The sequence below is a fragment of the Lissotriton helveticus genome, chromosome 8 (assembly GCF_964261635.1).
Source record: "Lissotriton helveticus chromosome 8, aLisHel1.1, whole genome shotgun sequence".
Taxonomy (NCBI): domain Eukaryota; kingdom Metazoa; phylum Chordata; class Amphibia; order Caudata; family Salamandridae; genus Lissotriton; species Lissotriton helveticus.
The window spans coordinates 1,664,175,122-1,664,319,300 of NC_136069.1; positions in this window are offsets into that span (position 1 = coordinate 1,664,175,122).

The window sequence follows — 144,179 nt, forward strand, 5'->3', positions numbered from 1 at the left end:
CCCTGAGCCTGCTGGAATTATAGAGTGTAATAATTCCAGCAGCCCATCTGGCCTAAAGGGAACAGGTAGCCTTACAATAGTGAAAAACGGATTTGGCAGTAATTCACTATTAGGACACGCCACATACATCAGAGCATGTCCTACCTTACACTTACAATGCACCGTGCCCTTGGGCCTACCATAGGGGTGACTAATATGAAGTTAAGGGAAGTTTTAGAGGCTGGCAAGTGTGTGCACTTGCCCAGCCAGCATGACAGTACCAGACTGCACGCAGGTTCTGCAATGGTAGACCCTAGACACATTTTAAAAGGCTGCTTCTGTGGGTGGCGCAATCAGCACTGCAGGCCCACTAGCAGTATTGGCATTCACAAGCCCTGGCACTCCTGGTGCACTTTACTGGGGACTGGCAGTAAATCCAATGAACCAATCAGGAATATCAACCACAGTTACAGTTTACATAGGGAGCACTTGCACTGCGGCACGGGTTGGCCGTGGCGCAGTGCCCTGAGCAGCGGACACCAGCAAAAACATCTGAGGCACATCAGCAAAAAAGTGGAAGGGAAACTCACGCCAAGGTGCCAGGTCTAACACGTGTCCCCTCCAGCTGAAATGTGGGAAGAACTACCCTTCCCCAGGGAGTTCCTCCTCACTAAGGCGTAAAAACCTGGACAGACCGTCAGCATTGGCGTGATCTGTGCCAGGGCGATGTTCCACCGTGAAGGCTATACACTGTAGGGAGATGGACCACCTCAACAGTTTTGGGTGCTCACCCCTCATTTGCATCAACCATCTGAGGGGCCTGTGGTCTGTCTGAACCCGGAAGTGAGACCCAAACAAGTAGGGTCTTAGCTTCTTCAGCGCCCAGACCACAGCAAATGCTTCTAGCTCTATTGCACTCCACCTACGTTCCCGTGGAAGTAACCTCCTACTGATGAAGGCTACAGGTTGGTCCCAGCCCTCCTCAGTCATCTGTGAGAGAACGGCCCCTACACCGTGATATCAAAAGTTGGGCTCCTACCCCGCTCACTCATCAGCGGGATCACCCCACAGGATCATGGTAATTGTAGTTATTTCAGAGCATCGTATCTTCTTTTAAATTTAAATATTATATTCTTCGCCATCCCTGGACACGTGTTTCGTGGTATTTGCCACTCGTCAGCAGGGAGCAGGTCATAGCTTCTGGGGTTGCCGATGGCTGCCGCATATCACCGGGTGTAGTACCAATACAGAGGCACGCAGGTGCAGAGTTCCCATGCTCGTCAGCCAAGAACCTAAATATCAAAAGTTGGGCTCGCACACCGCTCACTCATCAGCGGGATCACCCCACAGGATCATGGTAATTGTAGTTATTTCAGAGCGTCGTATCTTCTTTTAAATTTAAATATTATATTCTTCGCCATCCCTGGACACGTGTTTCGTGGTATTTGCCACTCGTCAGCAGGGAGCAGGTCATAGCTTCTGGGGTTGCCGATGGCTGCCGCATATCACCGGGTGTAGTACCAATACAGAGGCACGCAGGTGCAGAGTTCCCATGCTCGTCAGCCAAGAACCAAAATATCAAAAGTTGGGCTCGCACACCGCTCACTCATCAGCGGGATCACCCCACAGGATCATGGTAATTGTAGTTATTTCAGAGCGTCGTATCTTCTTTTAAATTTAAATATTATATTCTTCGCCATCCCTGGACACGTGTTTCGTGGTATTTGCCACTCGTCAGCAGGGAGCAGGACATAGCTTCTGGGGTTGCCGATGGCTGCCGCATATCACCAGGTGTAGTACCAATACAGAGGCACGCAGGTGCAGAGTTCCCATGCTCGTCAGCCAAGAACCAAAATATCAAAAGTTGGACTCGCACACCGCTCACTCATCAGCGGGATCACCCCACAGGATCATGGTAATTGTAGTTATTTCAGAGCGTCGTATCTTCTTTTAAATTTAAATATTATATTCTTCGCCATCCCTGGACACGTGTTTCGTGGTATTTGCCTCTCGTCAGCAGGGTGCAGGTCATAGCTTCTGGGGTTGCCGATGGCTGCCGCATATCACCGGGTGTAGTACCAATACAGAGGCACGCAGGTGCAGAGTTCCCATGCTCGTCAGCCAAGAACCAATATATCAAAAGTTGGGCTCGCACACCGCTCACTCATCAGCGGGATCACCCCACAGGATCATGGTAATTGTAGTTATTTCAGAGCGTCGTATCTTCTTTTAAATTCAAATATTATATTCTTCGCCATCCCTGGACACGTGTTTCGTGGTATTTGCCACTTGTCAGCAGGGAGCAATTCATAGCTTCTGGGGTTGCCGATGGCTGCCGCATATCACCGGGTGTAGTACCAATACAGAGGCACGCAGGTGCAGAGTTCCCATGCTCGTCAGCCAAGAACCAAAATATCAAAAGTTGGGCTCGCACACCGCTCACTCATCAGCGGGATCAACCCCAGAAGCTATGACCTGCTCCCTGCTGACGAGTGGCAAATACCACGAAACACGTGTCCAGGGATGGCGAAGAATATGATATTTAAATTTAAAAGAAGATACGACGCTCTGAAATAACTATAATTACCATGATCCTGTGGGGTGATCCCGCTGATGAGTGAGCGGTGTGCAAGCCCAACTTTTGATATTTTGGTTCTTGGCTGATGAGCATGGGAACTCTGCACCTGCGTGCCTCTGTATTGGTACTACACCCGGTGATATGCGGCAGCCATCGGCAACCCCAGAAGCTATGACCTGCTCCCTGCTGACGAGTGGCAAATACCACGAAACACGTGTCCAGGGATGGCGAAGAATATGATATTTAAATTTAAAAGAAGATACGACGCTCTGAAATAACTACAATTACCATGATCCTGTGGGTTGATCCCGCTGATGAGTGAGCGGTGTGCGAGCCCAACTTTTGATATTTTGGTTCTTGGCTGACGAGCATGGGAACTCTGCACCTGCGTGCCTCTGTATTGGTACTACACCCGGTGATATGGGGCAGCCATCAGCAACCCCAGAAACTATGACCTGCTCCCTGCTGACGAGTGGCAAATACCACGAAACACGTGTCCAGGGATGGCATAGAATATGATATTTAAATTTAAAAGAAGATACGACGCTCTGAAATAACTACAATTACCATGATCCTGTGGGGTGATCCCGCTGATGAGTGAGCCGTGTGCGAGCCCAACTTTTGATATTTTGGTTCTTGGCTGACGACCATGGGAACTCTGCACCTGCGTGCCTCTGTATTGGTACTACACCCGGTGATATGCGGCAGCCATCGACAACCCCAGAAGCTATAACCTGCTCCCTGCTGACGAGTGGCAAATACCACGAAACACGTGTCCAGGGATGGCGAAGAATATGATATTTAAATTTAAAAGAAGATACGACGCCCTGAAATAACTACAATTACCATGATCCTGTGGGGTGATCCCGCTGATGAGTGAGCGGTGTGCGAGCCCAACTTTTGATATTTTGGTTCTTGGCTGACGAGCATGGGAACTCTGCACCTGCGTGCCTCTGTATTGGTACTACACCCGGTGATATGCGGCAGCCATCGGCAACCCCAGAAACTATGACCTGCTCCCTGCTGACGAGTGGCAAATACCACGAAACACGTGTCCAGGGATGGCATAGAATATGATATTTAAATTTAAAAGAAGATACGACGCTCTGAAATAACTACAATTACCATGATCCTGTGGGGTGATCCCGCTGATGAGTGAGCGGTGTGCGAGCCCAACTTTTGATATTTTGGTTCTTGGCTGACGAGCATGGGAACTCTGCACCTGCGTGCCTCTGTATTGGTACTACACCCGGTGATATGCGGCAGCCATCGACAACCCCAGAAGCTATGACCTGCTCCCTGCTGACGAGTGGCAAATACCACGAAACACGTGTCCAGGGATGGCGAAGAATGTGATATTTAAATTTAAAAGAAGATACGACGCTCTGAAATAACTACAATTACCATGATCCTGTGGGGTGATCCCGCTGATGAGTGAGCGGTGTTTGAGCCCAACTTTTGATATTTTAGCCCCTACACCATGCTCTGAAGCGTCTGTTTGCACTAGAAATTCCTTGGAGAAATCAGGGGCCAAGAGCACGGGCGCCGTGCACATGGCAGTTTTCAGGGTGTCAAAAGCCTTCTGACAGGTTTCAGTCCAGATCACATTCTTGGGCTGCTTCTTGGAAGTCAGCTCTGTCAAGGGGGCAACAATAGTGCCATAGCCCTTGACAAACCTCCTGTAGTACCCAGTGAGCCCCAGGAAGGCTCTCACTGCAGTCTCGGTCTTGGGGGGTTCCCAAGCCAGGATGGTCTCAATTTTGGGTTGCAAGGGTGCCACCTTGCCACTCCCCACTTGGTGTCCCAAGTACACCACTGAACCCTGCCCAATCTGGCACTTGCTTGCCTTGATTGTGAGGCCTACCTTGCGCAGCGCCATCAACACTTCCCAGAGGTGTCCCAGGTGTTCTGACCAGGTACCACTGAACACTGCGATGTCATCCAGGTAGGCGGCACTGAACTCATCCAGCCCAACCAACACCTGGTTGACCAACCTCTGAAAGGTGGCAGGGGCATTCTTCATTCCAAATGGCATAACCCGGAACTGGAAATGCCCATCTGGTGTAGAGAATGCTGACCTCTCTTTTGCCCCATCAGTCAAGGCGATCTGCCAGTACCCAGACGTTAAATCAAACGTGCTGAGGAACCGGGCAGCCCCTAGCCGATCAATGAGCTCATCAGCTCTGGGGATAGGGTGCGCGTCAGTCTTGGTGACTGAATTGAGTCCTCTGTAGTCCACACAGAACCGCAGTTCAGGTGTGGCTCCCGGCGCAGCAGCCTTTGGGACCAAGACCACGGGGCTGGACCAAGGACTGCTGGAGAACGCAACCACCCTAAGAGCAAGCATTTTGGAGACCTCCTCCTTGATGCAGGCCCTGACCCTGCCAGTTACCCTGTAGGCCTTATGCCTCACAGGTAAGCTGTCTCCTGTGCCCACATCATGGACGCACCAATCTGTGACACCAGGAACCAGGGAGAACAGATCTGGAAACTGCCCCAGCAATTGGCGGCAGTCTTCCTGTTGCTCAGGCGTCAGGGTGGGTGAGAGGTTAACTCCATCCACTGACCCATCTTTCTCAGAGGCTACCAAGAGGTCAGGAAGAGGCTCCGACTCCTCCTCTATTCCATCATCAGTTGCCAACAACATGCCCACTTCGGACCTCTCCAAGTGGAACTTAAGGCCGTTAACATGTAGGACCCTCAAAGGGTTCCTGGGAGACTGCATGTCCACCAAGTAGGTTACCGCACTCTTGCGCTCCACAACCTCAAAGGGACCTGTCCACTTATCCTGAAGTGCACAAGGCTCCACTGGGGCCAAGACCCACACCTTTTGCCTAGGTTGAAGCTCCACCAGAGTGGCATTCTGGTCGTACCACCGCTTCATCTCTTCCTGGCTGTCTTCCAGATTTGCCTCAGCAAGTTGCCTGAAGCGCCTGGTCTGGTTTCTGAAGGCCAGCATGTAACTGTATACATTCTGGGGAGGTTTGCGGGGAGATTGCTCCCAGATTTCCTTTACCAAACTCAGAGGTCCTCTCACTGGGTGACCATACAGCAGTTCAAAGGGGCTGAACCTTAGGGACTTCTGTGGCACCTCACAGTATGCAAAGAGGAGGCATGGCAAGAGGACGTCCCACTTACGCCTCATTGGACCTTCCAGGCCCATGATCATGCCTTTCAGGGTTCGGTTGAATCTCTCAACCAACCCATTTCCTTGGGGATGGTAAGGGGTGGTGAACTTGTATGTTACACCACGCTCTTGCCAAAGGGATTTCATATACTTGGATATGAAATTGGTCACCCTGTCACTCACCACCTCTAGAGGGAATCCCACTCGTGAGAAAATTCCCATCAGTGCCCATCCCACCACGGGGGCCGTCACTGTCCTCAGAGGGATGGCTTCAGGGTACCGAGTGGCATGGTCCACCAAGACCAGGATGAACATGTTGCCCATGGCTGCCTTGGGGACCAGAGGCCCAACAATGTCAATACCCACTCGCTGGAATGGCGTACCGACCACGGGGAAGGGTTGCAGAGGAGCCTTGTGCCTCCCTCCGCTCTTACCACTTGCCTGGCAAGTCTGACAAGATCTGCCATGAGCATCTGAGCTCTTGTGCATTTGGGGCCAATAAAAGTGGGTGACAAGCCTGTCATAGGTCTTGTCCATCCCCAAATGTCCTGCTAACGGCACATCATGAGCCAGCCCTAGTAGGAAGGCTCTGAACTTCTGGGGTACCACCAGCACACGGGCTGACCCAGGTTCAGCTGCCTTTGGCTCTGAATACAGGAGGTCATTCACCCAGTACACATAATATGTCTTGGCCTGAACACCATTGGCCTGGTCTGCAGCCTGCTGCCGCATACCCACGAGAGAAGGGCATTCTTTCTGCTCCCTGCAGAATTCCTCCCTGGAGGGGCCTCCTTCTTGCTGCCAATGGGTCAGCTAAGGCAGGTCCCCAAGTTCAGCAATTTGTTCCCCTGTAGGCTCCAGGGCATCCCCCTCAAGGTCTGCTTCCTCCTGGACCATGGGAACTTCAGGGGCCGGTTTCCCGCGCCCCCTGCGCCTTCTCCCTAAGGCCGGTTTCTGGGCCTCTCCTTCAGGCCCCAGGATCTCTTGAGCACCCCTACTGGCTGCCATTGACCGGGTGGTCACGCACGCCCAGTCAGGCAGACCCACCATCCTCAGGGAGTCGTCTTCTCCACCTTTTCCCAAGGGGAGTCCTCCAAGTCATTCCCTAGCAAACAGTCTATAGGCATGGCTTTCCTCACACAGACCTGCAGAGTACCAGAGACCCCCCCACTCGAAGGGAACTTGAGCCATCGGACACTGACTCTCTGACTTATCAGCATTGATAACCCTACAGTAGGCATGGGGTACAACCTGCTCTTGAGACACCAGGTGCTGCCTCACTGCAGTCACACTGGCTCCTGTATCTCTAAGAGCCTCAGCTTTCTTACCATTGATGGTCACCACCTGCCTATATTTCTTAGTGTTAGAGGGCAGGTAGTTCTCAGGGACCATCTCACTGTCTCCTAAAGAGACCAGGGTCATCTGGACAGGATCTGCACCCCCGGGGACTACAACTTCTTCCCCCAAATTAACACTAGTTACTTGCCGGGGTGGAGCACCAGTGGGTGCTGGTTTACCAAACAGGTGACACTTGGGGTCACTGGCAATGTGCCCCCGGCCACCACACTTGTAACAATTGAAGGGCCCCTTTGGAACAAGCCTACCTGTCGGGGCCCCAGTCTGCTTCGGGGGTGGGGGAGGCTGAGAACCTCACTGCTGGTTCCCTTGGGGATTACTTTGGGGGCCTCGCTGGAACCCTCTTTATTTACCCCTGTCCCCCCACTCTTCTGCTGGGGACCCTGCCCACCCTTGGCGGAGTCTCCCACTGGACCCTTGTGGACCCTGGTGCTGAGCCAGTGGTCCGCCTCCTCATCAAGCTTCCTCGGGTTGGACAGCTTGCTATCAATCAGGTGCTGGTGTAGCTCAGGAAAACAGTGATCAGACAAGTGCTCCCATGCAATTAAATCAAGAAGCCCCTGAAAATCATTTACCTTACTACCCTTCACCCATCCATCCAGTGCTCTGCAAAAACCAGTCACATACTCCACATATGTATTCCCAGGACGCTTTCCACTCTCCCTGAACTTCTGTCTGTACATTTCAGGGGTAAGCCCATACCTGGTCATTAAGACCTCTTTCATGCGGGGGTAGGAACTTTGTTCTTCAAGGGGCAAATCTAGGAGGGTGTCCTGCCCTTCCCTAAGGAACCTTCCCCACAACCCCGCTCCCCAAACCTTGTCAGGGACCCGGTGGGAGGACATGGCTACCTCATATGCCCTGAACCACTGTCCTATGTCATCCCCCCTAAAGAACTCCTTAACTACATCTTTGGGTAAGTACACTCTGGACTCTACCTGCACCGGCATTGTGCTGCCACCAGAAGGAGCTGTTCCCAAACCTCTCAGCTCCAACTCCTTCAATCTAAGGTCATGGTCCAGCTGGCGTTGCTGGGCCTCCATGGCCAATCTTTGTTTGTCCATTTCCAATTTTTGCTTCTCCATTTCCAGTTGCCCAGCTAATTTTGCCATCTCCATTGCGTGTGCCCTGTCTGCTGCCTTGTCTGCCAGCTCCTCTGGTGACAGGCCTCTGCTAGGATCTACAGCGCCTTCAGGTGGTATTATATCCACCGCATTCTGTGGTTCCCTTGACTCCTTCCAGGCTCTCAGCGCCTTGACAAGCAGGGTTTTGTTTTTGCATCCTGTTTGGGGAATTCTGAACTTCCCGCAGAGCCCTCTCAGCTGCTTATTGGTCAAGTCCTTCAGTGCATCTTCTCTAGAGTAGACAGAGGGTGTTCTTCCAGCAGGGAGTGAGCCAGGCATGGCTTCAGTAATGGCAGATGTCTCAACAAAATTTAAAAAAATGGAAATCTGTGGCTGCGTTATAGGTCTGCTCTCACTATGTTGTGATCAGTAATTCACTGTATGTCAACTACAAATGCAAATTCGCAAATCCTCACTGCTGCGTCCAATGTTAGAATTGGGGGTCTCTGTTTGGCTCAAGTATGCACTTGTGACAAGCAGGGACCCTCTCCTCTAAGTCAGGGCAAAGGATGACCCCTTAGAATTACCCTTGCTCACCCTCTAGGTGCGTGGCGTGAGCAGCCAAGGCTATTCTTCAGGCGTTATGGAGTTAAGCATTCGTAATAAAACACACAGTAAATTGTACCAATCCCCCCACACTTGGACACCAGGCTGTGGTTATATAAAAATACGTTCTCTTTATGTAAAAATATATATGCAGGTAAGTATTTATCACAAGACCATAGGTAACGCTTTTCTTAGGTAGCCACAAGATTGTAAAGAGGCAAGTCCTCTTGGTTATAGTCCAAAACTGGTTCTGCTGAACTTCTTTTACTTCACAAACAGTTCCTAGCCCCTGGATTCCTTTTTGGGCTTTACTAGCCGCTTCTAGGCGCTTTGCCGGTGAAAAACGGGCGCACCCTACCGCGACTCACGCATCTGGCGTGAGCACGGGTTCGACTCGTACCGCTCCCAGGTGCGAGACGTACGGAGCTGTCCGGTCGGGTGGTACGCCTCTCGTGGCTCCGGCTGGGAGGCCGGCGATCACAGGTCCTCACCGTGCACAGTGCGGAAGGTGAAAGAAGAACGTTGCGGGCCCCTAGCCTGTGGTGAGCACTGTGCGTCGGTGAGCGGCGGCTTTTGGAGCGTTCCAGCGAAGGCAGGTGCGGGGTGCTCGGCGGCTATAGGCAGAGCGAGGCTGACACTCGAGGCTCCCGGGCTTCACGGGATCTGTTCTCTGGGTCTGTTGGGTCCGGTGAAGGTTTTCAGGCTGGAGCGTGGGGGCATAACAGCGAGCCTCCGTCAGCGAGGTGATTCGGCGGTTTCCCTCAGCGGGGGAGAGCGGCTCGGCGGAGCGGGGCTCTCCCTCAGCAGGGACGGGGAAACTCTGGTGATCACGGCCTCGAGGAGGGGCTGGGGGGGGCACCACGGCAGCGAGCCTACCAAGGCGGTATACAACGTTTACAACAAAACTTTTACAACGACCTACCATTACAACGCAACTTTTACAACGCAAACTATTTTATTTAACTACAAAAAAAAATTCCTCAACGCCCTGGACCTCACACAATTATGCAACAGCCCGACCCACGAGAAAGGCTCTATCCTCGACCTTATCTTCGCCAAAGAGGACGCTATTCAACTTGAGTCTATCCAACCCTGTGACTGGTCAGACCATCATATTGTCACATTCTTCATCAATGAAAAAATCAAACTCAACACGGCTCAATCCTCCAGACCTAAAGTCTGGAAAAGAGACCTGAAAAAACTCAACCCATACCCCCTACCCCCAAACAGCCGCGACCTCCTGCTCCCTCCTACGGGCGCTACAGATGTCCAATCCTTGACTGACCACTATCTCAACGCCATGACCTCAATAATTAATGAGGCTGCTCCCATGCAGCTAAAAAGAGTCTCCGCTAAAATCTCCAATCCATGGTACGACGGGAGTCTCAATGAAGAGAGACGAGCCAAGCGAATGGCAGAGCGCACCTGGAGAACAGCTCCCTCTGCACTGCACCTGAAAACCCTGAAGAAAAAGAGAAACGCCTACTTCAGGAAAATAAAGCGCTCAAAAGCAAACTTCTTCAGCCTCCAGCTCGACCAAGCAAAAAACCGTCCAAGAAAACTGTTTGAGCTAATCAGAACACAAGCCAGGGAACAACCCCAACTTCTCAGTACTTTGTGCGAAGCACCCTCCTGTAAAGACTTCGCCGCATTCTTTACCCAAAAAACTGACAACATAAAGAGTGATCTCCGCATTGACGCAAGCCTCTACACCACACCCAACTGCATAACACACACCGAACCAAAAAACAATGCTACATGGTCATCCTTTGACACCTACTCCGAAGAAGAAATAGGCAAACTGCTCAGCACCTTGAAACCTTCCAATCACCTCACGGATCCCCTCCCTGCCAACGCTGTCAAAGATTTCACCCCATTGCTCCTTCCACTCTGGACTAAAATTATCAACAGCTCGCTCCAACAAGGAACCATCCCAGACTCCCTCAAAGTTGGACAAGTCACACCTTTACTAAAGAAACCTACTGCCGACCCATCCGACCTAAACAACTACCGCCCCATTACCAATATTCCCACACTCGCCAAACTATTGGAAAAATGCGCACAACTACAACTGACTAAACACATTGATCAGTTTGATCTCCTCAACCCTCATCAATCAGGCTTCCGAGCAGGACACAGTACTGAATCTGCTATGACTCACATAATTGACGACGCCCTTCAAATCCTAGATCAAAATGATACCTGCCTCCTCATCCTGCTTGATCTCTCTTCAGCATTCGACACTGTTAAACATGAGAATTTACTCGAACTTTTGAACACAAGAATGGGTCTATCTGGGACTGTTCTCAAGTGGTTCACCTCCTTTTTACACAACAGGTCGCAGAAATTCAAGAGTAACAACCTGATGTCCTCGCCAATACCTGTTTCGTTAGGCGTCCCCCAAGGATCCTCCCTACCACCAACTTTGTTCAACCTAGTTATGGAACCTCTCACCACCTTGCTACAAGCATCCAATATACTTTTTCACATGTACGCAGATGACACCCAACTATATCTCAATCTACAATCCCCCAATGACATTTTACTCCTGAACTCAACGATCAGAAGCACCCAATCCTGGCTTTCCGATAATCATCTCAAACTCAATGCTCTGAAAACAGAGTTCCTTCTGATCTCACCTCCCGCGAAGATCTCTACCACTCAAACCTGGCTTAAACAGCTAACTGCACTCAATGTCCTACCCACCATCGTGGACTCAGCAGAATCTTTAGGCATAACTCTCGACTCCAATCTCAACATGCAACATCATATCAGCAAGGCTACTAAGGGAGCGAACTTCCAAATCAATACCCTGAGGAAACTTAAACCCTTCCTACCAGCCAAAGACTTCCAAACTGCAGTACAAGCACTAGTAATCCCGCAAATTGAATACGGCAGCATCGCCCTCTGCAGTCACCCGTTAACCACCGTTAACCACTACTGCACCCCTAAGAGCTTCTCTAAACGCTGCAGCGAGACTCATCACTGGGTCAAAAAAACACTCGCATATCTCCCCTGACTTGAAATCCTTGAACTGGCTGCCTTTTGAAGCCAGAATACATCTGAAAATCGCCTGCATGACACACAAGGCTGTACACCTGAGCTCTCCCGGATACCTCACTCAGAAGCTGTCAATCTCTGGCGGCTCTAGAAACACTAGAGGCACAAACAATCTTCTGCTAAAACCTCGAAGATTCCGGAAGGAAAAAACTTATAAACGCTATTTCTCAGGAATGGCACCCAGGATCTGGAAGTTTCAAGCACAAATCAGCAAAGTCTTTTCAGCAAGTCTTTTCCTCTCCTTCCTCAGCAAGGCAAGCAGCAGGCCAGTCCTTCCAGCGTCTTCTTCTCCTTCTAGTTGGGCAGAGGTTCTTTGTGGGAAACAGGATTCTGATTTACAAGGAGCAGGGCTCCTACTTTTATACAGCATTTCTTTTGTCTTTTCAGGCCAGGGGGGCCTTTACATAACTTCTTTCAGTCTCTGAGCACTTGTTGGGTGTACTTCTGGCTTCTGCTTTCAGTGTGAGGGGCAGGCACATCAGACGCTCCACAGGAGGTGGAGCCAGCATTGTGTGGACAGGGGCAGCCAGGAGTACCTTGATGACCGTGCTTCGCCCTTCCTGGGCCAGGTGCAGGCTGAGTCATCAGTCGCTCCCCAGGGGGCGGAGCCAGCATTGTGGTGGCAGAGCACAGCCTGATTAAGAGTCCAGGGGCACTCCTACCTCCCACTAAGGTGTAATCTTTGCATTCATCACCTGTCATCCACACATCCCATACAGTCAGATACACATACTAGCAGAGGCGGGCTGAAATGGTTAGGCAAGCAAATGCTAACTTTCTAAAAGTAGCATTTGCAAACACAGGATATTAAAATAAACTCTACTAAAAGAAGTATTTTATTATTCTGAGTTCAGGCATACTAAACTTTATTCTCTACCATGTTCCCTGAGCCTGCTGGGATTATAGAGTGTAATAATTCCAGCAGACCATCTGGCATAAAGGGAACAGGTAGCCTTACAATAGTGAAAAACGAATTTGGCAGTAATTCACTATTAGGACACGCCACATACATCCGAGCATGTCCTACCTTACACTTACAATGCACCCAGCCCTTGGGCCTACCATAGGGGTGACTAATATGAAGTTAAGGGAAGGTTTAGAGGCTGGCAAGTGTGTGCACTTGCCTAGCCAGCATGACAGTACCAGACTGCATGCAGGTTCTGCAATGGCAGACCCTAGACACATTTTAAAAGGCTGCTTCTGTGGGTGACGCAATCAGCGCTGCAGGCCCACTAGCAATATTGGCATTCACAAGCCCTGGCACTCCTGGTGCACTTTACTGGGGACTGACAGTAAATCCAATGAACCAATCAGGAATATCAACCACAGTTACAGTTTACATAGGGAGCACTTGCACTGCGGCACGGGTTGGCCGTGGCGCAGTGCCCTGAGCAGCGGACACAAGCAAAAACATCTGAGGCACATCAGCAAAAAATTGGAAGGGAAACTCAGGCAAAGGTGCCAGGTCTAACAAGGAAGATATATGCTTGGAAGAGTTGAAACAAAATATCTACAACCCTCAGGTCAGGTCAACATGTTTCTTGCCTTAATGGCAATTCTTCAGGACCTAAGTGTTCAGTACTACACAGTGAGAAAATAGAAAGTGTAAAATACAACCTTAGTTTGTAGGTCTGTGGATGGGCAGGCCCATTGGTCCTGCTTAAGTAATGTGACCTAGAGGATATGAAAACACACAACAGAGCATCGTAGTAAGTGTGATACTCTGTTGTATACTAGTACGCAAGTGCTCTAGGTTGTACACACACACAAGAGTGATTAAAAGCATAAACAAACACAATGGGTATTGTAGAGAACAACTACCCTTAGTTATGCAGAGACAAACTCAAATGAGCATGAGAGAAGAAACAAAAAAACGCTTGAAGGACTGGACTTTTTAACAGTACCAGCGGTGCCAGGGAACAACACCTATAACCTTCATGGGATACCTGTTTCGGCGCACAAACTACAGAGACACAGGACACTTCCTTCGGCGTCAAAGATTCAAGGTTTATTTACTGCAGGGAACACAGAAGTCACAACAAGTACAACACGTGCAACTTGGGGAGACTGCTTCAAATTGGTTCTGTGGAGCGCTCCTTTTATACAGAATTTACTCATAGGACAACATGGTACACAAAAGTTTACAACCTGGTTCCCATAATTATCCCCCAGAGGGGTCGCTTTGGTCACTTTGTTACACATAAGGTCCGGAACATAAGTGCGGAAACATTTGGCGGTTCCCAACTGTAAAAACCCATCTTCCCAACATTAGTGAATTCCAATCGGCAGTAAAACAGATCGAAATAGGGACAAAGACAGGTGCAGAGGAAGATGGAGACAGTGGGAGATTGAAAAGGGTGTAAAAGGGGAGGTATCGGGAAACACGAGATACAGGCATCAAATGGACGTGCCTAATGAGATGCACGGCTGAGACAATAAACCGGCACGGCAGAAGCGCCTCAAGCGGGGCCATCTGCCTTACAGTATCATCCCCCTCATCGTAAAAGATATTTACAAAGAACATGTGTCTTCCACAAATATCTTGAGAGTCCCAGGGTAACGAAGCGGACAGTGTCCGTTCGCTGGCTACTTGAGGGCAAGAGACAAAATGGATGCCGTATCTAAGATGGAACCCGTGGGTACAGATGAAAAACCCACATATCAAACGAACGGTTTAAGTTAGCACAGCGAAACTGCGCATACTTACTTAACTCGTCATTTGCGGTTCTTAGATACCAGACTCGACCATATTCGTGCGAGTCGAAAACATCACTTACAATTGTCACGGAACCTCAGACGCTCCTTTTGCCCTCATGTAGGCAAGCACTAGTCGGAATCATATTCGATATTCATCAGACCCTCGAGATGTTGCTGTAGCATAGCTCTGTCCAACCGAGACCCTTTGGTAACAGGTGGCTGTCTCATACACGTTGTAGCACAGAGGCCACATAAGGCAGGACCGCACTGCACGCAAAGGCAACACGTGAACAGGAACGTTACAACGACTCCAATGATCATCAGAATCTTCCAACCCCAAGTCGACATCAGGCCCCAAAACCATCCAAGTAGCGTCCAATCCCCTACATCCACGTGTATGGATTCGGAGATCTTATGCAACTTCGAGATGGCTTGATAGACAGTCGGAGCGTTATCAGGAATGAAAATACAGCAGCTCGAATGGATCACCTTACATACCCCACCTCGATCTGCTAAGATCACGTCTAAAACCATACGGTTTTGTAACGTCATAAGTCTATCCGCCTGAAGTTCTGTGGTGATATTACCAAGGGCACTGGCAGTAATATTAGCTGTCGATTCTACCACTCGAGTCAACTGTCTCAGGTTCCTACTATTAACCATAGGTCCCCAAAATGGGAGGAAACCCTTGAAAAAGTCTCCTGCCTCTTGACCGGCAGTATCCTCTTCGCTAATTACGCCTCTCACAACTCTAGTTTTGTGATAATCTGCATCTACAGTAAACGTCGGAGGCAACAAGTTTGCGATAAAACATGAGCCCATGAAGTCAGAGGGCAATCATGCATACGCACGATCATGACAAATAAAGTATGTACCCTTGGCAGCCAAAAACACAGGGGACGAGACCATTGGCAAAATATAATTTTCAGTGCAAGCACTCTCTCCAAGTCGGGCTTTCGATCTACGGCCGCGACCTATTAAACAAAAATTACCAATGTGGGGTACGACCCATATCGGAGGCGAGCTTTTAAGCTGTTTTTCACCAGTGAACACACTATATTCGCCTCTACTTAGGACCCTATAGGCTTGTACCTCTTCTTCAGGGATAAGCGCGGGATCATAGATATCGCTATCTAAATCCTCTATTGCTATAGACAAAGATTTTTGGTACGAGGTAGGACCAGAGTAGGGGGAACGTGGTTCTCGAATGGGGTGGAAACCCAGTGCGCTTTGAAACATTGTTTGAAATGCTCGAGCAGACCCTTGGGAGCTATACGGTAACACCAGATATGGAATTCCCTTATCCGTAGTATGCGGCATCAACCCACACACCCAACAATTAGTAGTGTTAACCACTAACTGATGCTGATGAAGGAGCTGAATAAAGGAATTGTTGCGGAATTCCGCACGTCTAGCCTGCTCGTGTTCAGGTAAAATGTGAAAAGAATGAGGAGAAACAGTGGAGGTGAGTTTAAGGTCAGGGGTAGGAGTAGGTATGGTAGAAGGCAAGAAGTAAGACATCGTGTAATATACTCCACCCGCCAATAACGCAGAAACAGTCACAAACAGTACGAATATTTGGAACACAAAACATTTGGTACGACTGAGTTGCTGCAGCTTGAATCTTTGTGCATGAGCTCTTTCCAAGTCCATCAGCTTTGAAAATGCCATTCCCTATGACCGTCCGCAACGTTTCTTGACGCACTTCGTTCTGTGTAGCAATAGTCAATTCCTAGGAGTTCCCAGGAACCGACGGTCTTTAACCTAGCGTCAAGACCTACTAACCAGGAGGAAGTACGCGCGCGGCCCTACGGCCTTCATTTCACAAATATATATATATATGTGAAAACAATGTCTCTCAGCTGTGGAAACAAAAAGTGTAAGGAACGAAGCTCAATGAATATGTACAAAATAATTACAATAGTATGAGTGTTCAAACTGATCATGGAAAACGGGATAATGCACTTGTCAAGGGACAGAACGGGGTCTTTTATTAGTCTTTAGTGCTGGGTCGCAAAAAATATCGGGTTTTCCCAGGACGTGTCTGTTCGTTAAACAAAAGATCCGTCGAAGGGACAACGCCCTGTTGATCAGTTGAATGTTCTGGTCTTGAGTCTTCTGATGACAAGTGTTCAACAATGCCTTTTTGCTGCACTGAGGATTCTCCGACAGGTTGTGCGTCGCTGAAAGGTACAAACGCCGGCAATCCTTCGGTTTCAGTTGATGCACTGCCTTTCCTCACCCACGAGTCTGCTGGCAACGGGATGGGGACTTTCTTGGTATGGGTGGCATGCACCCAATTCTTCCGCCCCTCGAGACGAACTGCAGTTCTCGTGGCAAGGAGGACCTGATAGGGTCCAGTGAACCTGGGATCCAAATTGTTCTTGCGCGAAAAGTTTCGTGTTACCACCCAATCTCCGGGCTGGAGCTGGTGGCCTGGACCCTCCGTCTGCGTCGGCAATGCTTCGTGAACCTGTTGGTGAATTAACCTCAGTTTAGCAGTCAAGTCATGAAGATAATCGATCAACATTGGATACTCAAGATCACAAAAGGCACCCGGTCTAGGGACCCCCCAAACATTGGCAGGACGACCGAACACTATTTCATAGGGGCTGAGCCCTACTCTGGAGTGTACAGTTGCCCTTGTTGACAGCAATGCTAAGGGTAAAGCGTCAGGCCATGAAAGACCTGTCGTAGCCTGAATCTTTGCTAGTTTTAGTTTAAGGGTGCCATTGTACCCTTCAACCAAACCAGCTGACTGAGGATGATTGGCACTATGGAATTTCTGATTAATTCCAAGGCCCTTGCACACACTCTTCATCACACTCCCCACAAACTCACTTCCGTTGTCTGACCACACAATTCTAGGCATTCCATACCGAGGAAAGTATTCCTTCAGTAGGATTTTCGCAGTGGATAAAGCAGTATTGTCTTTAAGAGGATAGGCCTCAATCCATCGGGAGAATGCGCAAACAACAACTAAGACGTATTTCAAGTTATTGCATCGCTCCATATGGATGAAGTCCAATTGGATCACCTCAAAGGGACATGAAGGGGGAGCAAAACTACCAGGAGGAGTTGGGGTTCCCTTACCAGGATTGTACATCATACATACCATACAATTCTTAACCAAGCGTTCAGCACATTTCGTAATACCATCATTCTTCCACACAGGAAACAGCAATTTACAGATACAGTTCAGTTTATAACTTTATTCGAATGTTTAAAAAACATCATAAAAGTATACAATTTAAAACATTACATACACATGGTACTCAGAATACAGAGACAGAAATAACATTGTCACATGTTGTGGGAATTGCTACACATAAAATTACAGGAAAACCATGCTAAGTCTAGCTCTAATAGATTTCAGAATAAAAGTGGCAGTATAAAAACAGATATCTGGGCTTGAAAGTGAAAAAAGAAGCCTCAGAGCGCTATCAGTAGTACACATGTTATATTTAAGGAACATAGGCTTGAGGAAACAGATGCGTTGTGCTTTATACAGAGGACAGAGTAATAAAAAATGCATTGTACTTTGTTTTGAAGAGCCGTCACATGGACATGGGGTGACTGGATGAGATTTCATAATCGGGAAAGCAACCAAGTTATGCACTAAACCTAATCTTAGCCTTGAAAGAACAAACTGGTGGGACTGTCTGTGGATAACTTTAAGGTACATTGGGATACCCCGGCTATCATCATTCAGGGACAGGTGGAAAATATGTGTGGAATATTCTCTAGTAGCATAACTTCGCACATCCGATTTCGCCCTAAGATAGACATTTTTTAGTTCCTGTTTGTCTAGAGTGTTCAGACTGGTAGGGTCATTTCCTAGGTCCATGTCAAACAGGTCTTTAACAGTCATAACTACATATTTTAACCATGGAATACTTGAAACTTTATCCAAGAGCAAACAGTCTTTGATAATATCTTTGGTGAATGTTGTTTCCGACTTGGTAAAAATGGATTTCCATACCAACAGTGGCCTTAACCCAGTGAGGTCGGACAGGTAATCCAGATCTAGTTCCGAATGGGTTAGAACAGTAGATGCCGAGGTGGGGAGGCAAAGCAGCCGTTTAATGAACTTGTTTTCTTCAGTCTGCAGGGCCTTGGCATTGCAATGTCCCCATACCCCCGAGCCATACAATGCTATCGAAGTACATCTGTGCTTGTATATAGTCAACATATCAGCAATACGGCGGCTTCCTACTTTGGAAGCAAAGCGGAAGACGCCTAAGGATGCTTTCCCCATTCTCGCTTTGACATTTGTTTCCTCAGGGGCCCATGATCCTCTGTCGTTAAATGTGACTCCCAAATAGCAAAAATTTGTGACAGTTGCAATATGGTTTTCCTTAAAAGAAAAAGGTTTAAAAAGTTTCAACTTTTTCCCACACACCATGACAAACGTTTTAGAATTATTAATTTTGAGTTTCCTTTTCAATATAAAATCATAAAACCCATCCATCAATTTTTGTAGGCCTATAGGGGTCCTAGAGAGAAGAACTGTATCATCGGCATACAGTAATACCGGTATAGGGGTGCCTCCTACTTGGGGGGCATCAGCATGAATTTGCTTTAGTTCTTGTTCCATCGAGTTAATGAAGAGGGAAAAAAGCAACGGGGCTAATACGCAGCCCTGTCGAATGCCAGATCTTACTCTGATCTTCCGTGTGCACTCACCCTCAGGACCGTAACGAATTTGGGCGGATAGGTTAGAATAAAGTGTGGCCAAGAAATAGATAATATCGGGGGGGGCTCCCATACCCAGCAGAGTTGTCCATAACAAGGCATGGTCGACCAGATCGAATGCGCTTGAAAGATCTGCAAAGCACAGAAATAGTGATCCCGGCTTGGCCTTGGTATACTTCCCTATTAAAAGGTTCAAGTTAATACACTGGTCGATCGTACCAAGGCCCTTTCTAAAGCCGTATTGGGATGGGGCAAGAATGTTATTATCTAAGGCCCAATCTTCCAAGCGTGCTAACAGGACCCTACTCAAGATTTTTAGTGAGGAATCCAAAAGGGAGATAGGGCGGTAGTTCTTGGCCTCTCCTCTATCCCCCTTTTTATAGATTGGAATGATAATGGATTCACCCCACGTGGAAGGGGTCCTGTTATCCATAGCAGCATTAAAGGCTATGGTCAATAATGGACTCCAGAGGGCTGGATCATATTTGTATAGGTCGATCGGCACCCCGTCTGGGCCGGGGGCTTTTCCCCCTTTACTATTCCTTATAGCCAAATCCACCTCATCGGTCGTTATTCTCGGGGGTTCAACTAGGGTAGTGCAAATGGTGTTATCACTGGCTAAAGACTCTCCAGTTGGATCGAAGATCCCTGAAAAGTGGGCCATCCATCCCTCTTCATTAACTTGGGCAGTGAGGACAGGGAATTCCTCTTTTTGCAGGAATGGGCTATTGATGGTATCCCAGAACAGTTTACTGTCCCGGAGGGCTGCGGCTTTACTCAAATCTTCCCAGGCTATTTCTCTAAGTTCTTGTTTCCTGGTTTCGAGCGCATTTTTATAATCAGCCCTCAGGGATTTAACCGCATCCCTGTCTCTCGGGGTGCTTGAAAGGGCAAGTTTAAGGGATTTTAGTGCCCTTGTACAAGCTTGGTTGAACCAGCCCTGTGTGGCCTGTCCGGATTTGGCCTTCTTTGAGGTGAGTGTTTGCTTGATTATGATACCCAAATTCTCAAAGTTATTTATTGATTGTGCTGCGGGGGCTTCCGTTTCCAGGCAACTGAATATCATATTTAGGCCAGCTTTCACCACCCTGCGATGTAAATTCTCTGCTTTTTCCCCACTCCACTTTATGCGGGTCCCGTTAGGTCTACATGGCGTAATGTCATCGACTACCCTACCAGAAAATACATCCCTATGGAGCTCATAATATAAGACCATGGTAAGTGCATTGTGGTCACTCAGGTCGTGATCTAAGATCTGGGTAACCGAACAATGGGGAGCTACCCGGTTGGAAATGATCAGGAAATCAATAATGGAGGTGGTCTTTCTCCCCGTGAAGGTAGGTGCCAGATTACCCTCCTTATCAGGTGCATGTTGGTGGATTGATATATCAATTTTTAACATCAAATTGTTAAGGGAAGTGCCACATGGAGAGTGTAAAAAGTGGAGTAAATTTTCCCCATTTTCCCCATCATAACCACAGGTAGTAGAATATGAGAGAGGGCAAGTTCTAATATTAAAATCTCCACCCCAAACAATATCATAAGATACAGTTGTTTTACAAAGAATAGAATCCAGAGCCGATTCAAGTTCGTCTACTACAGTGGTGCTGGAGGGGTCAAAGGTATTATTATAATGGTTAATCAACAATAGGTTTTGGTCCCTGCCTACCAGAATTTCCAAAATTTGCGAATGGGACCCCACAATATGGCTTTTTCTTACTCGTAAAGGTAGGTGTACAGAGAGTAAAATCAACAATCCCCCTTTGGCCCTCCCCATTGCAGATTCCACCGCATTACAGTTATAAGCAACAAAACCATCAAAGGCAATATCTTCCACTGACCACGTTTCCTGCAGACATAGGATATCATGAACCACAATGAGTTCCCTCCAACCCAGTGCTGAAACCTTCTGCCGCCACCCGGCAATGTTCCAGCTCATCAATGAATAACCCTTGGCCCTTTGGTCCATACCTGTATTAATATGGATAGTTGAGACAGAGGGTGTAATACAAGTCATATCTAGCGGAATCAATTCCGGTACAGTGGGGGTAGCTGGGGTAGGGGTGATGGGGGTGATTTCAGAACATTGTATGATGGGGGTTGTAACGGGTGTAATCTGGGCCAAATTAGTGGGAATAGCTTCGTTAGGGGTGGTTAAATGGACCATGGGCGGAACATCGGGTTTAGCCTGAGTGTTAGTCGGCTTCAGAGAGCGAGAGACAGGGTGTAGTCAGTCTACCCCCTCTAGGCCATCTAAGCAACCATAGCGGTTAGGATCCATGAAGGAGTGAAATTGGGGTGCGTATTGGGGTAGTCTTGGTGGTCTAGCATCATATGCTCGTTGTCTGCCCCTCCGTTCCACAACGGACCAATCCCCTCTTCTTTGTTGGTGGCGGATATTGGTTGGTGGGAAAAAATAGGAAACGGGAAGGGTCTGGATCGTTGAATCGAAGGACCTGTTAAAACCTGCACATATATGGGATACTGTGCGAGGGTCTCTAAAACTAACGGTTAGGCAGTCCCCATTGATGTTTTTAGGGGTCTTGCCTATCCAGGGGACCCTCCTTACCATAATTATCTCATTGTGCAGGTGGCCCGGGAGCGGTCTATTCCAATTGAGCCATTTTATAACTTTATTCTTCAAGGAGCTAAAGGTTTCTGATTCCCCTGTTTCTAGTGGTGGTACTCCGGCTAAGATGACAGTTAACCGGTTAGCCTCCGGTGGTAAATCAGGCCACCTGGGTCTAGGGGTATTAAATGCCTCGCTTGGTACTCCCTGGGTCCCCCCGGCCATATGGTCTGGTGGGTTAATTTGGCTTGGTTGTTGACTCGCCCCATTGTCAGTTGTTAAATTATTGGGCTGGGATTGGATAAGGGGTGGTATACAGATATTAGGTGGGGGGATATTAGGTTGATTCAAAACCGGATTGGGAGGAGCGGGAATAGCAGGGGTTATGGTAGTCGTTGGGGTGTGTTGGTTCTGAAGGTTACCAAGGGTGGCTAGGATGGCGGCAGATGTTTTCTCTACATTTGATATTCTGGAGCAAAGCCTATCCAGTTTAGCCTCTAATGGGGATATGATTGATTTAAGTAGTGCCACGGCCCATTCCATGGATATTTCTCTATTCGGGAATTGAGCATCACGGAGGGTAAATGTGGTCTGGGGTGGTGGTTCCTCCCGTACTTTAGCAGTTTTTGTAGCCCTTCCCGTTTTAACTTCTTTTTTATTGTACACTCTTTTCCGTTTCCTCACGGCACCCTCTCTTTCCCCACGGCTCTTAGACTCAGTAGTACTCACATCAGGATAAGATAAAATGGAGGCATTTTCACTTATGAATACACAGGTAGGGTCAGCAACAATATCCGTTGATATAACCGGGGTAGCTAAGTGGCTAGGGTCTTCTATGGGCGGGGATATTTTATCCGCAATAGCAGACTGATTACTATCTCTAGTGGGCGTTTTGGCGTTAGCAAGGGGTCCTATGGATGATCGTTTAAGGGAAATAAGTTCAGTAGATAAACGCTTTTCCAATATGACTATCTCCTTGTCTATTATGTTATTGGCCCTAATGAGGAATTTTTCCATACCTCCGGCGGTTGACAAGCTGCCAGTCAAGGAGGATTTAATCCTATTGTCTCTGCCGGCCATAGTCCTTAGGGATGGGGACGCACACAAGTTAGAGGGGTGGCCCGGTCCGGTCACTCCGGGTCACGAACGGCCACAAATGGTCCCGCCCTTGTCCCGGGCTTCTCCCGGTCGCTCCCGCGCGCTCCCGCGCTGCGTCGCTGGTCTAGTCAATTTGTAGGTCTGTGATAAAGGGGAGGGGTCCGCAGGGAGAGCAGCCCAGGTGCTGTTAATCTGGGCGGCAGGCGCTTCTGGGATAGGTAGTCCCAGCCCCCGCTCTCTGCTCGCAGCCCTGCAGCTCCTACGACCCACCTCTCAGGAAACAGGCAACTCCTGAGGCAACAACCAGACGATCCCAGCGATGCGGGACCCGCGGAGCGGGTTCCGCGAGAAGTTGGCTGTAAGCAATGTGGATCCCTGCACGCTCAGCCCGGCACACTCCAAAGATAACACCTTTCGCGCTAATATGTGCTAACCCATGTGCCATAGTCACAACAGCCAGCACATACGCATCAGGCAACATCCATCTTTTCTGTTCCGATAAGTCAATCCAACAACCATTCGCATCCAACTTTCCCGTACTTTCTTTCCACTTCGCCTTTTCAGTCTCGGTGGCCTTATTCTGAATTGCTTTCACACTCTCGATAGTGTTTTCACACATACTTGATTCTGCAGGCCACCTAACCGAACTCGTCACATACATTCGAGTGCTAAGGTTCCGGGCAGTCTCCTTAGCAGTCTCATCCGCAAACGCATTACCACGACCAACATCATCCGTCACCTTACGATGCGCACTACATTTAACAATCGCCACTTGCTTAGGCAACGTAAGTGCATCCAAAAGATCATTTACAAGCTGGCCATGTTGAATCTTCGTACCATGTGACGTAAGGAATCCTCTCTCTCTCCACAGTCGTCCAAAACTATGTGCCACACCAAACGCATACTGGCTATCTGTAAACACATTCACCCGTTTATCTTTAGACAACACACACGCTCTCGTCAAAGCAATTAACTCAGCAGCCTGAGCCGAATTCTGACTTAACCTTGTGTTTTCCACAATCGTTCTCAATGTAACTACAGCATACGCAGTTGTCACATCACCGTTCGGCAACTTGAAACAAGAACCATCCACATATAAAGTACCATCGGGATCTGTCAATGGAGTATCTCTTAGGTCAATGCGACCCTTAGTTTCCTCTTCAGTTTTGAGATAGCAGTCATGTACTGCTTCATCACTTGATTCTGTGTCGATCGGCAGCAATGTTGCTGGATTCAACACATTACATCGTCTTATCCGTATATGACTGGCCAGCAACGTCAACTCATATCCAGACAATCTTGCACTTGTCAGATGTTGAGTTTTCGTTCGGTTCAATAGAGTGTCGACTGCATGCGGAACCATTACCGTGAGCATATTATCCATGACTAGACCTGCGGACTGTCGAATGGACGCCGCAGCTGCCACTGTTGCCCTTAAACAACTTGGCAAGGCTCTTGCTACTGGGTCTAAAGTCGAAGAAAAATAGGCACATGGGCGTTGCTTACCACCAAAAGGTTGTGTCAGAACACTCAACGCGCAACCATCCCTCTCGTGAACGTATAGTGTAAACGGCTTACTGTAGTCAGGAGTGCCCAACACAGGAGCCGAACACAACGCATTACGCAATTCAGAAAAACTTTTCTGACATTCTTCAGACCAAGGTACTGGGGATGAAACATCTTTGCATGTAAGGGCTATCAATGGTTTCGCCAACAATGAAAAATTTGGAATCCATTGTCTGCAGTAGGACGTAATACCTAAAAAGGCGCGAACATCTCTTTGGGTTTTTGGCACAGTCATTCGGGAAATCGCTGCAATTCTCTCTGGGGTCAACCTTCTCCCTTCTTTTGACAATAAGTGACCTAGATAGGTAACTTCTTGACAACAATACTGTAGCTTTGAAGGCGATACCTTGTGGTGTAAGTCATGTAGATAGTGCAATAATGATACTGTAGCCGTTTTGCAAATAGTTTCTATATCAGCTGCCACTAAAAGATCGTCGACGTATTGAATCAAAGCTGCACCTTTAGGTAATACAAAGGCATCAAGCTGACCTTTAAGTGCTTGGCTGTAGATTGACGGACTCTCACAGTAGCCCTGTGGAGCGCGTTTTAGCCTAAAACTGCGACCTCCTAATGAAAATCCGAATAGATCTCTGCTTTCCTCTGCAATTGGGATGCTAAAGAAAGCATTCTTTAGATCGATCACTGTGAACCAGGAGGCAGTTGCCGGAATCATTGTTAATAAAGCCGTAATGTCAGGGACCACAGGAAATTGTGGAACCACTATTTTATTTACCTCTCTCAAATCTATAACGAAACGGTACACAGGAGGTTTAGTTGGGTCAGTTCGTTTCAGAATTGGCAATACAGGGCTATTACACACATTTCCACGAGTTTCTTCAACAACACCCTTTCCAATGAGATCATAAACAATTGCTAACAGTGCTCGTTCGCCCTCAAGAGAAATACGATATTGAGGTAAACGCGGTAATCGCGCATTTGGTTTCAATTGAATCACATAGGGTGGAATATCTAACAGGCCCACGTCATTGGGACCTGTGGCCCATAAGGACGCAGGGAGGGAACTCAATTCCGGTGGGAATTTATCAACCGATAAATACATAGGAGAGATCACTCTCCGTCCCAATGTAAGTTCCACTCCTTCGGGGGAACAATACAATGTTGCATATAATCGTTTCAACAAATCCAGGCCCAAAAGATTTTCACCACAACCTGTAGAGAGAATCAGTGGAGCGGTTAGCTCACGGGGTCCAATCATAAGAGGCAAAGGGTTAGAGACTGGGTTACTAACAGGGGCGCCAGAGAATCCAACGGAAACATTCGTTAAGCCAGACAAAGGTGCGCCAGGGAGTTTTGAATGCATGATGGAACTTTTTGTCGCACCAGTGTCTAACAGAAAAGGCTCAACTACACCTGATGTAGCCACTGCAACGTAAGGCCCACTCTGATCGACCGGAACTGACACTACTCCCTCTCTTTGTCGTTGGCTGTCCTAGTAATGGTCATTTACAACAGTTTCATGCTCTGCATAATAATCATCCACATTATACTGTGCAGATCGAACTGACCCCGCATTTCGCTGGTCAAAACAATTATTTGCGTCTGATTGATTTTGATAACGATCACTCTGATTGTGGAATGAACCACGACCTCTACCACGAGGTGCCTGTTGAGGACCACCACCACGGTTTCCACGTGTCGACACACCATTCAGACGGTCCCGTAAGGCAAGACAATCATATTTTAGGTGTCCCTCTCTCCTACAATATGCGCACTGATTATACCCAAGTGAAGATCTATAATCAAAGTTGTCAGAGCGCGGCTGTGTCCTATCGGGCTGTGCTCGTGGTCGATACTGTTGTTGCGAATCATTTTGGTTTGATCGTGGAGGGTATGCTTGCTGCAACAAAACCTTCGTTTTGAGCTCCTTAGTTTTCTTTTCTACACGATCACTTTCTTCCTTTTCCCTATTCTCATAATACTGAGCCGTTGCTAGTATTTGCGCAGGGGTTGAAACTGCCCACGCACTTTCTGAATTCTTTAATTTGTTGCTTAGTTCAGGCAACAAATTCGACACGAATTTGTCAACGAATAACCGCTGGCCTCCCTCAGCGCCCATGTCCTGGCCGCTGTGGTCGACAAACGCTTCCTCAAACCTTGTAAAGAAATCTGAGACACTCTCGTCTTTCTTTTGCTTACAAGCTGATAACTTATCCCAGTTCACCTTCATCGCTGGCATGAGAGTTTTCATGAGCGTAATGATTTTCTGAGGCAAATCCAAAATCAGCTGTTCAGGCTTGGCCCCACCAACTTGTAATGCATCAGCTGCTAGCAGTGCAGCCCAATCACCCCCTAATTCAACTGCGTGATTGGCTTGACGAATTTTAGCCCAAACTGGTTGCGGTACCACATTGCCAAACAACATGTCGATGTCGGCAATATTCATAATAGTAGCTTCTACCAGTTGTGATAACTCCTTATAATAACCAGCCGGATTTTTACGCGGATCAGGTAAGGATTGCTTCACTTGCAAAACTTCTGATCGTTTCCATGGAAGATGTATCCACACCCTTCGAAAATGCGGTAGCACCACAGGGTTACCCTGCGGATCTCCAGGCACCCACAGTGGCGGGACTTCTCTCATAGGATACTGACCAGGAACCGCTTTCCAGTTCTCAGTGGTATCATCTGATGATACCCGAGAATGTGCTGTGGATCTGAATGCTAATAAGCGTTCCACGGCACGTCGTACATCGTCTCCTATAATCATACCGTTTGAAAAGTGACTCTGAAGTTCAATTATGTCGGACGGTACATTATCTACGTCATCATTATACCATTCTTCCCTCAAAAAGTTACACATCTCCTCAAATACGAATCTCTGCGTAGGCTCATTAAACTGGGAAAACGTATCAAAGACTACACGTGGAGTGTAATTAGCAGGATGTCTTATCCACCTATGTGCCATTGTTACTAACGTCTCTTTCTCCCTACCACTAGGGATCTGACTCCGTCTCTGAGGAGTTTCAGATAAATTAGACGAAAATAACGGACCAGAAAGAGGTGAATAAAGAGTAGCAACAGAGTTAGGAACACGCTTACGAACAGAAGGAGAAAGAAAAACAGGGGCAACAACACTGGAGGTGAAAGAAGGCATAGTAGGAACGGACAAGATAGTTGGAGTAGCAGAAACAACAGTCTGCGAAGGTACAGGTACAGGAGCAGTAGGAACAAGAACAGGTGGTGAAACAAACGTAGGGTTAACAGCGGGCTGGCCCGCAGCCGCTGGAGCAACAAGAGGTACAACAGGAGGAGCTACAGGAGCAACTACAGGAGCAGTAGCACCCTGTACATAAGGAGGTGGTGATTTCATCAAATATGACAGCAAGGAATCCTCCTTCAAATCTTCTTTTTTCTTTTCTAGATTATTCGGTAAAACTGGGTAACATTTATCTATTTTCATGTGATGCAATCTAGTAGCGATTTCCATGTCTTTTTCTTCTTTGTCTTGTCTACATTCTTTTATAGCTTGCATTACAGGAACGAACTCTTGTTTTTGATCCTTTTTAAGTTGTTTGATTTCTTTCTGCTTGGCCTCTTTACGCCATATCCGAAAGGAATCAAACATAGCTGGCCTAGCTTTCTTTAAAAATAATTTAGCCTCAAGATTATCTAAAATCGAAAGTTCAAAAGTTCCATGTGGTGGCCATCTAAGGTCACCGTCTTTCTTTGTATAGCGGACCCAGTAATCATTATATATTATAGGACCCACCCCATGTCGACTATAAAGATCATGTATCGGAGTTCCAACTGGAGGTATCGGACACGAGTCCTCCAACCGGGAATCCATTGCGCAACATTTGAAAATACGAAACAAATCACTATGGCTAGGCATCGTGCACACTAACCTAGTATCAAACTTCAAGGATTACCGAAGCAATAAAACCTCGTGTAAGTCAAAACCCTCGGTTTTTGGCAATTGCAACTGTCAAATAATACTAAGGACCAATACTAAGAACCACAAATGCAATGGAACCATGCAATACAACAAAGCCTTAAGGCTATCACAAAGCTCGGAGAGCTAACCACAAAGCCTGAGGAGGCTATTACAAAGCTCAGTGAGCTATTACCACAAAGCCTTAAAGGCTAACCACAAAGCTTTCAAAAGCTAGAACAACCACTAAGGACTGGGAGCGACCCACAAATACTTAACTCAGAACTTCAATGGCGTCACCAGGAAGGCCCGTCTGTCGTCTCGCTTGTACATAAGGTCTACGCCGGGCGTCGAAGACAGGTCGACAGTCAGGGCATCGGTCCGTCGCAGCCGTCAGGAGGCGGGAATCTTCGCAGGGAAAAACTTCGGGCCACTTATTTCGACAACAGGATCGATGAAGCGGGGTGCACCTTCCCTCGGAGATTTCACACGAAGTTCCTCACGATCATCAGGCTTTGGACCGGTACCGCTGAAGTCGCCCCACGTTGGGCGCCAACTGAAGGACTGGACTTTTTAACAGTACCAGCGGTGCCAGGGAACAACACCTATAACCTTCATGGGATACCTGTTTCGGCGCACAAACTACAGAGACACGGGACACTTCCTTCGGCGTCAAAGATTCAAGGTTTATTTACTGCAGGGAACACAGAAGTCACAACAAGTACAACACGTGCAACTTGGGGAGACTGCTTCAAATTGGTTCTGTGGAGCGCTCCTTTTATACAGAATTTACTCATAGGACAACATGGTACACAAAAGTTTACAACCTGGTTCCCATAATTATCCCCCAGAGGGGTCGCTTTGGTCACTTTGTTACACATAAGGTCCGGAACATAAGTGCGGAAACATTTGGCGGTTCCCAACTGTAAAAACCCATCTTCCCAACATTAGTGAATTCCAATCGGCAGTAAAACAGATCGAAATAGGGACAAAGACAGGTGCAGAGGAAGATGGAGACAGTGGGAGATTGAAAAGGGTGTAAAAGGGGAGGTATCGGGAAACACGAGATACAGGCATCAAAGGGACGTGCCTAATGAGATGCACGGCTGAGACAATAAACCGGCACGGCAGAAGCGCCTCAAGCGGGGCCATCTGCCTTACAGTATCATCCCCCTCATCGTAAAAGATATTTACAAAGAACATGTGTCTTCCACAAATATCTTGAGAGTCCCAGGGTAACGAAGCGGACAGTGTCCGTTCGCTGGCTACTTGAGGGCAAGAGACAAAATGGATGCCATATCTAAGATGGAACCCGTGGGTACAGATGAAAAACCCACATATCAAACGAACGGTTTAAGTTAGCACAGCGAAACTGCGCATACTTACTAAACTCGTCATTTGCGGTTCTTAGATACCAGACTCGACCATATTCGTGCGAGTCGAAAACATCACTTACAATTGTCACGGAACCTCACGCTGCGAATGAAGGAACTAAGGGCTCTGTGCTTACCCTGGGGAGTTCCCTAAGGTGCCCCGCAGACTGCTCCCGTGGGACCGGCAATATAGGTATGGTACCTAAAGGAGAGAGAATGCCAGGCAGGGGGCATATTGTAAAAACCGGAGACAACTTGGGGCAACCGTTGTCAAACCGTGTAGATGGAGCCCGTGGTGCTCATCAAGGACAGCTCAAGTAAGTTGCTAACTCTCCTCGAGCCCGGAGTATGAATTGTGTAGAGAACAGAGCTGCCTGGTAGACAATACGCAACACTCAAGGCTGTCTGTTTCCGTAGGTGGGCGCCAAACCAAAGAGCCGCACACCGCCCGGATCATGCCCCCGCTAGAAAACGTGCGGGAGGACGGGAGCGTGGCCGTGCCCAGCAAGTGGAACGGCAGCAACCAGCAGGGCAACATAAGCAAGCCTCACATATATAGCGCTGTAACCTGGAAGCAAGTGTCTTCCATAACAGCGGACACCAGGGGTACAGACGAAGCGAAATTTACACAACTTACCCAGTGCCAGAGACAGGGCTTCGCTCAGTATAGAGGCTCCCAACCCGCTTACCTTCGGCGGCGCTCGGTCCAGGCCATGTGAACCTACCCCCACGAGCAGCGCCCAGACAGGACGCAGAGCAGCTGGTGGCAAGCCCGGGAGAAGACCCTGGCTTAAGAACCATCGCAATCCCTCCGTGTCAGTCACGCCGCGAGTGCGGCGTCCCCCGTCATGAACCGCGCATGCGCCATGAAGGCAACATGATGTGAAGTCTATACCGCGCCGGACCAGTGAATCATAAGGGTGTAAGCGGCGGCCATATTGGCAGTGAATAATCTCACAGGGAAGCGGCACAGTGTAATAGGGCAATGGTAAGGCAGCCAAAATCCAGGGAGGAATATGGATGGCCGGCTGGTACTTAATGTATAATCGAGAGTGTTATTATCAAATCGTCCAACTGGACGAGGGGGCCGCAATGTGGAAGGTATAGAGAGCTGGTCCAGGGGTGCTTCACAGAGCTGTAACAGCCGTCTGTATTGCCAGTAATAGGGGGACAGTGAGTCCAAGACATAGAATTGCAGGCAAATAGGGAATTTGGGCATACTCAAGCCTTAGAGTTATCATGATTGGTAGGGAAGTGTGGGACTGATGATGTTAAAGGTATCTCAAAAAACAGTACTGAACAGTGCCTGTTTAGTAATGGCCGGATGGGACTCTAATACCAGCCATGTGATACTGTCAGCAGAGTGGCCGTGCTTTGAGTAGTGTTCATTGAGTCTAGTATGAGTTTTGGAGCACCTAATATTGCTCTTGTGCTCCATGATCCTTAGTTTGATTTGTCTCATCGTCATCCCTATGTCATTTTTACCACATGGGCAGGTGAGCATGTAGATACATCTGGTGCTGTTACAGTTTGTGTGTCTCTGAAGGTGCCAAACAAAGGTATCAGTGAGTCTGACTTCCTTACACTGTAGTGTTTGAGGGCACACTACGCAACCGCCGCAGGGAAAGTGACCCACTACCGGGGGGAGGCCCCAGAGAGTGTTTTGGTTGTTCGAGTTCTGTTTCTTAGGCCGTGTGTGGATCAGTGCATCCTTCAAGTTAGCGGTTCGTTTGAAAGCAAACCGAGGGCGGGGAATGTCTAGGCCACCAGAGTTGACTATACTCCAATGCTTGTTTATAGTTTTCTTTATGTACGCTGAATTCTTGGTAAAGCAAGTTACGCAAGTTATGAGTTCATCTGATACTTTAGGGTGGGTTTCCAGTAAAGTCTCCCTTGGATTATTTAGAGCTCGTTTGCAAGAGTTGCGGATTAGTCTAGTTGGGTACCCTCTATCCGGAAGTTTGTGTTGAAGAAGGGTAGCTTCTTGTTGGAATTCAGACTTAGGAGTGCAATTCCTCCGGACCCTGAGGAACTGTCGAAAGGGGAGATTGTCCCTTAAGGCCCGTGGATGGTGGCTCTCATACAGTAGGAGGCTATTCCTGTCGGTACTCTTGCGATAGAGGGTAGTGCTGAGCCCAGTGGGATCTAGAGTGATAAATAAATCCAGAAATGGGATAGTTGTTTCCGAGATGGTACCAGTGAATTTAAGGAAAGGATTCTGTTGGTTAATCCAAGAGCAAAAGGCCTCACAGGTGGGACCATCACCCTTCCATAGTACGAGGATATCGTGTTATGTTGTTACAGTAGGGGTTGAGTGCAGATCCGATCGTACTCTCTTCAAAAGTGGCCATATAGATACATGCCAAACTGGGAGCAAAGGTAGAACCCATGGAAGTTCCATGGATTTGGTGATAAAGTTGTGTCCCGTATTGAAAAAAGTTTTCGGTCAGAGCCAGGGTTGCACAAGCCATTATGAAGGGAATTGGGGTGGGTGAGGACCACTCTTCAAGTAGGAGGGTGGACTCCACAACTTCCAAGGTGGCCTGTTGAGGGATGTTAGTGTAGAGTGCCTCAACATCCAACGTTAGAAGTAGATCAACTCCCTCCCTCCCCTCGATGGATTCAATGAGGCGGAGAACATCTCTAGTGTCTTTCAGAAAAGATGGTATTTTTCTAACAACAGGTTGAAGAAAAGAATCACAGAATTTGGAAAGTGGCTCCAATAATGAGCCGATGCCTGATACAATGGGCCTCCCAGGGACTGGTGTCACCCCCTTATGGATCTTAGGGAGGGTGTAAAAGTATGGGATAACCGGATCAGTAGTCATCAAAAATGCAGCCTCATTTTTAGTGATCCATTCATTTGTTTCACCCTCCAAAATCAAGCTCATGATGGTAGTACTGAGCCTTTTGGTTGGGTCTACAGTCAAGGGTCTGTAGTGAGTGACATTAGATAGTTGGCGTCTACATTCAATGTCGTAATCGCAGCTGTTTTGGATTACAGTGGCACCCCCTTTATCTGCCTGTTTGATAATGATAGTCATGTCATTGCCTAGTTATTGGAAAGCTTGTCTCTCAGCTGTGCTCAAGTTGTCATTCGTACCCCTGGAACTGCCCCTCCTGTGCCTTGCACTGCTCTTCTTACCCCTAGCAATGGCTCTCCTGCACCTGGCACTGCATTTCTAACCCCTAGCACTGCCCCTCCTGCACCAGGCACTGCTCTTTTTACCCCTATCACTGCCCCTCCTGCACCTGGCACTGCTATTCCTACCCCTGGAACTCCCACTCCTGCACCTTGCACTGCACTTCTTACCCTTATCACTGCCCCTCCTGCACCTGGCACTGCTCGTCTTACCCATTGCATTGCCCCTCCAGCACCTGGAACTGCACTTCTTAACCCCAGCGCTGCCCCTACTGCACTACCTGGCTTGCATTTCTTACCCTTAGTACTGCCCCTCCTGCACCTGGCACTGAAATTCTTACTTCTAGCACTGACCCGCCTGCACGTAGCACTGCTCTTCCTACCCCTAACACTGCCCCCTGCACCTGGCACTGCTTGTATTACCCCTACCTCTGCCCCTCCTGCACCTGGCACTGCTCTTCTTACCCCTATCACTGCCCCTCCTGCACCTGGGACTGCTCTTCCTACCCCTAGCACTGCCACTCCTGCTCCTGGGACTGATTTTTTTATTGTTTGGTTATTCAAACCCATTACATTAAAACCGAAGTACAAAGTTACAAAGATTAAAACAACAAGTGAGTCTGCAGGCAAGTCTGTATGGTTGATCCCGGACGCTGGTGAGCTCAAAGGGATAGTATCCATGGTAAAGTGGCACAGCGTGTATCTTCAAAGTCCCTTTTCATTTGTGCCCTGGATGGCCATCAGCTTGGAGCGTGCCTGTTGGATGAACTTGCCAAATGAGGCCATCTGCTTTACTATGATCAATGTGTATAATTGATAGACCGCCTCCTTTGCGGAACGTGTCCCCACTTGTCTTAAGATAGGCCTGAGGTAAAGTCTGCGTGCTACGCGCAAGGCCGGGCAACAAAGTAAAAGATGGGCCAGCGACTCATGTTTGTAATTGCAGAGTCTGCATGCGGGAGCTCCCGATCCTGCCCGTTCGAAGACATATAGTTATTTAAGGGGCAAGGGGTGTAGTCTGTAGGATAAAATATTATGAAGGGCTGGGAGGAGCACCAGATGGTGTTTGGGGTTATGCACTGTGTGCGGCAGGCATAGGGACTCATGGAAATCTCGTTTTGCCAGCGACTCCAAATCCAGTTCCCGAGAGCGGATGCGCACTTGTTTTTTAATCGCGATTTTGATTGCCGTATAATTGACTAGCTCAGGGTCCCAAAGCTCGATGGCGAGTTTGAGGATATCCTTCGCCGCGGTAAGGGTGGCTGACCAAGGGTTCATGGTTTCCGTGAAAATATGTTTCAGGACTGCCTTCAGTGTCTTGTCTTGTGCCGCTATTGTGAGATAGTAATATTTGCTCAAGGCATCCATCTCTTCCAGCTTTTGTAGGTTGAGCGAAAATTCTAGGCGCACAAGAGTGTTTCTAGTGCACTTGGGTAGATGAAATAGTCTCTTGTAAGCTCTGCAGTTGATTTTTTCCAGTTCATTATTGAGTTTGCCCAGAAACGCTTGTTGGGCGTAATTGAGGGCCGGCATTAGTTTTGCCTTGAGTACTCTTTGAATGGCCGTTGTAGATGGGCTATGTAAGGTGGCTTGTAATTTGCAGAGAGCGTAGGTGATGGTTTTCCCCTTGCATTGCATTTTCTTCAAATGGGGACCAGAGAGCCCGACTCGTGGTAACAGACGCCCAGATAGGTGTATTGGTGTGTGCTTTCCAAAGACAGGTGACCAAGCCTCCATTTGGCTATTTTTTTTTTTAGATAGCGCCCAAAGATTACTATTTTTGACTTGGAAGGGTTAGCAACCAGCCTGTTTTTGTCATTATAAATTGCCAGGGCGGTCAGCGCCTTTTGTAGGCCTATCTTGGTGCGATCCAGGAGTACCAGGTCGTCGGCATATTGCATGAACTGGATTTTGGTCCCCCCGATCCTTGAAGTGGCTAAGTCTGCCCCTGACAGGGCTATCTCCATATCTGCTGTATATAGATTAAACAACAGTGGTGCTAAAACGCACCCTTGTTTTAGACCTCGTTCCATGTCAATCTTCTCAGATGCGTGGTCACTCGAGAGTTTAATTCTGACCCACGTTTTTTGGTACAGCGACTGAATTGCTCTTAGCAGGGTCGGATTGATATTCCATTGTGCCAGCTTTCTCCATAGGATAGCGCGATCTACCCCATCGAAAGCTGCAGAGTAGTCGATAAAGCAGGCGAATAAAGGAGGCTTTTGCGCAACCGTGCTTGGTATGCCATGTAAGAAAGTGCGGTGATATTATCCACGGTTGAGGACCCGGGTCTAAATCCGGTTTGACAGAAGGGCAAAAGACCTTTTTCGCTTGCCCAATCTGCAAGGTCTGACAAGATGGTACTGGCGTAGGCTTTGCCCTCGATGTCCAGGAAGGCAATCATTCGGTAGTTGGACGGGTCTGATTTAGGCCCTTTTTTGTGGATTGGGTGTAAGAACGAACCTCTCCAGGAGTCTGGCACATCCCCCAGGAGCCAGCATTCGGCGTATAGGTGGGTCAGGTTTTCAGACCAGAATTCTATGTTCACTTTAAACAATAGTCCTGGGAGGCCGTTGGGGCCCGGAGCGCCGTTTTGCCTGATTTTTTAAAAGATTTTGGACACAAGTCATTTTCCGGGTGGGGCCTTCTTGTGGGTAGTGGCATCTGGCTCTTCTCTTTCACCTGGGACTGCTCTTCCTACCCCTAGTACTGCCCCTACTGTACCTGGCACAGCCATTCCTACCCCTTGAACTGCCGATCCTACATCTGACATTGTCTTTCCTATACCTGGAACTAGTTTTTCTACCCTTGGCACCACCTCTCCGGCACCTGGCACAGCTCTTCTTAACCCCAGCACTGCCCCTCCTGCACCTAGCACTTCTCTTCTTACCCATAGAACTGCCCCTCCCCCTGCTCCTGGCACTGCTCTTCTAGGGGGAGAGGTGTGGCACCGCGGCCAGGGCGACTGACACTGGACGCTGGGGATCACGGTTCGATCTCTGGCAGCAGTGGTCCGCCCAGCACCATATAACTCTGGGCAATAGCTCGCTTAATCTTCCCAACGGCTTCCAGCAAAGAGATACCCCTTAGGGGGTAATTTGTGCGCTATACAAGTACAGGATATACATTTACATCTTACCCCTATCACTACTCCTCCTGCACCTGACACTGTCATTCCTACCCTAGGAACTACCCCTCCTGCACCTGGCACTGCAATTCTAACCCCTAGCACTGCCCCTCCTGCACCTGGCACTGCACTTCTAACCCCTTGCACTGCTCTTCTTACCCCTAGTACTACTCCTCCTGCTCATGGCACTGCTCATCTTACCCCTACCATTGACCCTCCTGCACCTGGCACTACACTTCTCACCCCTTGCACTTCCCCTACCTGGTACTGCATTACTTACCCTTAGCACTACCACTCCTGCACCTGTCACTGCAATTCTAACCTCTAGCACTCATCCTCCTGCACGTGGCACTGCTTTTCCTACCCCTAGCATTGCCCCACCCCCACCTGACATTTCTCTTCTTACACCTGCACTGCCTCTCCTGCACCTGGAACTGCCATTCCCACCCCTTGATCTGCCCAAACATCTGACATTGCCTTTCCTACATCTGACACTGGTTTTTCTACCCGTGGCACTGCCTCTCCTGCACCTCTTACCCCTAGCACCACCGCTCCCTCCTGCACCTGGCACAGCTCTTATTGCCTCCTGCACATGACACTGATCTTCTTACCACTAGCACTGCCCCTCCTGTGCCTGGCACTTCTCTTCTTACCCCTAGCATTGCCCCTCCTGTTCCTGGCACTGCTCTTCCTACCTCTAGCACTGCCCTTCCCATACCTGGCACTCTCATTCCTACCCCTGGAACTGCCCCTCCTACACCTGACATTGCCGTTTGTAGTAATTAACTCCAGACTGGTTGAGGTATTTCAAGTAGATTTATTGTAAGATGTTAAGTATCCTGGAATAAGCCCCACCAGGAGCAGCCAGCAGGCAGCTCAGCCCCATCATAACTGTGTCTTTCTTTCAACCTCCACTCAACATTCCATGATGAATCACAGTGCAGAGGCATTCCAGAGGCATTCCACTAGAAAGCATGAAGTGGATAAAGGCATGCATAGAAATATGCCATAAGTAGAATATAACATACCTCCTTTTCTTCGACAACAAAATAGAGAACATAAGAACATAAGAACAGGAAAGGAAAAAAAAGCGTACCGATCATTACGAGCTGACACACCCACTGGCCAGACAGATGTGACAGGAAGGAATGAACAGCAAGAAGCATAGAAACAACAGAGAAGAAATGAACGAAAATAGATCAGACACATTCCCACTCTGTAAACACAAGACAAAACAAAATGCGAAAGAAAAGCATGAAGTGGATAAAGGCATGCATAGAAATATGCCATAAGTAGAATATAACACCGTTTCTATACCTGATAGTGGTTTTTCTACCCCTGACACTGCCTATCCTGCACCTCTTACACTTAGAACTGCCCCTCCTACACCTGCCACTGCAATTCTAACAGTTAGCACTGCCCCTCCTACACCTGGCACTGCAATTCTAACCGTTAGCACTGCCCCTCCTACACCTGGCACTGCATTTCTAACCGTTAGCACTGCCCCTCCTGCACCTGGCACTGCCATTCCCACCCCTAGAACTGCCAGTTCTACACCTTTCACTTCTCTTCTTAGCCCTAGAACTGACCCTCTTGCACCTGGCACTGCTCTTCTGACCAATAGCACTGCTCACCCTGCCCCTGCACTTTTTACCCCTAGCACTGCTCACCCTGCCCCTGGCACTGCACTTTTTACCCCTAGCACTGCCCCTCCTGTACCTGGCATTGCTCTTCTTACCCCTAACACTGTCTCTCCTGCACCTGCCACTGCCATTCCTACCCCTGGAACTGCCCCTCCAGCACCTTGCACTGCTCTTCTTACCCCTAGCACTGCCCCTCCTGCACCTGGCATTGTTCTTCTTACCCCCAGCACTGCCCCTTCTGCACATGGCACTGCTCTTCCTACCCCTAACATTGCCTCTCCTGCACCAGGCCTATCTCTTCTTACCCCTAGCATTGCCTCTCTAGCACCGTATTATACCACACGCTCTATCATAGCACCGTATTATACCACACTCTCCACCATAGCACCGTATTGTACCACGCTCTCCATCATAGCACAGTAATCTATCACAACCAAACAATCACCACCATAGAACTGTAATCTACCACCATCCTTTATCCTGCAAGGCACAGCAGTATAACCTGCAACCCTCCACACAAGTCCCTGCATTGAAGCAGAATGTTTAATCTGTTTACAATCTCCTGCACAGCACCATAATCCTCTACCCCATCACTGTTCCCTGTATGGAGCCCTTAATCTGCCGCTAGCCCAGACTCACTAGTTATAGCACCAGAATCTACTACACCCCTCCACAGTCCCCTCCATAGGACAACATTCTACCACCTGTCGCATCCTTGCATAGCGTTAAAATGTCAAATGTCCCACTCTCTCCTGCATATCACTGTAATGTACCATCCCCTTACCTTCGTCTATTAAGATCCCACACTCATTGCAGCACCATAATCTTCTACTACCCATCGCACTGCCAAGCATAACAAACTTCCACCCCCAACTCCCCTGCACAGCACCATAATGAGGCACCACCACTCAAACTCCCCTGCATAGCCCCATAATCTATCATTGCTTAACACCATAATCTACCACTGCACAATCTACCACTCCTCACACCCCTTCACAACACCATAATCTATCACCCCACAATCTACCACTCCTCACATCCCTTCACAATGCCATGATCTATCAACCCTCACATCCCTTCCCAACGCGATACATACTACCAAGCCGGGTCCTCCCTGGACTGGAAACAAGCCTCCTAGGACCAGTTTCAGGGTTTCATACATTGCCCCTGTGAGATGGGTGTTCTCCCTTTACCGTCCCGCCGAGTTCGCAACTTGGGCGTCACCATTGATGATTTGCTCAGTATGCTCTCCCAAGCTGTCAAAGTAGCCGCCAGATATTTTACAATCCTGAAGTGGTTAAAAAAAATCATCTGGATGCCACCAGAGCCCACTCAGAAAACTGTTATCCATGCACTGATTACTTCAAGGCTGGACTACGGCAACGTTCTTTATTTGTGATCTCACAAGGAGGTGACTCGCAGGCTGCAGTTGGTGCAAAACTCTGCGGCAAGGCTTTTATGTCGGGTCCCTAGAACTACCTCTATCTCCGGCCATCTACGAGACTTGCACTGGCTCAGGGTGGAGAACCGAATCAAGTTCAAAGCCCTGTGATAAATGTTTAAAATCAAAATAGGAGTTGCTCCCCAATACCTCCAATCACTGGTCCATCCTTACGTCCCTCCTCGCAACTTCCGCTCATCCACTCAGGGGAAGATTTTTGTCCCTAAAACTAAACTATCTCAGATGGGTGGAAGGTCATTCACATACCAAGGCCCCTCAGTTTGGAATGCCCTGCCCATTGCTCTCCAAAACGAAACAAAATACATCCAATTTTGCGAATCATTGAAGACGTGCCTTTTCAAACAATAGCCTGCAGCCCTTGCTTAACTCAGTCTCTGATCTGCTTCTGCGCCGGGAAACACTTTTTGGGTAGCTTTTGCGCATTATAAATGTAATAATACATAAATAAATATAAAATAAAATGTACCAACACTCACCACAACCCTGCATAGCTCCATAACCTACACTATGTCTCCCATTCCCCTGCACATCCCGGCAGTCTACTTCCCCTTTTTCCCCAAGCATAACATCATAATCTACCACCACTCACTCACCTGCAGAGTACCATCCTTTACGACCCTTCACTCCAAAGCATAGCACTATAATAACTCATCACACCTCCCATTACCTGTTATTAGCCATAATCCACCACCCACAATCCCCATATGGTACCAAAATATACCACCACCACTCATCCCGCACATTGCCATAATCTACCACCACACATTCCTCTGCCCAACACAATAATCTACCGTTACCCCTCATTGTTCTCTATTTAGCACTATAATGTACCGCCCCGCTCCCCAAGAATAGTACCATAGTACTACCCCTCTTTAGCACACACAGCACTATACCCTGCCAGCCCTCGCTCCTAAGAATAATATCATAATCTACCACCCCTCATATCATTGCATAACACCCTAATCTACAACCCCCACTGCCCTGCATAGCACCATAATCTGCCACCCCTCATACACCTGCATAGCACCATATTCTACCACCCCCATACACCTGCATAGCAACATAATCTACCACCCCTCATACACGTGCATAGCACCATAATATACCACCCCTCATACACCTGCATAGCACCATAATCTACCACCCCATACACCTGCATAGCACCATAATGTACCACCCCCATACACCTGCTTAGGACCATAATCTACCACCCCTCATACACCTGCATAGCACCATAATCTACCACCCCCATACACCTGCATAGCACCATAACCTACCACCCCTCATACTGTAGCAGGGTTTCTGTTCTCCCACAGAACTGTGCACAGAGGATTGGAACCTCAGCGAATTAGGGTGACCCAAAACTCACCTTAGTACCCAACAAACCCCTTACCGAGCTAGCTACAGTGTCTCATTGGTCATAACCAACTCCCAATGTTTAGACAAACCAGAACATGAACTCACAAACCTCAGGTTACGTGGAACACATGAGCACTCTTTCGTTATACAATCATTACAAACCAGAACATGGAGTAAAGAAGAACACGTGAGCATTTGAAATGTTTATTTACTAATGCCGTCTTCTCAGGCGCAGTATCTTAGATAATACAAGTAAACATATTATCAGAAACAAAGTTGCAAGCATAGTTACTAGTCCATAGAAAGCGAACGGTGACAGCATGTTACCATGCTGTAAATTAATAAGGGTTAACAACACTTATTTCTCACCCTCCCTAACTCGCATATTATATTAATAGCTAAGAAGGTCTCTTTGGGTTGAATTAGGGCGGGCCCATACCTCAGGATCCTAGATTGAAGGGATCACATCAGCATACACCAGCTCTCTCTGCATGCGAACAGCATCAAGTGTGTTTTTGTGCCTTAAGCAAAGCAATATAAAACCCGCCTCAAGCCCAAAGTTGGCAGAAGTGGCACTTATGTTATGTCTATGAAGGCGCGAAGATCAGACCTCATAACAAATCTGTATCGTGTTGTTCCTGAAGCTTCAGCACTCTCTGTACAGACATATTTTATTAAGCAAAGCTGATATCAGAGTAATAACATATTATTCTCATGTAAACCACAACGAACTACTGTGGTTGAAAGCTAAATCAACAATTAAGTGTCGTGTGCAGAAGCAGCAAAAGGAAAAATGGCGTTTAAACATTTTATGAGCCTATGCTAACTTAACACATTATAAAGATATACAGTAGCTATATGACACCCCCCCTTGATCCGAGGACGGATAAGATAAGATAAGGGCAACTTCATGAAAGCAGAGTTCAAGAACTGCGAGACTTGAAAATACTGTAAAAAAATGTAATATTTTGCTCAAGTCAATAGGTCTGGGAAATTAATCAATGTACTAAAACTCGCAAAAAGGTGTAAGCTGAAAGTCAAATGGCTGGACGTAAACCATGGAAAAGTTTTTAGGACAAGACCGTATAAGCAAAATATGCAGCAACAGCCTCCAGCATGAAATCACCGTCTTCATCCGAAAACAGTTCAGCCATCCAATTCAAAAGTGGAAAAGAACATACGTGTTCCCCAAGTATCGGAGCCTCTATTACCATCAGAGGACAACTCGGTGTGTTTTCAATAAAGCTCAGTTCCAAGAAATCCCGCGCTGCTGCGAATAAGTCCCAGGGACCCATTAGTCCATGCACCGCTGCTAAGGCCATAATCCTTTCGTCAGAACAAACCAACTCGTGAGTAGTGATAGGACTCATCAGCTGATTAAAATCGACGTCAGGAGAAACCGGTCCGCAGAGACACAAATCAATGGCCCAATCAAAATCACAACTCAGGCAGTGAAACACAGGTTGGACACAGGTGAAGTAGGAAAATCGAAACGATAATCCATATGCCGTGCTCAAAATCGCAAGCGGCAGTGTGCCAAAATATTCAAGCATCCGGTTGCGAAACAGCGGCAGCAGGGGCTGGGCGGCTTCTTCCACATGTGGGGCATCCATATTTGAGGAAGCAAAGTACAATTAGGACGCCTGCCGCTAGTGCCAGTAAAACCGGGAATCCACCAAACAGACTCAAAAAAATGGAATGAAAGAAACTAGGGATCACTCCAAATATTTTTTCAAATGAAGTCACAAGGCCGCTGCTAACTGTTTTGAAAAAATGCGCTAGCCCAGATGTCGAGGACGCGTTAAAGATAGAATGTATCATTTCGCCAAAATGCAGTCCGAGTGTTAGCTATGTGAAGCACGAAAGTTTCCCGAGCCGAACTCAAGGCCACTTCTTTCTGGGACAATAGACCCCTTAGTCTAGTCATGCCGTTGAACTTTGCCTTCAAGGTTGGTATGCGTGGTCAAATGGAAACCTCCCTATTTTCATGTGTGGGTGGGTACAGGACATTTCTGCAGCAAACGACACGTTCACTTACTGTTACCACATAAGCTACACCTTTAATTAACCCGCAACAATCTTCATTATTCAAAAGTAAATAACTCCCGTTCCCCAACAAGGTAAAAGTCGGGGTGATTGCTGGTACAGGAGTGCCTTTTAAAACACAGGCCAAGTTTGGTCGGTCCTGGTTGCAAGAACCGTGTAATTGTATGTGTCTACACATTAACGAATGATCTGGAGTTTCTGTACATTCCTCCCCATTTAGATAAACTTCCTGGCCGTCCTTCAAACATCTATAAGTGAAAGGAAGGGACCATACTTCATGGAGAAAACAACTACCCAAAGGCTCATAGCGACCTATGGCAACATATTTCATACAGTTAGTAAATTTATACAAAGCAAAAGGTAATGTTATCAGACCGTGGATAAGCCACGTTGCAGCTGAGGCCTCTGCCACAGAAAAAGGCAAGGACTCCAACTTCTCAATATGTAACATAGAAAAAGAAGCATCTCGCATAGAAAGCAAGCGTTGTTTGTCAGTCAAATTAAAGGGTGCAAAGAGAGAAGAAACATTCATGTAGCTCCATGGCACCTTGCCAGATTTAAGCGTTTGCAGGGTCCATGCAAATTGCATGATAGAACGTGATTGATTCTGACCATGGTACAACACAGATACTTCATCATGCACAATATCCAATACAGAAGACACAATGTTATCTAAAGTGTAAATGCGAGAAGAAAGCATGTTAATACTATTGTCTACCACTGCAAGCACTTTCTGTAGATTTGCTTGATCTATAGCCATAAGTCGTGTTGCTGCCTCAATCTGTGACGTTTTCCAGATTTCATTGTAGACAGCATATATCCATCTTTTCGACCTACCACTAGCCGGGCCTTTTATGAAATCATTTAAATCTACATCATCATTTAGTTTTGCAAGATGCAATTTAACTGCAGATAATTTAGAATGTTTCAGCCATGTTTGACATAATTTACCCACAGAGTAAGTTGTGACAGAATGCTCAGTTTCAAAACGTGAATCTGGTTTAACCTGAGCAAAGCCGTCAGACAAACCCAGAAAACGGCGCTGGCAAGAATCAGCACTCTTGTGCCACACTAGCCAACCTTTAGGGTCTATACTGGATATGTTAAAGGAAGAATTCAGCAATAGGGTCTGTAAGTCCCTAATCGAGAATTGAGTATAATTACTCCAGCCTGAATATTCCTCTAACTCGGGGATAGAAGGAAAATTTAGTTTTTTAACAGTAGCCAATCCAAAGCATGTCGTTTGTGAAATAGTAGAATTCAAAAACAAAATCTGATTCGGGATGAGACATGCACGGTGCAAAGCCTCAGCGCCTTGTACCTGCCAGTTTTTAGAACCCCAAACTGATTTTAGGTCAATTGTTTCCTTCCATAATTCATAACCGCCAACAGCTAGCTGATCAAGAAAGGACTTCGAATACAATAGCTTGGTATCGGTAAGTCTAACCTTGGACATAGGCTTCTGTGTCATTTTGAAATAAAAGGACTCGGGATTAGACTGATTGAAGTCAGTAAAATATGTGTACTTTTTCAATAAAGTACTTGAACTGCCTTGTATAGGAGCCGGACAATGCTCCCATTGTGTATAATTCACAGTACTCCTTCTGGATGTTGTTTTATGCAAGAAGTGATTGCCAAAATGTTGAAAGCAAAACAAATCACCATAATTAGCAGATTCTAAATATAAATCTTCAGCATCAAAGGCAGCATAGTATTTCAAATCAGAAAACAAAGACTCTACGACCTGAACATCCCAATCATCAGAACGTATGTTTTGTTTCACCACATCCCCCATATTAACTCTAAGCACGTTAGGGACATTAACAACTTCCGTAGGGCCATGAATTTGAAATCGAACGGCATCCCACACGATCCCATCAAGGACAGGCCAAGCAGTGATGTTAACAAATGTCAAGTCTCTTCTCAGTCTATGTGCAGAATGCGATGAGGAAAGGGGGGCCAAAGTTCCATTGAGATGGCGAATGCATGTTCTTTCCTCGACATAGTGTCCGTTTACCAATCGGAAAAAATAAAATACAAAACCAATTGACATAAAAAGATATATCAAAAAAAGCACCAGCCAAATATATGTCCAAGGGGGAATTAAAAAATGTTTTTTAAATAAGGTAGCATACACTGCAAAACGTGAAGGTTTCTTCGAGGCATTGGAAACAGAGTCAAAGGAAAATCTGGATTCTGTGGCCAAACGTGCTTGCAGGTCAGGCATGGACAAGTCAGTGGGGTAAGTATAGTCAATTTCATCATGGACTGTACCGGGCAAAGTACTTAATAAAGGACTGGAAATCGCAGGTAATTCAATGGCTACTCCAGTTTCATGATTAGAAGCAGTGGGCAAAACTGAATTTCTCACAATGGAAGGACAGGAAACAGCCGGTGTCATGCTAAGAAGAATCGGCCACTCTGTGTATCTTGACATTGTCAATTGAAATAAACCTGTTTTCCTTACGACCAGGAAGTGGTGGTAATACGACTGTTCTTGTGCCCTTCACTCCAAGCACTGGAACCGGAGCCCGATAGGAAGGACATAATTCTTTCTTGTTATCGATCTTCTCACGAACCAGTTCTCCAACTTGGGGTAGCCAGCTGACTACCGGGATCTGCAACGCAACATCCGACATGGAGGGCAAATGTTCCTTTGCAAGACTGTCTCTGGTCTTTTGTAGATTCTGTAAAACATTGCAATGTTCATCTGCGTCAAAGGAAGTGGCGCGAACCACACAGTCTAGACCGTCAAGGTCAGGGACGTACATCTTGATGCCAAAGAGCATTTCGTATGGGGTCCGCCCACCCAGAGACCTTCTAGGGAGATTATTAAGCGCACGCTGCACGCCATTGAGGTGGGTCAGCCAGTTTCTGCCAGTGCCTATTACTCGAGCTGTCAAAGATTGCTTTAAATCATGGTTCATTCGCTCCACTACACTGTTACCCTCAGGTCTGTAGGGAGACGAAAACTTGACTTGGACTCCCAACGAAGTCATGGCATCCTTATACGCCTTAGAGGCGAAAGCCGGACCCTGATCCGAATGGAAGGTACCACAGGCAAAAATCCCTACAAAGACACGCAAATCTCTAATGACAGTCCGTGAATCAGCGCTGCGATGGGGCCATACCCACACAAAGCGTGTGCATGAATCAACTGCTACTAAGATGTACTTATACGCAGTATCAGATGAAAAAGGACCGCAGTGATCCAAATAAACACAACCTAGTGGTTTATTAGAAATGTACAACTGTGTCTGTGGCGGACGCGTGGCAGTCGAAGGTTTAATCTGCTGGCAAATGTTACCAAGAAGGACATAATCACGCGTCTGTTTGTACAGTCCCCGCCACCAGAAGCGTTGTTGTAATTGAGTTACAGTGGCCGAGACGCCAGCATGCGCAGATGCCACACCTTCATGTGCCGCTGTAATCAAGTCAGCCCTGCGATCCGAGTTGGGAATCAAACGTTCTCCAACATCTGGAATTTTCACAAAAGGAACCTTTTCGGGACTTAAGTGGTATGTGTACTTCGAAGGGAACCCCTTAGGATGTTTACCTCCCTTCTCAGTGGCAGCAACAGCCGCCAAGATGTCACTATCAATCTTAGTTTTGGACCTAGTAACTGCTGCAACTAAGTATGTAGATACTGCTGATATCGCTGCCTCATCAGCAAGCGAGTTACCGACAGCGTGAACCCCAACACGCTGGTGGCCGAGAGTATGAATCACATAAACGAGCGGCAACTTAGCCTTAAGTTCAGCCACTCGAACCCAGATCAGCTTGTGTTTTATTGTGCTACCCTTGGAATCACGAAAGTCATTCTGAATCCAAAAGAACAAGTTTTCATTGTAAGACTGGACACAGTAGTAGGAATCACTTACAATAAGAGTAGTAACACTAGGAACAGCGTACTCCAACGCTAGTAAGAGAGCACGAAGCTCTGCCAATTGTGCGGTGCAATCGCCCAGTGGCAACGTGTGCACTTCCCTGGAAATGAACTCATCGTCCAACATAGCACCGACCACAATGGCGCAAGCGGAAATGTAGGCGTGTTTAGAGCCATGCGCAACCTGCGCCGAACCATCAGTGTAAATGATGCAATGGAAGTCCTCCAAAGGTCGCATAGCCAGAGGAGCAGGATGAACGAACTCATACTGCAAGTACTCTTGCGACCGTAACGAGGCATCAAAAATAAACGTGACATCCGTGGAAGTCAAGGACGCAGCCCATTGAATCCACCGAGGGTGCAAAGCTTTTGAATTTGGTACACTGGCTTTCGTGACTGCCTCCAAATGAGGACAGGGTGTTACAACCAACATGCGTTTCCCCTGTGACAGAGCGCATTCCTTAAGAATTGCCATCTGCACAGCCGTTAAAACTTTTCCACAGTGGGAAACCGCATTTCAGCCGAAGTGTACAAGTGTGCCTTGTAAGCAATAGGTACTGTGTCTCCTTCATTAAAAGTGAGGTACGTGAAACCCACTGTCCCAGGAACAATTCTTATCACCAGGTTTGTGTGGTTATCACGAGTCAGTAAGAATTTAGAAGCGAGCAGATCAGCCTGCAAGGACTGCAAGATGGCTGAATGCTCAGGCAGCCAGCATGATTTTGAAAAAGTAGGTTGTATCAGAGCATACAAAGGCTTGATACGCTGGGCATATTCCGGAATGTATGTCCTCCCGAAATTTAGAAAGCCCAGTAAAGATTGTAATTTTTTCAGTGTTGTTGGAGCGCGCAACTGAGCGCATTTCTCCAAGAAGTAAGGAGCTAAATCTCTACCTTCATTGTTGAGCTCATAGCCCAGGAACAACACTGTGTACTCAGCAATGTGCGATTTTGCAAAGTTAAATTTGTAACCCATGTCTGCAAAGTTACAAATTATTGAATTTACTCGACACAGATGCATCCAAATTTCGTCGTCTGTGAAATAGATGTCATCCACATACGAGCAAGCATCTGGGTCGATACTCTCCAAAAGGGAGACTATGCGTGCGGTAAAAATACCTGGACTATTCTTATAGCCCATTGGGAGACGCCGGAATTGTTTTTGGACCCCAGCGCATGTAAAACTGGTCCATTGGGAGCTCAAGCTATCCAATCTATGGGCATAGAAACCATTGGAAATGTCAAGCGTTGTTTTAAAACACTTACGCACTAGACTATCCACTAGGGCAGAGCCGTGAGTATTCTGTACTGCACAGTTACGGCAATGCGAGTTTAAATGCTGGTAATCCAATACCAAACGATATGATCCGTCCGGCTTGGTCACAGTAAAAAGAGGGTTATTCATCGGTGACACACATGTTTCAATAACTCCCTGATATTCCAATTGTTCAAGGATTTCCGCGACGGAAGATTTTGCTTCACGCCGAAGGGGATATTGAGGTTGAGGCTGCGGCTGAGACCGCAACGGAATTTCGTGGCAAGGAGACAATTTATCCCAACCACATTGGTTACGGTACAGAGCCGGTGCAAGAGCCCGAGCCCACTCTTCTGCAAAATGCTGCGCATGCTCTATCGAGACAGTGTTCGCGAAACTGGGAAGGATTACCTCCTCCCCTCGCGGCGCCGCGAGCACAAAAGGTGGGGGCCAGTCAGCCGGCCCCGAAAGCAAAATATCATAAGTAGAAGAAAGATTTTCCCAAAATACCCCTTTCACAGTACGCTGTATGTCACCTTCAATTAACAGGGCAATTTCATAAAGTCTCTCAGGGGGAGCAAGTCTCGTGTCTGCTGTTTCAATCACAACGTAGACATCAGTCGCTGTCACCCTCAGTAGTGGACGCAGCGCCTCTCTGACTATGGTAATCTCCGCCGCGCTGTCCAGCAAGGTCAGAGCCCACGTCAGATTCCGAAGCCGTGTTCTCACTATCTGTGGCATATCGATGCGCTGTTAAGGCTGCGACTTTCTTTTTCGCAAACTGCGGTCTCTTAGGCGTAGAATCCTCCTGCTTTGCTGCGCCGTCAGTCTGGCGGGGCTGGCCATGTCCCTGTTGGCCACCACGTCCCCTACCGCCTCCTCCTCCACCGGTCTTCGGGGCCGATGAGTCCTGAAAGGAACGAGGAGAGCGTTGATCAGAAACCTGAAATCGATCAGGTGATTTAATCATCGCGCAAATCATAAACATTTTCTGTCGGCGCAGGAACTTGTGGTGCAGGAAAGGAATCCTGAGTCTGCTTTTGTTGCTTCCCCTGTGTCTGTTTTTTAGGCCAATTTTGTTTTTTGGACTTGGGTTGGACATCTGCTGCAGCAGACTGTCCTTGTGGTTGTTTTTTCTCCTTAACTGAAAAATATTTCAGACCCCTACTTGTGCGGCCAATAGTTTTATATGCGGCCACAACTATCTTCGCTAACTGTCGGGGTTTATCGGCATCGGACAGAGCAGCCAAAGCATTCGACACCTGAAAGTTCACCGTATCTCCTTTAATATTGGAGAGTATGAGATCGCTTACTATCTCAAAAGAACCACACAGGCGCATACCCAATTCAACCGCTGCCTCCGGTCCGTGATCATCCTGAACACGCTTAACGATCTCAGGCAGTGCGGACATAGACGGGGTGCCGAAACACCTCGTATAAACGGCCGCAAAAGTTTTTCCCCAGCTCTCACAGTCAACAAGCTCAGGAGTTAAATCCTTTGGTAAAGTAATCGTCAACATTCTATGTTTATCAGCAGGAGTAGAATTCGGAAACACAGCCTCCAGTTGGTCAAACTTCTCGGCAAGCCAGAAAGGGAAGTCATCGTTATCAACGGGACGCTGACCAAAAACCGAATTGACCATAACCGGATTGAGCCTTAAACCGCCACGTTCCGTTTGAACGGCCGCACCCCCCTGGGGACCTCCCGGGAGATGCCGACCTATGTATTGCACTAAGGCACGAATCACGGCAATCGAGACAACGTGTAGCCTGCGAACTTCCGCAAGGGTACAAGCTCCGTGATTCGGGTGCGGGGTAAAGCCACCCAAAGCAGGCCAATTCGTACCTGGAATGGATAAAGGACCTAACCTCGCAGCGGATAAAGAATGGGGGGGGCGCCATCAAACCAAACGCGATGCTGCCAATGATCAATAGGTATTTCCAGTGCCCTGTACGGTGTATATTCAGCCGGTACAGGGGAGGGTGTGTAGGAGTGGAATACACCAGAAGTACAGTCCACTGCCGGAAACGTTACCCATGAGTAAAACAGTTCGAACGGGTACGCCGGATCTGCACACACCACTAAAATCACAGCCATGCCCTCCAACGGGACCTGGTATGTCTGTAGATGGATGCGCACCGCAATGCGACTATGCTGCGCAATGGCCACAGCCACAGCCATGATTTCACCGGAACTACGGAAAAACAAAGTCAACTTTGTAGCACAACTGGGTAGTAATTCAAGGAAACCATTTAGAAAGATTCAAGCTTGAAAAATACCTATTTCAAAAAACAGGTAGGTTTCATCGACACCACCGTTTTCCGGAAACGACAGAGAAGGGGTTAAGGATTGAATGATATACTACTCGAGTGCCATGATATAAGACCACTAACGTACGGGCGCCATGTAGCAGGGTTTCTGTTCGCCCACAGAACTGTGCACAGAGGATTGGAACCTCAGCGAATTAGGGTGACCCAAAACTCACCTTAGTACCCAACAAACCCCTTACCGAGCTAGCTACAGTGTCTCATTGGTCATAACCAACTCCCAATGTTTAGACAAACCAGAACATGAACTCACAAACCTCAGGTTACGTGGAACACATGAGCACTCTTTCGTTATACAATCATTACAAACCAGAACATGGAGTAAAGAAGAACACGTGAGCATTTGAAATGTTTATTTACTAATGCCGTCTTCTCAGGCGCAGTATCTTAGATAATACAAGTAAACATATTATCAGAAACAAAGTTACAGGCATAGTTACTAGTCCATAGAAAGCGAATGGTGACAGCATGTTACCATGCTGTAAATTAATAAGGGTTAACAACACTTATTTCTCACCCTCCCTAACTCGCATATTATATTAATAGCTAAGAAGGTCTCTTTGGGTTGAATTAGGGCGGGCCCATACCTCAGGATCCTAGATTGAAGGGATCACTTCAGCATACACCATCTCTCTCTGCATGCGAACAGCATCAAGTGTGTTTTTGTGCCTTAAGCAAAGCAATATAAAACCCGCCTCAAGCCCAAAGTTGGCAGAAGTGGCACTTATGTTATGTCTATGAAGGCGCGAAGATCAGACCTCATAACAAATCTGTATCGTGTTGTTCCTGAAGCTCTAGCACTCTCTGTACAGACATATTTTATTAAGCAAAGCTGATATCAGAGTAATAACATATTATTCTCATGTAAACCACAACGAACTACTGGGTTGAAAGCTAAATCAACAATTAAGTGTCGTGTGCAGAAGCAGCAAAAGGAAAAATGGCGTTTAAACATTTAATGAGCCTATGCTAACTTAACACATTATAAAGATATACAGTAGCTATATGACTATACACCTGCATAGCACCATATTATACCACCCCTCATACACCTGCATAGAACCATAATCTATCACCACTCATACACCTGCATAGCACCATAATCTACCACCCCCATACACCTGCATAGCACCATAATCTACCACCCCCATACACCTGCATAGGACCATAATCTACCACCCCTCATACACCTGCATAGCACCATAATCTACCACCCCCATACACCTGCATAGCACCATAATCTACGACCCCTCATACACCTGCATAGCACCATAATCTATCACCCCTCATACACCTGCATAGCACCATAATCTACCACCCCCATACACCTGCATAGCACCATAATCTACCACCCCTCATACACCTGCATAGCACCATAATCTATCACCCCTCATACACCAGCATAGCACCATAATCTACCACCCCCATACACCTGCATAGCACCATAATCTACCACCCCTCATACACCTGCATAGCACCATAATCTATCACCCCTCATACACCTGCATAGCACCATAATCTACCACCCCATACACCTGCATATCACCATAATCTACCACCCCTCATACACCTGCATAGCACCATAATCGACCACCCCTCATACACCTGCATAGCACCATAATCTATCACCCCTCATACACCTGCATAGCACCATAATCTACCACCCCCAAACACCATAGCACCATAATCGACCACCCCTCATACACCTGCATTGCTCTATTAACTACTTCCTTCTCTCTCCTCGGCATAGCACCGTGATAAGAGAAGCAGGAAGGATGTTGCGAATAGGAAAATAAACACCACTGGGTACGGGCTCCCAAGCAGCAAGGCCAAGCCACAGCCTAATGTAATATACAATAGAAAAACGCCAATGCTGCCATTAACACTTCACCACAAATTTATACATCTCACAATTGACTGAAACATAAAGTGAGGGGATCTGATTATCTTGAATGAATCTATAGTTTTATTCACTTTTTACTTCTTTTTGATTGTTTGATTATTTTTTTAGCAACATTTTTTCAATTCAAAAACAAAATATACCATACAATATTTGAAAAACATTCTGTACATTAAAACACTCCCCTTTCAACACTCACACATCCACTCACTTGTGAATCACTATCAGACACTCTCATAAACACTCAGAATTATCACATTAATATTTACAATTGTTCAAAATCCACTGTTTCGTAAATGATGCCATAGATTTATATTTGACACCTATTTGTAATTCTTTTTACAGAAAACTCATGTATTGAATGATGTTCTTATGGCATAACAAACATAAGGTCTACGCGTTTCGAACTCTTTTCAGTATCGCGTTCTCATCAGGACCACACTGTGAAGTAAAGAAGTGGGAGACATTCGTTAGGAATGTGTTCTAAACCATACTAGAATATGCTATGTGGTTCAACATCCACTTTTACACATCTTACCTCAATTTTTACAACAATTCAATTCGTCATCAAGATCACGGCGCCGGACCACCTAAACAACATTAAAGCACACCGCTCAGCTCAACTATTCACAATATTGTAAGTCTGATATATGAGATCTAACTCGCAGATTATCACTCACCAATGTGTCTTGGTATATGCAACATATCCCTTTGAGACAGAATACTTAACCCCTTCGACGCTGATGACGAGCTGGGCTCGTCATGGCGTAGCCTCCTCGCACGCTCATGACGAGCCCAGCTCGTCACGTAAAGTGCGCTTTAGAAAATCTCAGCGTACGAGCGGAATTCCGCCCGCACGCATGCGGTTAAAGATTAAACATCCTAGAATTCCTCTATTCTACATCCTGCCAAAAGTCCATAAAAATGAAAGAACACCACCAGGACGTCCTATAGTTTCAGGATGTGAGTCATTAATGGAGCCAATATCCAAATTTGTGGATTTCTTCCTGAAGCCTTTCTTACCCAACGTGAAATCATATATCAGAGACACGATGGATTTCATCAACAAGTTGAGTGAAATAGAATTTGAAAACAACAACCATTGGATGGTAACGATGGATATAACATCTTTATATACACAAATACCGCAGGATGAAGGGCTAGAAATTTTGAGACAGATACTGGACACAAGAGACAAACCACAAAGGATACCAACTGATTTCATCATCCAACTTGCCACGTTTGCGTTGAAACGCAAATATTTCAATTTTGATGGAGATTTTTATTTCCAAGTAGGGGGCGTGGCGATGGGTTGTCCCTTTGCCCCTGAACTAGCGATACTGTACATGTCCTCTTATGAGGAAAAATTCATCTATGAGAATAACCCTTTCATTCAATGGATAAAAAACTGGAATCGTTTCATTGATGATGTCTTCTTTGTATGGACGGGCCCAGAAGAAGAACTAATACATTTCCATAACTGGCTGAACAATAGAACCCAAGAGATAAAATTTAGCCTGAATCATTCAAAGACCAGAATGCCTTTCCTGGACGTCGAAATTTATCCATCGGAGGAAGGTGGGTTAATCACCACCTTATACAAAAAGGACACTGATCGGAATAGATCATTACATTTTGCAAGCAATCATCCCCGGAGCCTCAAGGAAAACCTTCCCTACGGGCAATTTCTACGTATTCTTAGAAATTGCCAACAAAAGAATGAATTTATGAAACACTCAGAGAAATTGACAGCTAATCTGATGGAACGTGGATATCTGAAAAAATTACTCAAACGATATATGAAAAGAGCGTGGTGGACGCCACGGGAATGTCTTTTAGAAAAGAATGAATGAATGAAGCGGGATTTACACATGCGCGACTTAGCCCCATGGGCGTCAAGGCGCCTAACACTAAAACCAAACAAAAAATGGACCGGATGGTTCTAGTCAGCACATACTGCCCCAATTCAAATATGTTAAAAAAAGTAATCAAAAGTAACTGGCATCTAATTAAGAATCTGAATGAGGAATTCACAAAAGTTCCTCTATTTGCTTTTCGGAAAGAAGCAAGCATAGCAAATAAATTGGTAAGAGCATCAATGCCTACCAAGGAACAGGTTACTTTGAGAACCATGCTTGGCCTGCCACCAATCCAAGGCCATCGTAAATGTGGGAGTTGTAATTGTTGTGCGACCACAGAAGAAGGGAGTATGTTTAAACATAAGACAATCTCGTGGAGACACGAAACTTTTACTAACTGCAAGTCAGGCTATGTAATTTACGGTATAACATGTCCATGCAATTTATTGTATGTTGGGAAAACCAACCAAGAGATCAGGATACGAATCCAACAACATAAATCAAGAATTAAACGGAAGGTACCCAATGCACCATTGGTACAACATTGGCAATTGAAAAACCATACAGAAACCGATTTACGTTGGACTGTAATAGCCAAGGTTGAGCAGGACAGGAGAGGAGGGGACCTCGAGGCGAAATTATCGCGTTATGAGGCAATGATGATAGTTAGATTCAATTCGGCAATGGAAGGATTAAATGAGATCTCTGAAATGTACAAACTATCATAGTAGCACACATGTAAATGACCGAGGATTCCACGGGCTCTCTAATATTGTTTCTGAATATATGGTATAATCCAATGATATGCAAGACGAAATCTGAAATACATGACCACATCTAATTTCTAGCCTTGTATTTCTTCAATAAAGAATCAAGTAGCCAAAACCCACTGCAAGATGGCGCCGCCGTTTGTCAATAAAAACATAACCATACATCACACCCATAGACGGCGCAACCCGGAAGTAGAATATAGAGGGACAACGAGCGTACAGCCAGTAGCACGAGTGGTCGCGTCTAAACAGAACCCCAGGAGCCGACGTTCAGTGATGGCAGTCCGAAATCAAGGTAAAGAATAATACCAAAGCTTAGGAACGCTGCCATAATTATCCCAGAATGAAAACTTTTGAGCGCGTGGGTGCCGACCTGAATGACATTCAATTTATGATTTGTCGTTTCAGGACTCTGAGTCGGCTTCCCACAATGGCTCCCCTCATTTAAGGTAAACATATATACTAACATAGACATACACGGCTATTTACAAACAACGGTGGCGAATATATCATAATATACTTGACCTCGGTTTATTATTACAGGGACAACATTGAGACAATCCTCCAATACAAAAAGAAAATAAGAATTATAATAGGTAAGAAGTGAGGAAAAAATGACTCTTGAGACTGGCTACTTAAAGAAAAGGGTTTTCAAAAATTGATTCTTCGTATCATTTAATTACAAGGATATGTTGCATATACCAAGACACATTGGTGAGTGATAATCTGCGAGTTAGATCTTATATATCAGACTTACAATATTGTGAATTGTTGAGCTGAGCGGTGTGCTTTAATGTTGTTTAGGTGGTCCGGCGCCGTGATCTTGATGACGAATTGAATTGTTGTAAAAATTGAGGTAAGATGTGTAAAAGTGGATGTTGAGCCACATAGTATATTCTAGTATGGTTTAGAACACATTCCTAACGAAGGTCTCCCACTTCTTTACTTCACAGTGTGGTCCTAATGAGAACTCGATACTGAAAAGAGTTCGAAACGTGTAGACCTTATGTTTGTTATGCCATAAGAACATCATTCAATACATGAGTTTTCTGTAAAAAGAATTACAAATAGGTGTCAAATATAAATCTATGGCATCATTTATGAAACAGTGGATTTTGAACAATTGTAAATATTAATGTGATAATGCTGAGTGTTTATGAGAGTGTCTGATAGTGATTCACAAGTGAGTGGATGTGTGAGTGTTGAAAGGGGAGTGTTTTAATGTACAGAATGTTTTTCAAATATTATATGGTATATGTTGTTTTTTAATTGAAAAAATGTTGCTAAAAAAATGATCAAACAATCAAAAAGAAGTAAAAAGTGAATAAAACTATAGATTCATTCAAGATAATCAGATCCCCTCACTTTATGTTTCAGTCAATTGTGAGATGTATAAATTTGTTGTGAAGTGTTAATGGCAGCATTGGCGTTTTTCTATTGTATACTGCGAATAGGAAAATGGCAAACAGAGCAATGGACTGAGATGACGTCCTTGCAGTTGGTTCCAGTGAATATAGATGAGGGGGGGAGGGTAGGGGATTAAAGGGGACAATCGCCAATATCGAAGAGGAGAAGCAGGCCTTGTTCCATATGTCCGTGATTGATCCAGAGAAAGCGTGGAAACACTAAATACAGGAACCCAGAGCAAAGATCAGAAGGAGAGAGAACAATTATGTAAAACGAAGGAATATAATGCAGCAACCAGAAGATGCAGCTCAGTGGGTTTGGAGACAGCTTGGGTGGATGTGTCTGGTTCAATCCGTTCTTGTGGTTGGTGTGCTGTTGCTTAAAAATCATGCAGTGGTGACCAGATGTGCTCGAAGTCTAGTCTGGGTGGGGGGAGAGAGGTTATTTCAACAAGCACTTCTTGCTTTCAGATAAATGCGGCCGTCGGCTCTGAGACATCAGTCTGCTGTGGGGGGTTTCACTCAGAGAGAGGTCTGTAGTAAGGTCTTGAGGGAGCTTGAAGAAGGAGGGGGGAATACTAACTCTGCACAGGAAGCAGCTGGGAAGACAACAGAAATATTTTTTGCCTGCATGCTGCCTTTCGATACATTGTAGGATTGCGCGGGAGCAGCTGTGGACAGGTGTCTGTGCACCTCTCACCCAGGATATTTACAGGGGGGTGACTCAGGTGTCTGCTGCGGCGGTGTACTGAGGTCAAAGGCGGTCAGTCATGTTTGGAAGGAGTGTTGCATGATGGGGGATTCCACAGAGGTCTGTGAGAAGCTCCCGGTTCCTCGGGAGGGTGTCAGTAATTCCCAGGCCGAGGGCGCCCCCAGAGGAAGGGGTAGTTGGCAGGTGTGTGGGTGGCTCTGTCTGATGGAACACGCGCACTTCCGGGCTGAGGCCTCTTGGGTATATCTCAGAGCCCTAAGTCACAGGGTTGAGCAACTAGTATTAACCTGTAAAAGGATGTCAAGGCGAACGTCCCAATTGTTCTGATGAGCGATAGAGCGTTTAAGATAAACGTATACATTGCAGACAATAAAATATACTAAGTATTGGCTTCAACGGACACAAAATAAATGCTGTGGAAATTATGCTCTAAAGCCACGGTCGGATTTGGATCATAATTCGGCCTGGGCATCCCCAAACAAGTGGCCCTATCCCTGGAGCACGCCCGTTCACGAAACAGCATCCGGCTAGTCTCATCTGGCTCATTTTTAGAGAAATGTTTGGTAAATTATGTATTTTGAAGCTCATAGAGCCGGAAACATTGGTTAAAACTAGAAGCACTACATTTTGGCTGGGCGGGCGAAGTGAAATAAAGTGGCCCAAAGGCCACAACACCGGATATGGCTTTGTTTGTCACCTGGCTGTTTTTTTTAACCAGCATTACCGGTATTTTAATGCCCTTGCCAGTACGAAAATGAAGAAAATTGCCTAAAGCTGGCATTTTCTCCCGTGATTGATATGTACTTTAAACGTTTGAACAGTAAACGTAAGGTGAAAACAGTTTAAAAAATGGTCTAAAGCTTCTTTAATGATCCTTGACTGATAGTTAAAACTAAACAAAGGAAGAAAAGCCATGTTAAGAAGGAATACAGACTTTTTTATTATTGAATAATGAATACTCTCTCATTATTAAGTTCCAGCCTTTGTAGATTCTTAAAAAATGAGCAAACTGGTTATGTTTTTTTATTATAGTTTTATATAGCATAAACGCGGCCAATGGGCGCGATTATATGACCACCAGTTACATTGCAGAAGAACAAAATAATTTTTAGGTCTTGCCTAAGCCATCGTATTAGCAATGCTTTGGCGAGATATTAAGTAGGGGTTTTCAAAAATGCTCCCAAAGGCTTTTCCAGGCGGATTGCTTACAGTGCATGTGTGCGGGTGCTTGCACATCGCACACCATTTGGCAACCTGTGGGACTCTCTCTGCACTCATGCTGGTTTGCTTGCAGCCGGCATCAGACTTCTAACACTTCAAAGGAATCCGCTCCCCTGCCCCCTACCGTTTCTGATGTTGTTTAGTTTACCATATGCCAGAACCGGTAATAAACAGCAGCAGCTGGCAGGCACCATAAGGGGCAGAGCGGCGCACACAATTAAATTTTGTTTATTCACACACCATTTGCCATCCGCTGCAGTTTACCCTAACATTATATACTTTTAGCTAGAATATGCCAACCAGTTTTACAATATCGTTTATTTTTTGCTTTCCCTTTTGCCGCACGCTTGTTATAATCGCTCTGTGCACCCCTCTGGGAGTATTTAACCCCTTAGCTTCCGCCCGTGCACTGTTTCAGCCCCCTCAAGATCCTGTCTATAGAGGATCCCTGTATTGTCTGCATGTTTGTGGGACACTTGCAGGGCACAATGTTTCTTAAAAGAAAAGGTGTCCATTCTAGATTCGGAAAAGCTGGATCCATGAAAAGGTGTCAGAATAGCTTTAGACTATGAACATAAGAATTTGACTGTGTATAAGTAATCTGGAGGTCATCACAAGCGCTCTAATGCCCTAGGATCAAATGCGCGCTATCTAAAACTACAAAGAATAAAATAAATAACTGTGCTCTCGTGCCTCTCCTTCCTTGCATGCGCCAGTGCTATCTTTGCTTTCAGTGGCTCTCTGTCCTTTCAGGTTGTATGACGATCCATCGTCCTCAATGTCATTGTGGGAGTTCTCATCACGGCAATTACATCGCAAAGGCAGTCACACCGGCCATTTTCTCATCGCACGTTGTTGTGCCGCAAATGCGGCCATGTAATTGGATCGCGTGTCACAACGGCGACTTTACATCGCGCGACATGACAACGCGATCTTTGAGCCTGCTGCACAATTGATAGCTAAGTCCCAAGAAGTGATTTGTAAAAGTCGCCTATCTTTTGAATTTTTTTTGTACACAGACCAAAGCCTGCAGGAGATCTCAGTTTCAAGGGCCTCTGTGTTGCCCCTTCTTATGGGATCTCTCCAGGTGATCTGTGGGGGCGGCAGCACTACTCCCAGAAACAGAAACCATGACGCATCGTCACCGAGTGCATCTGAGACAGTGGTGAAAATTGAAGTGACGTTCTGCCCCGCGGACCCTACTGCAAAAAAAGAATAGGTCACGATGCAATTCGAAATTGTTTTCTTTCGTAATAGGGCTGGTGGGCAGTGGTGGCATCTTCCTCTGATTATTGAGAAAGTAATAAAAACACAGAAGGGGTTTGTTGTCGGAGGCACCGGTGACTAGGCATTGGATACCAATTTGATAAATAATAACGTAATAAATGTATCCCCCACACCTTTGCGATCATTTCTTGCAAAGGTAGGATAAGACAGTGACCACGTCAGTTCGGTTGGATTGTATTATTAGTTGAAACTATAAAATGTCCTCAAACGTGAGCCGTCTTTGAGAGCACTCCGAAGAACAAATGCTCTGGATGACATTGAAAATTCAGGGATGAGTGTTTTTTAAATGCACTGTCTGGCACCGGCTTAAGCTTATGCTGGTTATGACTTAAGATCATTAAAAAATATCTTGGCACTGACACTGTCGCCATTTTAACTTTGAAGCCACGGCAATGTCAGTGAGTAGCCGTTGCAGCAGGGCGCACAAATGACATGGTGTAAGTGGCGCCGCATATTTTGCGGCGTCTGGACTTGTCACAGGACATCTATGGGGGGCAAATAAAAGTCAAATTCCAATGCGTCTCTCCTATCCATTTTCATTTCTCCTAGCAAACATTTCCCGCCACAAAAGTGTCATCTACTTTACCAAAGGTTTTCATTGTTGACTCACTTCAATTATTTCAGCAAAGCATTTTATTTCAGTGATGCAATTCGAATGTCTGTATGTTTTTCTATTGTACTTTTCTTTAAATGGCTCAATGGACTGGTCAAAAACTGATTTGCTTTCATCTGGGCTTTCAGTGGGCCGGGTCTTGCCGGTGCTGAGCGGAGGCATTTCTTAAAAGCAGGCGCTGAGACGTGTCCCTATCAGGCTCTCCATGTTTGCCCTTACTCAGGGTGGAATTCACCCATTCATCCATCCATCCATCCATCCCCCAACACCCATCCATGCATCCATCCACCCCCCCTCCCAGCACCCATACAGGCATCCATTCACCCGTACACCCATCCATCCATCCTTCCATCCATCCATCCAGACAGCCATCCATTCATCCATACACCCATCCATCGATCCATCCATCCATCCCCAAGCACCCATCCATCCACCCCCCACCCAGCCCCCATACATGCATCCATCCACCCATACACCCACCCATCCATCCATCCCCCAGCACCCATCCATGCATCCATCCACCCCCCACCCAGCCCCCATACATGCATCCATCCACCCATCCACCCACCCATCCATCCATCCATCCATCCATCCATCCCCCAGTACCCATCCATGCATCCATCCACCCCCAGCCAGCACCCATACATGCATCCATCCACCCATACACCCATCCATCCATCCATCCAGACAGCCATCCATTCATCCATCCGCCATCCATTCATCCATCCATCCACCCACCCACTCACCACACAAACATCCATCCACCCAGCCACCCATAAATATTGACACCTGCGTCATTAGTGACAGGCTTTGAATACTGCGCACACCTCCGCCATTAGTGATAGGCTTTGAACGTTTGCATTTGTTACGTGATTAATAAAAACCAATTGTAAAAAAAACAACTGTTTGCATTTGTTTGGCATGTACGTGACGTGATTTATTGGCTTTGAACGCAAGAAACCTCATTTTCAAGGCAGAGAGCCAGATCATACACTCACCACCATTTACTGTGCCTCTAACCACAGCTTTCACATAACCGGTACACAAAAACCAGGTCACCATTCTCAAAATGTCAGACAAACTACCAGGAGCAAGAAGACTCCTTTTCGGGCCAAATATCCTTCAGATACACTCACCCCCGATGCTGACAAACCACCGTTGTAACCCCCCAAGCCAACACTGGCACTGCTAGTCAATTTAATGCTGTTCCAGCGTGTTACATCTAGACTGCCAACAGCAAAGAATAATTGGTCCGTAAAGGGTGGAGACCTCCATCAGGGCTAAACCATTGTATTGGAGACGGGAACTTTAAACAACCATGTCCATTCAGTCAGACCCCAGAGATTGAATGGTGTGACGATTTATTAATGGCATGTAACAGTCTGCATTTTGCTGTGACAGTCTGCATTTTGCTGATTTTTGTGACGATTTTTGAATGGTGTGACTTTTTAATGGCATGTGACAGTCTGCATTTCGAATTTTGAATGGTGTGACTTGTGACGATTTTTGAATGATTTTTGTGACTTGTGACGATTTTTGATGGTGTGACGATTTTATTATTTTTTTTTGTCCTCATCTTCGCCCTTGGTGACCAACTAGTAGCAAGTGGAAATGACCATACTGTCTCAGATAAACTGGGAGGAGCTCCGAGAAACGTTGCCCTAATTGCCCCACAGTAAGTAGTGTCATAATCCAACAAAACTTCTTTAGAGCACCCGTCTGGGACACATACTGCGTTCATATACCCAATCGTATATTGCCTTCAATATATTGAGTATAGTCAAGTGGAAAAGAGGGATTCCAAGCAGCGTAATCATTGGACCTTGGGGAGAACCCCCCCCCCCCCCCCCAAAAAAAAAACCCAAGATCAAACCAAATCCGTTACCAATTTAGTAGTCTCCACAAGTTTCTCTTACTTTGATTTCCAGATCTTAAAAGGTCCATCTTTGATGTTTGTAATACTGACCTTCGCCAGTCAAGCAAGGTTGGAGGTGAAGGGTCTTTCCATTTCTTACATATCTCCCTCCTTGCCAACAGGATACAAAAGAATAGTAGATTTTTTGCTGGACCATGAATCTCTGGAGAGATACCAAAAATAACTAGAACAGGACATAAAATTAGTTGGGATCCCAAGGAAGTGGATATTAAAATAGAGACAGAGTTCGAAAATGGTATTAGAAGTGGGCAGTCCAAAAACATATGTAGATCCGAGGCCTCTGCCAAGCCGCATTTAGCGCATAGAACCGGTACATCGTGTGTAAACTTTGACATACGTTGAGGCGAATAGTAGGCCCTATGTAATGTAAACAAGTGGTTTCGACGTAACCAAGATGGTTTTACAATGTTCCACATAATTTTAAAAGATTCGTACCACATATTCTCCAAGCTGATATCAGTCATATGTGTAGACCACAGCTGCCCTGGTAATAGGAACTCACCCTCTGTTTCATCTAGTAACAGATTATACCAGAATGAGACTTCTTTTTTGAATGGGGGTCTATCTGTTAATAATGACACCAATGTGCTACCCCCTCCTACCTGAAATCTGCCTTTAACGGAGAGCCATGCATTCGCCCAACTCTGAATTTGAAGGTATTTAAACCTGGAGAACCTAGACCCCACTTTTAGTCTCAATACCTCCCACGGCAGCAGACTGTCCTCAACAAAGATGTCCCCCCAGAATAACATGCCTGACTCACGTAGCGGTGTTGCAAGACTATCCAGAAGCCAACTCGGGGAGCCAGGAGAGTTCCATAGTGGAGCCTTACCAGAATAGTAGTCAATTCTAATGGTACTTCTAATTTTAGCCCATGTTCTACATGAATCTCTAAGCACCTTTAATTTTATTTTCTTAAAAAACTTAGGATCCCCAAATTTAAACAAAAATTCATGATCAGCCACTTTTTCTCCTCTAAGTAATGCAGTGAACATGTGTCCACAAGCCAAGTTTTTCGGGGATTTTAGCAACATCCTAACATGGGACATTTGAAAGGCCCACCCATAGAGTTGTAAATGCGGAGCTGCCAACCCTCCCTTCTCTCTACGTCTCCTGATCTTCCAGGCGATTCTTGGGTTACGGTTATTCCAAATAAAAGAGCGTATATCGCTTTGGAGCTTAGCTATCATTCTGGGGTTAAAAAAAAGAGGGATGGTATTAAATAAAAATGTGATCTTAGGTAAGATCATCATTTTGACTAGATTAGATCTGCCCAATAGAGATAGCGGAAGTGTAGACCATGATTTCATTTGTCTGCGACATTCTTTGGCAATAAGCGAGAAATTTGCTGGAACTATCTCGTCTATGTTTTTGTATATATTTAAGCCTAAATATCGAAGGACTGAACTTATCTGGGCTCCTGCCACGGGCTCAGAATCATTCCAAACCATGATGTCTGTCTTGGCTTCGTTAACTTTATAGCCTGATACTTCTCCAAATTCTTTAGCCAATGTAATTACTGCTGGAAAGGCCGATCTTAACTCTGATGTATAAATAAGAAGATCGTCCGCATATAAGGCGACCTTCCTCTCCCAACCCTCAAACACAAAAGACTTGATGTTACTATTATCTCGGATCCTTTGAGCAAAAGGCTCTATATAAAGATCAAATAAGAGGGGGGAGAGGGGGCATCCTTGGCGGGTACCCCTAGTGATATTAAATGGGTCCGATAATTCGCCATTGACAAGTATAGATGCTGATGGGTTCTTATACAAAAGTTTAATTGTACTTCTAAATTTGTTGCCAAAGTTAAATTTTTCCAGGACCTCCGATAGATAAACCCAATTAACTCTATCAAAGGCCTTGGTGGCATCCAAGGTCATTACGGCTAGAGGAAGTGATGTCACCGTCGCCATATCGATGGCACCTATTAGGTCATAGGTCAATTCATACAACTGACGCCCCCTTACAAATCCCTTTTGGTCTGTATGCAAGATGTTTGTTGCAACTGCCCCCAACCTATTTGCTAATACAGAAGTGAAGATTTTATAATCTGTGTTTAGAATGGAAATTGGTCTATAAGACCCACAGTTTAATGCTGATTTTCCAGGTTTTAAGATCAACGTAATTGATGCATTATCCCATTATTTTGGAGGGGGCATCCCTTCAAGGAAGATCTTATTAAAGAGCTCAGTCAAAAAAGGGATGATAATTGGAGTCAAAGCTTTATATATTTCAGATGGCAGGTGTGACGATTTTTTAATGAAATCCCGTTTTGCCATTAACATTGTTTTAATGCCATTAACATCGCATGCGTTGTTGTGACGATTTTTGAATGATTTTTGTGACTTGTGACGATTTCTGAATGGTGTGACGATTTTTTTATGAAATCCCGTTTTGCCATTAACATCGTTGTAATGCATTAACATCGCATGCATTGTAATTGCATGCAATGTTAATGACATCCCTCCGTCGTAGCATGGGGACTAAAAGCATGCGATGTGAACGATGATGCGATGTCAAAGTCGCGATGCGATAGCACCGCGATGTTTTGACCCCGATGCGATGGGTGATTCCCGTCCTTTCACTGCCTCCCCTCCCCCCTTGCTAGTCAATTCCAGCACTTGTTTCCTACTCTACCCCCATTCGCACACCACCTCTCACTCTTGATACACCCCTTCCACACACCTATACCACTCAGTGTAACATATATGCTGGTTGCCCCCACACCCCCCTGCCGCTCCTCCTTACCTGCTGCCAGACGCCGAAGCCGAGCCTACGCCCCAGCCGCCGCAGGGCCGCCCCAGCCACCGCAGGGCCGCCAGCCGAGCCCCCAGCTTTTCCCGCCACAGTTTTTCCCGCCGTAGGAGCCCCGAACACGCCCCCCCGCCTGCCGATTGGTCCCCGCGCTACCCGCCCCCCAGCGGACCCTCCCTCACCGCTCCCTTCTTATGACGCCCCCAGAGCGACCGCGCAGCGGATGCGCGCAGCGGGAGCACCGATTGAGCGCCGAAGGTGTGCCAAAGGTAAGCCCGTCTACGCCCGTCCGCGCCTGGACCGCGCCCAGCGCCAGGACCCCTGGCCCCCGCAGACCCCAGCCCACCCGCAGGACGTACGACGCCGCCACCCTCAACGCACTCAACGCCGGCCGAACCCCTGGATGCTACCGAGCCACCCCGAGACGCACCCACGGACCCTTCATCTGCCAGTCCTGCAAGTTCTCCTGCATCCGGACCTGCACTGCACCAGCGTCCACCGAGCAGAACACCAGCATCAACAACCTGAAGTGCATCCTGCTCAACACCCGCTCCGTCCACAGACACGCCGTCGAGCTCTGGAACCTGCTCGACACCACAGACCCAGACGTCGCCTTCCTCACGGAAACCTGGATGAACGCCTCCTCAGCGCCCGACATCGCCATCGCCATCCCGGACGGCTACAAGATCATCCGGAGAGACCGCGTCAACCAGACAGGAGGAGGCATCGCCATCATCCACAGGAACAGCATCCGCATCTCGACCAACACCGACGACACCATCGCACCCGCCGAACACCTGCACTTCCAGATCCACATCAACCCCAAGACCACCCTCAGAGGCACCCTCATCTACAGACCCCCGGGACCACGCACACAATTCAGCGAAGACATCGCCGACTTCATCAGCCCACACGCCCTCCTCTCCGCCGACTACATCCTCCTCGGGGACCTCAACTTCCACCTGGAGAATAACGACGACCGCAACACCACCACCCTGCTGGAAAACCTCGCAAACCTGGGACTCAAGCAGCTGGTGACCACCCCCACCCACCTCGCCGGACACACACTCGACCCCGTCTTCTCATCCAGCAAAGACATCGCCTTCAGCCACGCCACAGGACTCCACTGGACAGACCACAGCTGCGTCCACTTCACCTTCAGAAGAACGACGATCCACCACCACCAGCAACAGGTTGCCCGAAGAAGCTGGAACAAGATCACAGCCGACCAGCTCGCCGCTTCCCTGAGTCAGCACCCTCCCGCCAGCTCAGCGAACCCCAGCCAGGCCGCCGACAACCTCACGAAGTGGATCAGCAACTGCGCGGACGAACTCGCCCCACTGAGGACCCCGTCTAGCAGACCCGGCAGCAAGAAGGCCCCATGGTTCACCGACGAACTCAAGAGCTCCAAGAAGAACTGCCGAGCCCTCGAGAAAGTCTGGAGAAGGGAACCAACACCGGACAACAGGACCACCCTCAAGCTTGCCACCCGGAAGCACCACCAACTGATCCGCGCCACCAAGAAAACTGCATTCAAGGACCGGCTGGACAACAACGCACACAACTGCAAGGAACTCTTCAACATCGCGAAAGAGCTCTCCAACCCCGGAAACAACGACATCACCCCATCGCAAGACCTCTGCAACTCCCTCGCCTCCTACTTCCACAACAAGATCGCGGACATACACAACAGCTTCAGCATTCAACCATCGCACACAACGACCGCAGCAACGCCGCCCACCACCACCCTCCGCGCCTGGACTCTGATCAGCACCGATGACACCATCCGCATGATGAACTCCATCCACTCCGGATCTCCAACCGACCCCTGCCCTCACCACGTCTTCAACAAGGCCGACACCGTCATCGCACCCCACCTGCGGGACATCATCAACACCTCCTTCGACACCGCCACCTTCCCGGAGAGCTGGAAGCCCGCCGAACTCAGCGCTCTACTAAAGAAACCAACAGCGGACCCCACCGAACTCAAAAATTACCGCCCCATCTCGCTCCTCCCGTTTCCAGCCAAAGTCATCGAGAAGACCGTCAACAAACAGCTGGCCGCCTTCCTCGAGACGAATGGATCCCTCGACCCCTCACAGTCTGGCTTCCGAGCCAACCACAGCACCGAGACCGCCCTCATCGCTGCCACCGATGACATCCGAGCCCTGATGGACAACGGAGAAACAGCGGCCCTCATCCTCCTAGACCTCTCCGCGGCATTCGACACTGTCTGCCACCGCACCCTAGTGCAGCGCCTCAGCAACGTCGGAATTCAGGAGAAGGCACTGGAATGGATCGTCTCCTTCCTCGACGGAAGAACACAGAGAGTCCGTCTACCACCGTACAAGTCAGAGGCCACCGAAGTCATCTGCGGCGTCCCTCAAGGATCCTCGCTGAGCCCCACCCTCTTCAACGTCTACATGAGCCCCCTCGCGCCCATCGCACGCCAACACAACCTGAACATCATCTCCTACGCCGATGACACCCAGCTGATCCTCTCCCTGACCAACGACCCCGCCGCTGCCAGAGCCAACCTTCACGAAGGGATGAAAGATGTAGCCGAGTGGATGACGACCAGCCGCCTGAAACTGAACTCAGACAAGACGGAAGTCCTCATCCTGGGCTCCTCGCCCTCCGCCTGGGACGACTCCTGGTGGCCCCCCGCCCTGGGCACCGCACCCACACCGACAGACCACGCACACAACCTGGGCTTCATCCTGGACTCCTCCCTCTCCATGACCAGACAAGTCAACTCCGTCTCCTCGTCATGCTTCAACATCCTGCGCATGCTACGGAAGATCTTCCGGTGGATCCCCATCGAGACCAGGAAGACGGTCACCCAGGCCCTCGTCACCAGCCGACTGGACTATGGCAACGCCCTCTACGCCGGAACCACCGCCAAGCTCCAGAAGAGACTCCAGCGGATCCAGAACGCCTCAGCCAGACTCATCCTCGACATCCCCCGACGCAGCCACATCTCCGGACATCTGAGAGACCTGCACTGGCTCCCCGTCAACAAAAGGATCACCTTCCGTCTCCTCACCCACGCACACAAAGCCCTACACGATCAAGGCCCGAGCTACCTCAACATCCGCATCAACTTCTACGCTCCCAAACGCCACCTCCGATCAGCCAGCCACGCCCTCGCCGCCGTCCCCCGCATCCGAAGAACGACAACAGGAGGAAGGTCCTTCTCCCACCTGGCCGCCAAGACCTGGAACTCCCTCCCTCCCGACCTGCGCCTGACCCAAGACCACCTCTCCTTCAGGAAGAAGCTCAAGACCTGGCTGTTCGAGCAGTAGCAGCACCCCCCCCCCCCCAAGCGCCTTGAGACCCTCCGGGTAGGTAGTGCGCTCTATAAATGTCCTTGATTGATTGATTGATAATTACACTGCGCTCAACGCAACATACACTCCAAATACCACTCAGTGCCACATAATTACACGCCACATAATTGCACTGCACTCAATGCAACATACACTCCAAATACCACCCAGTGCCACATAATTATACCCCACATAATTACACTGCACTCAATGCAACATATACTCCAAATACCACACAGTGCCACATTCTTACACGTCACATAATTACACTGCACTCAATGCAACATACACTCCAAATATCATTCAGAGCCACATAATTACACAGCACTCAATGCAACATACACTCCAAATACCACTCAGTGCCACATAATTACACGCCACATAATTACACTGCACTCAATGCAACGTACACTCCAAATACCACTCAGTGCCACATAATTACATGCCACATAATTACACTGCATTCAATGGAACATACACTCCAAATACCACTCTGTGCCACATAATTACATGCCACATAATTATACTGCACTCAATGCAACGTACACTCCAAATACCACTCAGTGCCACATAATTACACGCCACATAATTATACTGCACTCAATGCAACGTACACTCCAAATACCACTCAGTGCCATATAATTACACGCCACATATTTACACTGCACTCAATGCAACATACACTCCAAATACCACTCAATTCCACATATTTACACGCCACATAATTACACTGCACTCAATACAACATACACTCCAAATATCACTCAGTGCCACATAGTTACACGTCACATAACTCCACTGCACTCAATGCAACATAGACTCCAAATACGACTCTGTGCCACATAGTTACATGCCACATAATTACATTGCACTCAATGCAACATACACTCCAAATACCACTCTGTGCCACATAATTACACACCACATAATTACACTGCACTCAATGCAACGTACACTCCAAATACCACTCAGTGCCACATAATTACACTCCACATAATTACACAGCACTCAATGCAACATACACTCCAAATACCACTCAGTGCCATATAATTACACGCCACATAATTACACTCTACTGAATGCAACACACACTCCACACAATCCCACTCAATGCCACATCATTATATGCTACATAATTAAACACCACATAATTACACTGCACTCAATGTAACATATACTCCAAATACCACTCTGAGCCACATAATTACACGCCACATAATTACACTGCACTCAATGCAACGTACACTCCAAATACCACTCAGTGCCACATAATTACACTCCACATAATTACACTGCACTCAATGCAACGTACACTCCAAATACCACTCAGTGCCATATAATTACACGCCACATAATTACACTGCACTCAATGCAACATAGACTCCAAATACCACTCCGTGCCACATAGTTACATGCCATGTAATTAAACTGCACTCAATGCAACATACACTCCAAATACCACCCAGTGCCACATAGTTACCTGCCACATAATTACACTGATCTCAATGCAACATACACTCCAAATACCATTACAAGCCGCATAATTACACTCTACTGAATGCAACACACACTCCACACAATCCCACTCAGTGCCACATAATTATATGTTACATAATTACACTGCACTCAATGCAACATACACTCCAAACAATACCACTCAGTGCCACATAATTAGATGCCACACAATTACACTCTACTGAATACAACATACACTCCAAATACCACTCAGTGCCACATAATTACACGCCACATAATTACACTGCACTCAATGCAACATACACTCCAAATACCACTCAGTGCCCCATAATTACACGCCACATAATTACACTGCACTCAATGTAGCATACACTCCAAATACCACTCAGTGCCACATAATTACATGCCACATAATTACACTGCACTCAATGCAACATACACTACAATTACCACTCAGTGCCACATAATCAGACTGCACTCAATGCAACATACACTCCAAATACCGCTCCGTGCAACATAATTACACACTACATAATTGCACTGCACTCAATACAACATATACTCCAAATACCACTCATTGCCACATAGTTATATGCAACATAATTACACTGCACTCAATGCAAGATACACTCCAAATACCACTCAGTGCCACATAATTACACACCACATAATTACACTCTACTTGAATGCAACACACACTCCACACAATACCAGTCAGTGCCACATAATTATATGCTACATAATTACATTGCACTCAATGCAACATACACTCCAAATAATACCTCTCAGTGCCACATAATTAACGCCACACAATTACACTCTACTAAATACAACATACACTCCTCATAATACCACTCAGTGCCACATAATTACATGCAACATAATTACACTCTACTCAATGCAACATAAATACACACCACATAATACCACACAGTGACCTGACCTGGTCAATGCCGGTCGCTCCACCCGCCGCGTGGCCCATCCTGCGTGTGCCCAGTCCCCGTTTGCCGCCGCCACTGCCAGTAATTGTTTCTGCCTGTATTTGTATTGTGCATTGTGCCAGTAATCTGTATTTTCTCCCGCTGTTGTGCCCCTGATTGTCACTATTGTGCCCCTGATTGTTTTGCCTGCTCTATCGCCGTTTTTCTCCCACTGTTGTGCCCCTGATTGTCACTGTTGTGCCCCTGATTGTATTTTCTGCTCTATCGCTGTTTTTCTCCCGCTTTGTGCCCCTGATTGTATTTTCTGCTCTATCGCTGTTCTCCCGCTGCTCCACCCTGCTCCCCGCTCCCTGCCGCTGCTCCCCCGCGGCCCCACCTCCGTTTCCTTCAGCCTCACCGCATCGCATCGCTCCCCTCTCCACTCGCCACCCCGCTCCCGCCTCCCAGCTGCTCCTCCCTCCCACTGGATACTTAAGGTGGAGTCTGCGAAGCGGGGAGCTGTGACCTGACCTGACCTAGTCAGTGCCGGTCGCTCCACCCGCCACGTGGCCCATCCTGCGTGTGCCCAGTCCCCGTTTGCCGCCGCCACTGCAGCCACTGCCGCCACTGCCAGTAATTGTTTCTGTCTGTATTTGTATTGTGCGTTGAGCCAGTAATCTGTATTTTCTCCCACTGTTGTGCCCCTGATTGTCACTGTTGTGCCCCTGATTGTTTTGCCTGCTCTACCGCCGTTTTTCTCCCGCTGTTGTGCCCCTGATTGTCACTGTTGTGCCCCTGATTGTATTTTCTGCTCTATCGCCGTTTTTCTCCCGTTTTGTACCCCTGATTGTATTTTCTGCTCTATCGCCGTTCTCCCGCTGATCCACCCCGTTCCCCGCTCCCTGCCGCTGCTCCCCCGTGGCCCCACCCCTATTTCCTTCAGCCTCACCGCATCGCTCCCCTCCCCATTCGCCACCCCGCTCCTGCCTCCCAGCTGCTCCTCCCTCGCTCCGCCCCCCCACTCTCCATTTATGGCAGAGTCCGCACGTACAAGCAGCAGGTGCGCCAAAGGCAAGCCCGTCTACGCCTGTCCGTGCCTGGACCACGCCCAGTGCCAGACCTCCTGGCCCCCGCAGAGGCCATCCCACCCGCCGGACGTACGACTGCGCCACCCTCAACGCACTCAACACCGGCCGGATCCCTGGCTGCCACGAGCCACCCCAGGACGCACCCACGGACCCTTCACCTGCCAATCCTGCAAGTTCTCCTGCATCCGGACCTGCACCGCACCCGCCAAGCCGAGCACCAGCAACAACCACCTGAAGTGCATCCTGCTCAACACCCGCTCTGTCCACAGACACGCCGTGGAACTATGGAACCTGCTCGACACCACATCTCCAGACGTCGCCTTCCTCACGGAAATTTGGATGAACGCCTCCTCAGCACCCGACATCGCCATCTCCATCCCAGACGGATACAAGATCACCCGGAGGGACCGCGTCAACCAGACAGGAGGAGGCATCGCCATCGTCCACAAGAACACCCTCCACATCACAACTAACTCCGACGACACCCTCACAACCGCCGAACATCTTCACTTCCAGGTACAAACCGACCCCAAGACCACACTCAGAGGCACCCTCTTCTACAGACTCCCAGGACCTCGCACACAATTCAGCGAAGACATCGCAGACTTCATCAGCCCACATTCCCTCCCCTCCGCTGACTACATCCTCCTAGGGGACCTCAACTTCCACCTGGAGAACAACAACGACAACAACACCACCACCCTGCTGGACAACCTCGCCAACCTCGGACTCAAGCAACTGATGAACACCCCCACCCACTATGCTGGACACACGCTTGACCCAGTCTTCTCCTCCAGCAAGCACATCTCCGTCAGCCACTCCACCGGACTCCACTGGACAGACCACAGTTGCGTCCACTTCAGCTTCAGAAGGACCACGACTCACCACCACCCGCAACAGGCTCCCAGCAGGAGCTGAAACAAGATCACCACCGACGAGCTCACCACATCACTGAACCAGAACCCCACTGCCAGATCAACGGACCCCAACCAAGCAGCCAGCAACCTCACACAGTGAATCACCAACTGCGCTGATGACCTCGCACGCCTGAAAAACCATCCCAGCAGGCCCGGAAGCAAGAAAGCCTCCTGGTTCAACGACGACCTCAAGAACTCCAAGAAGAACTGCCGTACCCTCGAGAAAGCCTGGCGAAAAAACCCGACTACAGACAACATGACCACCCTCAAGCACGCCACTCGCAAACACCACCAGCTGATCCACACCACCTAGAAGACAGCATTCAAGGAACGACTAGACAACAACGCACACAACAGCAAGGAACTCTTCAGCATCGTCAAAGAGCTCTCCAACCCCAGCGCCGGAAACAACGACATCACTCCCTCACAAGACCTCTGCGACTCACTCGCCTCGTTCTTCCACAGCAAGATCGCAGGCATAAACAACAGCTTCGGCACACAGACCACGCACCCAACCACAGAACCAACGCCCCCCACCATCACCCTCCGCGCCTGGACCCCGGTTAGCACCGAAGACACCATCCAAACGATGAACATCATCCACTCCGGATCTCCATCCGACCCATGCCCCCACCACGTCTTCAACAAGGCCGACTCCTTCATCGCACCTCAACTCCGAGACATCATCAACTGCTCCTTCAACACCGCCACCTTCCCGGAGAGCTGGAAGCATGCTGAACTCAGCGCCCTCATGAAGAAACCATCAGCAGACCCCACCGACCTCAAGAACTACCGCCCCATCTCGCTCCTCCCGTTTACTGCCAAAGTCACCGAGAAGACCGTCAACAGACAGCTTGCTGCCTTCCTCGAGACAAACGGATCCCTCGACCACTCGCAGTCCGGCTTCCGAGCCAACCACAGCACCGAGAATGCCCCCATCGCAGCCACTGATGACATCCGAGCCCTGCTCGACAACGGGGAAACAGCGGCCCTCATCCTCCTGGATCTCTCTGCAGCGTTCGACACTGTCAGTCACCGCACCCTAATACAACGTCTCAGCAACATCGGAATCCAAGAGAAGGCACTGGAGTGGATCATCTCGTTCCTCGCCGGAAGAACCCAGAGAGTCTGCCTCCCCCCGTTCAGATCCGAGGCCACCGAAGTCATCTGCGGCGTTCCACAAGGATCATCACTCAGCCCCACCCTCTTCAACGTCTACATGAGCCCCCTCGCAGCCATCGCACGCCAACACAACCTCAACATCATCTCCTATGCCGACGACACCCAGCTGATCCTCTCCCTCACCAACAAAACAGTCACCGCCAGAACCAACCTACACGAAGGGATGAAAGACGTAGCCGAGTGGATGATGAACAGCTGCCTGAAACTGAACTCAGACAAAACGGAAGTCCTCATCCTTGGATCATTACCCTCTGCCTGGACGACTCCTGGTGCACCCAAACCAACAGACCACGCACGCTACCTGGGCTTCATCCTGGACTCCTCCCTCTCGATGACCAGACAAGTCAATGCCGTCTCATCATCATGTTTCAACATCCTACGCATGCTCCGAAAGATCTTCCATTGGATCCCCACCGAAACCAGGAAGACAGTCACCCAGGCACTCGTCACCAGCCGACTGGACTACGGGAACACCCTCTGAGTGGAGAAGCGTGGCTCAGTGGTTAGAGGCGGCAGACCCGGAAGCTGAGATCAGCCGTGGACCAGGGTTCGATTCCCCGCCTCGGCGGGTCTCGGGCTCAAAAAAATTCCACGGACTCGACAATTCTCGCTCCGGTGCCTACTCGACTCACAGGGTCACACTCTGCGACTCTGGGCAATAGCTTGCTTAATCTCCACTACGGCCCCTCGCGGTGGGATGCCTGGCTTTCACCTTGTGAATACCCTGCCGGGGTATCTCACAGGGGAATACCAGGACGGGTTCCCTAAGCAAGCGCCTTGAGACCCCTGGGTGATTAGTGCGCTATATAAATCGAAATACATTTACATTTACATACATTTACACCGGAACCACAGCCAAACTACAGAATAGACTCCAACGCATCCAGAACGCCTCCACACGACTCATCCTAGACATCCCCCGACACAGCCACATCACCGGACACCTGAGAGACCTGCACTGGCTCCCCGTCAGCAAGAGAATCACGTTCCGACTCCTCACCCACGCACACAAGGCCCTCCACGACCTGGGACCCAGGTACCTCAACAACCGCCTGACCTTCTACACTCCCACTTGCCAGCTACGATCGACCAGCCACGCCCTCACCACCGTCCCACGCATTCGAAGAGCCACCATGGGAGGCAGATCCTTCTCCTACCTGGCAGCCAAGACTTGGAACTCCCTCCCCATCCACCTCCGTATTACCCAAGACCACCTCTCCTTCAGGAAGCAACTCAAGACCTGGCTGTTCGAACAGTAGCGGACCCCTCTCCCCCAAGCGCCTTGAGACCCTCCGGGTGAGTAGCGCGCTATACAAATTCTTCATTGATTGATTGACAGTGCCACATAATTATATGCTTCATAATTACGCTGCAGTCAATGCAACATACACTCCAAATATTACCACTCAGTACCACATAATTACACGCCACACAATTGCACTCTACTGAATACAACATAACCTCCCCATAATACCACTCAGTGCCACATATTTATATGCAGGAAAAGCAAAAAAATGGCCAATACTGAGCCTATTAAACAACATTCTTGACAAAAGTACCACTATGAATAAAACATACTGGTCGGTAATTTTACTAACGTCACTAGTTATTTTATTTCTTTAACACTAGTATGCATTTAATTTCTGATTTTTTTGAGACACTTTTTTTGCATGTACAAATGTTTTACCAAAGAACAACACAATGAATTTACATATATACAATATTTATACACAACACATCCTTTATATGCAACATAATTGCACTGCACTCAATGCAACATACACTCAAATACCACTCAGTGCCAGATAATTACACACCACATAATTACACTCTACTGAATGCAACACTCACTCCACACAATACCACTCAGTGCCACATAATTATATGCTACATAATTACACTGCACTCAATGCAAAATACACTCCAAACAATACCACTCAGTGCCATATAAGTATGTGCTACATAATCACACTGCACTCAATGCAACATACACTCCAAATACCACTCAGGGCCACATATTTACATGCACATAATTACACTCTACTGAATACAACATACACTCCCCATATTACCACTCAGTGCCACATAATAACACGCCACATAATTGCACTCTTCTCAATGCAGCGTAAATACACTCCACATAATACCACTCAGTGCCATATGATTACACACCTCATATTTACACTCTACTTAATGCAACATAAATACACTCCACATATTACCACACAGTGCCACATACTTATATGCTACATAATTACACTGCACACAATGCAACAGACACTCCAAGTACCACTCAGTGCCACATTATTTCACGCCATATAATTACGCTGCACTCAATGCAATGTACACTCCAAAAACCACTCAGTGCCACTTAATTACACGCCACATAATTATACTGCACTCAATGCAATGTACACTCCAAATCCCATTCAGAGCCACATAATTACACGCCACATAATTAAACTCAACCGAATACAACATACACTCCCCATATTACCACTCAGAGCCACATAGATACACGCCACATAATTACACTGCACTCAATGCAACATAAACTCCAAATACCACTCAGTGCCACATAATTACACTCTACCGAATATACCATACCCTCCCCATATTACCCCTCAGTGCCACTTAATTACACTCCATATAATTACACTCTTCTCAATGCAGTGTAAATACACTCCACATAATACCACTCAGTGCCATATAATTACACACCTCATACTTACACTCTACTCAATGCAACATAAATACACTCCACATATTACCACACAGTGCCACATACTTATATGCTACATAATTACACTGCACTCAATGCAACAGACACTCCAAGTACCTCTCAGTGCAACATTATTACACGCCACATAATTAGACTGCACTCAATGCAACGTACACTCCAAATACCACTCAGTGCCACATAATTACACGCCACATAATTACACTGCACTCAATGCAACGTACACTCCAAATCCCACTCAGTGCCAAATAATAACACGCCACATAATTAAACTCCACCGAATACAACATAAACTCCCCATATTACCACTCAGAGCCACATAGATACATGCCACATAATTACACTGCACTCAATGCAACATACACTCCAAATACCACTCAGTGCCACATAATTACACTCTACCGAATACAACATACACTCCACATATTACCACTCAGTGCCATATAAATACACGCCACATAATTACCCTCTTCTCAATGTAGTGTAAATACATTTCACATAATACCACTCAGTGCCATATAATTACACACCTCATACTTACACTCTACTCAATGCAACATAAATACACTCCACATATTACCACACAGTGCCACATACTTATATGCTACAAAATTACACTGCACTCAATGCAACAGACACTCCAAGTACCTCTCAGTGCCACATTATTACACACCACATAATTACACTGCACTCAATGCAACGTACACTCCAAATACCACTCAGTGCCACATAATTACACTGCACTCAATGCAACGTACACTCCAAATCCCACTCAGAGCCACATAATTACACACCACATAATTACACAGCACTCAATGCAACATACACTCCAAATATCACTCAGTGCCACATATTACACGCCACATAATTACACTCTACTGAATGCAACATACACTCCACACAATACCACTCAGTGCCACATAATTATGTTACATAATTACACTGCACTCAATGCAACATACATTCCAAATACCACTCAGTGCCCCATAATTACACTCTACTGAATGCAACATACACTCCACACAATACCACTCAGTGCCACATACTTATATGCTACACAATCACACTGCACTTAATGCAAAATGCACTCCACACCATGACACAACTTCACTAAGCATAATTTCACAGAACACCACAGTTCCAGGCCACACAATTCAATCCCACACATTTCCAATACACACTGCATAATTAAACACCAAACAACATATTTCAACTCCAAAACTCCACAATACAAAACGTACCTCCAATACACACCATATAGTGTCACCATCTGAGCACCAAACATCATTCACCACCACCATTTTGCATCAGCGCACCACCTAAGCATCACGTCAGTCTGTTGATTCTCCCCTAGTGTCTGTCCGCTGCTCGTGTTCCTATTAAATTACTGTTTTCAAACATCCACTCCCCCGTTATTTATGTCCCTCTCCCCCATAACAAAAAAATGATAACAAACAAGCTTGAGAACAGGCAGGAAATAGTTGCCAGCAGTGCAAGCACAAAAAAGTAGAAGACAATTTTTATGTTAAAATCTTTTTTTTATCAGGTTTTTCAGTTGCATATAATGTTGCCTTTGTTTGTATAAAGGGAACAAACATGCTTAACACTTTTTATTATAAGTTTTCAGCGTAAGGCACAGCAGCCACAATGCTCTATAACACGGGTACTCAAAGTACGGCCCGCAAGCCTTCCTTGGCGGCCCACGGACCTTGCAGACATCATACCTGTGTTATTTTTATTTTTTAAAGTGCCAGAAACAGGTCCCCGGAAGCTTGTTTCCTTCCCAGTATAAGAATTGGCTTGGTAGTTTGGTTTGCCCTGTTCCCATCATGCACTGGGACAGGAACAGACTAATTTGCATGTAGCCAGGTTCTGAGCTGGGATGGTGCAGTGAGCTAAAAACGGTGATGGATAAAGCCCTGATCTTTGGACTGGGTAAGAGTGGTCTGCTTAATTCAGACACTCTGTTCATCACCACCCCCCTTTTCTGAATCATTTTGTCCACCATAAGCGTGGAAGGGTATACTCAGATGTGAGTCCCTTGCTCATTGCACCATCAGGATTCAAGCAAGCCGGGCCGACGACGGCTGAAATGCCAGAAACCGGTCCCCGGAAGCTTGTTTCCTTCCCAGTATAAGAATTGGCTTGGTAGTTTGGTTTGCCCTGTTCCCATCATGCACTGGGACAGGAACAGACTAATTTGCATGTAGCCAGGTTCTGAGCTGGGATGGTGCAGTGAGCTAAAAAACGGTGATGGATCAAGCCCTGATCTTTGGACTGGGTAAGAGTGGTCTGCTTAATTCAGACACTCTGTTCATCACCACCCCCCTTTTCTGAATGATTTTGTCCACCATAAGCGTGGAAGGGTATACTCAGATGTGAGTCCCTTGCTCATTGCACCATCAGGATTCAAGCAAGCCGGGCCGACGACGGCTGAAATGCCATAAACCGGTCCCCGGAAGCTTGTTTCCTTCCCAGTATAAGAATTGGCTTGGTAGTTTGGTTTACCCTGTTCCCATCATGCACTGGGACAGGAACAGACTAATTTGCATGTAGCCAGGTTCTGAGCTGGGATGGTGCAGTGAGCTAAAAACGGTGATGGATCAAGCCCTGATCTTTGGACTGGGTAAGAGTGGTCTGCTTCATTCAGACACTCTGTTCATCACCACCCCCCTTTTCTGAATCATTTTGTCCACCATAAGCGTGAAAGGGTATACTCAAATGTGAGTCCCTTGCTCATTGCACCACCAGGATTCAAGCAAGCCGGGCCGACGACGGCTGAAATGCCAGAAACCGGTCCCCGGAAGCTTGTTTCCTTCCCAGTATAAGAATTAGCTTGGTAGTTTGGTTTGCCCTGTTCCCATCATGCACTGGGACAGGAACAGACTAATTTGCATGTAGCCAGGTTCTGAGCTGGGATGGTGCAGTGAGCTAAAAAACGGTGATGGATCAAGCCCTGATCTTTGGACTGGGTAAGAGTGGTCTGCTTAATTCAGACACTCTGTTCATCACCACCCCCCTTTTCTGAATCATTGTGTCCACCATAAGCGTGGAAGGGTATACTCAGATGTGAGTCCCTTGCTCATTGCACCATCAGGATTCAAGCAAGCCGGGCCGACGACGGCTGAAATGCCAGAAACCGGTCCCCGGAAGCTTGTTTCCTTCCCAGTATAAGAATTGGCTTGGTAGTTTGGTTTGCCCTGTTCCCATCATGCACTGGGACAGGAACAGACTAATTTGCATGTAGCCAGGTTCTGAGCTGGGTTGGTGCAGTGAGCTAAAAAACGGTGATGGATCAAGCCCTGATCTTTGGACTGGGTAAGAGTGGTCTGCTTAATTCAGACACTCTGTTCATAACCACCCCCCTTTTCTGAATCATTTTGTCCACCATAAGCGTGGAAGGGCATACTCAGATGTGAGTCCCTTGCTCATTGCACCATCAGGATTCAAGCAAGCCGGGCCGACGACGTCTGAAATGCCAGAAACCGGTCCCCGGAAGCTTGTTTCCTTCCCAGTATAAGAATTGGCTTGGTAGTTTGGTTTGCCCTGTTCCCATCATACACTGGGACAGGAACAGACTAATTTGCATGTAGCCAGGTTCTGAGCTGGGATGGTGCAGTGAGCTAAAAAACGGTGATGGATCAAGCCCTGATCTTTGGACTGGGTAAGAGTGGTCTGCTTAATTCAGACACTTTGTTCATCACCACCCCCCTTTTCTGAATCATTTTGTCCACCATAAGCGTGGAAGGGTATACTCAGATGTGAGTCCCTTGCTCATTGCACCATCAGGATTCAAGCAAGCCGGGCCGACGACGGCTGAAATGCCAGAAACCGGTCCCCGGAAGCTTGTTTCCTTCCCAGTATAAGAATTGGCTTGGTAGTTTGGTTTGCCCTGTTCCCATCATGCACTGGGACAGGAACAGACTAATTTGCATGTAGCCAGGTTCTGAGCTGGGATGGTGCAGTGAGCTAAATAACGGTGATGGATCAAGCCCTGATCTTTGGACTGGGTAAGAGTGGTCTGCTTAATTCAGACACTCTGTTCATCACCACCCCCCTTTTCTGAATCATTTTGTCCACCATAAGCGTGGAAGGGTATACTCAGATGTGAGTCCCTTGCTCATTGCACCATCAGGATTCAAGCAAGCCGGGCCGACGAAGGCTGAAATGCCAGAAACCGGTCCCCGGAAGCTTGTTTCCTTCCCAGTATAAGAATTGGCTTGGTAGTTTGGTTTGCCCTGTTCCCATCATGCACTGGGACAGGAACAGACTAATTTGCATGTAGCCAGGTTCTGAGCTGGGATGGTGCAGTGAGCTAAAAAACGGTGATGGATCAAGCCCTGATCTTTGGACTGGGTAAGAGTGGTCTGCTTAATTCAGACACTCTGTTCATCACCACCCCCCTTTTCTGAATCATTTTGTCCACCATAAGCGTGGAAGGGTATACTCAGATGTGAGTCCCTTGCTCATTGCACCATCAGGATTCAAGCAAGCCGGGCCGACGACGGCTGAAATGCCAGAAACCAGTCCCCGGAAGCTTGTTTCCTTCCCAGTATAAGAATTGGCTTGGTAGTTAGGTTTGCCCTGTTCCCATCATGCACTGGGACAGGAACAGACTAATTTGCATGTAGCCAGGTTCTGAGCTGGGATGGTGCAGTGAGCTAAAAAACGGTGATGGATCAAGCCCTGATCTTTGGACTGGGTAAGAGTGGTCTGCTTAATTCAGACACTCTGTTCATCACCACCCCCCTTTTCTGAATCGCAAGCCTTCCTTGGCGGCCCACGGACCTTGCAGACATCATACCTGTGTTATTTTTATTTTTTAAAGTGCCAGCAAACACCACCGATTGCAACTGCAGGGACTCAGAGAGACGGGCCAGGCGAATCCAGCGATATTTAGAGGGCAGCTGCAGAGACACTGAGAAGAGATGATCAAAGCCTCATGAACATGTAAATGGTCTTTCAGAGACCTGTGAAGTACTGGGTGCGGCTGTGTGCGCGCCGGGGGAAGCTGCCTCATCCCTGGCTGACACACGCGCTGGGTGAGGTGACAGAGGACAGCAGGGACTGAGGAGGGGGGATGAGGGGTTTGGGTGGTTTGCATCCCTTTTGCAAAACATATTGACATTAGCATAAAGAAATTGTGACCATGCTCGGTGCCTTTGCAGGAACTTTTACTAATGGCTTTCACAGTTAATTATTCTCAACTTCTCAGCATGAATTTTTTCGAAGCACGGGCAAAATATGATTTTGCATTTGGGCACTCCCTGTGCCATGCAATCTGGTGCCAACTTGCAGTTGCAAGTGGCCAGGCAGCTGCCTACAGGGGCTTAATGTATCCCCGGGCCTGGTTAATCTTTCAAGTATTGACATCTGAGAAATCGCGCCTGTGGCATGACAACATTTTACATAATATTGCTACAATTTAAATAGCATTGCTTCTTCCTAATGGTGAACTTACTAACCTTTATTCCATTCCATCAACTGGTCTGCCTTTTGCGCCCTTTTTTCCTCAGCTTCTTTCTATATGTATGAGCACCGAGTGCAAATAGCTGCCTGCCAGACAGAGGGAGGGAGACGGATAGAGGGAGGGAGACGGACAGAGGGAGAAGGACAGAGGGAGGAAGACAGAGGGAGGAAGACAGAGGAAGGGAGACAGGGAGAGGGAGACCGGGGGAGGGAGACCGAGGGAGGGAGACCGAGGGAGGAAGACAGAGGGAGGGAGACAGAGGGAGAAAGAGAGGGAGACAGAGAAAGAGAGGGAGACAGAGAAAGAGAGGTAGACAGAGAGAAAGAGCGGGAGACAGAGAGAAAGAGCGGGAGACAGAGACAAATAGAGGGAGACAGAGTGAGTGAGACAGGGGGAGACAGCAAGAGAGGGAGAGAGAAAGACAGAGAGTGAGGGTGAGAGACAGGGAGAGGGAGGGAGATAGAGAGAGGGAAGGAGATCGAGAGAGGGAGGGAGAGGGAGAGAGGGAGGGAGAGGGAGAGAGGGAGGGAGATGGAGAGAGGGAGGGGGAGATAGAGAGAGAGAGAGAGAGAGAGAGAGAGAGAGAGATAGAGAGGGAGGTAGAGGGAGAGAGGGGGAGAGAGAGAGAGAAAGAGAGAGCGAGAGAGAGATGTGTGTATGCAGGGTCTGTTGGCTCAGTGGACGAAGGCGTCCACTGCAGGGGCCTGTGTTCAACCTCATGGTCACAGTTTTTTTTGTTCTAGTCCCGCCCCCCTCCCCCACTGACCCCCCCCCCCACCGGTGCTGCCCTCGGCCACAAACCACACTGTAAATTTGGCCCCCGAGAGAAAGTTTGTGAGTACCCATGCTCTACAACATAGCCAAAAGTTCTGGCTAAACACATAAGGTCCCAAAGGCGAAACCTATTGGCTATGCCAATGCTTGTTATTTTAGGACTTTGCACAATTAAGTCACTTGTCCAGAATCACAGTATGTTGTGGTGAGGTTGGGACTCGAACCTATTTCCATAGTTCCACATTCAGCAGCTCTGACCCTAACATTACATTATCTCAATTGTTCACTCTGGGAAAGGTGCTTCACAGCTAGGTTTATGCAGACTTACTCCCACCCCCTACCCCCACCACCACCAAGGCCTGCAAGACACTGTAGCCGAGGTGCCAAGGACTGGCCCTCAGCAAGGCCGTTCACTTACTCTCCCCAGCCCAGTCAACTGTAGCCTCAGGGTGATGGCCCCTGAATAGGGTGACCAACCGTCCGTAAATTTCAAGGACCGTCCGTAATTGGGACCTCACGTCTGTTGTTCGTGAGGATCCCTTTTACAGACGCCTTTTGGCCATAATTTTGGCCATCACAAGGAGCAGCAGTGCTCCCGTTTGGGAGGCCTCACCCCCCCCCCTTGATGGGGGCGCCTCGCGTTCCTCCTTGAGCACTAGGTCAGCCCCACCTGCCCATTGTCATTCTGTATGCTGGGTAATTGCCACATACAGAATGTCAATGGCGCAGTCTAGGGGTGTTAAAGCATGTGGCGGCCTCCTCCTACCTCAGTGTACAGCTGGGCAATCTGTTGGTAAAACGCCCATGCTGCAACGTGAAAAAACTGTTTATTCAAAGAAGCCTGAAAAACAAGTTAAAAAGAACGGGTTATCGTTCTTTTACTGTCCCATCATTTTAGAACTGAAGTATTTTCAATATTATATTCAACAAAGCCCTGGTTACTGCTTTTTTAGGTTTCGCCTATTATCATTCGCTTGCGAATGTAATAGGCGAAAATTCAAGTGCTCAATCGACTAGTGAAACCACTGCGGTTTCTTCACAGTGCATGTAAGTCATGTGACCACAAAAGTGGGTCATGTGAACACACAAGCACGAGCATCTCCCTAATCCTTTTACCACACTTATCCTCTCCTCGCTCGCATTCCCGCCCCCCCACCAGGCTCTCCCGCCCCCATCCGGCTTCCCTCCGCGCATCAAAAGCTCCTCTCTGTCTCCTGCATCGCCACAAGTCTTGCGATATCATTCGCTAAACAGAGCCTGAATCTGCCTTGAAGAGTAAGCTGGTTGCCTCTCTATCGCCTTTTGATTATTTTAAAAATTAATCCATAGCAGATTTTAAACAAACTTCCAAGTCCATGTCCAGGCCAAGCAGTAATCTTTTTAGTTGTTGTTTGCCCACTAAAATATTGCTTTAGGTTGTGTGGTGCACTGGCTTGTACACGTGCACGTTTCCCTCTTCCGTGCATCACAAGCTCCTCTCTGTCTCCTGCATCGCCACAAGTCTTGCGATATCATTCACTAAACATAACTTAGACGTTGGGATACTGTGCTATCTCGCAATGTGCCTGATACCTGATCTTACTGACTCACTCTGCCCCACACCAATCTGGTTTCGCAGTGCCTTCCGCCTGCCACACTTCTCCTCCCCTCGCTCGCATTCCCGCCCCCCCACCAGGCTCTCCCGCCCCCATCCGGCTTCCCTCCGTGCATCACAAGCTCCTCTCTGTCTCCTGCATCGCCACAAGTCTTGCGATATCATTCGCTAAAAAGAGCCTGAATCTGCCTTGAAGAGTAAGGTGGTTGCCTCTCTTTCGCCTTTTGATTATTTTAAAAATTAATCCATAGCAGATTTTAAACAAACTTCCAAGTCCATGTCCAGGCCAAGCAGTAATCTTTTTAGTTGTTGTTTGCCCACTAAAATGTTGCTTTAGGTTGTGTGGTGCACTGGCTTGTACACGTGCACGTTTCCCTCTTCCGTGCATCACAAGCTCCTCTCTGTCTCCTGCATCGCCACAAGTCTTGCGATATCATTCACTAAACATAACTTAGACGTTGGGATACTGTGCTATCTCGCAATGTGCCTGATACCTGATCTTACTGACTCACTCTGCCCCACACCAATCTGGTTTCGCAGTGCCTTCCGCCTGCCAACACTTCTCCTCCCCTCGCTCGCATTCCCGCCCCCCCACCAGGCTCTCCCGCCCCCATCCGGCTTCCCTCCGCGCATCACAAGCTCCTCTCTGTCTCCTGCATCGCCACAAGTCTTGCGATATCATTCGCTAAAAAGAGCCTGAATCTGCCTTGAAGAGTAAGCTGGTTGCCTCTCTTTCGCCTTTTGATTATTTTAAAAATTAATCCATAACAGATTTTAAACAAACTTCCAAGTCCATGTCCAGGCCAAGCAGTAATCTTTTTAGTTGTTGTTTGCCCACTAAAATGTTGCTTTAGGTTGTGTGGTGCACTGGCTTGTACACGTGCACGTTTCCCTCTTCCGTGCATCACAAGCTCCTCTCTGTCTCCTGCATCGCCACAAGTCTTGCGATATCATTCACTAAACATAACTTAGACGTTGGGATACTGTGCTATCTCGCAATGTGCCTGATACCTGATCTTACTGACTCACTCTGCCCCACACCAATCTGGTTTCGCAGTGCCTTCCGCCTGCCACACTTCTCCTCCCCTCGCTCGCATTCCCGCCCCCCCACCAGGCTCTCCCGCCCCCATCCGGCTTCCCTCCGTGCATCACAAGCTCCTCTCTGTCTCCTGCATCGCCACAAGTCTTGCGATATCATTCGCTAAAAAGAGCCTGAATCTGCCTTGAAGAGTAAGGTGGTTGCCTCTCTTTCGCCTTTTGATTATTTTAAAAATTAATCCATAGCAGATTTTAAACAAACTTCCAAGTCCATGTCCAGGCCAAGCAGTAATCTTTTTAGTTGTTGTTTGCCCACTAAAATGTTGCTTTAGGTTGTGTGGTGCACTGGCTTGTACACGTGCACGTTTCCCTCTTCCGTGCATCACAAGCTCCTCTCTGTCTCCTGCATCGCCACAAGTCTTGCGATATCATTCACTAAACATAACTTAGACGTTGGGATACTGTGCTATCTCGCAATGTGCCTGATACCTGATCTTACTGACTCACTCTGCCCCACACCAATCTGGTTTCGCAGTGCCTTCCGCCTGCCACACTTCTCCTCCCCTCGCTCGCATTCCCGCCCCCCCACCAGGCTCTCCCGCCCCCATCCGGCTTCCCTCCGCGCATCACAAGCTCCTCTCTGTCTCCTGCATCGCCACAAGTCTTGCGATATCATTCGCTAAAAAGAGCCTGAATCTGCCTTGAAGAGTAAGCTGGTTGCCTCTCTTTCGCCTTTTGATTATTTTAAAAATTAATCCATAGCAGATTTTAAACACGCTTCCAAGTCCATGACCAGGCCAAGCAGTAATCTTTTTAGTTGTTGTTTTGCCCACTAAAATGTTGCTTTAGGTTGTGTGGTGCACTGGCTTGTACACGTGCACGTTTCCCTCTTCCGTGCATCACAAGCTCCTCTCTGTCTCCTGCATCGCCACAAGTCTTGCGATATCATTCGCTAAACATAACTTAGACGTTGGGATACTGTGCTATCTCGCAATGTGCCTGATACCTGATCTTACTGACTCACTCTGCCCTGTGGTAGCGTTCTAGTGTTCCTACACAGGAACAGGAAGGGTAGAACAGGAAGCGGAAGGCGGCCATATTGTTTTCTTGGCGCCGACCGCTAGGAAGAAGCTAAGCCCCGGCGCTCCGGAATAAAGATCCTAAATACACTTAAAGCGTGTCAACATTGCTTTATTACAATGGCGACGAGTCGGGATGTATAATTACCCGCCCGCACACGCGACCCCTAGCGAGAGCACGCATTTAGCGTGAGTCATCGAACCAGCACCGGAGCGCGGCAGAGGAGCTGAGGCAAAGCAGGAAATTGCCGCGAAGGGGAACCAGCGCACCCCCATGCCCAAGTGAAGCCCCAAAATCACTACCAGAGCACAGCAGACTACACTGTCCGGCTAGACAGCATCCAGAGAGGACAGAGGGCACGGAGGGGCATTGGAGGACGCCCAATTGGTGACAATAAGGTACCAGACCACTGCATACCACGTGGGGGCCCTTAACATTGTCCAGGCACCCAGGCAGAGTGGCACACGCTGGCGGAAACAGCAGGCTCATCGCGTCCAGGGACAGGAGGCAGACCGCAGGCGACATCCATACCAACTAAGAGCAGACTAGGTGAGGACAGCGAAGAAGACGACAAGGAGGACGAAGGAGGGGGACAAGACGCCCCAGGCAGCCCGCCCAGACAGACGGTCACCGCAGCCAAGACCAGGAGGAACACACCAGCCATGGCCACCCAGAGCACGTCTCTCACCCAACTGGTGCCATTCCTCACTAAAAGTGGGGAACCGGAAAGAAAATGGGAAGATTGGAAGAGGTACTTCCTTAACTATCTGGAGGCACTGGAAGAGGAAGGTGACACCCCATTCACGAGCAAACGGAAAAAGAAGATTTTGCTGCACAACCTAGGCCCAGAAGGGCTCAGGATCTACGACACAATTGTGAAAGGTGAGAGAGCAGCGGGGGACCCGGAGGTATTTGATCATGCCATCGAGGACTTAGACGCACATTACAGACCGGTGGTGTGTGTCGCCATCGACAGATTCAACTTCTTTCAGAGGAAGCAAAAAAGCGGCGAGTCTGTCGACGAGTACGTGGTAGCGTTGAGGAAGTTAGCCCTCACGTGCAAATTTGGGGGACTGCATGATGAACTCATCAGGGACCAGATAATCATGCATACTTCCAGCTCCCACATACAGGAGAAGTTGTGGGTGAATGGCGACGCTCCTCTAAAGGAAATCTGGGCGATGGTCAAGAAGGCTGAATTGTCGAGAAGGTGTGCTCAGGCGGCAAAGAGAGACGCCCAGGAGTCGCAAACGGTATGCAAAGTGATGGCGCCAAGTAGAAATGACCGTTGGAAGCAGAACGACACACGGAGGAACCAAGGAGGAAGTAGAGCCGATTTCTCCGCCAGGCCTCAGGCGGACAGCAAGTCACACAAAGCAGGAAAAACAAAGTGTTACAGGTGTGGTAGCAATGCCCATCTAGGAAACGACAAAGCGTGCCCTGCTTTCAGGGCCAAATGCTCTTACTGCAACATCTTTGGACACTACGAGAAGGTGTGTCGCAGAAAACCCAAAAATGCCGTGGTGCGTTTAGTGGACCAAGAGCAGCGAGATGATTCCAGCGATCAAGAAGAGACAGTGGAAGAGGAGGAGTTCCTATACATAGATGTCCAAATACTGGAAATGGATGGCTCCAACTCAGATAGACCCCGGCTCGACATGCACATAGGGGGGATACCCCTGGAGATGATCGCAGACAGTGGAGCGCCCATCTCAATCGTTCAGAGACAAGTATGGGAAAACAACTTTGCGTCAAGAATCAAAGAGACACTTCTTCCCATGGATGTGAGGCCGGTTACGTACACCGGACAGAAGATCCCCATGTTGGGCTACTGTACGCTCCTGTTTGAATTCAGAGGCCGTCACGCGCAGTGCAAGCTATATGTAGCAGAGAGAGGCCCGTCCGTGCTGAGTTGGAAGGACCAAGGAACTTTGGGGATTCAGCTCAACCCGGGAGGCATTGAGAAAATCCTACTCATGGACATGGAGGTCAAGGAAGACGTACAGTTATGGAGGATGACGTATCCCAAAGTCTTCAACGGGCAGATTGGTGAACTGGGCAAATACACACACCTCATCAAGCTGAAAGAGGGAGCAGTGCAAGTGGTGCACAAAGTGAGGAACATCCCGTTCCGCAGCAGAGAGGCAGTACAAACAGAACTGGACAGGTTGGAAAAGGAAGGGGTCATCAGGGCGATAGAGAGTGCGGAGTGGCTATCTCCCCTGGTTGTAGCCCAAAAGCCCAACGGCAAGGTACGTCTCTGCGTGGACTTAAGAGAATTAAACAAAAACATTGTCATAGACAAATTCCCCCTACCGCGCATCAGTGAAATGTTGGCGAAAACGAAAGATGTCACATGGTTCTCCACGGTGGACCTGTCGTCGGCCTACCATCAAGTGAAGCTTCATCCGTCGTGCACCCACCTCACATCGTTTATCACACCATTTGGGTGCTATGAGTTCGTGAGGATGCCTTTCGGCCTAGCTTCAGCCGCGGCTGTTTTCCAGAAAATCATGTACAAACTCTTAAAAGACCTGAAAGATGCCCTTTTCTTCCAGGATGACATTCTGGTAATGGGGAAGTCGAAGCAAGATCACAATGTGAAACTTCACAAGGTGTTACAGAGACTGCAAGACAACGGGTTGACTGCTGAATGGACAAAATGTAATTTGGGAGTCCAATCTGTCACGTACCTTGGCCATGAAGTGAGTGGACAAGGGATAACCCCAAAGAAGACAAACATGAGAGCCATTATGGAGGCGCCCACTCCGGAAAAGAAGGAAGATGTTCGGTCATTCCTAGGAATGGCCGAGTATTACAGCAAATTCATTCCTCATTTTGCAACGAAAACACACTATATACGACAACTACTCAAGGAAAGGAATAGATTTCAGTGGGGAAAAGAAGAGCAAAAGGAGTTCGATGCACTCAAGCAAGAAATGGGCACAGCCATTCCCCTCAAAGGATTCGACCCAAAAGCAGAGTCCATTCTCACCATGGACGCCAGTGACCGCGGCCTTGGAGCGGTGCTGATGCAGAGGGTGGAGTCAGGAGAGATGTCAACGGTTAGCTTCGCCTCTCGCTCGTTGGCGCCCAATGAAGAGAAGTTCAGCGTGGTGGAGAAAGAAATGCTGGCAGTGGTCTGGGCGGTAGAGAAATTTAGGCAATACTTGTGGAGAGCCAAGTTCCTAGTGAAAACCGATCACAAGCCCCTAGTTCGTGTCCTGACGTCAAGCGGACATGATCATGCTACACCAAGAATCGCCAAGATGACCCTTCGGCTATTGGACTTTGTCTATGAAGTTGAGCACATTCCGGGGCCACAGAACAAAGTGGCCGACTTCCTGAGTAGGGCGGCAGCCATGGACGAGGCAAGGAGCGAAGAGAGGCAAGAGTGGGAAGGTTACGTGGTAGCCACCATCCAGGACACTGAGGAAGTGATACGCGCCCAGGACTGGGAAGAAGCCTACAAGGAAGACACAGACCTAGAGGCCGTGAAAGGATACGTAGTCCATGGATGGCCAGAAAAGAGACACTTGAAGGAGGAACTGAAGAGATACTGGGAGGTCAGAGAGGAACTGTCATTGGCAGAGAACCCAGTGTTCCTACTCCGAGGTGACAAGGTAGTACCACCCAGGAACATTTTGGAGCGTTTGATGTCCTTGCTGCATGAAGGGCACCAAGGGATCACGAAAACGAAAGCCTTGGCCAGACAAGCATACTGGTGGCCAGCCATCGACGCGCAAGTAGAACGACACGTGCGCACATGCGAGTCTTGTGCAAGGTCAGACAAGTCCCAGAGCATGATGAGACCGCCTTTGGGAAGATTTCCGATTCCGGATGGCCCTTGGGAAATGTTGTCAGTGGACATAATGGGACCAGTCCTGGACAAGGAGGGTACTCAGAAGTACGTGGTGGTTGCAATTGATAAGTATTCCAAGTGGCCTGAGCTACAAGTCTTGGAACGAGTGGACACTGAGGCGGTTATACGTTTCTTGCATGCCACCTTCGTCAGTGAAGGCATCCCAAAGATCATCACCTGCGACAATGGTCCCCAATTCACATCTGAGAAGTGGGTTGCCTTTACCAACAGAAACGGCATTGAAGTGAAGCACATCCCGATCTATCACCCTGCGGGCAATGGCCAAGTGGAGCGTTTTAATCGTGTGATAATGGGCACAATACAGGCAGCCATTGAAGATGGTCTGGACTGGGAAAAAGAGCTAGAAAAGATGATTTGGGCATACCGTATCACACCAGGGAGCACAGGCTACAGCCCCTTTAAGATCTTAAGAGGTAGAGAAGCCTTCACCAAAGACAACGCAGCATGGAGGAAGTTGGTGGTACAGAGCAAGTGGTCACCAGCGGTGGTCAGAAAGAATTTAGAGAGAGCACAAGAAGTCTACACTGCCCATTACAACAAAAGACGAAACACTCGAAGCACAGAGCTAGACAAGGGAGATTGGGTGAGGGTGAAGCTGGCCATCATGAAGAGAAAGGGGGAAAGCAAGTTTTCACCCCCCCTCAAGGTAGTGGAGCCCTATGCCCGGTCGGCCCTACTGAGCGATGGAAAGGTATGGTCTATGGACAGAATGGCAAGGTGCAGCAAGATACTGAAGTGGGAAGAAGAGACGGAAGAAGGAGCAGAGCAGGTCTTCGAGGAAGGAGAAAGTGAAGGTGGAGAAGGACAAAGAGAGAACGTCGGTGAAGGCGAAGAAAGACAAGGAGAGGACGTCGTTAGTGCAGAAGGACAAACAGAAGGTGAGGAAAGGGAAAAGAGAAAGTCGACAGAAGAAAGACGCAGAAGCGAAGAAGGTGGTGAGAAGAGAGCAAGGGACAGAGAAGCAGAAAGTGCGAGAGAGCGGACGGAACACAAGACGACAGGAGGAGAGCGAAAGGATGAGAGACTGGAGACTCGAGTAGGAAGAAGAGTTAAGGTACCTGAGAGATTCAAGGACTATGAGATGAACTGGAAGTAAGACTTGTGTTAATTTGTTGTTGTGCATAAAGGGGGGAGATATGTGGTAGCGTTCTAGTGTTCCTACACAGGAACAGGAAGGGTAGAACAGGAAGCGGAAGGCGGCCATATTGTTTTCTTGGCGCCGACCGCTAGGAAGAAGCTAAGCCCCGGCGCTCCGGAATAAAGATCCTAAATACACTTAAAGCGTGTCAACATTGCTTTATTACATGCCCCACACCACTCTGGTTTCGCAGTGCCTTCCGCCTGCCACACTTCTCCTCCCCTCGCTCGCATTCCCGCCCCCCCACCAGGCTCTCCCGCCCCCATCCGGCTTCCCTCCGCGCATCACAAGCTCCTCTCTGTCTCCTGCATCGCCACAAGTCTTGCGATATCATTCGCTAAAAAGAGCCTGAATCTGCCTTGAAGAGTAAGCTGGTTGCCTCTCTTTCGTCTTTTGATTATTTTAAAAATTAATCCATAGCAGATTTTAAACAAACTTCCAAGTCCATGTCCAGGCCAAGCAGTAATCTTTTTAGTTGTTGTTTGCCCACTAAAATGTTGCTTTAGGTTGTGTGGTGCACTGGCTTGTACACGTGCACGTTTCCCTCTTGGTGTACAAATCTTGAGGCTTTCTCGAGGCTACAAATTAAATTGGAATTACTCGTATGTTATGGTTTTTTTTTTAAAAGAGAATAATTTCCTAATGTGAAATACTGCAAACCGTGAACCGTTCATTTAAATAACACATTTATACTTTCTCACTAGGCAGGGTCACGTATCTGTCTGGGGAAATCTATATTTTTAAAGTTTTTCACTGGTATAAACAAATTCGGCAACAAAAACAAAGCCGGAGGCATGGTTAGGAGTGTTTGCTGCGTCCAGCTGGGATGTGGTTTGTGGCTGAGTGAAGGTGTGTGTGCTCTGCATGCAGAGAAGATGTGTTTGTCATGGGCAGGGACATTTGGGGCCCATTCTCTCCTCATTCACCCGCCCACATTCCACATTTGCCGCACATTCTTCCCAGCATGCATCTGTCCTCGTTCCACAGTACCAATATGTGGCCCAGAGGCAGCAAGGGCTATCCTGAAAGTGTTGAGCAAAGCACTTACAGCCTGATTCATGTAGCCAAAAGCGCTCGCAAAAGGGCCAGATTCTCAGAATCTGGCCCTTTGCGAGTGCGATTTTTGCATTTGGTATTCACAATCCCAAATGCAAAAATCGCTATGTAAGAATTCGCATATTTGCGAGGAATGGCATTTAAGGAATCTCTAATAGAGATTCCTCAAATGCTATTCATGACACAAAAAAAAATTGCGATTTTGCACTTTTGGGCCGCTATTTACCGAGAGGTCAGACCTCTCAGTAAATAGCAAAAACTCAGAAAAATGCTTTTAAAAGCATTTTTCTAAGTTGCATGTTGCACACACACATGTCCTTTGGACATGTGTGTGCGCAACACCTGTTCAAATGTGCATTTTAGGGGTGCTACAGGGTGTCCTTTGGACACCCCTGGCACCCTTAAAATCGCTATCTGATTTGCGAGTAGCAAATTGCTACTCGCAAATGAGGGATACTCCCCATTCATTCCTATGGGCCTTTTGGCCCATAGGAATGAATGGGGAGTTATTCCTTTTTTTGCGAGTAGCAATTTTCTACTCGCAAATAGAGATCATGTAGGAATCGCTATTTATTTCGCAATTCCTACATGAATGCCGTTTTGCGTGTCCTCAATAGCGAGTCGCTATGATTCGCTATTAGGGCCACGCAAAACGGCCCGTACATGAATCAGGCTGATAGAAACCAAAGTCATCGGTGACGCCTGGCTTTTTAGCCTATACCAACTTGCATTCCCGGATTTCCAGGCCGCTATTGCGAATGGGAAAATAAAACTACATGCTGCAGAATTGAACCGGCGTCGGTTGACTAAAACGCCAAATCTTTGGAAACTGCCACACACGCTACAGGGCACTTTGCACACTTTTATAAATATATGTTAAGGCTCTCGGTGCCCAAGCACTATCCAGCTGCCTGCCTCTCAACTCCAGCGGCGGCGTGTGGAGGTCGTTAACCCTTTCCCCTGTGTTTGGTGAGTGTGTGAAAGGCCGGGGTTGTCCTGCGCTCCTCCAGCAATTGGACGCTCATGTGAGAGATGTCATGTTTTAAAACAACATACTGAACCCTTTTAAATGCTGTACTCAATGTATTATCAGCGTAAGCAAGTAAGACATCTCGCATCACTAGTTGCGGTCACAAAGAGGCAAACAGTTCATAAGCAAATAGTAGGAACCCCACCGGCAAACTCTCTCTCTATCCCCTCCCACTCCCTCTTTTCCCCTTTCATCGTTATCGTATCCCTTCAACTCCAATCTCATCACCTACACATTCCAAAAGGACAGGCCCTCCCTCCCACTGGCTGGCTCCCTCGCCCCCCGCCAGGCTCTCAATGCTTGTCTTTCTCTTTCGCACTCTGCTGATTGCCAGTACCAGCGGCACCGGTCCTCAGGGAGATATTAAGTCGGGCTGGGGGCAGCCGACACGGCAGACCTGAAAGCTCTACTGATCACAATACATGCGTTTGTCGTTTACTAGGCTGACTCATGGTTATAGGATTAGTTAAATAAAAAATTATATCTGAATAAAAATCACATGTGAAGCTTTAGTAAGATTACTCATCTACGCGTCTCTAAATTCATCAGTCCCACAGCGGATCAAAGGTCGAGTACGGATCGGAGATTCGGAAAGACAACACATATTGCATTACAAATGCTATAGGTGTCACATTTCCAAAAGTTAACACTATTAGCATTGTAAATGACAAAGTTATTAATTTCCAAAAATTAAAAACAAAAACATAATTAATACATTTGTCATTTAAAATAATAATCCCTCAAACTTTACTAATGCAAGCCCTATTGCATTGCAAATGCTTGTTTTCTCTCTTGTGCCCTGTCCCTCTGCTCCACAATCTGCTTTACCACTTGACTATATTTTCACTGCAGCCCTCATTTCATCTCCTTCTTTAATGTAGTCAATAATATTTCCAACTACCACTGAGACACGAGGCAGGACATACCTCTGTGCAACACCCATTATTCCCCAAACAAACTGTTATTTGTTTACAAACCCGCTTCAGAGTACAATCTGCGGGATAGAGGACAAGCACTGGCGTTGCCAATAGGTTTCGCATTTGGAAAGTTGGAGCTATTTGTTTTGTAAATGACATTTTATATTTATATATTGTTATTGACAATGCCAATAACGATATATAAATATAAAATGTCATTTACAAAACCAATAGCTCCAACTTTCCAAATGCGAAACCTATTGGCAACGCCGGTGATTGTTATTTTAAGCAACTAACACCCATTGACAAAGCCAATAGTCCTGGCTTCTTGTTGGTTTAATGATACTTGCTGTATTATACATCTGGATGCAATGACAGAAACAACATAATACCAGTCGGGCAGAACTCTACGGTAAGTGCAGATTTTTTGCCTAGGTGTTTTAAACCACGCCCTTAATTACATCGAACACACACTTTGAAGAGACCCCCAAGTTTTTTTACACCACTTAAAGCCGTGGAAACAACACCATGTCACAGTCCCCTCACATCCTGGCACTGTGCATCATGCATGACTCATGACTTCTACGTTTTCAGATTGCCTATGTGCAGGGGCATAGTGAACCCTCCCCCACCCCACCCCTTGCTTTAGGATCTACAGCGAGGTGTAGTTCTTGATAGGCCTCTTCTGTGTGCAACTCTGCAGACAAAGGCTCGGCTCATAATGTGAAAAGGTGGGTGAGTAAATAAGTAAAGGAATGTGTGAATGGCTGCATTGATTACTGAAAGGATGAATGGGTGAATGAAAGGGTGAATGGATAGATAATGAAAGAATGGATGGATGGATGAGTGAATGAGTGGAAGTATGGATGAGAGAAAAGGTAAATGGATGTATGGGTGGAAGGGTAGATGATGGGCGAGTAAATGGGTGTATGGATGAATAAGTGAATGGATGGGTGAAAATGTAAATGGCCGGATGGGTGAATAGATGGATGGATGGGTGGAAGAGTGGATGGATGACTGTACGGATGGATGTGGTGAAAGGGTGCGTAGATGAATGATGGATGAGTGAAAGGGTGGATGAAGGGATCGATGAGTGAAATGATGGATGGAAGGTTTGCAAATGGTTCAATTGTTTGGATATAGATGGGCACACAGATGGAAGGACAGAATGAATGTTGAAAGACTGAATGATGGATGAAAGAATGATTACACCTTGTAGCACCCATTATCTTAAGTAACATTTTCTATACATTGACTATCACGTTAATATGAGTCATTGTCTCTATATGATGTGTGTGTGATGTAACATACTCCAACACCCTGCCCTACATACTTGGGATGAGTAACACTATAAAAGAAATTAAATACACATGAAAGACTGTCCAAGTAAAGATGAGGGGCACCAATGGAGGGTGCTAGCAAGGCCGGACTGGCCGCACCGGGCATCGGGTGTTTCACTGGGAGGCTGGAAAGAGGAGGGGGTGGGGCGGTTTTGTTACTGGGGGCTGGCACTGCAAAGCTCCTTTTTTATCCAGTAGTTTTCAATCAACAATAAAAGCGGCCTCACTTATATTCAGGTGCGGTTCACCATTTCCTGGTGACTAATGTACCTGCTGGAGCGAGATGCAAATTTTGAATCGTCCAAGGTAGCATGCTGCGGCCATACTGAAAAACCCTGACGTGCCTGATTGTCTCAACCTAATATAAACTTATTTTGACTTGTACTTAGGTGGTTGTCTATTTACGTGTTTATATACTATTCCATGACCACCTCTGATGTGTCTGTAAAACGTAACTTTTGTCCAGAAGTTTTGTCCAGAATTTTGACCTTTTGTTTTGAATTTTTGTCCTGAATTTTGTCCCTTTGTCCTGAATTTTTACACTCACCGTCCTGAATTTGCACCCATGCCAGTTGGTCACCCTACCACTGAACAAAAGCAGGGGAGCCGAAGTGATGATAGCCCCCAGCAGGGGAGTGGGGCATTGCTTCTGGGCATCTGCACCGCCCCCACGGGGGCCAAGATAAAGTCTGCAGCGGACAGAACAATATTGGCCTAGCCACGCTGCTGAAAGCAGCCCCCTCAAAGCCTCCGTACTCATGATGCCGCCCCCGCCCCCTCCCTTACAGTGGCCTTGTGGGGAAGACAGTAAAACCATCCCATTAGTGAATCATGCAGAGCTCCTTGGACCCTTCTCGCCCCGTCCCCACCCCCATGCATGAGATCAGTGCATGGGACGCGGGTAAAGCAAAGTGCTGCGAACCCCTGCCCCCCGCACAATGGGCGCTTTTCTTGAAACGACCCTTAATGCAAGTTAATATTGTATTTTGCATAATTGTATCTTGTGTAATGATAATGAATACATTGTTTCATCTGATAACTTTTTTATCCTGGTGAAAAAAAAAATACATTCTTTTCTGCTAACTCATCTTCCCCTTCAGGGTGATGTCATAGAAATGTGATGCAGAATAAGTGTTGCAGAGATGAGTAATGCGAGCCTTCATTGTTTGTTTCCAGTCCCAGGAGCCAAAGTATGAAAGGCGCCCGGGAACCCGAAGCTGCCTCGACCGGAGGAGATAAACATAGACACAAAGTGAGTTAGGCTTAGAGCTGCTTGGTCCAGAGGGAAGAAGCTACTGACGTCACCGGGGTCCCAGGGAAAGGCAGGATCCGATTGGTGGAGAGAGAAGCCGGCGAGCCTGGCTTACTAAGAATGTGAAAGAGTGTAGTTTGCATCAAGGGCGCCTTCCCAGAGTGAGACAAGGCTGCCGGGGCTGTCTCTCTGGGTCTCTCTGAGACTGCTGCTGCTGTCAGCCCCTCGTGCCTGTATGCTGCTTAGTCTCAGGTTTTATTGATTCTTACTTCGACCCCTCTCTATGGGACCTTCCATTGATTACAGGTCAATGCTCTCACTTTCTCTCTTTGAGACCTCTTCCCCAGTTCAGTGATTTATTTCCCCTTTGCCTCCTAAACTTAGAATAGGGATTGTTCTCTTTATGGGGCCTGCTGTGTACTAATGGATTGTGCGCACTGTTACTTTCAAGTCAAGTCAAGTCAAATGATCTTTATTCGGATTGTAAAACATCCATAAAAGTACACATAAAATCCAGCAGAGATAAAAGCACAAATTACGTCTCATTTGATTACAAATCCATAGCGATGCAACTTTTTCCATGTGCAAAAATGCAATCGTTAGTGCAAAATATACAATGTGCAATGAGCAAAGTGCAAAATATGCATAGTGCCAGTATTTCAGTCAATTAACAAAGAAGCACGGGACCGTACAGCTGCTTTAAAAAAGCAGCTCACTCTAAAAATGGCCTCGTCCGTTTTTAACAATAACAAATCTTTAAAAGCTAATTTAAAATCCATCAGAGCGTTTTTTCTACAGTACGGCATTAGAAAGTGCAAAGTGTGCATTCTATAAAAACCACAAAAGAAAATAAAATGAAGCAAACTTTGTTTGCCGCCTATATTACAGGGACAGCTTAGATTTTCCACATTTTTGTTAAATCCTAACGGGAAGCTGAGTAGATTTATAATGCTTCCATCCCTGAACCGGAATAGCAAACTCCTGTTCCACCTGCCAAGCTTTAAGCGGAGGTAGCCCTGGGGCAGAACGAATGGTTTATTACTGGACTTCGTGAGGGAAGTATATCTAACTGTGGTCGGCTTAGCCGAATCACGCCTTAGCCTCTCCTTACGGTAAGAATCGTAAAGGGCCTTTTTTGTTAGGTTCTTATGCGTGTGGTTAATCAGTTGAGGGGATGTAAAAAGATGACCTAGCCCCACACTCGATAGACTATTTTCCACAGCCTTAAACCAAGGTATAAAGTTAGCCCTCTCACAATTTAAGCAGTTCGTAATAATATCACGTGACAGGGAGGCAGCAGGGTTACACCAGATTTTTATCCAGAACAATGGAGGTCGAGATCTTATGAAGTCCTCTATATAATGGAGGTTTAATTCCCTGTGACAAATATGAGTTGGTGCACTAATGACCCCCCCCAAAATCTTCCGACAAAATCTATTTTCTTCAGTCTGTAGTTGGGTACAATTAGAGTAACCCCACACCTCAGCACCATAGGTACCTACAGGAAGACATTGTGTTCTATAGATTTGTAACAATGACATGATCACGTCTGCCTGATTGGGTTGGCGAAGGGAGGTTAGAGAATTTATAGCCTTACTCATTTTGTTCCTTCCCTGAGCAACATGTGGTTGCCAGGAGCCAGTGTTTGAAAATAACAAACCGAGATAGGGGAAAGTGCAGGTGCTTTTTAAGATGTTGTCCCCTGATTGGATATGGCTTATTTTATAGCTTTTAGGGCCGCAAGACATTATAAAAGATTTTTTTTAATTGGTGCAAAGGCCCAAATCTGCCATATATTTAACAAAACCCAGGATTAAAATTCGCAGAGCATTGGGTGTGCGGCCCATAAGGACCGCATCATCCGCATAGAGAAGTGCAGGGACAGGTTTGCCATTAACTTGCGGAACATCATTAGTTATTTTAGCCAAAGAAACACTCAAATCATTTATATACAAAATAAAAAGCAGGGGGGGCCAAGACACAACCCTGTCTGACCCCCTGCCGATTAAAATATCGTTAGAAACTTCACCATCATTGTTAATACGGACACTTGCTTTCAGGTCGCTATGGAGATGTGCCAGAAAATAAACTAAAGATTCATCTAGGCCATAATTCAGCAGGACAGACCATAAGCTGGAACGGTTAACAAAATCAAAAGCAGAACTTAAATCCATAAAACCAAAATATAAGGGTGATTTTTTGGCAATCGTATATTTGGCCATGAGTAGGTTTAGGTTCAAGCACTGCTCCACCGTGCCAACTTTACTTCTAAAGCCTAGCTGGCAGGGATGTAAGATGGTGTTTTCTTCTGCCCAAGTACTAATTCTGTTAAAAAGGACCCTGCCAGGACTTTTAGTGTATTGTCAATTAATGATATGGGGCGATAGCAACCAGGGTCGAGTCTATCGCCTTTTTTAAATATTGGGACAATGGTGCTGCAAGACCATGTTTCCGGGACAGTGGTGAGAGATAAATTATTGAAAACGTTGCATAGCAGGGGAGCCCAGAGATCTGGTTCAGATTTAATTTGGTCAATAGATAGGCCATCTGGACCAGGGGCTTTGTTCCCAGCGCTTTCAGCAATAGCATCCTCCACCTCCGACAACAAAATGTTTAAAGACTTGATTGCTGGGATGATTTCAATTGGGTTACCAGACGCGCATCATAGATCTTAGAAAAATGGTCAATCCACACATCCCCTGTTATGTTACAATTGATGGGGGAGATATTAGAGCCCAATGATCTAAGATTCTTAACGGCCCTCCAAAACCCTGCAGCATCTTGTAAAGCGGCTGTGCGGACAAGCGAGTCCCAATGATCTTTTAATAGCTCTTCAGATCTAATTTTTAAACAATGTTTATATCTGGGTCTCAGAGTCCTTACCAGGGACGGATCACGCCGAGCAGCAGTAAGGGCAGCCCTTAATTCCCGGTTAGCTTTAGAACATGAGGTGTCAAACCACCTAGGATTGATATTAATAAGGGCTGGGACAGGTTTGGAAATTTCAGTTTTTATTGCCTTACAGAGCTCACAAAATGAGTTGACAATATCGAGCCCCGGGCTGGAGGTTGATAGACAGACCGAGACTAGAGTAGGATGTTTTTTGATAACTCTAGCCAGGACATCCTGGTTGTCTATCCCCTTCCAAGCCACCCTTAACCTGTCCGTCGATGCAATTAGGTTTTTAGCCCCAATTTCTGTTTTCTTCCTCAGGGTTTTAATTGATTTGAGGCAGGTTAGAATGGGATAATGGTCACTATACGGGGACCTGATAACCTTAGATTTCAATAAAAAGTCCTTGAGGAGAGATGAGATAAATACGTAATCTATGGTGGTAGAGCTCCCACGCCCAATGTAGGTGGGGACGGGTACATTGATCGCATCAGTATCTAATCTCTCCATTACGTCGACTAAGTCGCGTGATGCCAGCAGGTCAAGTAATTCTTCTCCTCTCCTACAGGGTGGAGTTCTAGGATGGATGTGAGCGTTAAAATCACCTCCCAGGCAAATGCCATCAAATCTGCCGTGTTTTTGACCATCCACGACTTCATCAATGAAGTTAAACAGATTCAGAAAGTTAGTGTTAGTGTGGGTTATAAAGTCATTGTTATAGAAGTTAATAAGACATAACTTTAACCGGCCTATATATTTCAACGCCATAAAGTTATTATTATTAGTTGGCAGTAATTCAATTTTAACTCCAGCTGTAATTTTGACCCAAGTTGATAAACCTCCACTGGGGCGGCCAATGGGAGGAGAGGGGACAATCAGATTATGGCAACTATATCCCTCAAGGAGTAGAGATCTTGTGCACCAGGTTTCCTGCAGCATTAAAACATCAAAACTGGTGACCCAATCAGTCCAGGACTTTATGTTCATTTTGGCATTGAGGCCGGCAATATTCCAACTCAAGATTGATAATTCATCGGAAACTGTGGTAGAAACATGGCCCTGGGCACCCTTGGTGGGGTCCGATGACAACCTACACCTGCCTGGAGAATTAGGCGGTATTACAGTGGGACAGATGGACGAATCACCTGCGGGGACTTCCTTATTAGTATGATCACTAGCTGAAATGTGAGATGAAATGTCTAATCGTCAGTCCAAACTACATGTATCTGCTAGTGCAGTGTATCTATTAAAAAGTGGGGAAGACGGTGGCGCTGGAAAGAGTGGAAAGGACGGTGGAGCTGAGAAGAGTTGCCTGGGTGGTGGCCTATAAAAGTAGCCCAGAAGCAAGGGAGTGACAACAGTAGATGGTCCAAGGTTAATACTGTTGCGGTTGAGTATGTGTTTAGCGGTGCCTGGGTACCTGAAGTTTGGAACGATGCAGTTCCCATTAAAGTCTTTACGTAAGGGGCCAACCCAGCTTACACGACGGGGAGACAGAATTTCGTTTGAGATGTCGTGGCCTACCCCCTTGTGCTTGGTCAGCCAGTCAATACACTTGTTGTTTAGCTGGACCCAGGACTCACCTTGACCCTCCTTAAGTGATGGGGCGCCTGCCAATACTAAGACGTATGGGCAGGCGTCAGGTGGTAAATGGAGGGCAGGTTCTTGAGATTTTCTGGGTCTGCTGGCTGCTGGTTGTTCCTTCCTAGCGTTATTACAGCTTTGGACCGCAGGTTTCACAGGGATTGTGTTAAGGCCCTCCTGTCGTGTGCCATTAGATGTAATGGTGGTGTTAGAGGAGGCGGCAGCTGCGAGAGGAGTGGGCTTGGCTTTAGTGGCAGGTTTAGTTTGCCCTGTGTTGGTGTGACTAGGTATATTGTTAGCTGTTGGGGTACTGCTGGCAGGTTTAGGAGCGCCCTTCATGCTACTACTAGTACTAGGCGCGCCACACAAGAAAACCTTGCCAGCAGACTCCAGGTCTTTCAAAAGGTGATCACCCCTCAGCTGGTCAAGACCAATCACCCCTTTCCTTTTTACCTCTTCCTTTTTAACTAAGTTTTCTAATTTATCTAACCTTTTAAAAACAATATTAAATTGCTTGATCATTTGACATTCCAATTGTTTAAAAACAGAGTCCACAATTGTCTCAATAAAATTCCCATTGGGCTTGGGTTGAATAATGCTCTCAGTCAAAAGCTCAGTCTGTGTGCCCAATGAATTGTAGTCATCAATAGAAAGGGTTATGGGAGTAACCGAATCAGCAATTTGCGGCATTTCGGTGTTAACAGTATTACCCTCAGATTGTTGCTGTTTCCCTCTGGTCCACATGCTCTGCGGGGTAGGTTGGTTTTTATTGCGGGCAGGTTGCTTCCTTTTATTCACAGTGGATTTCAGGGGGCCCCTTTTCCTTTTGCCATCGCCAGTTTTATTGCTTGTTGACGGGGGTGAAGTTACGGACTGTACGACACAGTCAGGCTGAGAGGCAATGGTTATGGCCGGACTGCTGTCCCCGGGCAGCATTTCCAATGATGTTACCATGGTAGATGGTTTCAGGATGGTAATTGCTGGAGATAGCGGGTGAGTATTAAAAGGGCTAACTTGGGGTGACTGTAAGTCAATAGTGCTGCAACCCAGTGACATCCTCCTTTCCGTGTTAGAAATTTCCTCCTGGACCATTGTTAGGGCGTTTTCCAGTAAGCATTCAAAAGAGGGAGGTGGAGTAGGGGAGCTGACAGGGGCAGGCGTTATAGACGTGTTATTACGCTTCCAAATGATGATTTAACCCCTGCTCACCTGTTGTTGCAGATGTCAGAGCCGTGGCCCGGCCCAGCCTCCTCTGGCCTCAGGGCCCGCCTGTAGGAAGGTGGCTACCTGACTATGGTTACCCCGGATTTTTTGCCTGTGTTTAGCTGGTTTTTTGACTTAGTTGACCTGGTTCCCTGCTAATCAGGGCCCCAGGCCATCTGCTCTCTCTGTAAAATGGATTCCATGTACCCTAGGTACATACCACAATTGGAAATGGACTCCTTGTCAGCCCCTGTATAATGCACTATAGGTGCCCAGGGCATAGGGGCCACCAAGGCCTACCAGGGGCTGCAGCATATCTTTTGCCACCCCTGGCTGGTTCTTAAATTGACACAACTGGCTGATCACTCAGCTGGGGTAAGGTGGTGTAATCACCCCTTGCTTAGATATAGTATACCTATATCTAAACCTATATCTGGACACATGTAAACCTGTGAGCCACTCCTATGGAAGGCCGCATCAATCCTGGAGGCAGAGTGCGTGGTTTTATGTGAGATGGAGCTCTAGCATGAGCTGAGCCTGTCTGCAGCTGTCGGGAACAACTCCCTAAGCTGTTTCAGGATAATGCCATACCATATACTCTTAAGTGCCTTATAATCCTCGCGGTTAAATAGCAACTTTGGTTTGGCTTTATCAAAACATGTCATGTAAGGTGTCATACGATTTGGAATACTATCCCCTCGCCAGTTCTGGCGACGGGGATAGCATTCCACCCCTCTAGACGGGTAGGACATGTTGCTTTACTTAAATGCGGTTAATTTCTCCAAAGACCTTAGATCCACAAAATGGATGCCTCTGCCACAGACAAATGTCTGGACCCCTGCAGCTGACCGAAACTCGGCCAAATGGGTCCTGGACAAAGGGTTTCCTGTCACAGGAGGGTGTCACCGCCCTCCAGACAGGAGATGGTGGATTGTAGCAGGGAGGTTTGAAAGAAACCAGACACTGCTTGGGGCGCACAAGGCTGCCCCTTGCATAATCCGGCCAAACCGGTTCTGGGGCACTCCAGCCCTCCTGCCAGGGCGGCCTGGGTCAAAGGAAGGGGGTGTATCCACCCACTTCCTGGGTCCCACCCATAGGGGGGGACCTAGCAGGTAATCACGCCCCCCAGATTCGAATAAGAGTGGGAGCAGTGCCAATGCACATCAGATTTCCTGGAAGAAACATTAGAAACGAAACTCTGGACCCTTGGACCTCCATCTCAATGTGGAAGCCCGAAGAATCTCCCTTGTGGTCAAGGAGTGACCACCCTGCAGCTGCAGGCACCATCCAGCCCTCGACGTCTACTTAGTTGCAGTTCCTGCCGGAACTCGAGCAACTGAGATCGACGAGATTAAGCTTGCCTGCCTTCCAACAGCCCGATCCACAGTCCCTGCAGAGCTGAGACCCGTGGAGGCGACCGGAAGCGTGGGGCACGCCATCTTGAATTGACCACGAGACGCTGACCGTGCAGCCCACGAGTAACCCTCGAAGCTGTGCACCGGGGTTTGAGAAGCCCCCACCCTGAGCTACTCCTGAGCCGAAGTTCAGCCCTCCACACTCGACGAGTGCTGCGTGGGGCTCTTCTGCTCCATTTGGCTCAACGCGTTGGCTCGGTCACTTGCCAGCTGGCTAGTGGTCCCTGTGCCAACGGAACTACAAAGAAGACTCGTGAATCTGGTTGCTCCAGATTTACACCAGCTCCCCTGAAAAGGAGCCCCGACTCTGACCTTCCTGGTCCGAGTGAGAAGCAATCTTCCGATCCCGCGTGGATTGCTCTTGCCAAGTGTTGTTTGCTCCAAACTTGAAGCCGACAGCGCCGACGGTGAGAGCCTGCGTGGGACAGATCGTGACCTGCTCCTGGACGTCGCAGATGCCCCAGAGCCCACGTGACAGCGGAGAGAAGCTCCTCGACGACCACCTGATTGCGCCCGACATTGCCTGGTTCCGTCCTGGTTCCACCCTGGTCACTGCTGAGTGACCCAGACTCTGTCCCCTCTGCTTTCAGGTACCCTTTGACTTGAGTCCACCCTTGGACTCCACCGGACACTTCATCTTTAACCCGCCTGCAGCCCTTTCAGCTTCAAGCACCAAGAACCTGCGTGTCAAAACCCGACGCATCTTCGACCCTGTGCACCCACTTCCTGTGGGTGAGGTAACTTTGCTCCGCCGGTGTTCCCACACTGGTGCACATCTCTAGGGTCTGTGTGTTAAGTTTTGTTCCTCTAGGTTCAGCGGAAGTGTCCTTAAACTTTAACTTTACAACTTTTACGCACCATTGGTTAACATTGGTGCATGCGTGCGCTTTCCGCACATCTCCCGAATCCCGAGGGCCATTCCCGACTTCAGCATTGCTTGTCCTGACTGCTCCCAGCGATTCCCTAGGCCCTAGGCCTAACCACTGCTCGAGTGGCATCTCTTATACCACTTGTTTAGTATATGGTTTGAGTGGCCCCCCTGCCCTCATCCATAATTGTGCAACTTTGTATGTTTAAACAGTGCTTTTGATTTAACGCTTGTGCCCCTTTATTCATAAAGAATACTGGGGATTGTTTTTAGTAATAAATACATATATTTTTATAATATATACTTGTGTGGTGTCCTTTCATTTGGTACTACAGGATTGTATGTGGTAAAACAGCTCGCTTAACACGACCTCTTAAGTTAAGCCTTTAGGCTGCTTAGTCCATGCTACCCCTAGGATAGCTTGTCTAATAAGGTTGACTTACAACCAGACACCATAAGGGATTGTTTGGTCTGATAACAGGTGGTTCCAGAATTGGAAACATCACCTATCAGGCCAACTTCTCACATTGGTGAGCAGCGGTGCGGATTTGAGCTTGCTGTTGTTTTACCATTGCAATCTTTGTATCAAATTGAAAGATCACATCAAGTACCTCTAGGTACGTATAAATCAAAAGCTTAGCATATTAAGTTCTACTGAACTTAGTAGTTGTAGATTAAAGGGATTAGCACACCATGACTACAACTCACTAGCAAGGTACAGTAGGAAAACACTTAGTGTAGGTAAGTGCACCACTTACACCTCACTAGTAGTCATGTCTGACACAGGAAAAGCCTCAGGGTCTACTCCTGTGACAGTTGACCTTACCCAGGCAACTTTCAGCTATGACAAACTAACCCGAAAGGACTTGGTTGCCTTGTGCAAATCAAGAGGGTTAAAAAGGGGCAGAAGCCCCACCTGCCAAATCCTGGTAGCCATCCTAGAGCAGGATGACTTAGAAAGGGCAAAGGAAGCTTCCCTAGAAACAGGAAATGGAGGGAACCCCCCTGTAACTGACCCCCCTCAGGAGGAAGATGAGGAAGAAGAAGAGGAGGAGGAGGACTCAGAGGTTGAGGACCCAGAAGATCAGGATCAGAGGGGTAGCCAGGTCCCAGTTGCCAGGCTTAGCCAGGCCAACTTAGACCTACTGGGGAATGGAGAGGGCCAGCACCTCCCCAGATCCCACCATGTTATTCTCCCAGGCAACAGAAGAGTGAGATCTCCCTCAGGGGACTCTCATATTTCTAGTGCCTCCAGAGAATCACAGAGAGGCATGACTGCTTCTCAAAAGCTAGAGCATAGGGCCAGAATGAGGGCTGTCAAACTCCAGATAGAGAGGGAGGAGGTAGCCTTGGCTCAAGCTAGACTTGCCTTGGCAAGAGAGCAAAAATTGTGTGGCTTAGGTGCCACTGGTGGCAGCAATATTCCTAAAGAGAAACCCAGGTCCTATGATAGTAGAAACCTGACAAAGATTGTGCCCCCCTACAAGGAAGGGGATGACATCCACAAGTGGATAACTGCTCTTGAGAGAGCCTGCATGGTACAGCAGGTTCCTGAGGAACAGTGGGCAGCAATCTTATGGTACTCCTTTTCAGAGAAAGGGAGAGATAAGCTCCTCACTGTCAGACATGAGGATGCAAACAATTACAAAGTCCTGAAGAGTGTCCTAATAGATGGGTTTGGCTTAACCACTGAACAGTACAGGTTGAAGTTCAGAGACACCCAGAAGACACAGACACAGGACTGGACTGATTTTGTAGATTGTGCTACTAAGGCTCTGGAGGGTTGGCTACATGGCAGCAAAGTACATGACTTTACAGGATTGTATAATTTGATTATGAGGGAGCAGATCCTAAGTAATTGTCAGAACCAGCTCTTACACCAGCACCTGGTGGACTCTGATCTGACCTCTCCCCAAGAATTGGGAAAGAAGGCAGACAAATGGGTCAGAACCAGGATTAGGCCTAAGAATCAGGACAGTAACCAGAAGAAGGAGTCTACCAAGCCTCAAGATAAGGGTGGGGATAAAAATAAAGAAAAGACTTCCCCAGGGCCCCAAAACTCCAAGGATGGGGGTGGGTCCCAAGACACTTCTTCAACTGAGAAAAAGCCTTATTGTTATGCCTGTAAACAGGTTGGGCATTACAAAACAGACAACTGTTGTCCCAAGAATAACAATAAAGAAAATATACCTCCAAAGCCAGCCCCAACACCTCCTGTTACTGTCAGCAGTAATCCCCCAGGAAGTGGGAGCACACCCAGGAATCTGGGTGGGTTTACTTTTGGAGCCCAGGAGGACACCGGCCTATCCAGGTCCCCCTCCCCAAATGATCTTGTTTATGAGACTGGCAGGGGGTTTGCCAACTTCTCTGATTGCCCAAATACTTTGAGCAAGTATAGACAAGAACCCATCATCAATGGTTTGAAAGTTGAAGCTTTTAGAGACACAGGGGCTAGCATCACCATGGTGGCTGACTGTATAGTCCCCTCTAAACAACTTTTACCTGGTGCCACATACCAGGTGACAAACATTGATGGCATCAAAACAAATCATCCCATGGCAGTAGTAAGTCTCAGCTGGGGAGGTGTCATTGGCCCAAAGAGAGTGGCAGTGTCATCAAACTTGCCTGTAGACTGCCTACTTGGTAATGATTTGGAAATCTCAGCCTGGGCTGAGGTTGAACAGGAAATCCATTCTAGAATGGTAAATTCCAATGGAAAGGTTAGTGGGGCTGTAATGGCTACAGCCCCAATCCAAGATGTCCTTCCTGAAAAGGTTGGTAGGGCTGAGAAACTCTCTGCCCCATCTTTAGCAAAAGCTCTTCCTGAACAGAATAGCAAAGCTGTTATGATAACAGCAGAAACCCAAACTGAGTCTCCTCCTGAAAAGGTTGGTGGGGCTGTGATGGCCACAGCCCAAACTCAAACTGATATGTGTGTTGTGAAGCCTGAAATGATGGATAACTCCACACAAACTGAGAGCATGGAGGAGGAAGAGAAATCTCCCCCTCACCAGACTTTAGGACAGGATCAGCCTCCTCAGGGAACTGATCTTACCCCTAATGAAGGAGCTGCCCCAGAGGTGGTTGGGCCTAGCCTGACAGAACCTCTGATGTCAGTGGACCCTTCTCAGGTGGGACCCAGTCTGGAGCAGGTAACCTGCCCCTCTCTACCTTGCCTTAGCCAGCCCAGGGCTGCAGAGGACAAGAAGGACAGTGCGACCCAGAGGGCCCCCTGTCAAATAAAGCACCCCCATCAACAGATTAGGGGCACCAAAACTAGTAGCCCTAGTGAGGTGAAAACTTTAAAAACTCCTGAGGGAGCCCCCTTAAAAACAGTTAGGGACCTCCCACAGATGGATTCTGTTGGGCACAGCCAAACCTGGGACCCAAAGGGCCCAAACCTGAACTGTCCCCCCAGCAAGCCAAACAGAGGGACCCAGCCTCCAGCTTTAGGTAGCCAGAGGTTGACCCTGAGAGCACAGTGCAACTCAGTTAAAGAAAGAAAGGCACACATGGTGGAAGATAATTGGAGGAAGCTAAGCCCTAAATTAGTAGAGCCTCACTTCAATACTCCATATCCAAACCAGCCTTTAACTTTGCATAAACACACCCAAGGTAGTGATTCCCTATGGTGGAGACCCTCTAATACCCCAAGGGTGAGGGACTGCTTAGTGGACCATGAGACAGGGGGTACCCATGCTAGTGCAGGTACTTCCTTATATGGCCACTCAGGCAATATAGGCTTACCTGGCCAAGGATAGCCTTATCTCCTTTCGTTTAGGGGGGGGTTATGTAGGAAGGTGGCTACCTGACTATGGTTACCCCGGATTTTTTGCCTGTGTTTAGCTGGTTTTTTGACTTAGTTGACCTGGTTCCCTGCTAATCAGGGCCCCAGGCCATCTGCTCTCTCTGTAAAATGGATTCCATGTACCCTAGGTACATACCACAATTGGAAATGGACTCCTTGTCAGCCCCTGTATAATGCACTATAGGTGCCCAGGGCATAGGGGCCACCAAGGCCTACCAGGGGCTGCAGCATATCTTTTGCCACCCCTGGCTGGTTCTTAAATTGACACAACTGGCTGATCACTCAGCTGGGGTAAGGTGGTGTAATCACCCCTTGCTTAGATATAGTATACCTATATCTAAACCTATATCTGGACACATGTAAACCTGTGAGCCACTCCTATGGAAGGCCTCATCAATCCTGGAGGCAGAGTGCGTGGTTTTATGTGAGATGGAGCTCTAGCATGAGCTGAGCCTGTCTGCAGCTGTCGGGAACAACTCCCTAAGCTGTTTCAGGATAATGCCATACCATATACTCTTAAGTGCCTTATAATCCTCGCGGTTAAATAGCAACTTTGGATGGCTTTATCAAAACATGTCGTGTAAGGTGTCATACGATTTGGAATACTATCCCCTCGCCAGTTCTGGTGACGGGGATAGCATTCCACCCCTCTAGAGGGGTAGGACATGTTGCTTTACTTAAATGCGGTTAATTTCTCCAAAGACCTTAGATCCACAAAATGGATGCCTCTGCCACAGACAAATGTCTGGACCCCTGCAGCTGACCGAAATTCGGCCAAATGGGTCCTGGACAAAGGGTTTCCTGTCACAGGAGGGTGTCACCGCCCTCCAGACAGGAGATAGTGGATTGTAGCAGGGAGGTTTGAAAGAAACCAGACACTGCTTGGGGCGCACAAGGCTGCCCCTTGCATAATCCGGCCAAACCGGTTCTGGGGCACTCCAGTCCTCGTGCCAGGGCGTCCTGGGTCAAAGGAAGGGGGTGTATCCACCCACTTCCTGGGTCCCACCCATAGGGGGGGACCTAGCAGGTAATCACGCCCCCCAGATTCGAATAAGAGTGGGAGCAGTGCCAATGCACATCAGATTTCCTGGAAGAAACATTAGAAACGAAACTCTGGACCCTTGGACCTCCATCTCAACGTGGAAGCCCGAAGAATCTCCCTTGTGGTCAAGGAGTGACCACCCTGCAGCAGCAGGCACCATCCAGCCCTCGACGTCTACTTAGTTGCAGTTCCCGCCGGAACTTGAGCGACTGAGATCAACGAGATCAAGCTTGCCTGCCTTCCAACAGCCCGATCCACAGTCCCTGCAGAGCTGAGACCCGTGGAGGCGACCGGAAGCGTGGGGACCGCCATCTTGAATTGACCACGAGACGCTGACCGTGCAGCCCACGAGTAACCCTCGAAGCTGTGCACCGGGGTTTGAGAAGCCCCCACCCTGTGCTACTCCTGAGCCGAAGTTCAGCCCTCCACACTCGACGAGTGCTGCGTGGGGCCCTTCTGCTCCATTTGGCTCAACGCGTTGGCCCGGTCACTTGCCAGCTGGCTAGTGGTCCCTGTGCCGACGGAACTACAAAGAAGACTCGTGAATCTGGTTGCTCCAGATCCACACCAGCTCCCCTGAAAAGGAGCCCCGACTCTGACCTTCCTGGTCCGAGTGAGAAGCAATCTTCCGATCCCGCGTGGATTGCTCTTGCCAAGTGTTGTTTGCTCCAAACTTGAAGCCGACAGCGCCGACGGTGAGAGCCTGCGTGGGACAGATCGTGACCTGCTCCTGGACATCGCAGATGCCCCAGAGCCCACGTGACAGCGGAGAGAAGCTCCTCGACGACCACCTGATTGCGCCCGACATTGCCTGGTTCCGTCCTGGTTCCACCCTGGTCACTGCTGAGTGACCCAGACTCTGTCCCCTCTGCTTTCAGGTACCCTTCGACTTGAGTCCACCCTTGGACTCCACCGGACACTTCATCTTTAACCCGCCTGCAGCCCTTTCAGCTTCAAGCACCAAGAACCTGCGTGTCAAAACCCGACGCATCTTCGACCCTGTGCACCCACTTCCTGTGGGTGAGGTAACTTTGCTCCGCCGGTGTTCCCACACTGGTGCACATCTCTAGGGTCTGTGTGTTAAGTTTTGTTCCTCTAGGTTCAGCGGAAGTGTCCTTAAACTTTAACTTTACAACTTTTACGCACCATTGGTTAACATTGGTGCATGCGTGCGCTTTCCGCACATCTCCCGAATCCCGAGGGCCATTCCCGACTTCAGCATTGCTTGTCCTGACTGCTCCCAGCGATTCCCTAGGCCCTAGGCCTAACCACTGCTCGAGTGGCATCTCTTATACCACTTGTTTAGTATATGGTTTGAGTGGCCCCCCTGCCCTCATCCATAATTGTGCAACTTTGTATGTTTAAACAGTGCTTTTGATTTAACGCTTGTGCCCCTTTATTCATAAAGAATACTGGGGATTGTTTTTAGTAATAAATACATATATTTTTATAATATATACTTGTGTGGTGTCCTTTCATTTGGTACTACAGGATTGTATGTGGTAAAACAGCTCGCTTAACACGACCTCTTAAGTTAAGCCTTTAGGCTGCTTAGTCCATGCTACCCCTAGGATAGCTTGTCTAATAAGGTTGACTTACAACCAGACACCATAAGGGATTGTTTGGTCTGATAACAGGTGGTTCCAGAATTGGAAACATCACCTATCAGGCCAACTTCTCACACCGCCCTTTGCCCGGGCTTAGCCCGGCGATGCTCGCGCTCGTCCCGCGACGCGGAGGGAGCTCTGCTCCTTTGCGCGCCTCCGGGCGCAGGAGTGGTGGCAGGTGGCCGGACAATGGCGCTAGGGCTTCTGGAGGCTGAAGTCCCCCTCCTCAGCGGCCGCGTTGGTGTATCAGGCGGCGGTGGGGGAGACTTGTCTCTTACAGCCCACAACACTGGCGATGTTCCTGGCAGCGTCCGGGTGGTGTCAGAGCTCGCCTCCCACAGCAGCAACGCACCAAAGCAGGCAAGGTGACTTAGCCCCAATCACGCAAACGCTGTAATTTTTACAGAGCTCCCCCCTGTTACTTTCATATTGATTCATTATTGCACATTTGTTTCTAACTGAATAAACGAAGACTTTAAACTCATTAACTTTCAATGAGAAAAACACTTCATCATCAGTAATACTTTTATTTGATTTCAAATAAAATCATAAAAGGGTGGGACAGGCCACCGAGGTACATAGAACATCAAGCAATCATTTGGTTAAAAACAAAAGATAAAAACACGACCAAATTCAGATCCTGAAGGAGTGGCCAGATGATTAGGTAGAAAATGTATAAAAAAATGTGAACAATACAATAAAGAAGAATAAGTGTGCAAAGCAATTCAGTTAAAAAATATTCTGCTCAGTTCTCTTTTTTTGTCCAGTTCTTTTGCCGCAATATTCCAAAATTTGATGCCTCTACAGGACAGTTGGACAGACTTTAAAACTTCTCCAAAACTCTGTTCATTGTCTCGCAAAAATATTCATATTCAAATGTATTCTAATGATGTTCTGGCTGAATTAAACATTAATATTAGCTTTAATGCGGCTAGGCTGCGGATCCGTGGGACGGTGGCGAGGGCGAGGCTGGCGGAGCGGAGTTTGAGTGTTGGAGTGTGGAACATGAGGCGGTTGTTGAGGTATTCAGGACCTATGTCGTGGAGCGCTTTGTGTGCGTGGGTGAGGAGCCTGAATGTGGATCCTTTTGTTGGTCTGGCAGCCAGCGCAGGTCTTTCAGGTGGGCTGATATGTGGCAGTGGCGGGGGATGTCGAGGATGAGTCGTGCAGATGCGTTCTGTATGCGTTGGAGTCTTTTCTGAAGTTTGACTGTGGTTCCTGCCTATAGGGCGTTCCCGTAGTCTAGTCGGCTGGTGACGAGGGTCTGGGTGACCGTCTTTCTAGTTCCGGTAGGGATCCAGCGGAAGATCTTACGGAGCATGCGCAGGGTGTTGAAGCATGAAGATGAGATGACGTTGACTTGCTTGGTTATCGTGAGAGAGGAGTCCAGGATGAATCCCAGGTTGCGTGCGTGGTCAGTGGGTGTTGGTGCGGTGCCCAGTTCTGTGGGCCACCAGGAGTCATCCCAGGCGGATGGGGATGGTCCGAGGATGAGGACCTCCGTCTTGTCTGAGTTCAGTTTCAGACGGCTGAGTTTCATCCATTCACCGACGTATTTCATTCCTTCCTGGAGGTTGAGCTTAGCGGCGGCTGGGTCTTTGGTGAGGGAGAGTATCAGCTGGGTGTCATCGGCATATGAGATGATATTGAGGTCGTGTTTGCATGCGATGGTGGCGAGGGGGCTCATGTAAATATTGAAGAGGGTTAGGCTGAGCGATGAGCCTTGGGGTACGCCGCAGATGATCTCGGTGGCCGCGGAGCGGAAGGGAGGGAGGCGGACTCTCTGGGTTCTGTCGGAGAGGAACGAGGTGATCCAGTCCAGGGCTTTACCTTGAATCCCAGCGTTGTGGAGGCGGGTTATAAGGGTGCGATATCAGACTGTATCAAAGGCGGCTGAGAGGTCTAGGAGGATGAGGGCAGTGGTTTCCCAGTTGTCGAGTAGGGTCCTGATGTCGTCGGTGGCTGCAATGAGGGTGGTCTCGGTGCTGTGGTAGGCTCAAAATCCGGACTGGGATGGGTCGGATTAAGTGGGATGAAAAAACTGGGGGGTCTCTCAAAGGCGCCTGGCCAATGTAATTAAGGGCGTGGCTTAAAAACACATAAACTAAAAATCTGTGCTTAGCATAGTGTGCCGCCCGACTTGTACTTTGCTGTTTCTGTGATTGTATCTAGATATATGATACGAGAAATAACACCATACCTACAACAAGGCAGGACTATTGGCTTTGTCACTGGTTGTTAGTTGCATAAGATAAATAAGCAGCCATTATGGCTTGTATATAATATTGAAGCTTACACTTAAAGCTCTGGTGACACCACAACAATGTGGCTGCTCTTGAGATTCAAAAAGAGAAGGGAAATCCAGAGAGAAAATGACTCTCTTTAAAGCATTTTCCTTCCTCTACAATGCTCCTCTGGCATTATGTCATGCCGTAACGTCTCCAAAAGTGATAAGTGAGCAGTGTTAGCACAGGCACATCGATGTGCCTGCTGTCACTGCAGTCCGGAAAAAAATGGACTGTCTGTGCCAGGGCACAAAACAGAGCCCAATAGAGACCCGTTTTGAGGTCCCCTTTAAAAAACTGCTGGTGCTCAGCACCAGTGAGACCCGGCCCACTTAAAGCCCTGATCAGACGGATGAAGGTGAAGAAGTTCTTCTATTCCTTCTGAGGGACTGCAGACGGATGCAAGCTGACTGCCCCCTGCAGCCACTGGTAGCCCTGGCTGGCTTTGGAAGATGGCGGTCCCTAGACAATTAAGGTTCAGTGGGGTAGAGGTGAGCGATGACAGGAAGCTGACCACAGTTTCATGAGTTCACGTCCTGACCTGGCACACTTAAGGTATCATATTAGCGGTGCAAGGTAGGACTCCAAACTTCTGGGAGATGCCGGCAGCAGCACAGCCTCAATCCACAGGATAAAGGGCCGCAAGTTCATGCACTCAGGTCTCTGTGTAGCTTCCCATCCCACTCATCCCATCCCACCCCACCCCATCCCACCCCAAGATGGCTGCCAAACTGTGTCTGTGTTAACAAACACACTAAAGGTGATGGGAGGATGCTTGTAAATTATCTACCCATGGGTAATCGTCTGGGGTAGCATTCCAACCCATCGTTCTTTTGCTCACTATGCCACCTATCCATATGGGAATCACTCTTGACTCTGCTCCCCATGGAAACAGTCCGGTCTGAACTGCCAGGCCAGGTCCTCCCTGTATCAGAACAGAAGCATCCTAGGACCAGTTTCACCCCTGCTATGTGCTCATCAACGGAGTACAGCTTGGTTCCAGTGACGCAGTGAGCAGGGAACCCATGTCTGGGCATACCAATCCCACTTGGGGTGGTGCATGAAACACACAAAAGATGATGGGAGTCTGCTTGCTATAAGTCGACCACTGGCAATAGCTTGGGTAGCATTCCAAACCATCATTCTTTTGCTCACCTCACCACCAGTTTGGACCCAGCCATATGCAAATCAGTCTTGACCCTGCTCCAATGGGAACAGTCCAGCCCGAACTGCCAGGCCAGGTCCTCTCTGAACTGGAATGAAAGCCACAGAGGCCCAATTCACCCTGATTGGCGCTCATCAGTTGGGTGAAGCTTGGTCCCAGTGGCACAGGGACGAGACAACATTGCTGCACGGCATAAGAGCCTTCAATGATTAAGTGCAGTACATTTCTGTTCTTAAATATAAGGCTTGTTTAACTAGGACTGGCAGCATCCATCTTCACCTAGCTGAGATTCTCTTTCAATCATAACCTCTCAGATGCAGCAACAACACTGGAGACTGGACCGGCCCCGCCCACGCTGGGTTTTGCCATCACCCTTGCACAGTATTGAGAGCAGGAAATCCCCATGTAGTGTAGTGTATTTTGTAAAGCGCACAGCTGCCCCAACGGGGCATCCCGGCGCTGTATAACGATGTGGAACCCTTCCTGGCTCTCCCTGTGAGATGCCTCTCCTGGGTACCCTCAAGGTGAAGCCAGGCATCCCAGTGTTGTGGGGGCCGTTGTGGAGATTAAGCAAGCTATTGCCCAGAGTTGCAGCGTGTGACCCATGAGTAGAGAAGGCGCCGATGCGAGAATTATCGAGTCCGCAGCCATTGAGCCCAAGACCCTGCCACGTCGGGACTTGAACCCTGGTCCCGGGCCTGATCTCTGCTTCAGAGTCTGCCGCTCTAACCAGTGAGCCACACTTCTCCATGAGTCACCATGTGGTCTGATGACTGCATCAGTCTTGCTTGAATCAAGATCCCTCCCTGAAGCACCACAGCCGGGCCGGGGCAGAGCTGTTAGTAGCATGGGTTACTTCAACAGGTCATCTGAAACACAGTTTGTGGGATGGGGCCTTGGTTAAAATAGACCTTCACTGTCACTAACCCTACCCAGCCTGGCGTAAACATTTGGACTTCCCTACCTGCCCTCCCAGTACCTTCTTAGCCCTAGCACTGCCCCTCCTGCACCTGGCACTACTCTTCCTACCCCTAGCACTGCCCCTACTGCACCTGACACTGCCATGCCTTCCTGAAACTGCCCCTCTTGCACGTGGCACTGCTCTACTTACCCCTAGCACTGCCCCTCCTGCACCTGGCACTTCTCTTCTTACCCCCAGCACTGCACCTCCTGCACCTGGCTCTTCTCTTCTTACCCATAGCACTGCCTCTTCTGCACCTGGCACTGCACTTCTAAATACCAGCACTGCCCCTCTTTCTCCTGGCACTACTCCTCTTACCTCTAGTACTGTCCCCCCTGCACCTGGCACTGCTCTTCTTACCCCTAGCACTGCCTATTCTGCACCAGGCAATGCCAGTCCTTCCCCTGAAACTGCCACTCCTTCCACCGCTGTTCTTACCCCTAGGACTGCCCCTCCTGCACCTGGCACTGCACTTCTAAATACTAGCACTACCCTTCTTGCTTCTTACACTGCTCCTCCTACCCCAAGTACTGTCCTCCTGCACCTGGCACTCCTCTTCTTACCCCTAGCACTGCTCCTCCTGCACCTGGCACTTTTCTTCTTACCCCTAGCACTGCCCATTCTGCACCTTGCACTGCACATATAAATACTAGCACTGCCCCTCTTGCTCCTGGCACTGCTCCTCTTACCTCTAGTACTGTCCCCCTGCACCTGGCACTGCTCTTCTTACCTACCCCTAGCACTGCCCCTCTTGCACCTGGCACTGGTCTACTTACCCCTAGCACTGCCCCTCTTGCACCTGGCACTGCCATTCCTTCCCCTGAAACTGCAACTCCTGCACCTGCCACCGCTGTTCTTGTTCTTGCCCCTAGGACTGCCCCTCCTGCACCTGGCCTTTCTCGTGTTACCCCTAGCACTGCCCCTCTTGCTCCTGGCACTGTTCCTCTTACCCCTAGTACAGTCCCTCCGGCACTTGGCACTGCTCTTCTTACCCCTAGCACTGCCCGCTCTGCACCAGGCACTGTTCTTCTTACCCATAGCACTGTCCCTTCTGCACCAGGCACTGTTATTCTTACCTCTAGCACTGCCCCTTCTGCATCAGGCACTGTTCCTCTTACCCCTAGCACGCCCCTCCTGCACTTGGCACTCATCTTCTTACCACTAGCATTGCCCCTCTTGCACCTGGCACTGCTCTTCTTACCCCTGGCGCTGCCTCTCCTGCACCTGGCACTGCACGTCTAACCACTAGCACTGCCCATTCTGCACCTGGCACTGCTCCTCTTACCCATATCACGGCCTCTTCTGCACATTACACTGCTCTTCTTACATCTGGAACTGCCCCTCCCACACTTGACATTTCCTTTCCTATACCTGACAGTGATGTTTCTACCCCTGGCACTGCTTATGCTGCTCTTTTTACCCCTAGCACTACCCCTCCTGCACCTGGCACTGGTGGTCTTACCCCTGGCACCGCCTCTCCCGCACCTGGCACTGCATTTCTACTCCTAGAACTACCCATCCTGCAACTTGCACTGCTCTTCCTACCCCTATTCTGCCCCTCCTGCACCTGGCATTGTCATTTGTACTAGTAACACAAGAAGGGTACAAAGTTCTCCAGGAAAAGAGAAAAGAAAGCTGAGTGAGTGTACTAAGAAGAGCAAGAAGGGGGGAATTCCCTTGTTGGAACTAAAACCCTCACACACCCAGTAAACTAGGTGTCATGCTTTATCATATGGGTTCTGCTCCTCGTCAGACTGGAGCTGCAATGTCTGACGGGCTCCCGTAACCGGGGCTCTTTATCGGAGATCTTTTATTCCAGCCATATGATGCATGCGTTTGAGAGGGCAGGGGAGGTTTAGTCGTGAAGTGAAAGTGAATAAAAAAGGTGAGTCAGTCCACAATGTACTTTATTAGCGTGGTTGACTCCCTTGATTAAAAGGGTGGGAGGGGATGTTAGAATTGGGGGTCTCTGGTTGGCGCAAGTATGCACTTGTGACAAGCAGGCACCCTCTCCTCTAAGTCAGGGCAAAGGATGACCCTTTAGAATTACCCTTGCTCACCCTCTAGGTGCGTGGCGTGAGCAGCCAAGGCTAGTCTTCAGGCGTTATGGAGTTAAGCATTTGTAATAACACACAAGGTAAATTGTACCAATCCCCCCACAATTGGACACCAGGCTGTGGTTATATAAAAATACGTTCTCTTTATGTAAAAATATATATGCAGGTAAGTATTTATCACAAGACCATCGGTAACGCTTTTCTTAGGTAGCCACAAGATTGTAAAGAGGCAAGTCCTCTTGGTTATAGTCCAAAACTGGTTCTGCTGAACTTCTTTTACTTCACAAACAGTTCTTAGCCCCTGGATTCCTTTTTGGGCTTTACTAGCCGCTTCTAGGCGCTTTGCCGGTGAAAAACGGGCGCACCCTACCGCGACTCATGCATCTGGCGTGAGCACAGGTTCGACTCGTACCGCTCCCAGGTGCGAGATGTACGGAGCTGTCCGGTAGGGTGGTACGCCTCTCGTGGCTCCGGCTGGGAGGCCGGCGATCACAGGTACTCACCGTGCACAGTGCGGAAGGGGAAAGAAGAACGTTGCGGGCCCCTAGCCCGTGGTGAGCACTGTGCGTCGGTGAGCGGCGGCTTTTGGAGCGTTCCAGCGAAGGCGGGTGCGGAATGCTCGGCGGCTCTAGGCAGAGCGAGGCTGACACTCGAGGCTCCCGGGCTTCACGGGATCTGTTCTCTGGGTCTGTTGGGTCCGGTGAAGGTTTTCAGGCGGGAGCGTGGGGGCATAACAGCGAGCCTCCGTCAGCGAGGTGATTCGGCGGTTTCCCTCAGCGGGGGGAGAGCGGCTCGGCGGAGCGGGGCTCTCCCTCGGCAGGGACGGGGAAACTCTGGTGATCACGGCCTCGAGGAGGGGCTGGGGGGGCACCACGGCAGCGAGCCTACCAAGGCGGGGTGACTCAGCGATCTCCCTCAGCGGGGGAAGAGCGGCTCGGTGGGGACGGGGAGACACGGTCGGTCACGGCCTCGAGGAGGGGCTGGGGGGCACCAGGGTCACCGCTCCGGCGGTTGCAGAAATCCTCTAATATACCGGCAGACAGGCAGAAAGCAGGTTGAGCCAGATGGTCCTGTGGCTCAGGTCAGGGGGCAAGCTCAGACAAGCCCTTGGAGAAAGTTTCAAGCACAAATCAGCAAAGTCTTTTCAGCAAGTCTTTTCCTCTCCTTCCTCAGCAAGGCAAGCAGCAGGCCAGTCCTTCCAGCGTCTTCTTCTCCTTCTAGTTGGGCAGAGGTTCTTTGTGGGAAACAGGATTCTGATTTACAAGGAGCAGGGCTCCTACTTTTATACAGCATTTCTTTTGTCTTTTCAGGCCAGGGGGGCCTTTACATAACTTCTTTCAGTCTCTGAGCACTTGTTGGGTGTACTTCTGGCTTCTGCTTTCAGTGTGAGGGGCAGGCACATCAGCCGCTCCACAGGAGGTGGAGCCAGCATTGTGTGGACAGGGGCAGCCAGGAGTACCTTGATGACCGTGCTTCGCCCTTCCTGGGCCAGGTGCAGGCTGAGTCATCAGTCGCTCCCCAGGGGGCGGAGCCAGCATTGTGGTGGCAGAGCACAGCCTGATTAAGAGTCCAGGGGCACTCCTACCTCCCACTAAGGTGTAATCTTTGCATTCATCACCTGTCATCCACACATCCCATACAGTCAGATACACATACTAGCAGAGGCGGGCTGAAATGGTTAGGCAAGCAAATGCTAACTTTCTAAAAGTAGCATTTGCAAACACAGGATATTAAAATAAACTCTACTAAAAGAAGTATTTTATTATTCTGAGTTCAGGCATACTAAACTTTATTCTCTACCATGTTCCCTGAGCCTGCTGAGATTATAGAGTGTAATAATTCCAGCAGCCCATCTGGCCTAAAGGGAACAGGTAGCCTTACAATAGTGAAAAACGAATTTGGCAGTAATTCACTATTAGGACACGCCACATACATCCGAGCATGTCCTACCTTACACTTACAATGCACCCAGCCCTTGGGCCTACCATAGGGGTGACTAATATGAAGTTAAGGGAAGGTTTAGAGGCTGGCAAGTGTGTGCACTTGCCTAGCCAGCATGACAGTACCAGACTGCATGCAGGTTCTGCAATGGCAGACCCTAGACACATTTTAAAAGGCTGCTTCTGTGGGTGATGCAATCAGCGCTGCATGCCCACTAGCAATATTGGCATTCACAAGCCCTGGCACTCCTGGTGCACTTTACTGGGGACTGACAGTAAATCCAATGAACCAATCAGGAATATCAACCACAGTTACAGTTTACATAGGGAGCACTTGCACTGCGGCACGGGTTGGCCGTGGCGCAGTGCCCTGAGCAGCGGACACAAGCAAAAACATCTGAGGCACATCAGCAAAAAAGTGGAAGGGAAACTCAGGCAAAGGTGCCAGGTCTAACAGGGGAGATATATGCTTGGAAGAGTTGAAACAAAATATCTACAACCCTCAGGTCAGGTCAACATGTTTCTTGCCTTAATGGCAATTCTTCAGGACCTAAGTGTTCAGTACTACACAGTGAGAAAATAGAAAGTGTAAAATACAACCTTAGTTTGTAGGTCTGTGGATGGGCAGGCCCATTGGTCCTGCTTAAGTAATGTGACCTAGAGGATATGAAAACGCACAACAGAGCATCGTAGTAAGTGTGATACTCTGTTGTATACTAGTACGCAAGTGCTCTAGGTTGTACACACACACAAGAGTGATTAAAAGCATAAACAAACACAATGGGTATTGTAGAGAACAACTACCCTTAGTTATGCAGAGACAAACTCAAATGAGCATGAGAGAAGAAACAAAAAAACGCTGCGAATGAAGGAACTAAGGGCTCTGTGCTTACCCTGGGGAGTTCCCTAAGGTGCCCCGCAGACTGCTCCCGTAGGACCGGCAATATAGGTATGGTACCTAAAGGAGAGAGAATGCCAGGCAGGGGGCATATTGTAAAAACCGGAGACAACTTGGGGCAACCGTTGTCAAACCGTGTAGATGGAGCCCGTGGTGCTCATCAAGGACAGCTCAAGTAAGTTGCTAACTCCCCTCGAGCCGGAGTATGAATTGCGTAGAGAACAGAGCTGCCTGGTAGACAAAACGCAACACTCGAGGCTGTCTGTTTCCGTAGGTGGCCGCCAAACCAAAGAGCCGCACAGAGCCCACATCACGCCCCCGCTGGAAAACCTGCGGGAGGACGGGAGCGTGGCCGTGCCCAGCAAGTGGAACGGCAGCAACCAGCAGGGCAACATAAGCAAGCCTCACATATATAGCGCTGTAACCTGGAAGCAAGTGTCTTCCATAACAACGGACACCAGGGGTACAGACGAAACGAAGTTTACACAACTTACCCAGTGCCAGAGACAGGGCTTCGCTCAGTATAGAGGCTCCCAACCCACTTACCTTCGGCGGCGCGCGGTCCAGGCCATGTGAACCTACCCCCACGAGCAGCGCCCAGACAGGACGCAGAGCAGCTGGTGGCAAGCCCGGGAGAAGACCCTGGCTTAAGAGCCATCGCAATCCCTCCGTGTCAGTCACGCCGCGAGTGCGGCGTCCCCCGTCATGAACCACGCATGCGCCGTGAAGGCAACATGATGTGAAGTCTATACCTCGCCGGACCAGTGAATCATAAGGGTGTAAGCGGCGGCCATATTGGCAGTGAATAATCTCACAGGGAAGCGGCACAGTGTAATAGGGCAATGGTAAGGCAGCCAAAATCCAGGGAGGAATATGGATGGCCGGATGGTACTTAATGTATAATCGAGAGTGTTATTATCAAATCGTCCAACTGGACGAGGGGGCCGCAATGTGGAAGGTATAGAGAGCTGGTCCAGGGGTGCTTCACAGAGCTGTAACAGTCGTCTGTATTGCCAGTAATAGGGGGACAGTGAGTCCAAGACATAGAACTGCAGGCAAATAGGGAATTTGGGCATACTCAAGCCTTAGAGTTATCATGATTGGTAGGGAAGTGTGGGACTGATGATGTTAAAGGTATCTCAAAAAACACTACTGAACAGTGCCTGTTTAGTAATGGCCGGATGGGACTCTAATACCAGCCATGTGATACTGTCAGCAGAGTGGCCGTGCTTTGAGTAGTGTTCATAGAGTCTAGTATGAGTTTTGGAGCACCTAATACTGCTCTTGTGCTCCATGATCCTTAGTTTGATTTGTCTCATCGTCATCCCTATGTAATTTTTACCACATGGGCAGGTGAGCATGTAGATACATCTGGTGCTGTTACAATTTGTGTGTCTCTGAAGGTGCCAAACAAAGGTATCAGTGAGTCTGACTTCCTTACACTGTAGTGTTTGAGGGCACACTACGCAACCGCCGCAGGGAAAGTGACCCACTACCGGGGGGAGGCCCCAGAGAGTGTTTTGGTTGTTCGAGTTCTGTTTCTTAGGCCGTGTGTGGATCAGTGCATCCTTCAAGTTAGCGGTTCGTTTGAAAGCAAACCGAGGGCGGGGAATGTCTAGGCCACCAGAGTTGACTATACTCCAATGCTTGTTTATAGTTTTCTTTATGTACGCTGAATTCTTGGTAAAGCAAGTTACGCAAGTTATGAGTTCATCTGATACTTTAGGGTGGGTTTCCAGTATAGTCTCCCTTGGATTATTTAGAGCTCGTTTGCAAGAGTTGCAGATTAGTCTAGTTGGGTACCCTCTATCCTGAAGTTTGTGTTGAAGAAGGGTAGCTTCTTGTTGGAATTCAGACTTAGCAGTGCAATTCCTCCAGACCCTGAGGAACTGTCCAAAGGGGAGATTGTCCCTTAAGGCCCGTGGATGGTGGCTCTCATACAGTAGGAGGCTATTCCTGTCGGTACTCTTGCGATAGAGGGTAGTGCTGAGCCCAGTGGGATCTAGAGTGATAAATAAATCCAGAAATGGGATAGTTGTTTCCGAGATGGTACCAGTGAATTTAAGGAAAGGATTCTGTTGGTTAATCCAAGAGCAAAAGGCCACACAGGTGGGACGATCACCCTTCCATAGTACGAGGATATCGTCTATATACCTGCGCCAAAGTGTTATGTTGTTACAGTAGGGGTTGAGTGCAGATCCGATCGTACTCTCTTCAAAAGTGGTCATATAGATACATGCCAAACTGGGAGCAAAGGTAGAACCCATGGAAGTTCCACGGATTTGGTGATAAAGTTGTGACCCGTATTGAAAAAAGTTTTCGGTCAGAGCCAGGGTTGCACAAGCCATTATGAAGGGAATTGGGGTGGGTGAGGACCACTCTTCAAGTAGGAGGGTGGACTCCACAACTTCCAAGGTGGCCTGTTGAGGGATGTTAGTGTATAGTGCCTCAACATCCAACGTTAGAAGTAGATCAACACCCTCCCTCCCCTCGATGGATTCTATGAGGCGGAGAACATCCCTAGTGTCTTGCAGAAAAGATGGTATTTTTCTAACAACAGGTTGAAGAAAAGAATCACAGAATTTGGAGAGTGGCTCCAATAATGAGCCGATGCCTGATACAATGGGCCTCCCAGGGACTGGTGTCACCCCCTTATGGATCTTAGGGAGGGTGTAAAAGTATGGGATAACCGGATCAGTAGTCATCAAAAAGGTAGCCTCATTTTTAGTGATCCGTTCATTTGGTTCACCCTCCAAAATCAAGCTCATGATGGTAGTACTGAGCCTTTTGGTTGGGTCTACAGTCAAGGGTCTGTAGTGAGTGACATTAGATAGTTGGCGTCTACATTCAATGTCGTAATCGCAGCTGTTTTGGATTACAGTGGCACCCCCTTTATCTGCCTGTTTGATAATGATAGTCATGTCATTGCCTAGTTATTGGAAAGCTTGTCTCTCAGCTGTGCTCAAGTTGTCATTCGTACCCCTGGAACTGCCCCTCCTGTGCCTTGCACTGCTCTTCTTACCCCTAGCAATGTCTCTCCTGCACCTGGCACTGCATTTCTAACCCCTAGCACTGCCCCTCCTGCACCAGGCACTGCTCTTTTTACCCCTATCACTGCCCCTCCTGCACCTGGCACTGCCATTCCTACCCCTGGAACTCCCACTCCTGCACCTTGCACTGCACTTCTTACCCTTATCACTGCCCCTCCTGCACCTGGCACTGCTCGTCTTACCCATTGCATTGCCCCTCCAGCACCTGGAACTGCACTTCTTAACCCTAGCGCTGCCCCTACTGCACTACATGGCTTGCATTTCTTACCCTTAGTACTGCCCCTCCTGCACCTGGCACTGAAATTCTTACTTCTAGCACTGGCCCGCCTGCACGTGGCACTGCTCTTCCTACCCCTAACACTGCCCCCTGCACCTGGCACTGCTCGTCTTACCCCTACCTCTGCCCCTCCTGCACCTGGCATTGCTCTTCTTACCCCTATCACTGCCCCTCCTGCACCTGGGACTGCTCTTCCTACCCCTAGCACTGCCACTCCTGCACCTGGGACTGATTTTTTTATTGTTTGGTTACTCAAAACCATTACATTAAAACCGAAGTACAAAGTTACAAAGATTAAAACAACAAGTAAGTCTGTAGGCAAGTCTGTATGGTGGATCCCGGACGCTGGTGAGCTCAAAGGAATAGTGTCCATGGTAAAGTGGCCCAGCTTGTATCTGCAAAGTCTCTATTCATTTGCGGTTACTCAAAACCATTACATTAAAACCAAAGTACAAAGTTACGAAAATTAAAACAACAAGTGAGTCGGCAGGCAAGTCTATATGGTGGATCCCTGGACGCTGGTGAGCTCAAAGGGATAGTATCCATGGTAAAGTGGCCCAGCGTGTATCTTCAAAGTCTCTATTCATTTGTGCCTTGGATGGCCATCAGCTTGGAGCGTGCCTGTTGGATGAACTTGCCAAATGAGGCCATCTGCTTTACTATGGTCAATGTGTATAATTGATAGACCGCCTCCTTTGCGGAACGTGTCCCCACTTGTCTTAAGATAGGCCTGAGGTAAAGTCTGCGTGCTACGCGCAAGGCCGGGCAACAAAGTAAAAGATGGGCCAGCGACTCATGTTTGTAATTGCAGAGTCTGCATGCGGGAGCTCCCGATCCTGCCCGTTCGAAGACATATAGTTCTTTAAGGGGCAATGGGTGTAGTCTGTAGGATAAAATATTATGAAGGGCTGGGCGGACCATCAGATGGTGTTTGGGGTTATGCACTGTGTGCGGCAGGCATAGGGACTCATGGAAATCTCGTTTTGCCAGCGACTCCATATCCAGTTCCCGAGAGCGGATGCGAACTTGTTTTTTAATCGCGATTTTGATTGCCGTATAATTGACTAGCTCAGGGTCCCAAAGCTCGATGGCGAGTTTGAGGATATCCTTCGCCGCGGTAAGGGTGGCTGACCAAGGGTTCATGGTTTCCGTGAAAATATGTTTCAGGACTGCCTTCAGTGTCTTGTCTTGTGCCGCTATTGTGAGATAGTAATATTTGCTCAAGGCAGCCATCTCTTCCAGCTTTTGTAGGTTGAGCGAAAATTCTAGGCGCACAAGAGTGTTTCTAGTGCACTTGGGTAGATGAAATAGTCTCTTGTAAGCTCTGCAGTTGATTTTTTCCAGTTCATTATTGAGTTTGCCCGGAAACGCTTGTTGGGCGTAATTGAGGGCCGGCATTAGTTTTGCCTTGAGTACTCTTTGAATGGCCGTTGTAGATGGACTATGTAAGGTGGCTTGTAATTTGCAGAGAGCGTAGGTGATGGTTTTCCCCTTGCATTGGACTTTCTTCAAATGGGGACCAGAGAGCCCGACTCGTGGTAACAGACGCCCAGATAGGTGTATTGGTGTGTGCTTTCCAAAGACAGGTGACCAAGCCTCCATTTGGCTAGTTTATTTTTTTTAGATAGCGCCCAAAGATTACTATTTTTGACTTGGAAGGGTTAGCAACCAGCCTGTTTTTGTCATTTTAAATTGCCAGGGCGGTCAGCGCCTTTTGTAGGCCTATCTTGGTGCGATCCAGGAGTACCAGGTCGTCGGCATATTGCATGAACTGGATTTTGGTCCCCCCGATCCTTGAAGTGGCTAAGTCTGGCCCTGACAGGGCTATCTCCATATCTGCTGTATATAGATTAAACAACAGTGGTGCTAAAACGCACCCTTGTTTTAGACCTCGATCCGTGTCAATCTTCTCAGATGCGTGGTCACTCGAGAGTTTAATTCTGACCCACGTTTTTTGGTACAGCGACTGAATTGCTCTTAGCAGGGTCGGATTGATATTCCATTGTGCCAGCTTTCTCCATAGGATAGCGCGATCTACCCCATCGAAAGCTGCAGATTAGTCGATAAAGCAGGCGAATAAAGGAGGCTTTTGCGCAACCGTGCTTGGTATGCCATGTAAGAAAGTGCGGTGATTTTATCCACGGTTGAGGACCCGGGTCTAAATCCGGTTTGACAGAAGGGCAAAAGACCTTCTTCGCTTGCCCAATCTGCAAGGTCTGACAAGATGGCACTGGCGTAGACTTTGCCCTCGATGTCCAGGAGGGCAATCATTCGGTAGTTGGACGGGTCTGATTTAGGCCCTTTTTTGTGGATTGGGTGTAAGAACGAGCCTCTCCAGGAGTCTGGCACATCCCCCAGGAGCCAGCATTCGGTGTATAGGTGGGTCAGGTTTTCAGACCAGAATTCTTTGTTCACTTTAAACAATAGTCCTGGGAGTCCATTGGGGCCCGGAGCGCCGTTTTGCCTGATTTTTAAAAAGATTTTGGACACTAGTAATTTTCCGGGTGGGGCCTTCTTGTGGGTAGTGGCATCTGGGTCTTCTCTTTCACCTGGGACTGCTCTTCCTACCCCTAGTACTGCCCCTACTGTACCTGGCACTACCATTCCTACCCCTTGAACTGCCGATCCTACATCTGACATTGTCTTCCCTATACCTGGCACTATTTTTTCTACCCTTGGCACCACCTCTCCGGCACCTGGCACAGCTCTTCTTAACCCCAGCACTGCCCCTCCTGCACCTAGCACTTATGTTATGTTATGTTATGTACGATCTCTTTTATAGCGCACGGCTACCCCTGAGGGTGTCCCGGCGCTTTAGCAAAGAGACCTGAATCCAGAAAAACAACCAACAGCAGCTCACAAATGGTCACAGAGGTCAGGCAGAAAAGAGCCAAGTCTTCAGCTCCTTTCTAAAGATGAAGAGACTGTTAGCTTTCCGCAAAGAAATCGGGAGCCCATTCCAATGGAGGGCCGCCAGATAGCAGAAAGACCGTCCTCCCATCCGAGCACATTTGATAGGCGGGACAACGATCGTAGCTGATGTGGCCGATCGCAGCATTTTCCTAGGCGCATAAAAAGCCATTCGCTTCCTAATGTAGTTAGGACCTACAGAGTGAAGGGCTTTAAACGCCAAAGTCAGGGTCTTAAAGATGATTTGTTTTGAGATGGGGAGCCAGTGTAACTCTTTGAGCAAATTGGAGGCTCTAGCTCTACGTGGAAGGCCAAAAATGGCTCTTGCCGCCGAATTCTGAACTATTTGTAATCTGGCCAACAAATATTTCGGCAATCCCACATACAATGCGTTAGCGAAATCGAGTCGCGATCCGATCAACGCCTGAACCACGATTTTTTTATATTGTAGAGATAGCATCGGGAGAAATTTTCTGAGCATCCTCAGGATGCCGAAACATTTCCCCGATAGTCCATTGATCTGGGTTCTAAAAGAAAGGTCGACATCACAGATCACACCAAGATTTTTGGCTAGCGTCGACTCTTTCTCAGGAGGGAAGATGTCCTGCGGCCACCACGATTTCCAACATGGAGCAACACTTCTCTTCTTACCCATAGAACTGCCCCTCCCCCTGCTCCTGGCACTGCTCTTCTAGGGGGAGAGGTGTGGCACCGCGGCCAGGGCGACTGACACTGGACGCTGGGGATCACGGTTCGATCTCTGGCAGCAGTGGTCCGCCCAGCACCATATGACTCTGGGCAATAGCTCGCTTAATCTTCCCAATGGCTCCCAGCAAAGAGATACCCCTTAGGGGGTGATTTGTGCGCTATACAAGTGCAGGATTTACATTTACATCTTACCCCTAGCACTACTCCTCCTGCACCTGACACTGCCATTCCTACTCTAGGAACTGCCCCTCCTGCACCTGGCACTGCAATTCTAACCCCTAGCACTGCCCCTCCTGCACCTGGCACTGCACTTCTAACCCCTTGCACTGCTCTTCTTACCCCTAGTACTACCCCTCCGGCTCATGGCACTGCTCATCTTACCCCTACCATTGCCCCTCCTGCACCTGGCACTACACTTCTCACCCCTAGCACTTCCCCTCCTGCACTACCTGGTACTGCATTACTTACCCTTAGCACTGCCACTCCTGCACCTGTCACTGCAATTCTAACCTCTAGCACTCATCCTCCTGCACGTGGCACTGCTTTTCCTACCCCTAGCATTGCCCCACCCCCACCTGACATTTCTCTTCTTACACCTGCACTGCCTCTCCTGCACCTGGAACTGCCATTCCCACCCCTTGATCTGCCCAAACATCTGACATTGCCTTTCCTACACCTGACACTGGTTTTTCTACCCGTGGCACTGCCTCTCCTGCACCTCTTACCCCTAGCACCACCGCTCCCTCCTGCACCTTGCACAGCTCTTATTGCCTCCTGCCCATGACACTGATCTTCTTACCACTAGCACTGCCCCTCCTGTGCCTGGCACTTCTCTTCTTACCCCTAACACTGCCCCTCCTGCTCCTGGCACTGCTCTTCCTTTCTCTAGCACTGCCCTTCCCATACCTGGCACTCTCATTCCTACCCCTGGAACTGCCCCTCCTACACCTGACATTGCCGTTTGTAGTATTTAACTCCAGACTGGTTGAGGTATTTCAAGTAGATTTATTGTAAGATGTTAAGTATCCTGGAATAAGCCCCACCAGGAGCAGCCAGCAGGCAGCTCAGCCCCATCATAACTGTGTCTTTCTTTCAACCTCCACTCAACATTCCATGAGGAATCACAGTGCAGAGGCATTCCAGAGGCATTCCACTAGAAAGCATGAAGTGGATAAAGGCATGCATAGAAATATGCCATAAGTAGAATATAACATACCTCCTTTTCTTCGACAACAAAATAGAGAACATAAGAACATAGAACAGGAAAGAAAAAAAAAGCGTACCGATCATTACGAGCTGACACACCCACTGGCCAGACAGATGTGACAGGAAGGAATGAACAGCAAGAAGCATAGAAACTACAGAGAAGAAATGAACGAAAATAGATCAGACACATTCCCACTCTGTAAACACAAGACAAAGCAAAATGCGAAAGAAAAGCATGAAGTGGATAAAGGCATGCATAGAAATATGCCATAAGTAGAATATAACACCGTTCCTAAACCTGATAGTGGTTTTTCTACACCTGACGCTGTCTATCCTGCACCTCTTACACTTAGAACTGCCCCTCCTACACCTGCCACTGTAATTCTAACCGATAGCACTGCCCCTCCTACACCTGGCACTGCAATTCTAACCGTTAGCACTGCCCCTCCTACACCTGGCATGCAATTCTAACCGTTAGCACTGCCCCTCCTGCACCTGGCACTGCCATTCCTACCCCTAGAACCAGGGCCGGACTGACAATGCCGGGCACCGGGCAATCCCCCGGTCGGCTGGATGGGGTGGGGGCCGTTTTTTTTGGTAGGGGGCCGGTTTTGTTTCTGGGGCCGGTTTTTGGTCCAGCTGCGTTAGTGAGAAAAAGAATCCAAGAAGTTCACAAGTACAGTTGTCACTCACTCTCTGCATGCATCTCTCCTCGCTTCGTGTGGGGGGGCAGGGGGGCACAACTTTAACAATCTCCGAGCCTGGAATGGATTCTCTGCAATGTGCATAAATAATGGAATGCGAGCACTGTAAACATTTAATAGGGTGGGTGCGCACAGCGCGCAGATGTCTACGCCACCGAGTCTGCGCCGTCTCTTCAGTTGACCCACCTCAGGGTGGGACTGATGAGTTCAGACCTCAGCAAGGCCCAAAGGTACCGAAAGGGTTCGCCCTTCTGTGTACAAAGTCCTTAGACTTACAAATGAAGTTGGCAAGGAAACTGGAAATACAAAAGCATAGTTTAATAAACCTTTAAAGGTGGTGATACAACCTCCACAACACTTCTACAGCATTGTACAGAGTAGCACACTGAATACAAGCACATGGCCCCTTTTATACACAGTGGAAGGGGTTCCGTTTACAGTTTAGACAGAGGTTACAACCACGTAAGGACATTTCTAAACATATCAGTGGGTGGAGCTAACAGTATTTCTAGAACATGGGAGGGCTATGCTAATAAGGAACAGCTGTTACTTCTGCTGAGCATGCGCTACACTCTCAAGAAGGACTAATAATAACTGTTGCTAGGTAGAATCCACAGTGTAACTGGCAGAGAGGTAGGACAATCATAACATTGAGCACATGGCAATGCAGGACATGAAAAATGGCAGACTCGAAATACAAAATGGAATCCGTATACTAGATATTTGGACTAATGCATTATGGCTTCGGCTAATGTTTAATAATACCGCTGTTTTATTTACAACAGACGACCCTTTCAGCATTAGCTGAAGCCATTCCATTTCATAGGGTAGTCATTATACTCATCTTGAATGTCAATGCTCATAATGTTAGAAATTTCTTTAGTTAAACTTTTTTGATAAGCAGCTTCGGAAACAGCTTTCTTATTGGGTATACAAGAGGTAATACAAAGAGAACATATCATAGGACTACATTGAATATACATACAGCAAGTGAAGAGAATTGCTACTATTATACAAAGGCCAGTGAGAATCTTCCAACCCCATGTATTAAATAAGGTCCAAAACTAACTAGAGAAGGTCCATGTACCATTATCTACATGTATGTCGGCAGCTATTTTATGCAGTTTATTTATGGCATTATAAACAGAAGGCGAGTGGTCTGGGATAAAGACACAACAGCTACTTCCAATAATTCTACAAGCTCCTCCCTTTTCTGCTAATATGACATCTAACACCATTCTGTTCTGCAGGGCAACAATTCTAGTAATTTGCAACTCTTCAGTTACATTTCCTAGTGCTGCAGCAGTTTGGTTGGTCACTGCCTCTACAACTCTAGTTAATCTTCTTATCTTTCTACTGTTTAGGGCAGCTCCAACAAAGAAGAATAAACCTAGGTTAAAATCTACATATTGCTGCAAACTAGTATCGGTCTGGTCCACATCATCGATAGATAAAGTACGTTTGTATCTATTCACAGTGGCATTATTCAACAATCTCAAGTCGTTATGATATGTGGCAGGTGCTAAAAACACTGGTGGTAATAAAAACGATACATAACATACTCCTGACCAGCCAGCTGGTAATCGATAATATCCTCTATTACCGCATACAAAATATGTATTATGGGATGCTAAAAATGTGCTATTATTCAGGCCATCTATATTTAAGACTTTAATACAATCACTAACACCTACAGGGATGTACCCAACACTTTGCACACATAAGTCCGCTTGTGCTTGTGCAACTGAGATCACAAATTTTTCACTTTCGACAGTGTCTCTAGTGTTCGTAAAAATGTAGGGAGTAGACTCATTGTCTGGTCGATATTCTTCCCACTCCCATATGGTTCCATTGGCTTGTGGATAGCCTTCTTTATTCTGGTGACATTCTTTGTTTAGTCTAAAAAGTAACCTTCCAACAGCAGGCTTTCTTGTGGCAAATAGAAGAGTATACCAGGCACGACAAGAACCATTATGAGAGAAAGGGAGAGGTATGAACGGTGTTCTCCCCTTCTTCTGGTGCGCTGGCATCATACCACATATCCAGCAATTTGTTTCATTTGTAGCAGTGTGGGTATGATGAAGCATTTGAATGAAGGTGTTATTTACAAAGGACAAGAGGTGTTTTGATTCCTGATAGGGGAGCGTATAAAAGAAATGCTCCTCTGGCACCGGTGTAGAAACCACATATAGATCACGGGCAGGAATTACATCCTCAACAAACCACGTGATAATGGCAACAACTGCCACAATAGCAATGAATCCAAAAGCGCAGATCACTTTCTTTCTCTCCATGTTGAACAAATGTCTCGCAAATCTTCCTGAAACTAAAAAAAAGGTTGTCAGAACTCTTCCCCCAAGGCGGCCGTTGTTTTCTTCACCAGCGGGCCAAGACGGGTGTCACTACTCTAATGCAAGGTTGATCCCCCCCTTGCCTCATCGGCTCTCCGTTGCACCAACCGAGGGGCCGTTCTGACAACAGTCTAAACAGCAGCAAGCTTCTTCCTGGGTCGAAGGTTGTATTTTCTTACTCCAGAAGTCGTCGGGTCCGGGAAGAACTCCTCTTGCTCATCAGGTACCACAGCAGGGCCTTTCTCTGTAGTCAGGATTTTTCGATGGTCAGTCAACACGGCAGGCTCCACCAATCCAGGTTGCACTCTGCGACAGTGAAGGGAGTGAATCCAGTTTTTCCGGTTGGTCTCTCGGACAGCCGTTCTTGTTGCGAGCAACACTTGCTCGGGACCGCACCATCGGGGCTCCAGGCCACTCGTCCTCTCGAACGCCTTGATGAGGACGAAGTCACCGGGTCGGAGACTATGACCCTCACCTGTGGACCGGTCAGGGAGTGCTTCTCGAACCTGTTGATGAATAGAAACCAAGTTATCAGTTAATTGTGCCAGATAGTCATTCATCAATACACAAGGTACATCATATACGGAACTTGGTTTGGGCACTCCCCAAATATTCATGGGACGACCAAACACCACTTCATACGGTGTAAGGCCGGTCCGGGAGTGTGGTACTGATCTTATTGACAACAATGCCAAAGGCAAAGCGTCTGGCCAAGTCAGAGCAGTGGAAGCCTGGATCTTTGCTAGTTTAAGCTTCAGTGTTCCATTGTACCGTTCCACCAAGCCAGCCGACTGTGGATGGAACACTTCATGGAACTTCTGCTTTATCCCCAGACCTTTCAGAACATACTTGATAACGTCTGCTATAAAATGAGGCCCGTTATCACTCCATAGCAGTCTACAAACACCATACCTAGGGAAGAACTCCTTCAATAGCACCTTTGCTGTAGTCATTGCAGTATTGTCCTTAGTAGGGTAGGCTTCAATCCATTTACTGAAAGCACACACCACCACCAAGACATACTTTAAATTATTACAGCGTTCGAGTTGGATATAGTCCATTTGCAGGACTTCAAAAGGTGCAGTAGGTATTTCAAATCCTCCTGCTGGAGTCCGTGTTCCTTTCCCTGGGTTGTATTTAAGACAGATCATACAGGTCTGTACCACTCTCTTGGCCGTGCTAGCAATCTCTGGATGCTCCCAAACTTGCGCAAGCAATTTCACAATCGCTGAAGCTCCAACATGTGCTAGCCCATGTGCCATTTGAACCATAGGTTGGACAAAAGCTGTGGGCAACTTCCACCTATCCATTTGTTTGGTGCGCCAACAACCTTCATCATCCAGTTCTCCATTTTCAGACCATTGCTCTCGTTCTTTATCAGAAGCAACTCTCTGTATTTCCATCACTTCTTTCCTAGCATCATGCCATCGTTCTGCTTGTGACTTCACAACATACATTGAAGTGGAGTCAGGTCTCATTGCAGTTTCTCGTGCTACTTGGTCAACAAAAGCATTTCCTTGCCCTACTTTGTCAGTAACCTTCTTATGTGCACTGCATTTCACTATAGCTATCTTTTTAGGAAAATGTCAAGGCAGTCAAAAGATTGTGCACCAATTCTCCATACATAATTTGTGCTCCGTGTGATGTCAGAAAACCTCTTTCTTTCCAGAGCAGGCCAAAGTCGTGCGCTACTCCGAAAGCATAGCGGCTATCTGTATAAATATTCACACACAACTCTGTACTAAGTTCACATGCTCGTGTCAATGCTATCAGCTCCGCTGCCTGGGCTGATTTCTGTGGTATGCGTGCTGTTTCCACGATAGTATACAAAGTAGTGATGGCATATGCTGCCGAAGTCGTACCATCCGGTAGCTTCAGGCAGGAGCCATCCACCCATAATTCTCCATCTACATCTGAGAAAGGCGTATCCTGGAGATCGATACGACCCTTTGTCTGTTCCTCAGTCACAAAAATACAATCATGTGCTTCCTGTGCCTCAGGCTGAGTCGTCGGGAATGGTAACAATGTTGCTGGATTTAACGTAGCACATCTCCTCAATGTGATATGGGGAGCCAGCAACGTTAGTTCATATCCGGTCAGACGGGCACTTGTTAAATGCTGCGTCTTTGTTTGATTCAAAGAGGCGGCAACAGCATGGGGAACCAACACTAACAGCTTGTGAGATAACACTATTCCCTCACTCTGACGTATTGACACAGCTGTCGCTGCGACCGAACGAAAACACCCCGGCAATGCCCGAGCAACAGGATCGAGCAATGCCGAGAAGTATGCACACGGACGCTGCCTGTCCCCGTGCATCTGTACTAACACAGATGACGCACATCCTTCTCTCTCGTGTACATATAATGTGAAAAGTTTCGTGTAATCAGGAGTGCCCAACACTGGTGCTGAACAAAGGGACTGACGTAACTGTTGGAAAGCATTTTCACATTCATCTGTCCAAGGAAGGGGAATTGGAGTGTCTTTTGTCAATAGCGCTAACAGTGGTTTGACTATGTGTGAAAACCCCAGTATCCACTGCCTACAAAAGGACGTAAGACCCAAAAATGCTCGAACATCTTTCTGTGTAGAAGGTGTTGGTGTGTCCAGGATGGCTTGGATACGATCTGATGTGAGTGCACGCGCCTCCTTAGACAAAAGGTGGCCTAGGTAGGTCACCTTAGGTCTACAGAATTGCAATTTCTTCTTAGATACCTTATGATTGTGGGAAGCCAAAAAAGAAAGCAAGGACAACGTACAAGTCTCACACTGCTCAGGGGTGTCAGCAGCCAACAAAATGTCATCGACATATTGAATAAGCACTACCCCCTCAAGCAAGACAAAGGAATCCAACTGTCTTTTTAATGCCTGACTGTAGATACTAGGGCTCTCAGTATAGCCCTGTGGAATTCTACAAAATCTATACGATCGATTATTCTAAGTGAAGCCGAAAAGATAACGGCTGTCAGGGTGAATAGGGATTGAAAAGAAGGCATTCTTCAGGTCGACAACCGAGAACGTTGTCGCTGTTGGTGGGACCAAAGTAAGGAGTGTCGTAATGTCAGAAACAACAGGATATTGGGGCACCACTATCTTGTTTACCTCCCTCAAATCAATAATGAATCGATATACCCTAGTATCAGTGTCTTTCTTCAAGATTGGTAGAATAGGACTGTTACAAACATTGTATGGGACTTCTTCCACCACCCCCACTTGGATGAGATCCTGCACAATCTGTATGAGCGCCTCCTCACCCTCCTGTGAAATCCTATATTGAGGCAGGCGTGGCAACACTCCTTCACACTAATGTGAACCGGAGGAATGACCATCTGTCCCACATCAGTGTCTGAAGTAGCCCACAACGTGTGAGGTAAAGAGGCTAATGCAGTACTTTCAGCGACCACACACACTCTCTCTTTTGCAGGGTAATTGTCATTTAAAATCACGAGTACTCCTTCAGGGGAGCAGCGGATTGTGGCTCGAAAATGTTTCAACATATCTAGGCCCACAATGTTGTCAGGCGTATTTGAGGAAAGCAAGAATGGACATGGTGCTGTAAATTTATCAACATGAAATGCAAGGGGTTGGGATAATGGGCTAAGAGAAGGTGTTCCATCGAACCCTACAGATGTGATCGTTAAGCCAGACAGGGGAGCCCTCTGAACCAATTGTTTAGACAAAGCGCTACGAGTAGCCCCTGTATCAACCAAAAACTGATCAGTAGAACCCAAAACATGTGCTGTAACATAAGGACCCCTCTGATCTACTGGCACTTCAACTGATTCCTCCCCCATCCTACGCAATCCTATGCATATTGGGAATCATGACTTTCGGGGTGCACATAGTCAGACATCTGGTACTGATTTCGTCTATCAAAGGTATTAGACATTCCTTGTTGTTTCTCCTTGGATTCAAATCTAGCCCTGTCATTTAGGTTACCTCGTGGTCCAGAGAAACCCCCACGATTTCTCCCAAAACCTCTACCCCGTCCCATAGCCCTGTGTTCTCGCGCTAAAGGACACTCATTGGCCCAGTGGCCTCGTTGCTTACAATATGCACATTGATCTTTAGCCAAATCTGTGCGGTTATATGTAGAATCATAAAAACCCCGACCCCCTCTATCATTTCCACTCTGGGGTGGTCCATACACTTGTGCTAGCATAACTTTTGTTTTCAAATCCTTAGATTTCTTATCTTCATTACTTTTTGCTTCTAATTCCTGACACTCGTAATACTGAGCCATTGTCAGGAGAGATGCCGGTGTCGAAGTCGTCCAGGAGCTTTCACTCGCTTTCAACCGAGCTGCTACTCCCGGTAATAAATTCGAGACATATTTGTCTACAAATAGATGTCGACCCGTGTCATCCGTCAGAGACTGACCACTAAATCATGAAAAGTTTCTTCAAATCGCGTAAAGAAGTCAGAAACTGATTCATCTGTCTTTTGCTTGCAAGATGCTAACATAGTCCAATCAATCTGTTTAGGGGGGATAATCGTCTTCAATTTAGTCAAAATGGCAGCAGGGAGGCCTAGAATGAGCTGGGGTGGTTTCTGCGCAGGTTTCCTAGCTCTGTCCTCCTCCTCAATGTCTTCCCATTTAGCTTTAAACGTCACTAAATCGTCAATTTTCCGTACTGATCTCCACATGTCAGGGGGTAATATAAGACCAAAGAAAAAATCAATATCAGCTAATGTCATAGTACAAGAATTCAAAGCCCCCTCAACTTCCTCATAAAAGGCAGCAGGATTTTTCCGTGGGTCAGGTAACGCTTTCTTTAAGGCCATAACATCCGCTCTATTCCAAGGAGTATATACCCAATTATAGATAAAATACCCTCGGGCATCAGCTGAATTTTTATCTGAACTAGTACCCGCTCCTTTAGGAGGAACTTACAAAGGCGCTGCCTCTCGCATAGGTTTAACATGCACAATCTCGACCTTATCTGAAGAAGAGATAGGTGATTGTTTCCCGTCGCCACTCAAACCCGTCTCTTTGTCGTCCGCCGTCTCTTGTCGTTTTTCTTCTCGTAACCGAGACGTCTCATCCCGCAATGCGAATAACCGTCGAACTGCATCAGCTGCCTGAGAAGGAGAAAAGAGACCTTTACGCAATTCTTTCTTATCTTGTACTATGTCATCAGGTTCAAGAACAGGAGAATATTTTCGAAAAGCCCCGACTACTTCATCAGAAAAGGTTTCAATAAAATAAATTTTTTTCCTGTCCGGCCATTGTTCAAGAGACAACAATATTTCAGCAAGAGGAGTTTTACCCTTAAGAATATGATAAGAAATTTGTCGGAGCTCCGCCATACGATCAGATGTTAACTTAGACCGCGTGTCTACCTTATCTTTAAGTGATCCAGAATCCTCATCTTCCCCTTTTGGAGCAGACGGGCCAGCATACGGAGGCGGAGAACGATCTAGTAATGAAAAGTCATCATCAGAATTATTAAGGACAGGATAAAGAGGCCGTCGAATAGGATATTGGCCAGATATCTGCAATCTACGTTCTTTTTCCCGTTTCTCTTCTGCTTCTTTTTGTTCACGTTGTCTCATTTCTTGCGCCTTCTCACGCACATTCTTCCTCTGCTCTTTCTCAATCAGCGCATGTTCACGTTTCTCACGCTCACGTACTTCTTTCACCCACATTCGCACACTCTCAAACATGTCTTGTCTCGCTTGGCGCTTACACAGGCATTGTTCCACATACTCAATTTTGCGCAAATCAAACGAACCATACAAAGGCCATCTCAACTCAGGATCCTTCTTGGTATACTTCCTCCATAATGTGCTGTACATTATAGGAGAAAGACCAAACTTGATGTACATATCCCTATTCGGCGTCCCTTCTGGGGGAGCCGGCTGCGATTCTTCAAGACTTAACCGGTTTCCACAGCAGCGCCACTTACGTAGTGCGCTAAAAGTAGGCATGCTAGAAATAGTGCGAAAACCGCGATATTATACAAAAAAAATAAAAATAGCGCTTAATCGTTGCGCCGCTCACAACCATATGTTGGAGAAAAATCTCCACATTACCTACCTATATGTGTTGCAACGCATATATACCCATTTTCATAATCATAATATGATCGATCATCCAAACATCCCCAAATCCATATCCATATCCATAAGCCACAGCAAGCGTGTCCTAAAACTGCCTTGCTAATCACTGGCTACCATAAACACTCACAGTAATTACCATACAATGGTCCTTACCAAGCACGAGCGTCCAGATTCCACCTGCCAAGTTCCACAATTTGCTCAAACAGCTTATCCACAGCAAACCGACAGAAGAGGTCTCAGTCGAGGACCGGCGCCACCCAGATGGTCAGATCGGAAGGAAGGAAGAAATACCTCAGGATGCCAGGACTAAAAATGCCGCTGGCAGTGATCACTTCCCCGGCAGAGTTCCATTCCTTCGTCACGACCAGTCCTTCGAGCCTCTGAGTCGCCGATGAGCCCCACGTGACGGGCGCCAATTGATGAGTTCAGACCTCAGCAAGGCCCAAAGGTACCGAAAGGGTTCGCCCTTCTGTGCGCAAAGTCCTTAGACTTACAAATGAAGTTGGCAAGGAAACTGGAAATACAAAAGCATAGTTTAATAAACCTTTAAAGGTGGTGATACAACCTCCACAACACTTCTACAGCATTGTACAGAGTAGCACACTGAATACAAGCTCATGGCCCCTTTTATACACAGTGGAAGGGGTTCAGTTTACAGTTTAGACAGAGGTTACAACCACGTAAGGACATTTCTAAACATATCAGTGGGTGGAGCTAACAGTATTTCTAGAACATGGGAGGGCTATGCTAATAAGGAACAGCTGTTACTTCTGCTGAGCATGCGCTACACTCTCAAGAAGGACTAATTATAACTGTTGCTAGGTAGAATCCACAGTGTAACTGGCAGAGAGGTAGGACAATCAGAACATTGAGCACATGGCAATGCAGGACATGAAAAATGGCAGACTCGAAATACAAAATGGAATCCGTATACTAGATATTTGGACTAATGCATTATGGCTTCGGCTAATGCTTAATAATACCGCTGTTTTATTTACAACAGGACGGCTGGTGGTGATCATGCGCATTGGGACTTGCGCAATATAAAGTGCCTGTGACCGGTAACTGAGGCCACGTCGAGGAGCATTCCCTGGTAGGCCCTGACTCCCCGAGCCGAGACACGAACTGGTGAGACGACGAGCACAGAATGATTAAAAAGCCACTCCGAGTCCCAGTCCTCCTCCTACCCCCGCCTTTTGCAGGCAGCCCTTTGGTTCCTCATGCCACGGGCCCCAGCAGTGCAGCACTGACCTCAAACATGAGCTCAGGTCAGATTATCTAAAAAGGTTTTCTTTGTGTCAGGGTCAGGTGTTGTCTGTTGTTTGCGTGTGTCCGACTCCGTCCGAGCAGGGCCAGCTGTTGTAATGTTCTGAGTAAGCAGGCAGGATACGCGTGCTCCCTATGGTGGCGCTGTGCTGCTCGACTCTTGGGGGCTAACCACCCTGTATAATGAATCTGTGCATCTATCACAGGCATATTCATGAAATCTTCGTTCATTTAGGACAGCCTTCCACTCACTCAGCTATGCACGCTGAGTCAAAGGCGAGTATGTGTCGTGAAGGGAAGATAGGTTATTAAACATTAACTACCTGTGTCTAGTGTTATCTGCGCAATTAGCGTCTGACAAAACCTGCATTAATGAGTTTTTGGCGCGAGGCTGCGAGTGCAGGTCTCTGATGGAACTGTTCATCTCTCCCTCTCTTTCCTGAATGCAGAGAGAAGTCATCAATAGGCGATAGCTGAGTACATCATTTAGTTGTAGCTTAACAAATTAAATTTGTAGCATCCACGGTACCTCTTTTGAAGATAGAAGACAAAGGACTTGTTTTGCATTGTAGAATTATATGTTTTGCTTTAGAGTGGAACACAAGGCCAGGCATAATGCATGGAGTTTATATGTGCTTTGCTGTTGTGGCATTTGCTGATTTCCTAGGCATGGTAATTAAAGGGTTCCAGTCCTTCCAGGGCCCATTTGAGCCAGCTGACCACAGTGCATTCCACGGTATTACTAGATTGGAGTAAATCCGTTTTAAATTGGCACACCTTGTCTATTCGGCCTCACTGCAAAGTTTAATTCCATCACACCCATCTCGTCTGTAAAGAAATGTAACTGGGGGGTGATCAGAATGTTTTAGAAAGGAGCAAAGTGTAACAGTTCGTGGAGCAAATTAACTTTTTTCATCTGCCATTGGAAAATAAACGTAATTCCTTTAAGGTCAGAAAACGAAAACATGTGAAATGGTCAATATCTTACCCACTAAATATATCTTCTAAGTAGAAAATGCAGCCTGTTAAAGTTGATGCATGCAGAAGGCATTGTAACTGACCGCCTGATCGCCAGATCGCCCCTCGTAGAAGCACAATGCTTCAAGCATGTGCTTTCATTTAAAAATTAATTGTACTCTGGGGGTTAGAGTCTTCGCTTGAATCGACTCACTCGACTCATCTAATAACAATTGTCTGTGAAAGCTCCTCTCTGGATACATGGAGTCATCTGGAATCCCTGTGGGTTACTATTAGAGATACAGACACTGAATAGCAGTGCTACTTGAACACGCTTACACCAGGGATCGAATGGGCATGGCGAGGTGTGTTGCCTATAGGTGATAATTTCAGGGTGTGTGAGGCATGGAAGGGGATGGAGACCGAAGCATTCCATTTCCCTGTATAAGTACACTCACCAGTGACTATACAAAGAGTGAATGGATGTTGAAAATCCACTCTTTTCTCCACCTTGAATTCCATTTTCCATCAGCCCTGCACCAATGTTGCATACATCCATTGAGCTATCCATTCATGTTTCCATCTGTGGTATCGCTCTTTGTTTTCCATCACACCATCCATGGGTGCCTGCATGTAGGCCCTTATTAGTGCTTTTTGTGAGCGAAAGCGTACCTTCATGTGTTCTATCTAAGGATATTGTGTTGCCACTATATTTTGTTCTCTGTGTGTGCATGGGTACATTTATGCCTGTTAGTAAGTGTGCAAACATTTCTCCATACTTGTTGGCTTGGCCTTTGTGCATGGGTGCATGATGTGTGTCTGATTATACGTGTAGGTACATGTACTGTTTGTGGAAATAAGTACCCATACTTCATGAATGAAGGTCTTATTGATTATCTATTGGCTTCTGTGTGTGGTTGAGCTCCTGTATGTTTGCCTCTGCACATAGGTACTTTTCTGTTGATTGGTCTTTTTTCACTGGTATAGGTATGTACATGTATGCTTGTGTGTCCAGGTGCCTGTCTGACTGTGTTTGTTGGTCTGTGTGCAGAGGTATCTCTAGGCATGTTCATTTGCATGGGTGCACAAGGTGCCTGTAGATGTGTTATCAACATGTACCCCCTCTCAGTTTGTTCAACTGTAAATCCATGTATGCTCTAATATCGTGTTTGTGATTAGATGCACATTGTATGTTGCAATGTGTCTCTGTATGTGTGTTCTTCTGTCAGTAACAGTAACTACTTTGTTTGTAGGTGTGTGCACGGGTCCTGTCTGCTTGCTCATCTGCATGCACAAATGACTGTGTGCCCATTTATCAAGGTATGCTTGCTAAGCTGTGTGTGCTGGTGCGGCTATGTCTTTTATCACTCAATGGAAGCTATTTTTTCCAGACGTGGAAAAGATAGTGGGACTAGACACACCACTCCTTTATCTACCTAAAGTACTACTTCCTTAGCAGGGGGGTCTAAAAATTAAGCCAACTTCTCTGCGCCTATTGTGTATCCCGCCACACCCCAATCCATCTATCTATTTTCCCATTCAACCATCCATGCATCTTTCAGTAGCAGTTATTGCTTTTAGCCTGTTCGCTGTTATTAAGTTTACAAATCTTGGAATCATGGGACGCTTAGTTGCCTGAATCAAAGTACAAGTGCGGGTAGGACCTGGGTGGACGGAGTGAGTCCCCTCACTAATTTTAGAGAGCGCACACTGCCCCCCTCAGCTTGAGTCAGAAATGTCATTCTTTTTATAAGAAACTGAAGCTCGTGGTATCCCCTTACTTGTACCCAATTTCTACAACTGTTATATTATAGCCAGGGACAATGGAATTATACACAGTGGAGGACCAACTTATGCAGTAGGTTGACTAAATTATGTGGCAGCAAAAGGCAAATAATGCTGCACATGTTGTGTTAGCATAAACTTATTATTTTTGCTTTTTAACACATGTAAACACTTGTTTTCAAATGTTGTACCTCATTAGTACCAGTTTAACATTCCAAATACAGAAATAAGGAACTTAAAGGGGACCAGTCAAACTTTAGGAAGGATCGTCCAGTGTGCTGCAATGCGTTTCTGCATTTTTAGTAACTTTAGATCTGTGGGAACTTAATTTTTTTGTTGTTGTTAAAATCTGTAGTTGATGGGTCATTTGTGAAAGGCAACAAATCCATAATTAGCGCGCAAAATTCAGCAGCCTCAAAATCGCATGATTCCCCAGTGTCTTTAAGGTCATCATCTACTATTTACTGTTCTTTGAGAGTTGATACAATTGAATATGTAATGAAAAATGTGCTGTAAAATTCACCATTTTGGTCTGTCGTTTTCTAAAAATGTTTTGGGGGGAGAACGCCCCCCACTCCCCCAAACCTCTCTAGTAGCGGTTGGGCTCGCTCGCTGCGCTCGCTCGCTATGTGCCGGATGGGGACTGGTCTGGGAAAATTTGCCAGGGCTGCTTTCAGTTCCCAGTCCGCCCCTGCCCGTTCTACACCTTTCACTTCTCTTCTTAGCCCTAGAACTGTCCCTCTTGCACCTGGCACTGCTCTTCTGACCAATAGCACTGCTCACCCTGCCCCTGGCACTGCACTTTTTACCCCTAGCACTGCCCCTCCTGTACCCGGCATTGCTCTTCTTACCCCTAACACTGTCTCTCCTGCACCTGCCACTGCCATTCCTACCCCTGGAACTGCCCCTCCCGCACCTTGCACTGCTCTTCTTACCCCTAGCACTGCCCCTCCTGCACCTGACATTGTTCTTCTTACCCCTAGCACTGCCCCTTCTGCACATGGCACTGCTCTTCCTACCCCTAACATTGCCTCTCCTGCACCTGGCCTATCTCTTCTTACCCCTAGCACTGCCTCTCTAGCACCGTATTATACCACACGCTCTATCATAGCACCGTATTATACCACACTCTCCACCATAGCACCATATTGTACCACCCTCTCCATCATACCACAGTAATCTATCACAACCAAACAATCACCACCATAGAACTGTAATCTACCACCATCCTTTATCCTGCTATGCACAGCAGTATAACCTGCAACCCTCCACACAAGTCCCTGCATTGAAGCAGAATGTTTAATCTGTTTACAATCTCCTGCACAGCACCATAATCCTCTAACCCATCACTGTTCCCTGTATGTGGCCCTTAATCTGCCGCCAGCCCACACTCCCTTCTTAAGAACCAGAATCTACTGCTCCCCCCATACTCCCCTCCATTTGACAATAATTTACCACCTGTCGCACCCTTGCATAGCATCGAAATTTATAATGTCCCACTCTCTCCTGCATAGCACTGTAATGTACCATCCCCTTACCTTCGTCTATTAAGATCCCACACTCATTGCAGCACCGTAATCTTCTACTACCCATCGCACTGCCAAGCATAACAAACTTCCACCCCCAACTCCCCTGCACAGCACCATAATGAGGCACCACCACTCAAACTCCCCTGCATAGCCCCATAATCTATCATTGCTTAACACCATAATCTACCACTGCACAATCTACCACTCCTCACACCCCTTCACAACACCATAATCTATCACCCCACAATCTACCACTCCTCACATCCCTTCACAACACCATAATCTATCACCCCACAATCTACCACTCCTCACATCCCTTCACAACACCATAATCTATCACCCCACAATCTACCACTCCTCACATCCCTTCACAACACCATAATCTATCACCCCACAATCTACCACTCCTCACATCCCTTCACAACACCATAATCTACCACCGCACAATCTACCACTCCTCACACCCCTTCACAACACCATAATCTATCACCCCACAATCTACCACCCCTCACATCCCTTCACAATGCCATGATCTATCACCCCTCACATCCCTTCCCAACGCGATACATACTACCAAGGCAGGTCCTCCCTGGACTGGAAACAAGCATCCTAGGACCAGTTTGAGGGTTTCATACATTGGCCCTGTGAGATGGGTGTTCTCCCTTTACCGTCCCGCCGAGTTCGCAACTTGGGCGTCACCATTGATGATTTGCTCAGTATGCTCTCCCAAGCTGTCAAAGTAGCCGGCAGATGTTTTACAATCCTGAAGTGGTTAAAAAAAATCATCTGGATGCCACCAGAGCCCACTCAGAAAACTGTTATCCATGCACTGACTACTTCAAGGCTGGACTACGGCAACGTTCTTTATTTGGGATCTCACAAGGAGGTGACTCGCAGGCTGCAGTTGGTGCAAAACTCTGCGGCAAGGCTTTTATGTCGGGTCCCTAGAACTACCTCTATCTCCGGCCATCTACGAGACTTGCACTGGCTCAGGGTGGAGAACCGAATCAAGTTCAAAGCCCGGAGATAAATGTTTAAAATCAAAATAGGAGTTGC